This window comes from Staurois parvus, unplaced genomic scaffold, assembly GCF_062004578.1.
Source record: "Staurois parvus isolate SC_StPar_1 unplaced genomic scaffold, SC_StPar_1.0 ptg000017l, whole genome shotgun sequence".
NCBI lineage: Eukaryota > Metazoa > Chordata > Amphibia > Anura > Ranidae > Staurois > Staurois parvus.
The window spans coordinates 13,688,417-13,829,579 of NW_028317813.1; the positions used below are offsets into that span (position 1 = coordinate 13,688,417).

The 141,163-nt window shown below is 43.6% G+C and overlaps 2 protein-coding genes and 1 long non-coding RNA gene across 9 annotated transcripts; 1 reads left to right on the forward strand and 2 right to left on the reverse strand.

Annotated features, from left to right (window-relative positions):
* Positions 1 to 17,656: 17,656 nt before the first annotated feature.
* RPS26 (ribosomal protein S26) lies at positions 17,657 to 22,486 on the reverse strand. The gene is made up of 4 exons (XM_089680072.1): positions 22,336 to 22,486; positions 18,923 to 19,100; positions 18,678 to 18,808; positions 17,657 to 17,735 (listed from the first exon to the last, which is right to left on the reverse strand). Exons 1-4 carry the CDS (start codon positions 22,336 to 22,338, stop codon positions 17,700 to 17,702), a joined length of 348 nt encoding a protein of 115 aa, XP_089536198.1. The 5' UTR covers positions 22,339 to 22,486; the 3' UTR covers positions 17,657 to 17,699.
* Positions 22,487 to 40,755: 18,269 nt separating this feature from the next.
* LOC149473333 (uncharacterized) lies at positions 40,756 to 56,716 on the forward strand. The gene is made up of 2 exons (XR_016313145.1): positions 40,756 to 40,919; positions 56,107 to 56,716. It is a non-coding gene; the product is annotated as an uncharacterized LOC149473333 (long non-coding RNA).
* Positions 56,336 to 94,750, reverse strand: IKZF4 (IKAROS family zinc finger 4). 7 transcript variants are annotated; one of them, XM_089680083.1, is made up of 8 exons: positions 94,601 to 94,750; positions 82,427 to 82,481; positions 77,593 to 77,694; positions 75,077 to 75,337; positions 71,881 to 72,048; positions 68,881 to 69,015; positions 66,781 to 66,909; positions 56,336 to 66,141 (listed from the first exon to the last, which is right to left on the reverse strand). In XM_089680083.1, the coding sequence occupies exons 1-8, from the start codon at positions 94,628 to 94,630 to the stop codon at positions 65,435 to 65,437; spliced, it is 1,587 nt and encodes a 528-aa protein (XP_089536209.1). In that variant the 5' UTR covers positions 94,631 to 94,750; the 3' UTR covers positions 56,336 to 65,434. The 7 variants fall into 7 exon arrangements, with proteins under 7 accessions (XP_089536209.1, XP_089536204.1, XP_089536202.1 ...); XM_089680078.1 differs by having other exon boundaries at positions 68,881 to 69,030; XM_089680076.1 differs by having other exon boundaries at positions 71,881 to 72,084.
* Positions 94,751 to 141,163: the final 46,413 nt, after the last annotated feature.

Here is a 141,163-nt window from a genome sequence, read left to right on the forward strand (position 1 = left end):
ACTGCATTCAGAATAAATGCTTCTGCCTACATTAAAGGCTCGTTCACATGGGCACAAAAGCCTGTAAATTGTATTTATTTGTCCATGGCAGTGTGAAGCTGCAACCAGGGAGTCTACATTAGTAAGTGTAGATGCAGCAGCACTAAGGACTTACCCCAACATCTGAATCTCATAGGTGTGCAGAGATTTGTGCACAGATCCGAATGCAGTCAGTGTGTGTTCGGGGCTATGCACCCATCCCTGCACACCTGTGTGGAAACATCCATGCAGCAACTGCACCTTTATTGACTAACACAGATTGCCTGCATACAGCTCCAGGGTGTTGTATAGGACTCTGTGTCTGTGTGAATAACCTCCAAGGAACAGAGTATTACATAATACTATTACTAGTATCATTGCTGGGAATAAGCTGTGCCTAGAAAATTGTGCAGCTTTAGTGCCACCTAGTGCAACAATTCAGTAATTTTAAAAGTGGATGTGTATTCTACAATATTGATAGCATGTGACTTTTATGAAACCTCTGATAATCAATCTACAACTGTCAATCAAAAATTAAAGACAAATAAATGACATATATGTCTAAATCAGTGTTTCTTGACATTTAAAGCCCACCCTCCCACCTGCCTCTAACCCATAGTTTAAGTCTCCCGCTTCCCCCCACCTTCACCTTGTGAAGCGAGATATACTCACCTAAATCCCCCATCCAGATCCCATGCCGCCACTGTTTCTGGGTGGGTAGGACCACTGATTCAGTGCTGTGATGCCCCCTTAAGATTATCGGCACCCTTCCACCCTTTCTGATAAAGTCATCTTCTTCCGGATCCTAAGAGAACCCCGCTGCAGCCCATCTAATAGAACGTGTCCACTTCAGGCAGGCAGTGACATGAACACCCAAAGAAGGCCTCAAACCAGGAAGGAAACAAAAGGAGATGACTCGGGGTCAGATTGTCATGTGACAATGGCTACAGGTACATAAAAAGGGCAAATATATAGGGCTTTGTTATTTTCTTTTTAATGTGGCAATTAGTTAAAGGGGGAAGAGCAGGAGGGGTGGGAGAGTTTTATACTGGAGTGGGGATTTAAACATCAGCACAAATCATCCTGGTGCCTAATAAATTAGGTAATGTGGATCTTGCAAAGTTATAAGGGTTGATTTACTAAAAGTAAATAGGCTGTTCAATTTGCAAGGGAATTTGCCTCAGAGCTTAGTGAATGAGGTGAAACTCTGCTGACTTCCATCATCCAAATATGTGCAAGTGAAAAAATTGACTTGGGATTTCTAGGATGTAGTTCCCATGTCCTAAAGTAGCACAGGGCCAGGACCATTCTGTCATTGGCAGCCAAAATCCAGTGATCAGATTTTGAGCTTGGAATTATTATTGGAATTATTGAATCAGAAAAGCCTCTTTATCTTAGGACCTGGGCTTCAATGATCATGCTGTCAAATCCAGCAGACTGTGAAGCAGGGTGGTAAACCAGTCCTTGCAACAGAAGATCTAATCGATCTGGAAGAGCCCATGGAGAGTCTGCAAGGTGTCTCATGAGGTTGGAATGCCACATTCATCTGAGCCAACTCAGAGCTATAACTAGAATGCCCTCCTATCTTGATTCTGCATAGCAAACAAAGGAAGGAGTTTCAGAGGAAATAAGGTGTAGATCAGGTTGTACTGTTCCCAGTGTCACCAGAGCATCTTGACTCTAGGTGGAAATATACTTGCCAATTATCCTCTCCCAGAATAGGGATGGAGGATTAGGCTAGAAATGTGATGTTCTGCCCAAGACAGTTTTTTTACTTCTCTGGCAGCAGAAATACTACTAATTCCTCCCTGATGGTCGATGAATGCCAATGTCGTGACATTGTCCAACCGAATCCAGAATAGAATAGATAGTCCTGCGGTTGGTAGGTCTAGGGTTGAAGGGACAACCTAACTGATTAAAGCTCACAACATGGAAACAACAGGAAACTGGTGCTGTCCTGAAAGATTCCTGGAAAAGATGTTACTGGTAAGTGTAACTCTGGTTTTCCCCCTAGCTTCCTTCAAGAAAGCACCACTGAGAGAATAAGAGAGCACTTACCCTTAGGGCGAGACCACTGCTTGCAGGACTTTGCACCCAAAACCCTGCAATATCAAATCCAGTCTGTAGTGTTTTAGAAACGTAGCGAAGCTGGACCACAGAGCACCTCTGCAAATTTGCACCAACATAGCACCAGCCCTTTCCACATAGATAGCAGCCATAGCCCTTGTGGAGTGAGCCACAATACCCTCTGGAACTTCTCGTCCCTCAGCTAACTAAGGCTGCCTGATAGCTAATCTCAGCCATTACGCAATGGAACATCTAGAAGCCCTACACCCTCTGTTGGGCCCTGAAAACAAAACAAAAGGACCCTGTCTTCCTAAGGTCATTAGTCCTATCCAAATACTGTAGTATACACCTCCCAACATCCAATGTGTAAAAATTCCCCTCCTGGTCACACGTAGGATTAGAACAAAAAGTGGGTAAAGTAATATCTAGTCCATGATGGTAACTCAAGGCCACTATGGGCAAAAAAGCCAGATCTGTTTTAAATTACACTCGATCTGTAAAAACCTGAAAAAAAGGGTCTCTGACTGAAAAAGCCTCCAGTTCACTAACTCTCCTAGTTGTACTAACAAAACATTTTTAAACATCAAACATGTTAAAGAACATGAATCCTAAGTTCAAAGGGATCCTCCCTACTGGCCTCTGCCTTGAAAGAGTATTAAATAACCTGACTACTACCAGATCCCTGTCCAAAGTTTTTCTAGGAAAACACTATGTGCCAATACTCTTAAGGGTACTGAGTGTCAGTCCTTTATCAGTCCCCCACTTATTAAAGAGCTTCTAGTCTTTGAAATAGACCAAGTTTCCTCTTTCCTACTACTCAAGTCGATACTATCCGAGCCAAAAACCCCTGCCGACTCAGGAGATTCTTCAATAACCACGCCGCCAGGCTGTCTCTCTACTTGAGGGCAAAAGACAGGACCCTGAGAGTACAGATCCTCCTGGCATGGCAACCTCCATGGGAGGCTCTACTGCTAGCTTGGACAGGATGGAAAACCGTAGTCTCCTGGGCCAATGAGAGTCAAAGAGGTCCTCTTGTTCTGAAGTTTCTGTAGGACCGTGGGCAGTAATACCAGAGGGGGGAAAGCATAACACTGGGAATCACCAAGGCTGTGCCAGAATGTCTATTGCCAATGCCCTGTCCCACCTTCTTAGGGAAAAAAATAGCAGTGTTTTTGCGATTTCCCCTGATGCAAACAGGTCTATGAAAGGGGAACCCCATGTTTGTGGGAGGATCTCAAAAACCTCTTGATTGAAGACTCAATCAGACTCCCTCAGCTGTCTCCAGTTGAGGAAATACACAACTTGGTTTGATTCCCCCTTCAGATGACTCTACATTGTTCTCAGCCCATTTGAGGAGCTCCAGTGACTGCAACCACAGAGTCCTGCTGTGGGTCCACCCCATCGGTTGATGTAACCCATCCTGAAGGAATTGTCCGTGAAGATCTGCATGTGCTGTTGCTGCAGCTCCCTTTGGATAACTCTTCAGATTAGCATTACTGCTCTCAGCTTCTTCCAATTTGAGGATTTGTTTGCCTTCTCAACCCACCAGGTACCCTCTACTACCACAGACCCCATGTGAGCTCCCCATCCTCTGCTGTTAACCTTTCTGGTGAGAGGGAATACCCACAGGAATCCCTGTGACAGATTTGCTGCCCTCCTACACTACCGAGCGTCCTCTTCATCTGGGACAGCACCTGAAACATAGAGTCCAGCAACTCCTGATGGTGGTCCAAAACCCCTGGAAAGAACAGTTGCAAAGGCCAGCCTGTACACTGCACCACCAGCATGAAGGGCATCAGCAGGCCTAAGACCGACATAGTCTCTCTTAAGGACACCAGCTAATTCCCCAGCAACACGTTGACTGCCCTGCTTTGTTTAATGCAACTCGTTTCCAGGAAACGGCACTCTGTGGGCTGGGACCAGATTCAATCTCTCTAGATTCGAGAGCCACTTCAGACCTTCCAGGTACTGCCTTGCCTGCCTCATATCCTGAAACAGTTGATATGCTGCACTAGCGAACAGGAGCAGGTCGTCCAAGTAATCCACCAGAGACAGCCCTGATGTGCAGAAATGCCAAGGCCTCTGCCATAGCCTTTGGCCTCTCCTCATCACCTGGAGTTTTTACAAAGGGCAAAACCTGAAACTGCAGATGTATCATCCCCTGAAGTTCAAACTGCGAACCTGAGAAACCTCTGTGAGTTCTAAATGGGAAAGTGCAAATATGCATGCCTTACAGGCTAAGCTCACCTTTAAAAAAAACAAATAAATGCACTTTTTTTGCAGGTAAAAAAATGTGCGTTTACTATTTTTGTTTTCTTTTAGCCTGGAAAGCATTGCACCAGCGATCAGTAGATGGCTGGTGTTATACAGGACTCCTGCAGACTGTCAGTGTAAGCTGTTTTATGAGCAGGCAGTTTTACACCGACAGGAAGAATCAAATAACTACCAGAGCGCTCAAGAGCTCTTTGATAGTTCATTGAGAACTACAAGCTGACAGCCTCAAAAGACATCTGTACTAGTAGTTCATTTGAAGAACTGTGAATGAATGACACGATCGTGTTGACCGAGCCCAGCATGGCTGCACTTTTTTCAAAAAGTGACAGCTGGTACAGGGAACTTCTCCCAGTCCTGTTGTCACAGGAAGAGAAGGGAATCGGTGAGCAGCTGCAGCACTGGGAACATGTTACATGTTCCACCCTAAAAACAGTTCCCAAACATTAATGTATCCTTTTATTGAGGCCATAAAGCAGCCCTGTGGAAGGAGAAACCTCACTGAAAAAAGTGAGTCCATCCAACTCAGTATCAGTCTGAACTTCCTTGATGGCTTTCTGACAAGAACGTGGGAATAAAACACATTTCCAACTCCATAGGAGGGACTGGGACCACTACATTCTGATCTTCCAGCTCCCGCAGAGAGTATAAAGCTGCTGCCTTTTCCATACACCTCATTACCTCTTTAACCAGCAACCTCTGGGGCAGGGGCTTTGAAACTACAGGCGGTAACCCCTCCTCACAATCCCAAAGATGAATTGGTTGGAGGTAACCTCTTCCCACTGTGGGAGAAAGGCCCTCAAGCTTCCTCCCACCAGGGGAAATCCTTCAATAAGATGTCTGGGCTTGGTCAGGACGAAGGGAAAAAAATAAAAAATAAATCGATTGCTCGGCCCTTGACCTTCTGACCCCAGAGCTTCTTCTGTCCTTCACTTCTATTAGCCTGGAATTTTCTTTGAAAACCAAACTCTCTTTTCCCCAGCTCTCCTGGCCTACACTTGACAGGAAAAGCCTTCTTTTTATCCACTGTGCGATCTAAAACCGCCTCCAAACCCAGGCCAAATAGAAGCTTCCCTGTAAAGGGTATTCCAAAAAGTTTGACCTTCAAGGTCATGTCCTCTGCCAGGTTTTCAATCACAGCGCTCAAACACCCTTACCGAATTAGCGGATGCGGCTTCAATATAGGCCATGCCTTGTAACAACGTGGTGAAGGACGACAGAATTTCTTCCTTTGGTGTACCACTCTCTGTGTGACTGAAGATGTGTGAGCCAATACTCCATGTTGCAGGCAACCATTTGTAGCTGCCGTTGCCAGTTTTAAGTTTACCAGCATTGAGCCCCAGGCTTTCCCTCAAAAGCGAGTCATCCTTTTATCCATGGTGTCTTTAACCCCCCCCATATCTTTGAAGGCCATGTCAGTCTTCCTTGATACATTTAAAAATGCCATGTCGAGTTTTGGACACATGCCGTCAGTGCTGTCTTTAACACATGGCAAAAGGGGCAGCTGCCAAGGGCCCAGTCATTGTTATGGGGCCCAAAGCAGCTTCCTCCCGAACCCGCGCTGCTCGTCAGTATTTTTGTCAGCCTTAATTCCGCCACCTCCAGCGCTGCTCACTTCTCTCACTTGTAAATACTGAAGCACCGCTCCTGTGACAGCACTCCTCTCCCGGTGGCTGCTCAGAACCCTCCCTGCTCCACACATCAATCTCCATAGGAGACTCCACACAGGCAGAAGCTCCTCACCGGCAGCCTGCACAGACACACTGTAAGTATTCCTCTGCAGCCCCACTCTGAAAATTGTGTGTGTGTCTGTGGGTGTCTCTGAGTGTGTGTGTCTGAGTGTATGTGTATGTCTGAGTGTGTGTGTATTTATTTATTACAGGTACTTGTATAGCGCCGTCAATTTACGCAGTGTTTTACGTTTATATGTTACATTCACATCAGTCCCTAACCCTCAAGGGGCATACAATCGAAGGTCCCAAACTTACATTCATACATACACATACAAGGGCCAATTTAGACAGGATCTAATTCACCTACCAGCATGTCTTTGGAGGGTGGGAGGAAACCGGAATACCCGGAGGAAACCCACATAGACATAGGGAGAACATGCAAACTCCAGGCAGGTGGTGTTGTGGTTGGGAATGTGTATAAGTGTATATATGTGTGTGTGCATATATAAATGTGTGTATGTATGTGTGTCTGAGTGTATGTGTCAATGAGTGTGTGTGTGTGTGTGTGTGTATATGTCTCTGAGTGTGTGTATGTGTCTGAATGTGAATGTGTATGTGTGTGTGTTTTTGGTGGATGAGCTCTGAAATTAAATCTTTTAGGAAGAAAGTTTTGTACTTGAGGGGGGGGAGAACTTGGATGTACACGGCACACCCCTTAATCCTGAACTCTGTACATAGGGCACCCCTCAACTCTGCACTTCATACACAGCGCACCCCTCAATTCTGCACTCCGTACAATGCACACCCCTCAGTCCTGCACTCCGTACACAACGCACCCCTCAACCCTGCACTCCGTACACAGCATACACCTCAACCCTGCACTTTGTACATAGCGGACCCCTTATCCCTGCACTCCATACACAGGGCACCCCTCAATCCTGCACTGCATACGTAGCACATCCTTCAATCCTGCACTGCATACATAGCACAACCCTGAACTCCATACACAGTCCAACCCTCAACCCTGCACTTCATACAAAGTGCACCCCTCAACCCTGCAGTCTGTATGCAGTGCCCCTTTCAACCCTGCACTCTTTATGTACCCTGGCAGCCCATCTTCAGAGATGCTGCTCACATTGGGCTCTGTTCCTACCCGCACTCGGTCAACCTTCATAGTTGTGTGTTCTCTGCTATGCTCATTGCTAATAAAAAGTTCTAGAATTTTCTGTCTATTGGTGGGTCTTGTCTCCTCTACAGTCTGTGGTGTGCAGGAAGGGAGGAGATTGTGTTCTGTAACCTCTACTAACCAATCAGTGAGCTGTAATGATGTGCAGTAAGCCCTAGCAACCAGTTTGTGAGCAGTAATAATGTGCAGTAAGCTATAGCAACCAATAAGTGAGTGGTAATGATGTGCAGTAACCTCTAAGAACCAATGGGTGAGCGGTAAGAATATGCAGTACCCTCTAGCAATTAATCAGTGAGCATTAATGATGTGCAGTAACTAGAGATGAGCGAATTATTCAAAAATTCGATTCGGCTGATTCGCCGAATTCGCGGAATAAATTTGATTCGAGGCAAATATATTCGCTGCGAATTTAACATGTAAAAAGGGTGTTTCTAGGCTTCAGAGAGCCTTTATATTAGTGCAGAACACTGTACCTTTAATTTAAATGCCCTTGGAGTCTGCTGGGGAAGAGAAATAATACTGTCAGTCAGTATGACATGCAGATGAGTGCCGTCGATCTTAGAATCACCGCACACTTCACTCATTTGGGCAGTCACGGGGCCAAAACCAGAGTGTGGAGCCACAGTGCGGCGGTGGAGGCAGCAGCAATGGGAGGCCATACAGCACCCTATGACAAAATGGAACCCACCAGCAGTGTGAGGAGACCTGAAAGTGGCACATGGCAGAGTGTGGCGATGGAGACAGCAGCAATGGGAGGCCGTACAGGGACCCATGACACACTCTGGACCTGGCAGCAGCATGAGGAGGCGGTACAGGGGCCCATGACAGATTACGGGCCTGGCAGCAGCATGAGGAGTCGGTACGGGGGCCCATGGCAGATTACGGGCCTGGCAGCAGCAATGGGAGGCCATACAGCACCCTATGACAAAATGGAACCCACCAGCAGTGTGAGGAGACCTGAAAGTGGCACATGGCAGAGTGTGGCGATGGAGACAGCAGCAATGGGAGTCCGTACAGGGACCCATGACACACTCTGGACCTGGCAGCAGCATGAGGAGGCGGTACAGGGGCCCATGACATATTACGGGCCTGGCAGCAGCATGAGGAGTCGGTACGGGGGCTTATGGCAGATTACGGGCCTGGCAGCAGCAATGGGAGGCCATACAGCACCCTATGACAAAATGGAACCCACCAGCAGTGTGAGGAGACCTGAAAGTGGCACATGGCAGAGTGTGGCGATGGAGACAGCAGCAATGGGAGGCCGTACAGGGACCCATGACACACTCTGGACCTGGCAGCAGCATGAGGAGGCGGTACAGGGGCCCATGACAGATTACGGGCCTGGCAGCAGCATGAGGAGTCGGTACGGGGGCCCATGGCAGATTACGGGCCTGGCAGCAGCATGAGGAGGCGGTACAGGGGCCCATGGCAGAGTGGCGGAGCGTAAGCAGCTAAAATTGAAGGCCATACAGAGGCCTATGTTAAAAAGTCCCCCCAGCAGCAGCGTGGGGAGACGACTAATAGTCCCTCACAGTTAATTCCAATAACGAACTCTACTCCTCCGTGCAATCTACTTACGAGACCCTGGGCAGGTCTGGGTCCAATAATCTGCCATGGGCCCCCGTACCGACTCCTCATGCTGCTGCCAGGCCCGTAATCTGTCATGGGCCCCTGTACCGCCTCCTCATGCTGCTGCCAGGTCCAGAGTGTGTCATGGGTCCCTGTACGGCCTCCCATTGCTGCTGTCTCCATCGCCACACCCTGCCATGTGCCACTTTCAGGTCTCCTCACACTGCTGGTGGGTTCCATTTTGTCATAGGGTGCTGTATGGCCTCCCATTGCTGCTGCCAGGCCCGTAATCTGCCATGGGCCCCCGTACCGACTCCTCATGCTGCTGCCAGGCCCGTAATCTGTCATGGGCCCCTGTACCGCCTCCTCATGCTGCTGCCAGGTCCAGAGTGTGTCATGGGTCCCTGTACGGCCTCCCATTGCTGCTGTCTCCATCGCCACACTCTGCCATGTGCCACTTTCAGGTCTCCTCACACTGCTGGTGGGTTCCATTTTGTCATAGGGTGCTGTATGGCCTCCCATTGCTGCTGCCTCCACCGCCACACTGTGGCTCCACACTCTGGTTTTGGCCCCGTGACTGCCCAAATGAGTGAAGTGTGCGGTGATTCTAAGATCGACAGCACTCATCTGCATGTCATACTGACTGACAGTATTATTTCTCTTCCCCAGCAGACTCCAAGGGCATTTAAATTAAAGGTACAGTGTTCTGCACTAATATAAAGGCTCTCTGAAGCCTAGAAACACCCTTTTTACACGTTAAATTCGCAGCGAATATATTCGCCTCGAATCGAATTTATTCCGCGAATTCGGCGAATCAGCCGAATCGAATTTTTGAATAATTCGCTCATCTCTAATCATAATCATCACAATTATGACAAATCACGGCTTGAACTATCTTGCTTTGCATGTAATGAGTCTATCTCATATATTACAGCTCATGTAAACCCCAAATCCCCAATCTCAGAAAATTAGAATATTACATGCAATCAATAAAACAAGGATTGTACATAGAACAATATCGGGCCTCTGAAAAGTATAAGCATGCATATGTACTCAGTACTTGGTTTGGGCCCCTTTTGCGGCAATTACTGCCTCAATGCGGCATGGCATGGAAGCTATCAGCCTGTGACACTGCTGAGGTGTTATGGAAGACCAGGATGCTTCAATAGCGGCCTTCAGCTCTTCTGCATTGTTCAGTCTCATGTCTCTCATCTTTCTCTTGGCAATACCCCATAGATTCTCTGTGAGTTTCAGATCAGGCACGTTTGCTGGCCAATCAAGAACAGTAATCCCACGGTCATTGAACCAGGTTTTGGTGCTTTTGGCAGTGTGGGCAGGTGCCAAGTCCTGCTGGAAAATGAAGTCAGCATCCCCATAAAGCTCGTCTGTGGAAGGAAGCATGAAGTGCTCCAAAATCTCCTGGTAGACAGCTGTGTTGACCCTGGACTTAATGAAGCACAGTGGACAAACACCAGCAGATGACATGGCTCTCCAAATCAACACAGACTGTGGAAACTTCACACTGGACTTCAAGCATCTTGCAGTGTGTGCGCCTCTCCATTCTTCCTCCATACTCTGGGTCCTTGGTTTCCAAATGCAATGCAAAAGTTGCTCTCATCAGAAAAGAGGACTTTGGACCGCTGAGCAACAGACCAGGTAAGACGCTTCTGACGTTGTTTGTTGTTCAGGAGCAGCTTGACAAGAGGAATACGACATTTGAAGCCAATGTCTAGGATCCGTCTGTGTGTGGTGGCTCTTGATGCACTGACTCCAGCCTCAGTCCACTCCTTGTGAAAGTCCCCAACACTTTTGAATAGCCTTTTCCTGACAATCCTCTCCAGGCTGCGGTCATCCCTGCTGCTTGTGCACCTTTTTCTTCCAAACTTTTCCCTTTCACATAACTTTCTATTAATGTGCTTTGATACAACACTTTGGGAACACCTAACTTTTTTTGCAATTACCTTTTGAGGCTTTCCCTCCTTACGGAGGGTGTCAATGATGGTTTTCTGCACAACTGCCAGGTCAGCAGTCTTTCCCATAATTGGGATTCCTACTGAACCAGAAAGAGACCATTTAAAGGCTCAGGAACCCTTTGCAGGTGTTATGGCTTAATTAGCCGATTAGCGTAAGACACTTTGAGCCGAGAATATTGCACCTTTTCACAATATTCTAATTTTCTGAGATTGTGGATTTGGGGTTTTCATGAGCTGTAAGCCATAATCATCACAATTATGACAAATCACAGCTTGAACTATCTATCTAACTATCACTATCTTGCTTTGCATGTAATGAGTCTATCTCATATATTAGTTTCACCTTTTAAGTTGCATTACTGAAATAAATGAACTTTTGCATGATATTCAAATTTTTTGAGTTTCACGTGTATATATATATATTTATTGAAATATAATGAATATGACCAAAATTGTAGCATTTCAAATATATGGCAATATATTTGGGAAGAATATTTTTAAAATATATTTTTCTTCCATATGGGTGGTTAGAGCTCTGTGAGACCTGAATCCTGAGACTGACAGCCTAGCTATTCCAGCGATCCGCTTTAGATGCCGGGGGAGCCGAATCTGACACCTGCTGCCGGTGAGTCGAGGGCAACGGAGATTACTATTTTCTCTGACAACACACAACTTCCTCTCTGGCACCAGCTCCCCTGCCCAAGATGGCGCCGCCAAGGGCCATAAGAAGCATCCTGCGCCACACACGGAGGCCGAAGCCTCTATCCCGTGCCCACCTATCTTGACCCCCCCATGCTCCCTTGGGCAGACTCACCCGCAGGCCCATCTTTCTCTCCCTCCTCGGATGCCCGACAGGATGGGGAGCTCTGGGACCTTATTGCTAATCTACCTACTAGAGAAGATATACAAGCTATGGCTTCCTCTATAGTGGTGCCACTTTTCAGAGTGCTCCATGACTTGAAACAACAGGTGGACACGGTTGAGGAGAAGGTACACACTTTGGAAACTTCTGCTTCCCAGGCAGGTGACTAGCTTGGCGGCGTTGGAGGCTGGCCAGGCTGACTTTCACTTCCAGCTCACTAACATTCAGCGCAGAATCGATGATAGTGAAAATAGGAATAGGCAGAATAACATTCGCCTCTAGGGGATCCCTGAAGCAATGACCGGACTGGACCTCCGTTCCACGGTGATTGCCAACCTCAACCAATTTTTGGACAAACCCACTACTGTGGAACTTAAACTAGATCAGGTACACCGGGTCCAGGGCCCACGTCTCCCTTATTTTACAAATGCAGATCCTACCACCCCACCTCCACGGGATGTCCTATGTAGGGTCGCTTTCTCTTGGTCAAGGGCAAACTCGGAACTCACCTCGTGACATTCACAAATGTATACTTCCCCCAATGTGGATTACCTCCCTTTTTTGCGCTCTTTGCTGCCGGTCTTATTAGAGTTCACTGAGGGACTCTGCTAATTGGTGGCGATTTAAATTTTGCAATGGACCCAATGTTGGACGTTTCAAGGGGCAAATTCCACCTTTCCTTTGCCAGACTGAAGCATCTGAAGGCAGAACTTCACTTACTGCAACTGGTGGACCCGTAGCGTATAATGCATCAAGATAAGAGGCTATTCATTTTTCTCTTCTGTTCACCAAACTTACTCTCGCCGGGACTACTTTCTTCTCCCTCAAAAAGATCTTCCCAAGGTGCATTATTCCAGTATAGGTAACATACTATCATATCAAGCCCCAATCCATCTCGCTTTACGTTTTGACCACATGGTACACAGCCCCCCAACTAGGCCACTTAATAAAGCTCTCCTTCAATATCCAGATATTCGTCAGGCAGTAGAAGCTGTCATATCGAAGTAAGTCTCCTTCAATTCAGGCTCGGTGGACAACCAGTTCATTACTTGGGAGGCACATAAATCTGTCATTCGCAGTTCCCTGATGGAGATAGGGGCACATCTGAAAAGGGAACACAGCCTACAAGTAGACAACCTGCTAGCTCGTTTACACCAGCTTGAGAGTGCACACAAGGCCAGCATAGCACGTGCCACGTATGGTGAGCTTGTCAAGACACGGGAGGAACTGAATTCCCTCCTTTGTTATAAAGTTAAACAGAAATTGGCATGGTCCCATTGCATGATGTACGAGTTTTCTAACAAGCCGGGTACTCTCCCGGCTAGGGCACTTTGTGGCCCCCGCCCTCGTTTGTTTATCTCGCACATCACTTCCACATCTGGCTCCAAACTGGCCACCTCTCGGGCCATGGCTTCAGAATTTCACTGCTTCTGCCATAATTTATACAATCTTGTGTTGCCCTCTACCAGGGCCGCTGCTCAGGATTCTTCTGCGGATGCCCAATCCTACATCACTTCTTCCGGGATGCCATCATTTTCATAATAAGCGCCGAAGGAGCTGAATGCTCCAATTACACTAGAGGACCTCAGTGTGGCTCTATCCCAATCTGAACAGAAAAAGGCCCCTGGCCTCCAATTCCAATGGGCTTATATCTCGGTGATCCCCAAGGAGGGCAAGAACCCTGCTCTCTGCAGTAGTTATCAGCCGATAGCTTTACTCAATATTGATTTGAAACTTTGCGAAAATTATCACTAACTGGTTACTTCCACATATTACCCAATTGATTCACAAGGACCAAGCGGGCTTTGTTCCTTTGCGAGAACCACGAGACAATACGATCCGGGTGCTCAATCTAATTCATGCCGCTAAGACCAGTAAGCGTCTGCTAATTTTTCCAGATGCAGAAAAACCGTTCAATATTTATGCAAGCAACATATTGGACTCGGGACCCCTATACGTTGTTGGATCTCTGCCCTTTATTCCTTCTCTTCAGCGGCGGTGAAGGTCGAGACGCGGTCTTTTTCCCCATATCAAACGGGACACACCAGGGCTGTCCCCTCTCATCTTTAACACTGGAAGCCTTTGTGCACAATTTGTTCGGACCCTAGTATAGCCGGTTTCGATAAACCCTCGGTATGCCTTAAAGTTGCAGCCTTTGCAGACGGCCTGATATTTTTTGTCACAAACCCATTTATAGCCTTACCCAATATACTGCGGGCCCTACAGATCTATGACTCTTTGTTTAACTTCAAGGTCAATTTGTCGAAATCCTCCACGCTTAACATATCTGCTGGCGCAATCACTATACAGGGACTTAGACCCTCTTTTCCATTCAAATGGCAACGGAAGTCATTTGGTATCTCTCATTTATATGGGGCAAACTTTGAACAGCTTCTTCTTAAACTTAAAGGATGACCTCCTTCATTGGCATTCCCTGATGCTGACATTGTATGGTCACTGTTCTGCTCTTAAGATATTACCCCCAAGAGTCCGCTATCATCTACAAGCTCTCCCAATTTGCCTTCCCCAACATTTTTCCACACTCAGTTCAAAATTTCATCCACGCATATCCCATAATATGGGGGGGGGGGGGTGGGGGGAGAAATTGGCCTTTCCAGATCAGCTTCGTTATTATTACTCTGCAGTACATCTTACCAGGATCCTCTCCTGGTGTAGGGGACAGGAGTCAAACAATGGGTGTAGATTGAACAGTGTTTCAAGGATGTTCCTTTTCAATGTCTACTGTGGCTAGATCCCACCAGGCTCCCAGTCATCAAAACCCACCCTTTGATAGGAGCTACTATAGGGGTAGTGACATGTTGCAATAATGGTCAGCTTGCACCTTCTATGATCTCGTGATTGTATCCAGTGCTAGGCAATCCTATTTTTCCACTGGGGATCTCAGATGGGAGATTCCAGTCTCCTCTCTTGGGACACTGTCTTCAGGATTTCATGGCTGACCAGACAGTGAAGTCCCCGTTGGATATATAGACTGTTTTTGCCACCCTTAGATGACTGGAGACTACAGCAACTCACTAAATCTTTGACCAACTTGTCCCACCGCGGGAAAGATCAGGGACCCAATACGTCCAAGGATCTCCATTACCCCTGACCCCACCTCTCATGCAACCTCAGTGGTCTACAAAATTGTTCAACCAACCTACCCACTCTTTTGTACCACTGTATCTACTTAGGTGGGAAGAAGAGCTGGGTAGGGAATTCTCAACTGAACAGAGATCATATTCTATATTTTGCTCACCGCTCTTCAAACAAATATCAGGAATTGGGTTACAAACTGCTCACCCAAGGGTATAGGGTCCCGGTCATTTTACATCAGATCTACCCAGAGACTACAGTCTGCTGGTGTTATAAGGCAACGGTTCTTTCCTTCATACTGTTTGGTCCTGTAGAAAATTAGCCAATTTTTGGTCACAAGTTAAGACTATCAAACGCTTGACAGAATTTAACCTAGAGCAGGGGTAGGCAACCTGCGGCTCTCCAGCTGTTGCAGGACTACAAGTTCCATCATGCCTGTGCAAGTCATAGCTGTAACTGTCAGTTTTGTAATGTTGCAATGCCTCATGGGAAATGTAGTTGCACAACAGCTAGGGAGCCGCAGGTTGCCTACCCCTGACCTAGAGGAAGACCCAGCCAAGGATTTACTACTACACTCAGACCTCTCAAGGAAGTGATACAAGAACTCCCCTCTCTCCATGTGGCTGAATAGGATTGACTAAAGCCACTCAATGGAAAGTATCATGGCTGAAGTTCATGGCCAGGAAGACAAATTCTGCCATAGGTGGGTCCATTGGTCACTTTTCACCTTTTGGCTAAGATCAAGTGTAGTATCTGTTCTATCAGTGTCCAGCAGGGGTGCTCCACAGTCATTCTAGCTTTGCGGGGATGACTGGTTGTATAGTACCCCTGCTAGTATGATGGGGGTCCTGATGGTTAATACGGGGGGAACAGAAACCGTGGTGCCCATAGAGTTGGGGCCCGGGAGTAATTCCCCTTTGGAACGCCAGAGGGGCCCAGTACCTCCTGATTTGAGCAGATCTACCTCGGTCTGGCCAGGGGCTGGGAAGGCAAAGTCCGCAAACCAATGCCCCCTGAGTGGTCGCCTCAGGGGTGCTCTTAGTAGCACTAGGGTGTGGGACCCCAAAGCATGAAAAGGCACATGGTCACTGTGTTGAAACACTTTCTGCACAGCGCCCTTGGGACCAGGCCTTCTGGCTAAGTTCGGGGCAATTTTTGCTACAGGCCTCAGGGCCTGGTCTGTGCACATTTGGCATGACCACTTTTTTATTTATCTGCCACGTTTTGTCACTTTCACTCTTATGTGTGTTTTATTTCCTCACAGGATGGAGGGTGTGGGTCATCGGGCCTGCCCTGAAGTCTAGGGGGAGGATGTGTGGCCTTTTGGTTCCTTTCTCCCGTCCCTAGGGGGTTTTCTCTCCGGGAGAACCCCCTGGCCAAGTACTGTGTGGCTGGCCACAAGGAACGGTGGTCCGCCAGGCCTTTTGGCTAGGTGGCCCAAATGGGAACCTTGCCCGTCAGGAGCTTCGTGCCACGGGGGATCAGGGTAGAGGTCCATCCCCTTCGAGGGAAGGACAAAGCACACCCCTAAGTGCACTTTTTTTGTGATTCACTTACGGGTTTTCGTTATTCGCACGTTTGCGGACTTAAAAAAAAAGAAAAGTAACTTTTCACTTGTTCTAGTGATTATGTGTCCCTGACACATTTGGTGGATTTAAGTACCTTCCCCTACCCTTGTATCTCTAGCTATAGTTCTTTACTTTCTTCATCCTCTTCTGTTTCTATTTTTTCTGTACATGCAGAAGGGATGTCTATCTCATTTTGTACAGGTATGACAGTTTATCATACATCTGAGGTTCTCGACTTAATTGATACAATTTAGTATTGTTGTGACAATTGCCTTACTATGCGACTTGAATGTACTTAAGTCGACTCCTGTCTAGGTGGCATTCCCCTGCTTATGTACTTAAATTCTTGTTATGTAAAAAGAAAAAAAAAAAAAACCACACACACCCACCATGCAAAAAGGTGAACACTGCAGGGGAAATTACCCTCTATTTTTCAGAAACCAGCTATGTATATTACAAGAATCTATTGATTCAGGAGTTAGTTGCATTAAACACTGAAAGCTTTACAGTGGTAAAGGATAACTTAAGTATGCTTAAAACAGTCCCTATTTATATAGGGCATGCATAATGGATAGATCTGTGCATTTCTCTTTTTAATGCAGTCCAGCGATCCTATAGCTTTTGCTCCCGTGTGGGAGCACTTGACAATGGCAGTAACTTCCCAAAACCATGACATCAGTAGGGTCCCATTTTCCCTCCATTGTCAGTGCTCCCTTTTCTCAAGTCCAGCAGCTCTTCATCTACACAGGAGAGCTGGAGCATGTGACCACATAAAAAAGGCAAGAACATATCTTTACACAGGCAATGCAGGATAGGTATGAGATATTGGGAGGCAAGTTTAAATAGTTGTTAAATTATCTTCTAATACCCAACTAATAGATATCTGCCAGGAGTTTAGCGGGGAAGAGGGCAAGTACTGTGCTAGCAAATTAGGCTACTTACACCAGCTTACATGGTAAAAAGCAGTGTTCTACTGTGCAGGATCTGCTCCAGCAATGCTATGTATGCACCACATCATGCAATTTTTCAACCGAGATGTCACATACTACACAGAAGCTCAGTGTTGCACTGCTTTGACACACAGTGTATTCCAGTGCAGCGTGGAAAATTTTTCAAACTGCACATTACACCAGCGATGTAGTGTGCCCTGTGAACTGCATATTTCCAGGGTCACCACCCACATCAATATCTCCTGTGCTAAGAAATTCTCTTCAGCTCTGGACATGTCTGTACTGTAGAGGGGATATCTTCAGGGGAACTGGGCACCCATGGTAATACAAAAGCAGATGGGGAAACAGTATGATAAAGGACCGAGAATCTTAACTTTTAAGCTGTAATCCATTCTTATCAAAAGACGACAAACAAAAAGCAGGTAATTTTAACAGTTTATTAGACAAGACATCTGAGCAGATTTCCTTACAATGGTTTGGGAGGTGCTCTTGGAGGTGCGCCCTGGAGAAGGAAAAAAAAAAAAGAATGCAATTACCATTCAACAAAAGTTTCTAGTAGTGGAAATGTTTGCAATTTAAGCAATCAGTCATTTAACATTCATCGGTGTCAATTAGAGTGAACAGCAGACAAAATGAAGGCAGTAGCTTCCAAATCAAGGAGAGGGCAACTATTCTACAGAGTGCAAACCGAACATCCTATTTTGATGTACTAAAGTGATCCTTAATAGGGCCTACACATTTTCATGCTCGCTCTTCCGTATTGCCATTTTCTCACGAGGCTGAATTTTGCCCAGCCTTTGAGTAAAAGGCAGCATTTTACCATTTATGGCAGGCAAGATGTACCTTTATGTTCAGACACCCGATTTGCTAATATTGACAAATGTTCTAGTGTCAAGTGAAGTTTAATAGTTACACTATTTCCATCACACCAAAATGAAACAGTTTTTTGGGACAGCAGGTTATTTTCCAGCCACCAAAAAGTGCTTCCACTAAAAAGGGAAGAGGAAGCCATTAGAAATGGCTGTGGTAAAAATTAACTGAAGGAAACCTAGCAGTATTGATATATGAAAACTTATCTGCATCCTTATATGCCTGCCATACTAAGCACTGTTTCTGAGTGTTCACCCATCTTCTCTTAAACACTTTATCCTTTTCGTTTTCCAGCAAGACAAAATTAAACAGATTTGGTCTTGTTTTAGAACACTACAAACTTCATCCACTCACATACATTTTGGATGGAGCAGGAGGAAAAGGCAAAAAGCTGCTTGCACACTAACCCCTGGGTATAATGAGCACTTAACCCTTGCAGGCTCCCACAGGGACCCCACTGCAAGAGCAACTTCACTTTCATTGAGTTTAAGGAAAAAAAAAAAAGATGGGGTTACTTCACATAAGAACCTAAATCCTAGTCATTGGAAATCTCTAGCAAATTGTAGGAACCTACCGCAGGCCGGAACCTTGGTGGTGGCGTGCGATCCTTACGTGCCTCACGAGAGCGGTTTCTGACCACCTTGCTGTGAATGGCGCAGCTAACACAGTAGTGCAGTTTCACGTAAAGCTTGGGCAGTGCATATGCTAAAAGACAAGACAATGAAAGATTTTATTACATGGTCGCATTTTTACAAACTGGTTAAACCAAATGGGACAAGAGAATACTTTAAAGCTAATTAAAAAAACCCACAAACTTACAATCGAATACACTAGCATCAGAGATATCCCTGACAGCTGCAGCCTCCACAATGTTTCTGATCACAAACTTCTTGATAGCTTTGTCCTTGGGGACACAGCGGGCACAGTTGGTGCACCGAATAGGCTGGACATGCCCACGTCCCTTCTTGGCACGTCCGTTGTTCCTTCTTTTCTTGGTCTGAAAAAGAGTTAAAATAAAAAAATGTGGAATTCTAAATTATTTGGGGTCACATTAAGAAATCCTTATATCACTATAGGGTCACATACACAACTGGGACCTATATAAGAACAGAAAACATACTTGACTTTCCAGCAGCCTGTGTTGAAATCCTGCCCATTAGCTTTCCCCCAGTAATTGCAGCTTTTCAATCCTTTGGGTGTATAAAAAGACATACCAGCCAGAAGGAGGAACCACAGCATGGGGAGCTAGTACCCATCTCCCCCCAGAAAGGCTGAATATCTGCAGCAACAAGGGAGAAAGACTCCATATTTTGACACAGGCCACTGGAAAGGTTAGGTATTTTTCCTCTAACATGGTTCAACTGCATACAAGCAACCAAGTGGTGACAGGTTCACTTTAAAAGAAGAAAACAAACCAGTTTTAAATGTCAGAATTTTCAGACCACCAGGTTATATTTAAAGTCATGTAAAGAGTCTACACTTAATCAGCTTTACTGAAACTGGCAGTTTACCAAAAGGGGTATTTTGCTTCATGACCACAAGTGAACAGGGATCCCAGGAAGTTTTCATCTGCAGACGTGAATGTAACAAGTTCATTCTGGTATCTATTCAGAGATGCCCTGCTTTATGAACCTGGCTCTACAGGCATCTGACCTGTCTTCTGCTTTACAGTGTTTTAAGTAACGGATTTCACAGAAATCTGAGAATTTCCTAGCTTTACAGCATGCAGCAGATAGGTACCACAAGTTTGACAGAGCACCAAGGTTTTGAAGTAGGACAACCTTCATATCACTATTTCCTCTGCAGACAAATTAGGATTTCTTTAAACACAATTATTGCAATCAAACCATTCCAGTCACAAGTGATGTTACAAGACTCACACTGAGGTACAACAGGCTCATATCAAACACTTCCATTCACATCTTCCTGTGCAAGATCATAGAAACCTGAAGATGTGCAAGGCATATTTGTCTTGAGCCTATAACCCACTCTAAACATCAGCAAAACATTATAGCAGCCATAGATTTTGCAATTTTCTTTCCTGCAACCACAGGTTTTGGGAAAGAAAATTGCCTGAGTCCCCGATCAACATTGATGGGTGAATCCCTCCTGTGGAGCCAGTGTTTGGGAGGGAGGCAGGCAACCCTGCTGGCAGAACACAGCGATTATTGCTAGTGACTATAGCTGCTGAAAGTAATTGCATACAAAAAAAATCTGACAGGCTCCATTCGTACAATTGAATCAGGTACATTCAGGCTGTCCGTAGATGGTTTGAATCTCAGCCAATCCACTTGAACCATCTATGGCTGGCTTTAGATCTGTATCTGGTCAAGTAACAATAATAAATCGGTTATATTCTCTTGTGTTTTACATGCATTTAGTTTTCACCAGTTAGATGGAAACCAGGCTATAAAGCAGTTGGACAATTTAAAGGGTTCTAAAAATCAACCTTTACTCATGGATTAAACTGAACTCCAGGTATATAGAAATACAGCTCTGTAATCATTACAATTCTTTATTGTAAGCAGTGTTAAGTACCTTAAGCCTGGGTTCACACTTCTGCAATGTGGCATATCACATGTGATTTGCACACAAACAGCACTCCTGTGCAAATCACATGCACATTCTGTGCAGTGCGGTGTTAGCCATACATTGTATGGCTCAAATGACACTGCATCCACACCAAATAGGTGCAGGACCCTTTTTTGGTCCGCACTAGAATCATATTGTATAGGTATTCACACCCACGTGATCCGATTCTGCCATCGCACCGTATTTTACAAACAGATTTAGGGGTACCTTACACAGCCAAAGCAGTTTGCATGAACGGGGTATGATTGTGATGCAGAATAGGCACAGAAACTGGGGCGAATTCCACATCAATGTGAACCCAAGCTAAAGTGTTAGTTCACCTGTTCAGAAAAAATTAAAAGGGAACTGTGCCCGCAGTCTCTGGCCATCCCGTGTACTGTGCCCGCAGTCTCTGGCCATCCCGTGTACTGTGCCCGCAGTCTCTGGCCATCCCGTGTACTGTGCCCGCAGTCTCTGGCCATCCCGTGTACTGTGCCCGCAGTCTCTGGCCATCCCGTGTACTGTGCCCGCAGTCTCTGGCCATCCCGTGTACTGTGCCCGCAGTCTCTGGCCATCCCGTGTACCACACCACAAATGCCTATATTGAAATGATATTAACGCCCCGTTAAGTGTTTGAGAAGCGTCACCATAGACTTGAATGGGAGGTGTTGAAAGTTTTCAACTCCTGACTTGACATGAGGTGTCAATTTTGCTGCAGCGCTAACGCTTCTCTGTGAACAGCACTGTGTGCTGCCATGTGTATAATTTTCATAGTCGTTTGAGGAGCATTAAAAACGCCCCTCAAACGCCTGCCTAGTGTGAACTGAGCTTTAGTTGTCCCAGGGTCCAGCGATGTGCTCACCCATGCCGTCCCTTTTTTTCTCTCCATGGCGCCAACATCTCAACTGTGGGCACCAGGCTGTGACAGCTTGCGGCTTCACGCCCGGGTGTCCACTGCGCATGTGAGAGTTGCGCTGCGCCTCCTGATGGGTCCTGCAGTCTTCTGGGACCTGTGACGGTTCCCAGGAGAAAGGAGGGGGCCAAACTTCCGGCTCAGTTCGCTGCAGTGTTTTTTAGCCGTGTCCCCCAATGGGGAGATTTACCTTCACTTCCTGTCCCATAGCCAAACAGGAAGTTAGGAAATCCCTGCAAAATAAGAGGAATCCCATGGGGCCCCCAAAACTAGTGCCAAATATATCCCCCTTATTTTTTTTACATCTCCCTAATGGAGACACAGTAATAAACTGACAGGCTCTAATCCCTCTCCATTAACAAAAAATAATCTTTCGTTCCATTTCACCCACTCCCTACAATGTTCAGTATGATTATATGGGCGGGGGTCCCCAAACTCTTCCACTCTGGCCTCCTGGGGCAGCCTTCACCCGCCAACACACAGCGCCCCCCAACGACAGTGTGAGCCGGGTCCTCCAGGGAGTAGTAACGCTCCTGCATAGGGCGCTGTAATAAGCACGCTGACCGCGGCCCCTGTGCTGACTGCGCCACACGAGGTCTCCCTACACACGGGACCAGCTTGGGCGTCTTTACAGCCCAGCAGCGGGAAGAGCCACTACCAGGCCGGAACCGTTATCAGGACCAGCACCGCTCCCATTCACACAGCAAACACACAAACGGCCTCCACAACCGCCACCTCGCGTCCTCACCATCTTGGATTCGAAGGCTGCAAAGAGGACCGGAAACCGCAGTTCAATCCCTATAAAGCCGATCCCTCCGCGGCGGACGTGACGCAGAGCAATACGCTATATGACGACTACAGCTGATTGGCCGGGGGTTATAATAACCCCGCCTATAGAAATATTTTCCGCTAGGAAGGGACTATTTGAGCAGCGTTGCGGCAGAATCAAAGCTTTCGGCCTGAATATGCTGAATGCGCATGCGCGTTAAAATGCCGGTTGTCAGGGGAACGTAAGAAGGAAGGAGTCTGTACAGGAAGGCTGGTTTGCTTATAAATATGCCAGGAAATAGAAAACTTGAAATTTCGTCTAAAGTTACAAGGACCCATTCACATTTTACCTTATTGGAGATGAGTGGTTTCCTGCCATTTCAATAGGCTGCACTACATGCAGCAAAGTGCTCTGGGAGCGTTTTCTTGCACTACAATTTGTTTTTGCCATGCGTTTTTTTTACCGTGTTTAGGGTGCTGTTCACAATGGCGCTACTAGCACAGTGTGCGTTTTTTACACATTTCTGGAATGGAAAGGAGACCAAGCGCTCATTCATGCTGCAACACATTTAAAGAGGAGCTCCACCAAAAAGGGGAAGTTCCGCGTTCACTGCTCCCCATTAAGGATTGGCACCTTTGGGAGCGAGTACCCAAATTTTACAGGTACCTGCTTTCACTTCCGGTCTGATCGCCTAGGCGATCAGAAATGGAAGGTGTCCTCCCTCCCTCACTGTAGTCTTTTGGGACACGTGACAGGTCCCAGAAGACTACAGGACCATTCATGAAGCGCTACTCGCGCATGCGCAGTGGGTACCTGGCTGTGAAGCCGCAAGTTGTCACAGCCGGGTGCCCACACTGAAGATTCTGGCCTCCTGGAATACAGGACGGCCAGTGAAACGGGCTGCGAGGGACAGTTAAGTGGCTGTTTTTTAAAAGTCAGCAGCCACAGTTTTTGTAGCTGCTGACTTTTATTTTTTGACATTGAGTGGAACCCTGCTTTAACAAATCTGCCTGCAGTCAATTGCATTTCCACATATTTTATGTGCGTTTTCCTGCATGATTTCTTTTTTCTTGGAACAGTATGTTTTCTCTGACCTTAGACCTTGTTCACGCATGACCTGCGTTTTACTGCACTAGAAGAAGGCAGGTCATCGCAAGGACAAATAGACAACAGTTGTTTTCTGTGTATGCTGGTCACAACACTGGTGTCATATGCAGTACGTTGCATAAAAATGCTACATGTATGCATTTTAACACAACACATCTATTGAAAGGAAAAAGTATTATTTTTGTCTCTTACAAGGAACCACAGCAATTTAACACATAAAAATGAGTGTCAACATACATCAACACGTGTTAAACCGTGCATCGACGCACATAAAAATCATTGCCAATGGAAGGCAATGCACATCCATTTATCAAGCATTTTAAAGTACATTTATGTGTGAACAGGCCCTAATTGTGAGTAAGAGGTGCATTACAGTGCTTGTGTGCGTTTACATGTGTTGCAGGGCAAAATTATGCAAACATGTTGCATGAAATCACACAGCTATGGAACAGAGAGAAACCGCATTCTGGAGTGAACATGACACAAAGAAAACTATTGTTTTCTGTTTGTCATTGCAGTTACAGTACCTACGTTGAGAAACTGCACATAGTGTGACCAGGGCTTGTATTCCATCTATGTGTATACAGTTAGCTCTTAAAAGCCTATTACAAACCCGATTTCTAAAGCGTGTAAAATCTACATTAAAAACAATGCAATGATCCGCAAATCTCATAAACCCATATTTTATTCACAATAGAAAACATATTAGATACTATATAAATAGATCTTAGATACTGAGAAACTGTACCATTTTAAGAAAAAAATAAGGTAATATTTTGAAATTGTTGCCAGAATCATGTCTCAAAAAAGTTTGGTCAGGGTAACAAAAAGCATGCAAAGTACAACTCCCAATTCCAAAAGAGTTGTTACAGGACCATGTTTACCAGGGTGTAGCATTCCCTCTTTTTTTTATATGCTTCCCAACTACCCTATAGTAGAACTGCTACAGGACAGCATGGCTGTGCAAAATCACATATATACAGTCAGGTCCATAAATATTGGGACATCGACACAATTCTTACATTTTTGGCTCTATACACCACCACAATGGATTTGAAATGAAACAAACAAGATGTGCTTTAACTGCAGACTGTCAGCTTTAATTTGAGGGTATTTACATCCAAATCAGGTGTAGGAATTACAACAGTTTGCATATGTGCCTCCCACTTATTAAGGGACCAAAAGTAATGGGACAATTGGCTTCTCAGCCATTCCATGGCCAGGTGTGTGTTATTTCCTCATTATCCCAATTACAATGAGCAGATAAAAGGTCCAGAGTTCATTTCAAGTGTGCTATTTGCATTTGTAATCTGTTGCTGTCAACTCTCAAGATGAGATCCAAAGAGCTGTCACTATCAGTGAAGCAAGCCATCATTAGGCTGAAAAAACAAAACAAACCCATCCGAGAGATAGGAAAAACATTAGGCGTGGCCAAAACAACTGTTTAGAACATTCTTAAAAAGAAGGAACGCACCAGTGAGCTCAGCAACACCGAAAGACCACGGAAAACAACTGTGGTGGATGACCGAAGAATTCTTTTCCTGGTGAAGAAAACACCCTTCACAACAGTTGGCCAGATCAAGAACACTCTCCAGGAGGTAGGTGTATGTGTGTCAAAGTCAACAATCAAGAGAAGACTTCACCAGAGTGAATACAGAAGGTTCACCACAAGATGTAAACCATTGGTGAGCCTCAAAAACAGGAAGGCCAGATTAGAGTTTGCCAAACGACATCTAAAAAAGCCTACAAAGTTCTGGAACAACATCCTATGGACAGATGAGACCAAGATCAACTTGTACCAGAGTGATGGGAAGAGAAGAGTATGGAGAAGGAAAGGAATTGCTCATGATCCTAAGCATACCACCTCATCAGTGAAGCATGGCGATGAGACCAAGATCAACTTGTACCAGAGTGATGGGAAGAGAAGAGTATGGAGAAGGAAAGGAATTGCTCATGATCCTAAGCATACCACCTCATCAGTGAAGCATGGTGGTGGTAGTGTCATGGCGTGGGCATGTATGGCTGCCAATGGAACTGCTTCTCTTGTATTTATTGATGATGTGACTGCTGACAAAAGCAGCAGAGTGAATTCTGAAGTGTTTCGGGCAATATTATCTGCTCATATTCAGCCAAATGCTTCAGAACTCATTGGACGCCGCTTCACAGTGCAGATGGACAATGACCCAAAGCATACTGCAAAAGCAACCAAAGAGTTTTTTAAGGGAAAGAAGTGGAATGTTATGCAATGGCCAAGTCAATCACCTGACCTGAATCCGATTGAGCATGCATTTCACTTGCTGAAGACAAAACTGAAGGGAAAATGCCCCAAGAACAAGCAGGAACTGAAGACAGTTGCAGTAGAGGCCTGGCAGAGCATCACCAGGGATGAAACCCAGCGTCTGGTGATGTCTATGCGTTCCAGACTTCAGGCTGTAATTGACTGCAAAGGATTTGCAACCAAGTATTAAAAAGTGAAAGTTTGATTTATGATTATTATTCTGTCCTATTACTTTTGGTTCCTTAATAAGTGGGAGGCACATATGCAAACTGTTGTAATTCCTACACCGTTCACCTGATGTGGATGTAAATACCCTCAAATTAAAGCTGACAGTCTGCAGTTAAAGCACATCTTGTTCGTTTCATTTCAAATCCATTGTGGTGGTGTATAGAGACAAAAATGTTAGAATTGTGTCGATGTCCCAATATTTATGGACCTGACTGTATATGTGATTTTGTATTTCCGGGTGGGGGCCTGTGCCACCATTGGTGGCTACAGCTGTCGATCACCTTATCACGGCGATCGCCGAGGAACACTGACAAGGGACAGGTCTGTATGTAAACAATACAGAGCTCTCCCCTGTCAGCACCAGCATGCTGGTTTGTATTGCTCTGCAGAGCAGAGCAATACATAGTAGCATGCTTACATTGTAAAGCACACACAGACAAAATAGTAAAACTGCACACAGTTAACCCTTTGATCACCCCAGATGTTAACACCTCCCTGCCCAGTGTCATTAGTACAGTGTCAGTGCTTTTTATTAGCACTGATCACTGTATTGGTGTCACTGTGGATGTCAGTGGCAGTTAGTCAGTTCCCACCCAGTGTCAGAATGCTTGCCGCAGTCCCTCTATAAGTCACTGATTGCCGTCATTACTAACATTTAAAAAAAAATTACAGTATTGCTGTTTGTAGACGCTATAACTTTCACAAAAACCAATTAATTTACACGTATTGGGATTTGTTTTAGCAAAGACGTAGCAGATTACATTTTGGCCTAAATTTATGAAGACATTTGATTTTTTACATTTTTTTACTGGATATGTTTTATAGCAAAAAGTCCAAAATATACCGTATTTTTCGCTCCATAAGACGCACTTTTTTCCCCCCAAAAAAGTGGGGAAAATGTCAGTGCGTCTTATGGAGTGAATATAAATCGGCCAGTCCGGTATTTCTGCCGCCACCATGTCAAAATAGCGGGCCGGCCGCTCAGCTGTTCTCTCCTGCAGGGCCTTACCTGTTCCTCGCTCCAGTGCTGCACAGTCTTCCCGCGCTGGCTTCTGTGACAGCCGGGGGCCCACTGCGCATGTGCTGCGCTTTGTGAATGATCCGGTGTCTTCTGGGACACATGACAGATCCCAGAAGGCGCTGGGCCATTCACAAAGCGCAGCGCTTCTCGCGCATGCGCAGTGGGCACCCGGCTGTCACAGAAGCCGGCTCGGGAAGAAGAGGGAAGGACAACTCCGCGGAAGTGGGAGCGGGTATCTGTCAAATTCAAGTACCCGCTCTCCCTCCCTCCCCAAAGGTCAGCAGTCTCTGGTCATTCCCTGCACTGTCCGCAGTCTCTGGTCATTCCCTGCACTGTGTCCGCAGTCTCTGGTCATTCCCTGCACCGTGTCCGCAGTCTCTGGTCATTCCCTGCACCGTGTCCGCAGTCTCTGGTCATTCCCTGCACCGTGTCCGCAGTCTCTGGTCATTCCCTGCACCGTGTCCGCAGTCTCTGGTCATCTCCTGCACCGTGTCCGCAGTCTCTGGTCATCTCCTGCACCGTGTCCGCAGTCTCTGGTCATCTCCTGCACCGTGTCCGCAGTCTCTGGTCATCTCCTGCACCGTGTCCGCAGTCTCTGGTCATCTCCTGCACCGTGTCCGCAGTCTCTGGTCATCTCCTGCACTGTGTCCGCAGTCTCTGGTCATCTCCTGCACTGTGTCCGCAGTCTCTGGTCATCTCCTGCACTGTGTCCGCAGTCTCTGGTCATCTCCTGCACTGTGTCCGCAGTCTCTGGTCATCTCCTGTACTATGTCTGCAGTCCATTGGTTCAGAATATTTTTTTTCTCTTGTTTTTCGCCTCTAAAACCTCGGTGCGTCTTATGGTCAGGTGCGTCTTAGTTTTTTTTTTTCAAAATTGTCGGTCTTTTTTTGTTTATAGCGCAAAAAATAAAAAGCGCACAGGGGATCAAATACCACCAAAAGAAAGCTTTGTTTGTGGGAAAAAAGGACATAAATCTCATTCATGTACAGCATTGCATGACCGCGCAATTGTCAGCATCGGGGAGCATGGCCGCATGGGAAGAGATTCGGACATGTGGCGCCTGAGCGCCGCTCCACATTCATCCTGCTATTGATCCTGTGTCCCTGCTTTCTGCTCCTGGACCTTCCTCCTGATAGTGGGGAGTCGGCTGGGCACCCTGTTCCCCTCCTCCGCATGTCCCCCGGCAAGCATAGGTCAGGCCGGCCCTCGATGGTTCCCCCGACCTCTTCTCCGGTGGTCATCTTGGACATGAGGCCGGCCCTTATAGCAGTGTCTTCTGGCATGCAAACATCCCGGGAGGGCATGAGGGATCCCGGTCCATCTCCAGCGGACCTCCTGGCGGCGATAACCTCCTGCAAAGAAGCCTTAACCTAAAAAAAAAAGACTCTATCCACGGATCTTGGTTTAATCCGACTTGATATGGAAAAGCACTGTGCCAGGATTTCAGAGGCGGAATCCCACATATCTCAAATGGAGGATGTGGTCCAAACATATTCTAGAGAACTTAGGGCTCTTCAGGGGCAGGTAAAACCTCTTCAGGCTAAATCTATTGACATGGAGAACCGGCTACGTCGGAATAACCTGCGGATGCTAGGCCTTCCGAAGAAGGCCGAGGGCTCGAAACCCGCGGACTTTGCAGAGCAGTTCCTGCCTAAGTTACTGGGTCTCCAACATCTTTCCTCTGTTTGTGGTAGAGCGGGCCCACAGGGTCCCTCCTGCTCCCCCACCGCTGGGAGCTCCCCCGAGACCTTTTCTAGTTAAATTACTGAATTATCGGGATTGTGATATGATTTTGTCGGCCGCATGCAATTCTCCTGACCTTCTCTATGAAAATACCAAACTTTCTCTGTATGCTGATTACGCCTCAGAGGTGCAACAATGCCATCGCTCCTTCACAGAGATCCGCAAATGTCTACATGACCGTGGTCTGAAATACAGCTTATTATACCCAAGCAGACTCTGGGTTTTGGATGGAGGCACTGCGCGTTTCTTTGATACCCCGGCTGCTGTGGATACCTGGCTAGAATCTCGAAGCACGACTCTTCAAACTTTCTGTAAGTACTCTGTTCTCCTGCTATTAACATGTGCTGGAGCTGGTTCTACACTTTTCCTGGATGTCTGATTTGCCTTCCAGCAAGGAGTTTACAGCCTTGGTCCCCTTCTTCTGTCATCCTGATATCCCGCTATGATTTTTTGGGAGCGAAAACCTCTGTCCTGTTTATACACCTACAGCTTCCCCAAGATGGACTGCGAGATGGATGCTTGGACTCCGTCATTTGTTCTTCAGTTTAGGGTACAGGCCCTGCATCGGTTGGCTTTTGTTTTTGTTGTTTTTTTCTTTTTATAGAGCATGGGCATGGTTTTATTTTTGTGTTTTGTGGTTTAAGGGGTTCTTTGTAAGTTGAATGTATTTAACTGCTTTTCTGCTTATCTGGACCTTTGTATGCAATGGCCTGATCAGATTTTGCTGCTCATTCTATTATGGCACCTGTTCCTAAAGATTGTTTCTCTATCCTCTCTTGGAATGTTAGGGGGCTAAATTTCAAGTACAAACGCTCACTTTTATTTCAATATCTAAATATATAAACTACATATTCCTCACATAGTCCTGCTACAAGAGACTCATCTTATGGGCAGCAAATCCTAGCTCTGAAGGGGCCGTGGGTGCAGAGAGTGTTCCACACCACCTACTTCACCTACTCTCGTGGGGTTACTATCCTTATAAACAAATCAATTCCATGTGTGGTTGATGAGGTTACTATAGATCTTAATGGATGGTATGGCATGTTGTTTGTGTCATTCTGGAACCAAAAATATATTATTGTTAATACGTGTCTACCACCACCCAGTCAAATGGCCCCTCTTTACCTTTTGCTGGAGATGCTGGCCCTGCAAAAATTAAATTTATGGGGGATTTCAATGCTATTCTCTCACAGTTCTTGGATAGACCGGTTCCCCCAGCATCCTTTTTAGGCTAACATGCCTGAGGTGTGGCGTTAGCTTCATCCTCAAGATATGGCATATTCCTGTTTTTCCTCACCTTACAAGACTGCCTCACGTATTGATTTAGCGTTTGCTAATCTTTCCCTCCTTGGTTATTGTACAGGAGGCTAGCTACCTCCCAGCGGGTATATTGGACCATAGTCCCCTTCAATCATTACTCTGGTCTTGGCAACCATGTAATGGTTCTCTATAGAGACTGCACACTAACAGGATTCACCATGCTGTTTCTGCGGAACGCATCCCTCCAGGACTACGTGATTACTGGGAGCATAATGCTGGGTCAGCTTCTCCTGCCATGGTTTGGGATGCCTTTAAGGCCCCATGTACACGGGACACTTCTGTCAAGGTCCTACCTTTCCTCAGACCTTGTGCTGCTCCATGTGCTGGCATCCATCTTAGGTGTCTGCAGAGCATTGTGGGATCCTTTATGCTTTTAGCCCTCTGCGGCTCCTCCCCCAGGAGATGGCGGCTTATCACATATAAGTCTGCTGTTTGTGGCTGTCCATTGCATTCGTGTCCTGTCTGTTGCACAACAGCAAGCTCCTGTTTAGCTACTCATTGCTTTCCTGGATACCGACTCGGCTTTGGCTAAGACTCCTCCTGGCTTCTGACCCCGGCTCTGGCGACCATTCTTCCTGGCCCCTGATCTCGGCTCTGGCGACCATTCTTCCTGGCTCCTGATCTCGGCTCTGGCGACCATTCTTCCTGGCTCCTGATCCCGGCTCTGGCGACCATTCTTCTTGGCTCCTGATCCCGGCTCTGGCGACCATTCTTCCTGGCTCTTGACCCCGGCTTTGGCTACGATTTCCGCTGTTGGACTTGCATAGACTCTTGTCTTATTTTTATATTAATAAACCTACCTTTAATTGCACCTCCTTGTGTGTCTGGCTCCTCGTTCCCTGACAACTTGTGAATGATGGAAACTGACTGCTGGAATACGTAGGTTAAAAAACATCTGTTTAGCCGCGTTTGCATACCGCTTTTATGCATGTTTATGCGCATTTATGAGCGTTTGCGTTTAGAAGTATTTTTTAAAGATAACCTCAGGAGACCTTTCAAAATGCCCAGAATGCACTGAAAAACAGTAAAAAAAATTAACTTTTTTTTTTTTTTTTTGTGGTGTTTGGATGTGTTCCAGCTCATTTCTCTGCAGAAATTATTGCAGAAGTATCTAACATATTTGCTTTCATGAAAACACTTTGCATGCATTTTTCATGATGAAAAAAAGGCTCTGGACAGCATCTGGTAATAAAAGAGTTAAAAAAAAATTTCAAACACTTATAAACGTGGATAGCCGCGTTTAGCCACATTTACAAGCGTTTTGCATTTGAAACGGTGATAAAATCTACTGCTGAACGCAAGTTTTCTGCATTAAAAAAAATGACTGTAAACTCAACTGCTTATAAACGACGATGTGTACATGGACACATAGGAAAACATTAGGGTGAGTTCAGGGGCTGCTGAAAAAAACGCTGAACAGCTCCTAAACATGAGTTTATCGTGTGCAGTGTACATGAGCCCTAAGGCACATAGTAGGGGATTATATATTTCTGTTGTTTCTGCTATCAAGTCAGAAAACTCCATCCTTATGTCTCAGCTGCAAGATAAAGTGACAGAAGCCTCCTCCAATTACTCATCTGTCCCCACTGTAGATAATTACGACTCCCTCTCCTTGGCTCGCCGAGAACTGCATATACACTTGTCCAAAATTACTAGGTTGGATGTACAGGCCCGCAGACAGGAATTTTTATTAATTTGGGGATAAAAATAGTAGGTTATTGGTGATGATGTTGCAGCATGATAGGCCTCTCACTGTAATTCCAGAACTTTGTACTGCATGTAAGGGGGGGGTGTCTTTCCAGGAGGATATATTGCACGAATTTGAATCTTCTTATACCTCTCTTTATTCCTCCTCCACTAAGTCAGATCCTAACCTTTTGGGCTTGGCCGCCCTGTTGGACCCGTTCCCTTTCCTATTCTGAGTTGGAGTCTGTCCTTCGTGTAACACGCATGAAAAAAAAACCCTTTCTGTACTATACAGATATCTTCTTGTGGTGGCCAGCCCCGAATTGATATCTTTACGTTTAAAATGGATGACTAATATTCCTAATTTTAGATGATGAAGATTGGTCCGAGGTTTGGGATTATCCCTTCTCTCCCCTAGTTTCTGCCAGAAATAAAACTAATTAAATTTAAAATTTTACACCGGGCTTACTTTACCCCGTATTGGTTACATAGAATGAACCCCTCTTTTTCTCCAGTATGCTGGCGTTGTTCTCATGAAGACTGGGAGTTTTTTCATATTTTTTGGACCTGTCCTGTTATAATGTTTTTTTGGCAGGCGGTATTACGTACAATTGAAGAAGTAGTACATATTATTGTTCCCCTTGACCAGAAATTCTGTTTATTGGGGCTGATAGAATCGCTGGCTCCTGCTGTAGCCCAGTGCACCTTATTAATAGTCCTGTTGTTTTATGCTCGCAAAATGATTACTCTACACTGGAAAAAACAGTCTCCCCCTGCCATGACCTACTGGAAAAGTCTGGTGAATTCTAATTTATCCCTTTATCAGACTACCTATTTTAACAGAGGATGCCCCCACAAATTTTATAAAATTTGGTCATGCTGGCTTGGTGATGTTTGATCGATAGTTACCCAGGTGCTTTGTCTTTTCTGTTGTGAGCTGGGTTCCCTTCCATATGTTATGGTCCTGTTAATCATTATATAAATGATTAGACCTTGACTATTATGTGTGTCTTGCCAATTACATGGGAGGGTGGCTCCATTGCATGTTGGGAACATGTATTTATGTTCTGTGAGCACATGGGCTCAGGGTCCTTCCTGGAGAGGATTGCACCAAGCCAGGCTGGAGGCAGGCTTGTCTTGCCTGGCACTTGCTGCCATGTGGCCTCAGGTGGGCAACCTGAGGGCCTGAAAATGGACCTAAGAAGTTACCCTCGTTCTTCAGTAAGCTGACTGAGAGGAGCTGTCTGCTAAAGATCTGTCTGGTATCACTGGAGGGTGTCTCTTGGAAGATTGGAAGGAGGCTACCATTCTGTCCTTGGGCCTTGTGAGTACACTGAGAGATCTTGGAGACTCTGTGTGCTTGCTACCCTTCTGGTTCTTTATAGTCATCGTGGGTCTGAGAAAAAGGGAACACTGGCTAGTGTTCTGAAGAGCTGATCCAACATTTGCTACTGCATAGGACTTTGCTCAGTTTCTGTTACTTTTGGACTGCCACAGTCTGCCGTAACTGGCTTGTACCTGAGGAGCTCTGCCTTGCTACTACTACAAAGGGACTTTGCTCACTCGTAAACTACTTGTTGCTATTAACATAAAATAATATCAATAACAAACTGCATTATGACGTAAATGATGAAAACAGCAGCTATTAGAAATGCAGGCAACAAACAATAAATATAAAACAGTATGCAGAGCTAATTCACCCTACATGCAATATACCATAAGCATATAAAAATAAAATCAAATAAGGACAGCCCTCAAAATAAGTCAGTGATGTCCAACTGGAAATCATATAAAGCCCATATAGCCCATAGAAATAACAGTGCCACAGAAGAAAAAGAGATCCTCCACCGTCAACACACAGAGCCTCTTACCAGAAAGGAGTGACCACAAATCGTGGTCAAAACAGCGTATATAAAAGTGTATTGATGGCAAGGGGTCCCAACAGATCTTAACCAGAGCTTTTCCACTGCAACTCGCTCCATGGCATAAATGCAATGTCAAATCAAGAGAATGATCAAAAAGGTCCCAATTGCATACATGTGGAAAGAACAAGACCTCTTCATTGTGAAGTATTTGATAAAATCTGGAATTTAATAAGAATATCTCAGTTTCAAACATCAAATTAAATTTGTTGCATTTATGTAGGGTGAATTAGCGCTGCATACTGTTTTATAATATTTGTTGCTATTACTAAAGAGAAGTTTGCTATCTGCTTCTGGCAGGGACTTCAGCAGTCCTCAACTGTAATTAGTTCTAATTTTGGAGTATCCTACCAAATTCCCCATCTTTATCCCCAGTTCTGCAATAAAAGTACAAAAATTACATCCCCTGGACTGGTCATTGAAGACAATGAGTGAAATGTTTGTGCACCTGGCTGATGAAAATACCTTGTGCCTGGGTACAGGATGAAGATAGGGGAGACCCTGGTGTAGCAATCATGCATACAGAGATGGACACGGTCCTCCATCTTGTTAAGGGTCTTCCATCTTCTATCATGTCCTACTCCCAAAACAGCTTTCCTCACCCCCCTCCCTCTCTGTTGAGTGACATATGGTCTGTTTGATGCAGATCACATGCAGCAAACTCCATGGGAGGGCGTCATGTCTATAAATCCCACAACTGCGCTGGGGCCTAGCTGTCTGTTAGCTGTGCAATCTGGGATATCGTAAAACCATAAACCAAGTCCTTCACTGAGCTCAAAGACATTCCAGATAAGTCGTAAACCAGACACCACATTCAACATCCATTTTCCCCTATGATTACATATCTTGGATTATGAAAGACTTACACAAACATGGAGCACAGATTCGGATGGCTAACTTTGATACAAATCAGGTATAAAAGGGGTTGTGAGCGCTATGAAAACAGACAAAGCAGCCACAGCATCAAAAAGGATACCAAAGAACCTTACAGACCATATAACATAAAAGATGCGGCGCTATAGCATAAATAAAATGTCCAAAATATCAATATGGTGATTGAGTGATTGATGTGATGATACAAACATTATATCACAAATAAAATGACATGCGGTGCAAAACCAGTCCTTGTGACAGTTATTTTCTTTCAAAGTGCTGCTTCCATGCAGTGAACGTGAAAAGGATAAGGCTGTGCACTCACCAGATGCACAGTGTAACTGCGCATTTAGAGATATATAATCTCCACAAGATCCACAAACAGCTTCAAGAGATCAGGTCAGGCCAGATATTCCTCCACCCGTTGGATGTTGCTAGTACTCCACGGTCTCTCTCTTGGGTGGCTCTTTCTTCAGAGCTTGTGCATCTCCATGAGCTGGCATCCATCCATGGATGCCAGCTCATGGAGATGCACAAGCTCTGAAGAAAGAGCCACCCAAGAGAGAGACCGTGGAGTACTAGCAACATCCAACGGGTGGAGGAATATCTGGCCTGACCTGATCTCTTGAAGCTGTTTGTGGATCTTGTGGAGATTATATATCTCTAAATGCGCAGTTACACTGTGCATCTGGTGAGTGCACAGCCTTATCCTTTTCACGTTCACTGCATGGAAGCAGCACTTTGAAAGAAAATAACTGTCACAAGGACTGGTTTTGCACCGCATGTCATTTTATTTGTGATATAATGTTTGTATCATCACATCAATCACTCAATCACCATATTGATATTTTGGACATTTTATTTATGCTATAGCGCCGCATCTTTTATGTTATTTGATACAAATCACCTTGCAATATTACACCCCCTAGCTGGCATGTACAGGAGAGCAGAAAATTATATCTCCTGAACCATTCAAGCAGACATTTTGTGTTTCATGTCTAACCGTCAGCAGGTGATTCTGCATAATAATCTACTCGTGGATAGGATGTTGTATGTATTCAGGGTAAATTATGAACCATAATATAATTTGTGCAGGCTTTGGTCATAGCTTGAGGTCTCCACCTACAACTCCCGCCCCAAATGAGGCGATTGGTTTACTGCTCCAGGGAGACACCCTGTGGAGTTGCTAGAAAAGGCTAGGCTGAGTTGAGGGGTGTGAGAGTTGAAGTTCTCCCTTTTTTAACATCGGAACTAACAGTGGGAGATAAGAAATCCTTTTGGCTCATGAAACCTGATTTGCTTAAACCAGGACATTTGGCAAGTACTTTAACTCTCTAAATTCCTTTCTGTTATCTCTTTGCTGTGCTATTGCTTTCTGTATATTTATATATATATTGGCTACATCTTTTCTGTAAATATTTTTATTGCACCCTTTTGACTTTTTAGTAATAAATCTTATTTTCTGAAAGTGTTGAACTGTTTCTAATGCTCTTTAATGCAAACTACGAATTCCTGCCTCTGAAGAGCGTTACTGTGTGTGTGTTTAACTCTCTGTATAACCTGCCTGTAATGACAGTGGTATACAGACGATTATCCAACCATCATAGTGTTATTGTTGATATTGCCGAGTTTCCTCTTTCTCTGTACAAAAAGGAGGTGGTGGCAGTGTAAAGGGTTAATTGCGTAATTAACCTGATCCAGTAACAATTGCTCCCAGGCTGCCGGCACACAGGTTGTGGTCCATTAGCTGGAAAATCTTTGTGCAGGGTGCAGCTGGGCGTGGCATTGTTACGTAGGTGACAGCGCGGTTTTAGATTGGCTAGTCCTTCGGTCACAAGTTTGGGGAGAAGTCCTGGGGTCTGACGCCGCGATCGTCACAAATTGGCTGGCAGCGTACGTGGGATAGTTTGCGTTAGAGTTTCAGTGCATTGTTAGGAATTAGCTGCACTGAAGGATTGTGGAAACAGTCCTTAGAAACAAGCGGTGCATATTTTTTTTCATATATATAGAGAGAGACATATAGCAATAGCTCCTTCCTTTTTCTACTTTCTATTCTTTCTTTGCTTGCAATTATGCCTGGGGACGCAGAAGAAAGGAAAATGAGCAAAATGATTTGAGTACGGAATGTACCTCACGAGGAATGGACGTCGGTCGCAAACTCGGAGGAACTTGACCATGAAGGGGTTCCCGCTACCTCCGATCCCAGTGGCTCAGAGATGGCCTTGCAGGATGGGCATACAGAGACTGACACTGGAGGATCACCGAAGGTTATCGTCACACCACCGCCTGAGCAGGCCAGCACCGAAGTGCCTGTAACCAGCAGAGACTCTCCTCAGATGCAGGAAGCCCTGAAACGCATCATGGAGACAGATCCTATGGCATACTTGCAGTTCCTTGACCGCCAGGCTGAGAGAGTGGCTGACAGAGAGCCTGCGGAACGCCAAGCAGCGGCTGAGAGAGAGCTGAACACCAGGCTGAGAGAGAGGAACGCCAGGCAGAGGCTGCCAGAGAGGCGGTGCAGAGGGAAGCTGATCATCGACATGAGCTGGAGATGGCGAGGCTCCAGCCGCAGTGACAGGTTCAGAACCTTGGTTCCTTAGAGTACAGGGATGCCTCTTTTGCCATGGGCACAGCAGCCAAATTTCCAGTGATGGAAAAAGATAGTGACATTGACATGTATTTACTGTCATTTGAAAAAACTTGCCGTCAGTACCATCTGCCCCAAGCACAATGGGCTCGGTACCTGAGACCAGGGCTACGAGGCAAGGCCCTGGATGCGTTTGTCGAATTGCCAGAGGTGCAGGACGACGATTATGAAGCTTTAAAAGATGCCATCGTCCAGAAGTACCAGATGACCCTGGAAGTGTACCGCAAGCTGTTTAGGTCCTTGCAAAGGGGACCTGGGGACTCTTACAAGGATGTGGCGAGCCGCTTATGCACCACATTCCAGCAGTGGCCACCACTAACCAATGCTCACAAGCATAAACGGCTGCATTGGGCAGAAAAATACATGAAGATTAATTTTCAAACAGTCCTGTTCCCTGATGAGTGCCGTGCAACCCTGGATGGTCCAGATGGATGGAGTAGTGGATGGTTGGTGGACGGCCACCCTGTTCCAACAAGGCTGTGACGTCAGCAAGGCGGTGGTGGAGTCATGTTTTGGGCCAGGATCATGAGAACAGAGCTGGTTGGCTCCTTTAGGGTCCCCGAAGGTGTAAAGATGACCTCTGCAAAGTATGTGGAGTTTGACTGACCACTTTCTTCCCTAGTACAGAAGGAAGAACTATGCTTTCCGTAATAAAATCATCTTCATGCATGACAATGCCCCATCTCATTCTGCAAAGAATACCTCTGCATCAATGGCTGCTATGGGGATAAAAGGAGAGAGTCATGGTCTGGCCTCCATCTTTCCCTGACCTCAATCCTATTGAGAACCTTTGCAGCATCCTCAAGCAAAAGACCTATGAGGGTGGGAGGCAGTTTACATCCAAACAGCAGCTCTGGGACGCTATTCTGACATCTTGCAAATTCAAGCAGAAACTGTCCAAAAACTCACAAGTTCAATGGATGCAAAACTTGTGAAGCTGCTATCAAATAAGGGGTCCTATGTTACAATGTAACGTGACCTGTTAAAATGTTTGAAAAGTTAAAATGTTGTTAAAAGTTTGTTTCAAATAGCTTTTGATTTCAGTAAATATGCTGCAAACACAACAAATGACAATTTTCAGTTCTTTACAACCTATAAAGTGTTTTGAAACTTACTGTGCGTAATAATTTGGAACAGTGCATTGTAAGTTTTTTATGTTTAAAAAAAATACTGTTATCATTAGGAGGTTTGTTCAATAAAATTTGAATTGTACTCTTAATAGTTGATAACATGAGAATTATGCTGACTGTTATTTACATCAATTATTTAGGTAAATGAGAAAAATATAATTTTCATAATAATTTGGAACAAGGTGTATATATATTTATTGAAATATATTTTGAAATATATTGCATATGGCCAAAATTGTAGCATTTCAAATATAGATCAATATATTTGGGAAGAAAAGTTTTAAAATATATTTCAAATATATTTTTCTTCCATGTGGGCCCCAAGGCTATATACATTCTCCCACCATCTACCACTGGGTGGCGGCAGAACATATGGTGGAGCTAACTTTACCTCAAGATCAACAGATACAACATTACATAGACGACATTCTCATTCAAGGCTCAGATGAGTAGGGGGTAGCAGACACACTAGCCATGATAGTTGACCATATGATACAAAAAGGGTGGGAGATTAACCCAGATAAGTACAAGGTCCCTCACAAACCACAGTGAAGTTTCTGGGTATTCAGTGGCACTGTGGAAACAGAGAAATACCCTTAAAAGCTAGACAGAAAATACTAGACTTTAAAGAGCCGCAAAATAAAACTGAAGCACAAAGATACATTGGGCTCTTTGGATTTTGGAGACAACACATCCTTCATTTGGGCCAGGTTTTAGCACCCCTATATCAAGTTACCTATAAAAAGAAAGAATTTCATTGGGGGAGGGAAGAACAGTTGGCTTTTGAAACATCCAGATAGTCCAGCAGGCCCTGGACTTATGGCCCTTACGCCCTGGGGATGTAGAATTGCAAGTGTCAGTGCAAGATAAGTGGGCTAGCTGGAGCTTATGGCAAAAACAGGATAGGAAGTGGGTTCTTTTGGGATTTTGGACCCATAAATTGCCAGAGGCAGGAGAAAGATATACTGCATTTGAGAAACAGCTGCTGGCTTGCTACTGGACACTGATAGACACAGAACAACTGACATTAAATCATTCTGTGATTTTGAGACCAGAAATCCCAATTATGCAGTGGGTAATGAGTTCCCTAAAGTCTCACAAGATTTGCCATGCCCAAAAGGCCAGTGTGATTAAATGGAAATGGTACATACAAGATAGGGCTAAAGTAAGGCCTGCAGGTGTCTCTACACTTTGTGAACAGGTAGCACGTGGGGCCCTAGCAACCCCTTTAGATAATCCTTTAGATAATGCACATCAGCAAGTGGAATCACCTGTGAAATGGGGTAAGCCTTTCAGTGAACTCACTTCGGAAGAGCAGCAACATGCTTGGTTCACTGATGGCTCTGCTGAATACAAAGGAGCAGTGCGTCACTGGAAAGCTGTGGTCTGTTAACAGACAATTATTGCAGGAAGAAGGAAAAGGTAAGAGCAGCCAATATGCAGAATTGTATGCAGTGTATTTAGCCCTAAAAAAAATGCCTGGTCAATCTCGCCTATATACAGACTCCTGGTCAGTGGCTAATGGCCTGGCCATATGGATGCCCACATGGGGCGCTAAGGATTTTATGATTCACTCTAAAGAAGTGAATGGCTCTGGACTACCTCCTGGTGGCCCAAGTTGGTGTTTGCCATGTGGTAGGAGAAGCCTGTTGTTCTTTTATAGAGGATGAGAATCTCTCATGATGTTGAAAGGTTGGAGGAGGTTCAGGCCTGTCTCAAGCTTATTAATGACACCACCTGGGATATAGCAGGAAGTATCTCAGACTTCTTTAAGGATTTTGACTGGACTTTGGGATTGGGAGGAATGTTCAGTGGGCTGGTTGGAACCTTACTTAAGTGGGCTCTTATTATTGTGGGTTGTTTATTGGCTTTAATAATAATATGGAAGATGGGCTGGTATTTGGCGCGATGCCAGCAGACCCCGGAAACCAATGGACCAATGTCAAGGGGTGGAATGTAATGCCTATGAAATGTGTTGGCCTTGGACCCTTTTGTTTCTTGGGTAATTTTTACAATAAAGCATTGTTGCCCAAATGCCAGGAGCATGAAAAATGACTGATGTCATGTCTCTAAGCCAAAGGAACAGAGTCACAAGATATTCTGCTTGGAGCAAGATAAGAACTTGTTTGTGGGATTGAACGTGTTTATGACATCTAGTAATGTCACGTCACATTAAAAGATAAGAACCTGTTTAAAGATGTCTACTTGCTTGAGAAGTCAGAAATCTTTAAGTTTAGGGTAGATGAGAAGTTTAGGGTAGATAAGAAGCTGATCTGAAGCAAAAGTGTGCCTTTTTAGATAACGATGTTGATTCAATATGGTGGCTGGGCGTGACTCTGATATCTTCAGGGAACCTTTCTGCTAGCTCCTCTTAGAGTGGGTGTGGCGCCCTCCCACTTTGGGAAAGCTGCCAGGAAAATGGTTTAAAAGCTGGAAGTCTGAACAGGATCGATTGGGAGCCTCCTAGTGACGAGGGACGCTCTGATGCTGGGACTCTTGCCAAGGCTATATGGGCTCATCGACTGGTCGTGTTTAAGGCTTCCCCATGACCCCCTGTGTATTATGGTTCCAATGGGATCTGTTCCTTCCCTCCTTTACATAGCTTTGGTAATGTATTCATTCTATGCTTTGACTGTCAAATGATATGTCTATTTCATGCTGTAATGCTCACATTATTATTGGTGTGTGTTATTATGCAGACTGTGATGACTATAAGATATATCCTCCTGTGTGTCATGTGATAATAAAAGTGGAGTTTTTGACAGTGCAAGAATATTGCAGTTGGATTCTGTTATTTCTTGGAGTTCCGGGTGAATGCGATGATGTGCCAGGGCAAGTGTTCATTTGGTAGAGGGTCTTCTACATGCGTAGAATATGTAATGGGGTAAATGCTGGTTAAAAGTACCTGTGTGTGACGACCTGTCGATTGTGTTTGTGTGTGTGTATATGACTTGCTTTTAGTTATTGCATCCAGCATTTACGTTACAATTTTAAATAATTATTCTGAAATTGTTCAACAATTTGTAGCTGCAGCTTTACACAGACTAGTGAACCTCTGCCCATCTTTACTTATGAGACACTTTAAAGGATAAGTTCACCTTTGGAACATGTTACGTGTTCCACCTGTTTTTAAGGTGGAACATGTAACACGTTCTCATAGCCGCTGCCCCTCACCCCTGTGACAATACAGGGAAAACTTTTCCCGTACTGTCAGATTTGAAAACCGCACAGCACAGAGTTCTGTGAATAAGTGCCTACAAGTCCCGACAGCCTTAGCGGCTGTGGGCTTGTAGTTTTCAGTGAACTACCACGGCACTGTGGAGCACCATGGTAGTTCATTGAAGCTTCCTGTCAGTATATCTGCTTTCTCCTACATCCTGTATGGCAAACTAATATTCTGACAGGTCTGCAGAAGACCTGCATGACATCAGCGATCTACTGATTGCTGGTGCAATGCTTCCCGGGCTTCTTTGGACAAAAATAATAAATGCACAAAAATGTGAACTTATCCTAATATCCAAAAGGTGAACTTATCCTAATATGACCTTTTTCTACTCAGTCATGTTACTGGCCTGTTGCCAATTAACCATTTCAGTACCGGGCACTTTTACCCCCTTCCTGCCCAGGCCATTTTTCAGGTTTCAGCGCTCTCACCCTTTGAATGACAATTGCGTGGTCATACAACATTGTACCCAAACTAAAATTTTATCATTTTCTTCACACAACTAGAGCTTTCTTTTGGTGGTATTTAATGACCGCTGGGATTTTTATTTTTTGCTAAATTAACAAAAAAAGACTGAAATTAAAAAAAAAACATGTTTTTCTTTGTTTCTGTTATAAAAGTTTGCAAATAAATAATTGTTCTTCATAAATTTAGGCCAAGATGTATTCTGCTACATGTCTTTGGTGAAAATAACCCAAATTAGGATGTATTATTTAGTTTGTAGGAAAGTTATAGAGTTCACAAACTATTGTATAGATCTGAAAATTGATCAATCCTGAAGTACTGATGGCCAATCTAATTTCTTGAGGTCCAAGAATGTCAGAATAGTACAGATATCCTCCAAATGACCACTTTTTGCAAAGTAGACAGCCCGACATACTTCATAAGAGGCATGGCGAGTTTTTTGAAGTTGTATTTTTTTGTCATAATTTTTTGGAAAATTAAAAAATGTAAAAAATTATTTTCACTATTTTTTTTTTATATACTGTCACCAGTGCAGTACAGCGTCATCATATAACTGGCATGGCGGTGATCAGGGACACTGACTGGTGACAGTATGAAAAAAAAACTTTTTTAATTTTTTTTTATTTTTAATTTTTGATTACTTTTCTTTTTTTTAAGATTTTGTTTTTCATATTTCACTATGACCAAAGTAGTACAATGTTACCATAGTAACATTGTACTACTTTGGGGAAGTGATCAGTATCTTTTTTTTTTTTTACACAATTTGCTTATAGCAAAGAATTACTTTGCCATAAGCAAGCATTTACCTGAATGACATCGATTCATTCAGGGTTTTTTTTTTTTTTTGTGCTTAGCTGCGATTTGGCCATGGCTACTCACATGACACAGCTGGGCTGTGATTGGCCCAGCTTGTGCATGTGATTGCTGTGACCATTCACAGCTAGACACACTAGTATACAATGGATGGCATGAATGAAGCCATCCATTGTATACAACTGTCATGTGACCTGCTGTGATTGGTCACAGCAGGTCACATGGTACCGGCAACGGGGCCGGTACTCAGATCTGTCATCGGCCGTGTCCGAGGTACACGGCCGGTGACAGATCGCGCCGCTGCGTGGTTCTGCAGGCATGCAAACTGCGTATGCCCGGGAGGACGCCATCTGGCGTCCACCTGGAACGCTGAGGGAAGGTTACCCTAATTAGTTGCAAAATGTTCTTCCAGCTCTTCCTTTGCCAGCTTTTTGTTGCCCTGTCCCAACTTTTAACGACGTATTCCTGCCATCAACTTAAAAATTACCTTATTTTTTTTCTTACAAAGGTCAATTTTCTCATTTTAAACATTGAATATGATTTCTGTTTTCCATTGGGAATAAAATGTGGGTTTATGAGATTTGCAAATCATTGTATTCTGTTTTTATGTATATTTTACTCAGCGTCCCAAGTTTTTTGGAATTGGGGTTGTATTTGGTAGTGTTTACATTGTAATCCTTCCAGTTCTCTATTCAGATTGGCGATGCTCATGCTGACGATCTACACTCGTCTGCACTGCGAGTCGGTGTCTGCATGCTTCAAATTAATTGCGGCGTTGCTCAAAGATCATGGGTGAGAGCTGAAACTACTCTGCTGTCACCCACTCTAACTGAGCCACCCTGCATGATGATGAATAAAAGCAAGCATTACTTTCCTTGATGAGACAAATGGGACAGCTCCATCTCCTACAACTGGGACACTCCTCAGTATTACTTGGACACTTTTAAGTTTATCAGGGTGAAGGGGCTGGAAGAAGTAAACATGACTTATGGTAACCAAAGACTGTCTACACGTTGGTCAGAGACGAAGGCATTGTAGAATGTGTTCCTGGTCTACCTCTAGCCACTTGTAAGGTGGTCTGAAAGAATGTTTCTTCAAAGAAACTCATCAACAGGCACAAAGATCTGGCATGGATGGTGATCCCGGAGGGATGCCTTTGAGGTCTTTCATGCATGCCAGAAACCTGAGCAGATACAGGCACTGTCCCTTTTGCATCATCCAGTAGGAAACTGCTTTTGCATTTTTTCAGGGAATGCCCTTTTGCACAGAACTTGTTGAAGGCTCTGGAACCAGAAGAAGACTTTGTACCACAGACAACCATCACTCACTTTGGTGTGTTGAATAGACTATTGCACAGCAGGACACTGACGGTGCCTGGCAGGTGATGTGTTGCTTCAAGGACACATTTAGGGCCAGAAAGTACCAGAGGGAGAGGATGTCCATTTAAGACTGTCAAAAACTGGTGCACAGTCTGCTAAGAGTCTATAACCTTATGGACTTTAACCACTTCCCACCTGGCCACTGCACATAAACGGCCAGGTGGGATCTTCGCCGTTCTGAATGGACTTCCCTGAATGTCCTGTAGAACATGGGCACGCGCAGCCTCGTGGCAACGTAGTTGCACGCTCTTGGTGTGCCCTGGACACAGTGCAACACCACTTTGCAGAAGGGCTTTCTGATTGGCCCTTCTGATCACGATGGCTGTGTCCAATCACAGCTATCATGTGATGTCAACAAAGCCACCGTTCAGTTGAACGGCTCTGCCTCGCCTCACACAGAGCCCACTAGGGAGGAGAAGCAGAGCTGATTTGTGAGTTAAAATCACCTGTCACAGTACCTGTGATCCACATTTGCCACAGTACCTGTGATCCATATCTGTCACAGTACCTGTGATCCACATCTGTCACAGTGCCAGTGATCTAAATCTGTCACAGTGCCAGTGATCCACATCTGTCACCATACCCGCGTTCCACATCTGTGATCCACATCTGTCACGGTGTACCAGTGGTCATCCATATCTGTACCAGTGATCCACATCTGTCACGGTGTACCAGTGTAAAATTCACATCTGCATCAGTGATCCACATCTGTCACAGTGTACCAGTACTCATCCACTTCTGTACCTGTGATCAACATCTGTCACAGCCTACCAGGGTCAAATTCACATCTGTCACAGTTTACCAGTGCTCAGTATCTGTCACACAGTACTAGTGTAAATTCACATCAGTACCAGTGAATATCATCTGTCACAGTGTACCAGAGTAAAATCCACACCTGTACCAGTGATCAATATCTGTCACAGTGTACCAATGTCAAACATCTGTACCAGTGAACATCAAAATGTCTAAAAAATTTTACACCAGTGAGGAGGCTTTCCAGATACTGAGTATGATGGACAAGAGTAGCAGGGAACTCTTTGTCAGACTCAGATTCTGAGTATGAGCCAGTTGAAAGCAGTGGGTCAGCAATGGATTCTGAGGAGGAGAGAGTCCAAACAAAGAGGTTCAGGAGATCTCAGGAGGAGCAGGCATCCACCAGTAGCACAGTGGCGAGTACAAGCAGCGCAGCACTCCCAGAAGATAGGCAGGCATCCACCAGTAGCACCACAAATCCTGGTGACATGGCAAATACAAGCAGGGTCACATTCCCAGATGATAGGCCAGGCACTAGTAGCAGGGTTTCCCATCCACAACAAGGTAAAGCCCATACTAGCTTTCCAGATGTACTTTTATAGCCCACGTGGCTGCCTGCTAATTCGGCAGAACCTACAATTCCCCCTTTTAAAACACAGTCAGGCCCTCAGATACAAGCAGAAAATGATACCCCAATTTGTTTTTTTCATTTATTTTTTACTAATGATCTGCTAAATTACATTGTGGAGCAGTGTAACCTATATGCCAGCAATCCCAATTAATTTGTGTGGAAACCCCTCACTGTGGAGGAATTAAACATTTTTCTTGGGCTTACTTCAAACATGGGACTGACAAAACAAAATGAAGTCCATGTCTACTGGTCTACCCAACCAGTATGCCAGTCTATTCATCTTGTATGCCCAGAACACGCTATGAGATGATAATGAGGTTTTTGCATTTCAATAATAATACCCAGTGCCCTCCTCGAAATCATCCTGATTATGATAAGCTATTCAAAATTCAGCTACTAATCAACTTTTTTTTGCTGTACCTTCAAGGAAATGTTTATCCTGGACAAAAATATTTGTGTGGATGTATCCCTAGTCCACTTTACTGAAAGGCTTGGCATCAAACAGTACATACCCAGTAAACGGGCCAAATATGGAGTAAAATTCTACAAGGCATGTAACAGGGCCACAGGATATACCTACAACTTCAAGATTTATGAGCGAAAGAACAGCCATCTAGACTCCCCTGGATGCCCTATCTATATGGGGACAAGTGGCAAAACTATTTTGCAGCTTATAGAACAGCTGTTCGAGAAGGGTTACCAATTGTATGTAGATAATTTCTCCACAAGTCTCCCATTATTCCGCCATCTCTATTTGAAGGAAACTGGCCTGTGGGACAGCACGGCCAACCACAAGGGCTTCCCACAGTGATTGGTCACTACAAAATTAAAACGGGGTGAACCAGCCAGTTTGCGGAATGAAGAGGTTTTAGCTCTAAAGTGGAAAGATTAAAGATACAATTTCTATATCCTTTCTTCAATTCATGATGACACCTCGGTGGAGTTTCAAACAAGACAAGGTCCCATCCAGAAACCAAGATATATACATGACTATAACCAGTTCATGGGGGGGTGGATATGAATGACCAGATGTTACAGCCATAATTAGCCACCCGGAGATCACTATAAAAAGTAAAAAGGTATAAAAGGTTGCCATCTACTTGTTTCAGTTAGCCCTGTACAATTCGTATGTCATCTTTTCTAAGTGCACACAAAGATCCCTAACCTACCTGAAGTATCAAGAGGATATTGTTACACCCTTCTCTATCCGTATGGCCATGCCTCTGAACAAGTTCGCTCTGATTCATTGACCAAACTCCATGAGAGGCATTTCTCCGATATCCTCCTTCTTACTAAAACAGGCCGCAAACCCCCCAAAACATGTTGTGTATGTTCCAGTAACCAAATTCGCCGTGACACCTGATACTACTGTACCCAATGTCCTTCCCAGCCAGGACTCTGTATTGGAGAGTGCTTCCGGATCTATCACACATCTCTACACTATTAGTCAAGATATTTTTCCAGTGTCCACTATCTGCTTTTTCCCTGTATGACCTGGACTGTTAATCAACAATGACTCTGCTTGCCGCCTGAACTGACCTTGGATTGTTTATTGACGATGCGTCTGCCTGCCACATGAACTATGAACCACATTTCTGTCTTCCACGTGAATTGACCTCGGCCTCTTAATCGACCAGGCTATTTGCCTGCCTCCTGAACTGATCTTATGCCCTGCGACTCTATTAGTTGGATTCAAGACAACACAGGGGTCTCATGTATGTGAGGGGCTCCAGAATAGATTTTCCGAGTGGAGAAAACAAAGTTTTTGTTTTTTTCCCAGGTTTTGTAATTCCCGGAAAAGGGTCTGTTAGTCCGGAGGCTTCGAAGAGATTGGGTGGGATGAAGACTCATGTGTGCCCAGGTCTTACCTGACCAAGCCCCGAAACCTGATATTCCTGCCTACTGCTGACATACTGCCATCATACCTCTGTCTGCTATCTGTACTCTGGACAGTGTTCCTGCCTACTACCAGGACTGATATTTTCGCTGTGCTGACCATGTGTCTGCCTGGACAACTCATTTGGCTATTGCTGACCACATCTCCCTGCTTTCTGGACCAATGCTTTTGCTGTGCTGGCAATATCTCTGCCTGCTGCCTGTAGTGACTATGGACAGTATTCCTTCATGCTGCCTGGGTGATTCCTTTCACTGTTGCTGACCACTGGATCAATGCTCTCCTCTTTGGATAACTGCACTACTAAAACCACAGGACATTTTTTTGTTTACCCTTTGCTCAGCAGAATGTATTTTTGGGGTGTAATTCTTGGTACCTATATGCTATGTGTTAGAAGCCTGAAGGTGCTACTTGGATGTTGGGCCTCTGGATGTGGCAAGGCTGTGGAAAAGTCTTACACATGTGGTATTGCCATACTCGGGTGGAGTAGCAGAATGTATTTAGGGTGTAATTCTTGGTATGTACATGCTATGTGTTAGAAATATCTTATAAATGGACAACTTTGTGTAAAAAAAAATACATTTTCATTTTCTTTCCACATTTTCTGAAAACTCATGGAAAAAAATGACATGTTCAAAAGACTCATTATGCCTCATAGAATATACACTGGGATGTTTACTTTCCAAAATGGGGTCATTTTGTGTGTAATTTCATTGTCCTGGTGCTCCATGGCCTTCAAAATTGTGATAGGTAGTCAGGAAATGAGATGTGTAATTTATGCCTCCAGAACGTCTGTAAGTCCTACTTGGATGTTGGGCCTCTGTGGCCAGGCTGTGGAAAAGTCTTATACATGTGGTATCCCCATACTCAGGAGGAGTAGCAGAATGTATTTTAGGGTGTAATTTTTGGTATGTACATGCTATGTATAAGAAATATCTTATAAATGGACAACTTGTGGCAAAAAATTACATCTTCAAAAGACTCATTACACCTTGTAGAATATACATTGACGTGTTTGCTTTCCAAAATGGGGTCATTTTGTGGGTAATTCCATTGTCCTGGTGCTCTAGGGCCTTCAAAATTGTGATAGTCAGGAAATGAAATGTGTAATTTATGCCTCCAGAACGCCTGTAGGTCTTACTTGGATGTTGTGCCTCTGTATGTAGCCAGGCTGTGGAAAAGTCTTACACATGTGGTATCCCCATACTCAGGAGGAGCAGCAGAATGTATTTTAGGGTGAAGCTTAAAGTGTGAGAGGAATAACCTGTTAATATAACAGTTGTGTGAAAAAATTATTTACTTTCTTCATTTTCCAAAGAATTGTGAGAAAAAAATTACAGGTTCAAAAAAACATGTATCTTACTAAATACCTTGGAATAGCTACTTTCCAAAAAGAGGTAATTTGGGGGATATTTGTACTGTCCTGGCTTTTTCGTGTCTCAAGAAATGAGATCGGCCATCAGTACATCAGGTTTGAACAGGTGTGTTCAATTTTCAATGATTGGTGCTGTAGCCTGTAGACTCTATAACTTTCACACAGACCAGATAATACACACTGATTGAGATTATTTTTTACCAAAGCGATGTAGCAGTATATATTTTGGCCCAAATTCATGAAGAAAAATTACTTATTTGCAAAATTGTATAACAGAAACAAAGAAAAAAGCGTTTTTTTTAATCTTCTGTGTTTTTTAATTTACAGCGCAAAAAAAAAAAAAAATCCAGTGCTAATTAAATACCACCAAAGGAATGCTCTATTTGTGTGAAAATAAAAAGACAAAACTTTCATTTGGGTACAGTGTTGCATGACTGAGTAATTATCATTCAACGTGTGAGAGTGGTGAAAACTGAAAACCGGTCTGGACAGGAAGGGGGTAAAAGTGCCCGCTATTGAGGTGGTTGAAAGGAAGAGATCATCTGAAGATTTCCCCTTCCCCTGTTCTCCCTTATGTGTCTTTGTCCTTTCAATGAAGCTTCGGGCCTGTGAACTCTTTTCCCCTCCCTTTACCATTTTTCATATCCCCTATCACACCGGTTGCTTGTTGAAATAGTTTAAAATGTTTCTGAAATGTTTTAGTTTTGTTGCGGTGCTGTGGAGGATGTGCAGGGCAGGGGTCATCTCAGGCACTTCATGCCTGACATTGCATTTCTGTGTGGTTTGGTGGTACCTTAGGGGCCACAAAATGCTTTCAGAGTAAAGTGGTGTCATGCATGACACGATGGTTCAGAGACCTTTGCAATTGGTTTGGGGAACTGTGCTCTGCACAACACATTAGACATCTTACCACTGAGTAATGAATATAATTTATTTATTATTTTATCTATTACAGGTACTTATATAGCACCATCAGTTTACACAGCACTTTACATACACTGTATTGCCAAAAGTATTGGGGTGCCTGCCTTTACACGCCCATGAACATTAATGGCATCCCAGTCTTAGTCCGTAGGGTTCAATATTGAGTTGGCCCACCCTTTGCAGCTATAACAGCTTCAACTCTTCTGGGATGGCTGCCCACAAGGTTTCGGAGTGTGTCTATGGGAATGTTTGACCATTCTTCCAGAAGTGCATTTGTGAGGTCAGGCACTGATGCTTGACAAGAAGGCCTGGCTCGCAGTCTCCACTCTAATTCATCCCAAAGGTGTTCTATTGGGTTGAGGTCAGGATTCTGTGCAGGCCAGGCAAGTTCCTCCACCCCAAACTTGCTCATCCATGTCTTTATGGACCTTATTGACCATGACTGGTGCTCAGTCATGTTGGAATAGGAAGGGGCCATTCAAACTGTTCCACAAAGTTGAGAGCATAAAATTGTCCAAAAATGTCTTGGTATACTGATGGCGTAAGAGTTCCCTGCACTGCAACTAAGGGGCCAAGCCCAATCCCTGAAAAACAACCCCACACCACACTCCCCCCTCCACCAAACTACACTTGGCACAATGCAGTCAGGCAAGTACCATTCTTCTGGCAACTGCCAAACCCAGACACGTCCATTGGATTGCCAGACAGAGAAGCGTGATTCATCACTCCAAAGAATACGTCTCAACTGCTCTAGAGTGCAGTGGAGGTGTGCTTTACACCACTGCATCCGACGCTTTGCATTGCACTTGGTGATGTAAGGCTTGGATGCAGCTGCTCAGCCATGGAAACCCATTCCATGAAGCTCACTGCACACTGTTGTGCTAATCTGAAGGCCACACGAAGTTTGGAGGTCTTTAGCTATTGACTCTACAGACAGTTGTCGAATTCTGCGCACTGTGCGCTGACCCCACTCTGTCATTTTACGTGGCCTACCACTTCGTGACTGAGTTGCTGTTGTTCCCAGTTTCTTCCACTTTGTTATAATACCACTAACAGTTGACCGTGGAATATTTAGTAGCAATTAAATTTTACAGATGGACTTATTGCACAAATGGTAACCTATCATGGTACCTTGCTTGAATGCACTGAGCGCCTGAGAGCGACCCACTTTTTCACAAATGTTTGTAGAAGCAGTTTGCATGCAAAGGTGCTTGATTTTATACATCTGAATCCAATGATTTGGAGGGGTGTCCCAATACGTATGGCAATATAGTGTATATATTGTACATTCACATCAGTCACTGCCCTACAATGTAAGGTCCCGCACTCGCATTCATACACGTACCAGGGCCAATTTAGACAGAAGCCAATTAACCTATCAGCATGTCTTTGGAGTATTGGAGGAATCCAGAGTACCCAGACAAAATCCAGGCAGGAACGGGGAGAACATGCAAATTCTGTGCTGTGGTTGGGATCCGAAACAATGACTCTTGTGCTGCTAGGCAGAAGTGCTAACCACTTAGCCACAGTGTTTGATTGGAACTGTATTGTAGTGTTTTCAAGCACTGTGGTGCAGTACAGGGTAAAATACACCCCAATTAAGTTTAATATATAAAGTATATTTTTTCATTAAAGTGGTTGTAAAGGCTCAACATTTTTTACCTTTATGCGTTGTATGCAGGTAGGAAAAAAAAAAAACCTCTGTGCAGCAGCCCCCCTTAATACTCACCTAAGCCCTTCTCAAACCAACGATGTACCCTGGAGTCTCGGCTGTCCCAGGATTCCCTCTCTTCATTGGCTGAGACATCAGCGGGAGCTATTGGCTCCCACTGCAGTAAGTCACAGTCAGTGAGCCAATGAGAAGGAGGGGGAAGACCGAGCTGCAGCTTTGTTTGTGAATGGACTCACAGAGCACTGGGTGCCCCATAGCAATCTGCTTGCTGTGGAGGCACCCAACAGGAGGAAGGGCCAAGAGCACCAGTGGTGGACCCAAGAAGAGGAGGAGCAGGGCTGTTCTGTGCAGAACCACTGCACACAGCAGGTAAGTATAACATGTTTGTGTGTTTTTTTTTTAAATGTAAGCCTTTAGAATCACTTTAAAATATTACTTTCATTTGTCATGTAAATAACAAGCCTTTCCTTCCACTTTAGGAAATTTTGAGCATGCCCTTACTAGAAAGGCTAGTTTATTGTTATTATGCTGACACACTAGCCTAATACTTTGAGTGTCTGACCCCAGACAAGTGTACAGATCAGGTAAATGGGAAAACAGTTATTAAGGCGGTTCACTAAGGCATTTTCAGCACATTTCTGGTGGTATGTATGTAGTCAGAAGCCCTGCACCAAATTCACAAAAATGAAAAAAAAAAAATTTCCATTGTTAGTACTGACACACATATAAACACAAACAAATTGAAGCAGTTTTTGTGACTCCTGTGCAGCGCTATTTTTGCAACAAATTCATAAATAAATACTAGCATGTTTGTGATAAGGAAAGTGGAGGTTAATAAGACCTCTTCCAGGTAGGGCTAATTAGCCAATAAGGCTTGCTTGCTTCCTACAGTCATGTGCCCCTTTAATATCACATTTATATAGCTAAAGTATTAAATATATGTTGTTTTCTACCTTTTTGGGCTAAAAACCACTGTTACACGACCCAAAAGCTTATGTCTTTTTGTTTGCAGGGCAGCTGTTGGGCATCTCCACAGGCTCCTATTATTGTCTTTTCCAGAAGTGACCTACCTAGCTCGCAGGCGCAAGCATTGGTGCTGATGGATGGACAGGATGGGGACTGGAGCTCCGGCAGGGCTAAGCAGAGCTGTGCTGAAATAATTATACGGACACAGACAATGGTTTGAGGAAGTCCCTGTGAGCAGCCACATTCAGCTGCATAGGCACACTGTTGTTGGAAAAGCTCAGGATATTTTTGATTGTAGACAATCAAAAACATCTTGAGCTTTTCCAACAACAGTGTGCCTGTGCAGCTGAATGTGGCTGCTCACAGGGACTTCCTCAAACCATTGTCTGTGTCCGTATAATTATTTCAGCACAGCTCTGCTTAGCCCTGCCGGAGCTCCAGTCCCCATCCTGTCCATCCATCAGCACCAATGCTTGCGCCTGCGAGCTAGGTAGGTCACTTCTGGAAAAGACAATAATAGGAGCCTGTGGAGATGCCCAACAGCTGCCCTGCAAACAAAAAGACATAAGCTTTTGGGTTGTGTAACAGTAGACCACTGTTTCTAATCTGGATAATCAGCAATTAAGACAATGCATTGTACAAAAGTTTTAGTTGTTACACATACTAAACAAGTGCACATTCTGATTTTCTAACTGGCATTCCACTTTAACTATTAGGGTTACTTTTCATGCAAATACCTAAACTTGTTTTGGTTTAGTGTTCAGAAATCCTTAGGGAGCCAATCAGCTTTGCTGGAGCACATATTTGCAGATAAGGAATCTGCTGACAAGAGGACTTGTGAAGTCCATATTTAGTTGCCTGGCAATAAAGCAGGTGACATTAAAAATGCACAAGACTTTTTATTAGCAAAAATAAATATAAACCAAAAAGTAACTTCAGTGCTAGAATAATGTTAGTGCTACAGAAGTTTTACCTGTGGCATAACATATCGTGCAAACTTGTGCCGGTTGTTCCACTCCTGCCTCCCTGAGTGGCTGGAAAAAGCTTTGCCCCGTTTGGCATTCCACATTTTGAAGCGCCCTAAGCAAATGGGTGGTCTGGAAATCCCTGCCATTCACCACTACTACAAGGCCTTGGCGTTACAGAGGATTTTGGATTGGCATCACCATGTTAACGATAAACTTTGGGTTCCTCTGGAGAAGTGCTTGGCCGGACGTAACTTGTCCCATGCTCCATGGCTACCCTTCTTATTCAGAGGGTTGGCTGCTTCTGCTTCTCCCACCGCCACCCAAGCCCTGACTCTTTGGGATGTGCTGAACAGACATGGCCAATTGTCACCTCCGGTCTCCCCTCTTGCCCCATTAAGGGGTTTCCCCTGGTTTGAACCAGAAGAGCAGCTTTCCTTCTTCAGGACATGGGCAGTGGATGGCGTGACGCAATGTGGCAGGTTTGTGCAGACTTATTCTTAAAGCGTAGTTCCACCAACACTGCAAAAAATATGTAAATATTTGAATGCCCACTGTTCTAATTTAGGCTCACTGCTGCTATAAAAACCCCAGGGCCTGTTTTGTTTTTTTTTTCCCTCACAAAAAAAAAAAATTCAATGTGTAATTTGTGAGCATAACAGACAGGGGTTAAAAGTGTGCAGCGACTATAAGGCTGAATTCACACCTTTACATTTTTGCCCCATTTTCTTTTCCAAACCAAAACGAAAATGTGTCAATGCACATCAGTCAGCAACATGACACTCACAGTCAACAAACGTCAGGTAAAGTGCATTGTAAAGCCCGTTAAAATGTGCATCAACGTGCATTTTTATGCATCAGAAAATGCATCAAGCAAAAAAAAAAAAAATACACCAAAATACAGTACAGTGGACATTTTTTTGATCTGCTTCAGCATCAGACCTTCAAAACAAAACCTCAAAATCGGTGGTAATTTACTTTTACAAGCTGCAGTCTCTAGATTCATTTGGAGGGGCAAACGTCCTAGGGTAAACAAGTCAACTCTATTTTCCCTAAAAAGGCATGGCGGTTTGGGACTTCCTAATCTCCTGGCCTATTTTCAGGCGGCTCAGATAGCGCAGTTATCTTGCACTACCGCCAGGGGTTATGTCCCCAGTGGGTTGGCATCGAGGCCTTATCGTGCCACCCCTTATGCTATTGGTGCTCTTATGTGGCTCCCCAGTCGATTACGTCCTCCTATTCTGTGTCCTACGTTGTCTTATTTATTAACGGTGTGGGATAGATGGCGGGCTCGCAAACCTTTCTTCTCCCCACATACCCCACTAGCTCCAGTTTTTTATAATCCCGAGTTTATTCCTGGCTTAACACCGTCTGTGTTTCAATGGTGGATGAATAAGGGTTTGCTGTGTATCGGAGACTACCTGGATGGGTTCCGTCCTCGTTCTCTCCATTGTTTTTTGACAAAGTATCAGATGCCTTCTGGGGAATTATTTTGCTACTATCAACTTATCTCATTTATCTCTAGCAAACCTAAATTAATCGCAGAACCTTGCACACTCACTCCTTTAGACGTCTCCTGTGGGGCAACTGGGATGATGAGGGGTCGTTTGTCCATTATCTATGCTTCCCTTGTTGATCCACTTACTAAATTATACTAAATGGATACTTGGCGGAATGCGGCCCACACTTTATCAAAGATTTCGATTAATACTGCTCTGATTGAAGCCAATTATAAAACGCTACTTCACTGGTATCTAGTTCCTACGCGCCTCGCTAAAATGTACCCTTCAGTATCACCTAGTTGCTTCCAACACTGCAGACAAGAGGGCACTATGTTCCATATCTGGTGGAAGTGTCTGGTTGTGAATAGGTTTTGGATCCGAGTGTTTAATTTCATCTATTCGGTAACAGGAATATTTAATATTTGTAGTTCATCGGAAGTGGCCTTATTTCATTTGCTTCCCGCTGATGTTCCCAAAAAAATCGACTAAATTAATTCTTTACCTTTTACTGGCGGTACGCATTACCATAGCTAGAAGTTGGAGACAATCACTGATCCCACTAGACAGGGTTAAACAAAAAATAAATTGGATAATGGTAAACGATAAACTTACAAGCATTGTCAATAATGATGTTTCTAGATTTGAGGTGACGTGGGTACCATGGAGCAGATATATCTCCATAACCTAATATTACTGCGGCTGACCCTCTCCTTCTCCCTCCCCCCTTTTTTTTTTTCTTCTCTCCCCTTCTCCCCCTCTTTTCTGTCCTATTCTGTATCTTTTCTTGTGATTTCTCTAATCTTAATCCTTTTTCTTTCTGAATTGGTTTTCATACTGTTGGTAAAATTTTTATGGCAATGACTTTATTCAATGACTGCTGAAACGTTTGCTGCCAGGTGGGGATGGTAGTTTCTGTATATAATGTCATTGACTAATATTTTTGTTTTTCATGTGCCTATATGCTCTCTGAATATGTTTATGCACACCATTTCACCATGTAGGTGAAAATTGTTTATTTCCATGTATACCACTGTATACCAATTTTCAATAAAAATACTGAAGTATAAACTTCAGTACAGTGAAAACTCGGTGGTAATAGGCAATGAAAGCTGAATTTAAACGTACACCCTAAAAAAGCAAAAATACAAACTAACAGAATGAAACAAAAATTATTTTTAACAGTTTTTCCCCAGAGTCTTGTGCATTTTTTTCCTCTCTTTTGGCTTTTCCAGAGCTGCAAAAATCATGGACCATGAAACTCGTAATCAAAAGATGAAAAATTAAATATGGAAATTATGAATATACCAATAGCTAGCTAAAACTAGTCTGACAAACCTGGAGCTTGGACTGCTGCCAACAATCCCTTCGGATGCATACTTATGCTTTAAAGCTACAGACATATGCCGCAACTTACAAACTAATGTATTCTGTTTAAGAACTATCATGGAAAGAAACAGCACGATAAATTACTCAGGTTTTATTTATAACAGATCTTCAGCCAGAACAATACAAAACATACAGTATCTCCATTACACAAATGTTTACTTACACTATGTTACAGTTACAAAAAAACGCTTTGCAGCAATTTTTCTTCTTTTAAGCAGGTTTAGCCTCACAAAAAAAAGGGGAGAAATCAAAACTTAAACAAATTGTCAGAAGAAAAAAAAAAAAAAAAAATCTAAAAACATTGGAAATATTGCACTTGTGCTAAATGTTAGGAACAAGGAACATTGACTTTTTGTTTTGATCATATTAAGTTATAAAGTAAAGTTATGCAACAATGAATTTAAGCACAGCAATGTAGATTCTCTCTGGTTCATAATAAAGCCCTTATACAACAAGCACATATATCGAGCCTTGTTTATATATTAAAAAAAAAAAGGCAGCTTTATAACAAATTTTCGGTAATGAGCACCAGGCTCTTTATATATATATATATGTTTAAAGGAAAAAAAACTGTCAGTATTGAGAATGGAAGTTGAATTCCGACTAGTAGAATCACCCTGATCCCAACAGAGAGCCACTAATTTATTTCAGAAAAACATTTTTAGGCATAATCCAGTTTTAGGTCACACAACCATATGTATATGGCCATTCAACAAAATTCATCAGGGTCAGTAAAACCTGACTTAGCTGTGCAAGCCATTCAACACTACTCTATGAAGTCAAGGTCCTAATCAGCTAATTTGAAGCCCTTCTGAGTGACTATATGAGGGTTAATGGCCTTTTTTATCAGGTCCAACAGAATTCCTGTAATTCGATAGATTTAAAAATGCTCACAGCTGATGAACTGGGATATAAACCTATGTACAAGTACCCCTTCGACTCTAACCTTTAGCTCCTGCTTGATGAAAGTAATTGGCTCACAGTGTAAAGCAGGAGCATATAGTACCTTACTAAAGCACATTTTTATAGTGATGTGAAAGAATTTTGGTGACAAGAACTGGAACATTACTACTTAGGAGCATACACCCTTTTTAAAGAACTACTACACGAATGTAGATTAGAAAAGTGCACTTCATGTTCTTGTGGACACTATAAATGCTATCAAAATATGAAGGACACACTGAGGTTTGGTACCATACAAAAGGCATATTTTTCTCAAAGATCTAAAAACTTTCTATTTCCACAATCACAGAATACACATTCTGTCCCTCAAAACCAGACAATTCTCCCTGTTAATGCTACAGTAATTTAGTACACACCCAGAAGAGGACTATGGTCAAGCTCCAGATTTTAGCACTTTAAAGATTCTCACTACAACCAGCTTTATAAGCATACATTACCTGATTCACACACTTTTGTATAGCATAGGGAATTGCTGGCATCAGTTGGATTTCAGAGAATAGCCAGGATTAGTTGGGTTTCAGTTTTAGACATATCAAGTCCCACTAGCTCCAGTTATACAGTGCAAATAGACTTGGTGATATACATTTTCTCCATTGGCAACATCAGAATGGGCAGTGTGCACCAATTTACCATAGTAAGATGTTAGTAAACCAGTAAACCTTGAAAGACAACTCTTGTGCATAAACATACCCAAATGAATTGTGACCTGGATTATGGGACATTGCACTAGCAGTTTTTATCAAAGCAAAAGGTCAACAGCTAAAAACCTGGACAGAAGGAGTCACAGCAAAGACCACAATAACCCAATGATTCACATGCTTTGCAGGCACTGCATTTCCTGGAGTAGCAAGACTATTTTGCAGCCCTTGTGGCAGATTTTAGGCCAGAGAGTTTCTGAAGCTGCCACAACACAAAACGCTTTTTCTCTAGAATGGAGGTGAACGAGGCTTCTCAAAATGTACCCATAGCACTGCCTGTGGTTTTTTTTTTTACAACAAACAGAACATGGGATGCTTAGCAATTCTGAAAATAGTTGTACACCCAAAACCCAATGGTAAAAACAGTAAAACATGATATGAACATATTTAAGTGATCAGATGAACTTTTACACATTATCTAGTCAACTAAACTGTTAAACACCTGTTAGTTGTCCTGCAATAACCATTTCAATGGTGCAAGTAGAAAGTTCTTCTGTACATAAATGTTTTGAAATTGCCTGCTCTAGTTAGCTTGAGAGAAATAGGCAATAACAAGTGTAGGATGACTATGGAAGCTTTAAAGTGATGTTTCTGGTAGTGATGGATCAAAATAAGGAAAATAAATGAAATCTTCAACAAACAGAATTTCGAAGTCAGGTGAAAATCCCTTTAAATGGATTCCACAATCTAGTGACCCAGAAATGGATCCTCCCCTGGAGCTCCATCATCTATACAACATAAAACAGTTATCATATTTACCACCTAGAGACCACTATAGAACCATTTATACAACTAAGGTTTAGTGCAGCAAGGATATACAGTTACTTTCAGCAAGGCAAGGCATTTTATTTAAGAACAAAACAAATGGAAAGAATTTAGCTCTGCTTCATTCATTAAAGGAAAAGCAACATGCTTTAATGCCAGCATCTGCAGCTACGTACAGTTGTCTTTGCTCTCCTGAAGGAACAATGTGAAGAAGCCCTGTATAAACAGAAAGTCGAGATTTGGACCAAGGAGAATCTTTCCTCACTCCCATGTGACAATGCTGGATGCCTTAGCACCCAATCACAATGCACTTATGTGAGAGGGAGTGAGCCACATGACTCTCCATACATGAAAGTACAAGGTATGTCACTTTGTTTCTTCAGAAAAATACAGTGGCAAGGCAGTGAAGAGAATGCAAACATAAGCAGCGGCAGGGGCCTACATTAAAGTGAACTTTTTGTGTTACCCTGTATGGGTGAAACACAGGTTCATTTTAGGTACAGGAGGGGAGATTTAAGAAAAAAGCAAATTGCTAATCTGGTCCCTAGCAAATGAGGCTTCATCTCAAAATGTTCAAGAAATATGACATTTTCTTTCAACCATTAAAGCAATCCAAGCATTAAATTCATATCTTTTCTGCTGTCTGCACCACTACTGAAGAGTAATCCCAGCCAAATTTACTTCTAAAACTGACACTTCCAGGAATGTTGATCTCTTGTGTCTCCTGCAGCAATCAGTGGTTCTGCCTGCTGAACTTCATGTCCCAACTGTACCCTGTACAGATGTGGGAGATGACACGAGGAACCAGCAAGCACAGCAAGGGATCAAGGAAACTGACATCCTTGGAGATGTTGGTTTCAAAATCAATTTCAGTCAGAGATCTTTCTTCAGGAAAATGGTGTTTGGTGGCCTCAGAGGCAAATATTTGCTTCTTTACTAGCACAGTATTTTTTGAAAGAATTAGCTAGGTGACAGGTGAATTTGAAGATGCAGTTTGGGGATTTAAAAAAAAAAAAAAAAAAAAAAAAAAGACTTTTTTTTTAAATAAACTAAAAGACAGGCATATAGAGAAGCCATTTACTAAAGGTAAACAGACAGTGTACTTTGCAAGTGCAGTTGCTCCAGAGCTTAGTAATTGAGGGGAAGCTCTGCTGACTTCCATCAACCAATCACATGCAAGCAAAAAATATTTTTACTTTCCTTTCATGTGATGGGATATTCGTTGTAAAATGAAACTTTACCTCATTTACTAAGACCTGAAGCAACTGTACAATACAGTCTATTTGCCTTTAGTAAATCAGCCCCATTGTGCTTTGCTTCACACTTCAGAAACCTTGATTAAACAAACAAAAAACCCCCAAAAAGTAGGGGGGTGGGGGGAGAGATAAAGAATTAGCCTTACAAATCAGATTCTGAAATCTTCAGGTTTACTAAAATCCTTTGGTTTAAAGCCCAAAAATAAAGGTGGTGAAAGGCTTAGGCCTACCTTTGGAGGGATAGGTTGTATGCACCATTTCCTAAAAATGACAGCTGCTGGAGAATAAAAAAAACACCACCACATATAATCAATAGTGAAAAACATTTTATAAAATACTTCCTGGATTTATCAAGTTATATAGTACTTTTTGCTCGTATTTTAAAATGTATACATTTCTGTAGTGTTGTATTTAAGGTTTTGCTCTGACAAGGTGCAGGATTATGAAAACTTTGGAGAGTGGTGATCCAGTGATGATTCACAGGCTACAGTGTTTCAAGTAAGAACAGATTACAAAAATTCTGTTTGACGGGCCCTGAAAAGGATAACTGCACTAGCGTAATATTATTCCAAGAGCATCGCTTCACTGAATAGGCCCCAATGTCTCTTATACCTCAGTGTTGTTAGTAGCAGTTCTGATTATTGGTTACTTGGATTGGCCAATTCCCATTTCAGTATACGAATTTTATAGGTACCTTTCAATATTTGTGGTGATAAAACTCTCAGTATTGTACAGAAACTTTACACGTACAGAACACAATAAAGCAATGTAGCACAGTTTACTGAGCATTATCATGTACTCAATTTTTATATCTGAAATTACGGATTCAAAAGAGTCTTAAAAACAAAACTTTTTAGAAACTTGTTTCTGAAAATTTTTAGTGCAAACTGTAGATAAATGATGTCTAATATACTAAGGTCATCTTCAGAAGCACCAAAGATAAACTGAACACTTTTAAAAACTACTGTTAGTTTTGTTTAGAACAGTTGGGTTTTTAATCGCTTTTGCTCCTCACTTTTTTCCCTTTTGTCCCTCTGGGACATTGCTGTCAGCTAAAATTTCCCACTTTCCTTCTTAAGGTATCTTCAACTTCAAGCAGATTTTCTATTGAAATACATGAAATTAAATAGAGAAAAATGGTTCAGTTTCAGTTCAAAGATTTAGCTTACAACAATGACTTAGTAGTCAATGGGACAGGAGGCTGTCTGCCAAAGAGACTGCAATTTAAAAGAACAAATAATAGAGGAATTTTAAAATTATTATAAATTTAGCTTGAAAAGAAATAATGAGGAAAAAAAACCTCTCTCAACCTTTGCCACCCTCAACAGGATAAACACAAGGTACAAAAACAATGAATTACCAGAAATATTGGAAATACATAACTATAACTAGAAGAAATAAATATATTTAAACTAAAAAGGTAAGTGAAAAATTATATATAAAAACGTACCCCATACCCCTTTTGTAGTGTTTCTTGTTCACGACACAGGCATTTTGGCAAACCAATTCAAGATATGACGTATCACAAATGTACACTGAAACTAGCTTCAATCTGAACTGTCAGAGAAAAAGTGTATAATAAAAGGAGACATTTTGCGAGCACTCAACTGCAAATGTATTGCAATGCAAGCTGTTCCATGGCTGCCTTCTGTAGGACCACTAAGTTGCAGCAAGTATGGCTGAATTTGGAAAATGAGAACTGATGAGAATATATTACAAATAAATATTCATGTAGCTTTTTCTTCCATTGCTGTTTTTATAGGTTCCTTCTGGGATGCTAGGTGTGTTAAAATAATTTGGTGCAAATCATCTAGCCTGCCAATATGGATTAGATGATGACCTCACTGATGCTGCAGTAACACTACAATTCTTCTGATGCCCCGTTTATGTCAATGGAATAATTCATGGGCTTTTCACATGGGAGCTAGGTGCCTGTCCGCATCCAGCACCTGTTTGTACCTTTCTTCATCCTCAAGAGGGAACAACCAAAGTGGATGGAGGAATGGCCCCCATCCCACCAGGACATTGTTTTCCGACAGTGGTACCAAATGCTTTCAGATCAAACTGATCAGCTGCTGCATGTCCCTTTGACAGAAGTTGATCAAAAATTCGTCTGGTCCTTGCTAAACCTGCTGAATTTCAAGCTCTGGAACTAGAATCCTGTAGGGAAAAGGCCTGCCCTTACCTCTACCTCCTCTACTAAAATCTGCCGATAGAGCCTTAATAATATAGAGATTACATCTACATATGCAGAACATAGTAAGGCATCTGTGTTTCCCACAATACAGTGATTGGTGCCAATCATCAAGCCTACACAGTGGGGTCGGGGAGCTTATTTGACCCTTTGCATTTTTTTACTTTTCCTGTCAAACCTTAGGGAGTGGGAATATTGAGAGCTCCGTTGGAACACAGAAGGGACAACAGCACTATGGTGCCTGCTATGCAGTGGCAGATTTAGTTTTTTGTTCTCATTTTCCACCAGTTATTTTATCAGTGAGAGGTATAAAACAGCCCTTGCGTATTTGCCTTGTTTCAGTGGGTGATGCAATTGTCTATTGTGCCATTTAAAACCCATAAGTTTAAAGACAGTACAATGGGGGAAAAGGAAATGTTATGAAGTGGACGTGAGCTGGTAACAATCACTAGAATGTCAGATATAAAGAAACAAATTAAGAGTACAATTTTAAGAAAAAAAAAGGTTTTAGCTGGCAAATACAGTTTGCTTATCAAAGTACATCTCTGAAATGAAATATTGGACTGATTCTGTAAGATTGAAATTTTAAATTTCCCAGCGCACACGTTCCTGCGACACAAGATGGCTGTATGTATAGACGGCTGCTGCAGTGACCATCGGCTGGAACTGAGAAAGTCAGAGCAAAATAAATGTCACCAGCACACCTTACGCACATAGTTACAGCAAAGCAACATTTCAGGGTCTCACGGGACCCCTTCATCAGGCACACACCTGATGAAGGGGTCCTGCGAGACTCCAAAACATCACTTTGCTGTAATTATGTGAGTGAGAATTAAAGCTACAGACCCTTATTGGACATCTGCACTGTGCTGGTTGCTGGTGACATTTATTTTGTTTCTGTAAGACAGCACAAAATCAACTGTCTTACATACAGTGCATTACCATAGCAACCAGATTTCACATTACTGAAAGCTGATCAGTGAACAATAAACTTGAACAAGTTGATGTAGGATACTGCTCATTGTATTACAAAAATAATGCTGTATGCAGTTTTATGTGCAAAAGGGAGGTTGTTGGGTACACACATTTCTCTGGGGCTTAAATATCAAGAAAAGGTGATATTTTTTCACAACCACTAATCGGATTCAAACTGTTAGACCAGGTCTGAAGCCGATAGGTGGCTGAGTAGAACATCTGGTTGTTAATAACAACATTTCAATACATAGAGACCTATAAGACCGACATATTTAGCCATGATAGGAAATTTAAAAAAAAAATGAAGGATGGCCAAGGCCAAATGCTCACCTTTCAATATGCCTAACAAATAGAAGGGAAATAAATATACCTGGAAAAATAAGACTAATAAAAGTATCATTCAATTAAAAAAAGGGTCACAAATTTACATTTGGTAGCATATTTCTGTTTATCGAGTTAGAAACTATTCTTAAATAGTTTTTCAGTCAGTGCAAAGAGTAAACACATCAGAATGGACAGAAGTATTCTATTCCATATTGAGGCTTAAGGGCAAAATCTATTATTCCCAAACAGTCTTTTTAAGGTGCTACTCTTGTTCCGTGAGTATCCAGAGCTAGTCTGAAAATAGTGCAGCAACACTAGTCCTTACCGGCAATCAGAAGCCACTGGACACTGAAATTAGGAGACCATAACATACAAAATAAACAACTTGAGCAGAGGAAGGCAAATCATATCTACAGAAATATATTTTCTACCATCTAATGGCTAGCAAGAGATGTACAGTATATGTGTTGCATCTACTGGGCCAAATGTTGCTAACCCCAAAAAGTAGAAAATATTAAAGTATAAAAACTGATGGAAAGTGAAGCCCACAGAGAGTGCTAAAAAAGGACAACTGAAATTTGTCTGGCTAGAAGTAAAGCATTCCATTTCAGTTTTTATATTTTTTCTAATTGTATCCTTCTGCTGAACAAGTGACATACTGGTGGCAGAGCCACAACAGCATAACATTCTCTGTTGTAGTACAAATGCAACTCAAAGGGTAGCAAGGTGCTATAAGTGCATAAATCAAACAAAACTTTACAGATATGTAAACCAAACTAACAACATATATTGGGTTCTGAACATTCAGATCCACTTAAAGATTATTCCTGATGTGTTTGTTATTTATAAGGCCATATGTAATTATTTTCCTGCTATGCCGCTTAAAACCTTATAAAACCTTTAATCAAAAATCCCAGCATATATTAACCATTACCTTTTAATCCAATTAGGTCTCCAATAAATACCAATACATATATTCTTAAAACACAGCTAGTATAAATACCCCTTTTTCATCTTTATTTTATCTTCCTGTAATCCCTTGCCAGGGAGGACTCATAGATGAAAGGGCGAACCAATCAGGCTCTACTACTTTGTCCAGTCCAATACTGGGAGCTTGCTGACAGGAGGATAAAGCACAATGAACAGAGTGTTAACCAGTGCGGGACAGTTCCTTAAAGTGTTAGTTCACCAGCTACTGTGAATTTTTTCATGCAGGCTGCGTACGTTCTACATGTATGGAGGGTGGCAGGAGCAACTATTTCAACAGGAGAAAAGTGATATGTAAGGTGCTTGGAATGCTGAAATGCATGGGGTATTTTATATATATATATATATATATATATATATATATCCATTAAAAAGGTGAACCCTTTAACTGCCTACCTTGGAGGCTAAGGTGGTTCAGTAATCAAGCTGTGCATTTTAATTGCAGTGGAGAAAAGTGAGATCACAGACCTGGCTAGGCTGCCTAGATAAGAGAATGGTGGAGCTAGATATTCTTTGGCAAAGGCGAGATTTTATAACTTACCACATAAAGTAATCTACTAGCTCTGACAGACAATATTCTTTTTTTATGCTGAACAAACTGATAGATGTGATAATCTGACATTGCTTTGGACCTAGCGCCTTGCTACCTTTTGTACTAGCATTTACCACTGTCTTTTATCTACACATTTAATGTTTTCAACCACAATACCTACCACATGGTCAGTATATTAATTTCAATGCGATCACATACTTTCTTTTGTATAAAAGAAGAAAAAATACAGTAGTGCCAAGTAATACGATGCAAAGAAAAACAAAATAAAAAGTGCTTACAGGGTCCATATTTCACTAGTCTGCAGAATATAAAATCAAGATAAAAACATTTCAAGGGAACTGTATTTTGAGGGCACCTGGTCAAAACTGTGTTGACCATAGGCTGTGACTGAGCCTCGGTGTTGTGTTTCCTTTTTGTGGGGGTGAGGGCAGTTGCCTTGCATCACCCCAGTCCCCACTGTTAAACTTTATGTTCCCCTCTCACAATGTGGGATGAGAACTCATACCGGTCCTGGCTGTGATAACCACAAATATTGCACTCAAAAGGGTCTCTGAAGCCATGACAACCCATGTGTATAGTGAACATGACATGATCTAGGAAGAGCACCCGACAGTGTTCACACTTGAATACCTTAACAGGCTCGCCATCCACTCCCAGTACTCTTAGGGTTTCTTTGGCTGTGCCAGGTCCAGGGCGTGATGGATTGATCACCACTCCTGATTCAGGGAGTTTCTGGTCCTCTTTGGCATAGGCAGGACTTTGCCTGCTACTGGTGGCCTGAGAGCCCCTCTCCTCATGGTTGCTTTCTGTGTCTGTTGCAGAGTCCTGGCATCCATTGGTAGGAGAAGCTCCTTGCTCAGTCCTTCCTCTGTAATGACTTGATGTTCCATCTGGCATGTCTTCATGGCCTTCTGCTGCTTCTCGATTTCCAGGCATCTCTGGCCTCCCTGACATAGGCTGGAGTTGGGTGTAAACTGAACTAATAACTGGGGTGATCTCTGAGATGCAGTTTGTGGGAGGTAAACGCATGGGACCTCCAACAAAAGCTAAAGCGTTCCCGTAAGTGGGGTCAAGAGGATGATGCGGGACCATTTCCATATCCTTCTCAAAACTGGAGTTCATTTCATAAGGAAGATCAGCCAGGCTAAGCCGCATTTGTTTCTCCCCTAAAAAGAGATGGCAAAACTTTAAGTAACTAGCAGTGCTAGACATATTAGGACAGTCCCTTGATAGGGGCTTATATTGCTTCGTTACAACCAGTCTACAAAACAGACCAAGCAGCCTTTTTTTTCAAATGTACTGCAAAGCAAAAATATTGGTGCTGCTAAGAAAGCAGACAAAAGCCAGGTATTGTTAGTGACCTCATTAAATTGGCCTGCCTGAGTATAATAAAAAAGAAAAGATAACTAGGGAGCACTTAAACTAGATTAAAACTGCAGTATGTGTTCACTTGTTTAAAGATTTGTACGAGGTTTACAGTTTATTCAACTGGAAACCATGGTGTACCAACTTTAAACTAAGCAAATAATTGCTTCATAATCTTAGCTTGGTAAGGAATGAGGACATTTACCAAGTCAAAAGGAAAATACAGCACACATACAAGTATAGTGATAGAGAAGAGAATCTACCTAAGAAATGAACTAAAACCCTTAAAATAATGGCATACCCATGGAACAGAGAACACATGTTCATTCTGGTATGCTAGTCTAATGTACAATAAATGCCTCAGATGGCATCACTGAGTCAGACACGATCAACATCACAAGCACCATCCACCTCCAGCACACAGAAGCATGTGCTCTTACCCATAAATTTCTGAGGTGTGGAGCGTTTGCGCTTTGTAAGGCCGCTTGCCAGCCGGTCCATAAAAGACGGCGGGTCAGAGGAATGCATCAGGGCATCTGGTCCCAGATCCAGGTCTCGTGTCTCCTCACCTGAAGGAAAGGAGAGAAGAGATTGGGCCAAATATTGGTGCTATGTGATAGGTTGTGTCTAAACTCAGCTTTATGTTCAGTGTTGAATGGAATCTGGTGTATTACACACATCGGTCCAAGCATCCAAAAGATGTGAATCTCCAGCTACAGTAATGGAGTAAACTTTTTTTTATTTAAACTATAAACACATCAGTGAAGTTCTACCCCCTAATTGGGAAATGTGCTGGTGATGCACAAACAATGTGTTCAACTTTAGTGACAAAAGCTACAGAACATTCTGTAAGCTTTAGTACACTATCTCACACTGAATGCTTGTGTGTCAAAATACCAGATTTCGATTCCATGGGACAAAATATGGCCGGAGCTGTATGAAATTTGATTTGAAGACTCTTATCCTTTGAATGCACAATATAAGAAAACAAAATGGGGATGTCATATCACTCTGTCAATAGTAAACAACTGTTTCCTTACAATAGACTACAATATATTAGTTGCTTTTATTGTTCTACTTTTGTGAAGAAGTAGGAGGGTTACAAAATTAAAACAGAACAATGCCCGGTGAGGCGTGTCAAGGAATTGTTGGACATATTGTAACTGGGCTTTTTGTGGCATTGGAGCAGTGAAGGCTTCTTTCTGGCAACTTGACCATACAGATCGTTTTTTGTTCAAGTATTGTGCTTCTTTATAAAAAGACACACACACTTTTTCCAGAGCAACCTGTATTTCTCCTTAGGTTACCTGTGTTTTTTTCTTTGTATTCTAAACAATTCTTCTGACAGTTGTGGCTGCAAACTTTCTTGGTCTAACGGATTTTGGTTTTGTATCAAGAGATCCCGGAACTTTACACTTCTTAATAAGTGATTGAACAATACTGACTGGCATATTCAAGGCTTTTGATACCTTTTTATTTCCCTTTCGAACGGTATAAAGTGCCATTACCTTGTTACACCGGTCTCTTGACAGTTCTTTTCTGCTCCCCATGGCTCAGTATCTAGTCTGCTCAGAGCATCCCCTTGAGAGCTAACAAACTCATTGACTATTTATACACAGACACCAATTGCAATGTAAAAAGTCACAGATGTGGGAAATGAGCATTTAATTGCCATTTTAACCTGTGTGAGTCACCTTGGGTGTCTGTACCAAGGCCAAACATTCCAGGGTATGTAAACTTTTGATCAGGGTTATTTGGGTTAATTCTATTACCATTATGATTTAAAAAGGAGCTAAAACAACTATGTGATAATAAATGGCTTCATATGATCACTATCCTTAATAAAAAATAATGATGTAATGATCAGTCATATTTTCAATATAAATGCCAACATTTCTGAGCAAATTGAAATCTTTAAATTTTTTAGCAAAACTGTATAATCACAAGAGCTTGTGTATTACAACAGCACTTCGCATTAGTCCCCACTTTTAGTATGCTTCATAATCTCTGTGTATTCATTCAATAAAATAGTGATCATCAAGAGAATTACTCCAGTTGGCACTTAAACTCACATTTCCACTGAGAGTACCAAGAACCAGCAGATGGTCTGTTACATCCAAAGTTAAAAAAACAAACAAAAAAAAAAAGCAATGTCTTCTCTTTCTGGGGGGTATGGGGGGAGTTATGATATAAAAAATTACAGGTAATGTTGTCAGCAGTATTTGAGGAAATAGTCAATTTTATAAGTTTTGCTAGAACTGAAACAATGCTTGGATGATTTTATCTTCTATCCCTAGTTTAATGCTTGAACAGATATACCTTCTGGCCTTGAAAGTAGGTCACACACACAAGCATCTAGAAACAGAAAATGTCTAAAACAACCTTACGCTGGTGGTTGATTCTGTATGGGAACCTTAAAACTTTGCAAACATTTGAAACACTTAGGAAGTTAAAAATACCATAAACATAAACAACTACTAAAGAAGAAGGGGATTCATAAGAGCCTCAGTCATTCTCAACCTACAGAGGGTTCCAATCACCTGTATGTGAGGAGAGGTGTTGGCCTTCATTGCTGAGACTCTGCAAGTAGTTATGACAGCGCTCCTTGTGTTCCTCCAGTGTGTTCTGCTGTTTATAGCTGCGGCCGCAGTAGTTGCACTTGTAAGGCTTGCCGACTGTGGGGGAGGAGACTGGAAAAAATGAAAAACAGGGCCTGCCCATAGATATGTGTCCTAAAGACTTCACATAGATATGGGGATCACAATACACCAGTGAAATAGAACTCGATCATTAATTCAACTGGATCAAAAAATGAAAGCTCATTTTTATTATTCAGACATACAATATTTATGAAACATCCAGACAAAACAAGGCAAATAGCAGATTTTGACTGATTTCTTATATTGCAACTTTCACTTACCTGCATTACCATTTCTATCTGCTGAATATACAGTATATTACTTTTACAACAAAAAAAAGAATGTAGTACAGGAATTTACAGTACAATATTTTGTTTGGCTTTGCAGTAATCTGGGCAGGATACAGAACAAGAATGACTCCACACACCACAATCCACCTAAAAACAGTTTCAATTAGACTTGACCTTAAGGAAAGCTTATAAAATTGATTAGCTTAGTCTGCATTGCAATAATGAGTGCTCACTTGCAAAATTTTGGATGCTCTGGGAAATAGGTCAAGTGGGTCTTTGTAATCGTGGTAGTGAAGATCGAGGTTAGTAAGAAGCGCTCCTACTGCTGAACAATTTCTGAAATATAGTTTGGCATTGGGTATTTTATCATTTACAGATTCAATAACAGCTGTGACTGACCATCTGCAAACTAGCCATAAATCCCTCTGAAAAACTAAAATGAAACCTTGAAATTAACCACTTGCTGACTGCCTCACGTAAGAGTACGGCGGCAGAGTGGCTCTTCTGCTCTGGATCACGTATCTAATACATGGTTCAGCTCCTAAAAAGGTAGGGGGCTTGTCACAGCACAAGCCAATCAGCGGGTCCCGGCCAATGATTACCAGCCGGGACCCGCTGATCGGCAAAGTGGAAGACAGGACAGAGCCCTGTGAATGTAAACAACACAGAGCTCTGTCCTGTCAGCAAGGATGAGCTGGTTTTTGTTTCACTGCAAAGCAGGGAATAAAAACCGGCACATTACTAAGTAAAAAACAGCACGCAGTGAATGCACCAAGCACTGTTAGGCACGCAGTTAACCCTTTCATCACTCCTAGATATTAACCCCTTCCTAGCCAGTGTCATTATTACAGTGTCAGTGTATATTATTAGCACTGATCACTGTATTAGTGTCACTGCTTCCTATAAAGCGTGAAAAGTGTCAGATTATCTGCCATACTATTACAGTATCAAAATTCCTGCATATATATACACCATAGTTTGTAGATGCTGTAACATTCGCGCAAACTAATATAAACGTATTGGGATTTTAATTTTTTTTTACCAAAAATATGTAGCAGAATTTATTTTGGCCTAAATTTATGAAGAAATTTGATTTTTTTAACATGTGTTTATTGCATATGTTGTATAACAGAAAGTAAAAGAAAAATTGTTTATTTTTTTAATTTTTGGTCTTTTTGTTTATATAACAAATAAAAAACCCAGTGGTGATTAAATACCACCAAAATAAAGCTCTATTTGTGTGAAAAAAAAAAAAAAAAAAAAAGCATTTCATTTGGGTACAGTGTTGCATGACTGCAGACAAGTCAGTTAAGGTAACGCAGTGACGAAAAAAAAAAAAAAAAATGCCCTGGTCATGAAGGGGATAAAATATTCCAGAGGGCACAATATCCACTTGAAGACCAAGCCTTTTCTGACACTTTTTTTTTTTTTTACATGTAAAAATCAGTATTTTTTGCTAGAAAATTTCTTAGAACCCTCAACATTATATCATTTATTAAAGCAGAGGCCCTAGAAAATAAATTGGTAGGTGTTGCAATTTTTTATGTCACACGGTATTTGCGCAGTTGTTTTTCAAACGCAATTTTTAGGGAAAAAAACATTTTTGAATTCTAATGCAAGAAACAGTACATAACCCAAGTTTTTGGTAAGATATAAAAGACAATGTTACACCGAGTAAATAGATACCAAACATGTCACGCTTTAAAATTGTGCATCCCAACAGCGACAAACAATGAAAATGTTACTATCCATAGGCGACGCTTTAAAAGCCTTTACAAGTTACTACTTTAGATTTACAGAGGAGGTCTGGTGCTAGAATTACTGCCCATGACCTGACTTTGCAGTGATACCTTACAAGTGTGGGATGATTGCTGCTTGCATGCGGGACCAACGCATGCGTCCATCTTTGCGTAGGAGCTTGGGCGGACGGGGACACTTTAAACATTTTTAATTATTTATTTATTTTTACACTGTCGCTTTTTTTGGATCACTTTTATTGCTGTCCCAAGGAATGCCCTTAAAAGAATTTGATCACACAAAGTTTGGTGCGATCAATTGCTTTTCTTTTCTAAAATAGGCGCAGCTTCCATCCAGGTAAACTGAAGGTGATGTAAGGTCATCAATCCCAGTTACCTATATCATAGATCAGGTGTCCCAGTGGGACCGGACAGCCTGTTAAAGTCGCGAAGGGCTACAGGAGGAGCCGCTCTGATTGCTATTACAAGAGAGCCGACCGTAGGCTCTAAAAAAAAAAGGTACCGAGATGATGCCTGCAGCTGCAGGCATCATCCTGGTTTCACCACATAAAATCCAGTGACAAACAGGTATGTCACTGGTCGTCAAATGGATATACATGCTTAAACCTAGATATAACTCATCATGCATACCTACAAAGAAAGAAGAACTTTTCTAAGTTATCAGTCAGTTTCCTGCTCGTCATTTAAAGTTTAGTCACACACCCTAACAAAGAACTTATAAATGCATGACATGGTCTGAGGTAAGCATGTATGTTTTCCAGGTATTAAGCCAGCACCGTGAAGTACCAGTAAACACCAACAAGACAACTGGAAGAGTGGAAAGAAATAGTGAACATTTATGTTAAGACACTCACCAGCGTGGGTGCGCAGGTGCCCTGTTAAAGCATCTCGCCGACGGCAAGCGTAGTTACAGAATGGGCACTTGAAAGGCTTCTCACCCGAGTGCAGTTTAATGTGCCGTAAGAGGTTCCCCTTCTGGGTGAATGAGGCACCACACTGGTTACAGTGGAAAGGCCGCTCACCTGAAACAGCATCAAACATAAAGTCCTCGCTGAGTGCTGCAACACAACAGCAAGCTGGTTAGAATCTCAGACTTATTCTACTTATAATGGAGATAAGCAACAAGTTCCTATTTCCTCCTAACAATAGAAACTGCAGGAAATCCTATCCTACAAAATGAACCACAAATGGCATCCAACTACTTTGGGGAAAAAAATTGTTATTATAGAGCCACGATAGTGCATACTAACAGCTCTGCTTATTTTCTACAGCAAAATAACTCCCTAAAGCTGCCATATCAAACTCAAAACAGTAAGAATGAATTTGAGTGGAATAAAGTATTCAAGGGCCTTCTTTATGTCTACAAATTACCTTGCAATAACTCTAATAACTCTTGCAAAACAATTACTGAACATGGATAAATAAAGCAGTATCCAGACCGAAATAAAAAATGAGATATATTGCAGCTTACCAAACACTGGATGTGGTGACTGCGGTTTTTTAGGCTTTTTTCCTGTTTTTACCTGCTGATTTGGCCAGCAACACACCTTCTGTAGAGTGCCACCACTCTGGATAAATTAGCACAGGGGGCACATTTGGACAGTAGCATTGTCAGTTTGGGGGAAGGGTAGTGTTAAACGTACCAGCAGATTTAAATACACTAATACCTTGAAGCCAGATTGTCAGAGGTAAATGGTTTGTCTCATCCCTGTAACTGATAAATCTGCAGGAGTGCTTGTTCTTTTGAAAAAGAACAGATTTACTGGCCAGATCACAAGATAAAAATAGAAGAAAACTAAAAAAAAAGAAAACAAAAGCAGCAATCACATCTAAGAATTAGTAAACTGCAATATAATACCCGTCCCCTATAAGGTTTTATACTATAGTAATATTTATAACATTTTATTCTAGAGCAAGTGGCCATACTTCCTGAATTAGCTTATGTAAAAAGTATATATTGATTTTCTAAACTGAAGGGAGCTGATGGCCTCAGACTCAAACTCCTAAACCATCTAATGGGCTGTATGCAGCCCAAAAAAAAGACTAAACCCTCCTATCCTTTACATGCAAGGAGGCTGACATCTCAGTCTCCATTTGTTCCATTGTTGCTGTTGTGCTGCACATGTGATCATTTATGACACCAACAATTTGATGGCTTGACAGATCAAGTGAGATCATAAACAAATGTGACAGTTATCTTTCATGGCATGCCTTGAATTTTTATTATTTTGGGAAAACATTAAATTGATGGGTTTATTAAGTTCCACTTTAAAGCTTCATCATAAAGAAACACAGCACTGAAGGCTAATTTCAAGTGTATGTGTAGCCAAAGAATTTTTTTTTTTAGATAGTATAGGAAAATAATAGAATCTCTCTCAGGTTTTTATTGCTGTTTGTGGCCCTGCTGGGGAGGTTTACCAAGGCAAAATGTGATGGTAAATCCAACATTTTACAGTTGTCACCGAAAGAGGGTAGTCTTCCAATGAGGACACCTTTTTTTGGTGACAACTGAGGAATTTCCTTCCTTTTATAAAGACTTACTCACTTCCTGTTGCACCTGCATGGGATGCCTGCAGGGAGGTTTCCCGCACCGCTCCTGTGTGAACTTGGACTATGACAAGCCTGGGTTCACACAGCAGCAGTGGGGAAACTGCATGCGACTTGGACAGGAATCGCATTTCTGTTCAAATCGCATGCTAATCTTTGCGGTGCAATTTGCATCCATTAATGCAAATCGCACCGCAAAGTATTGGTTAAGGTATCAGGAGTATTTTCATGAGTATAGGTGCATCCCTAGTCAGGGTTATGTTTTAGGGCAAATTATATAGATCAAATAGACAAGTGTTTTCTGGTAATTGATCTGAGAATGCTGAAATGTACATAGGAGCTCATACTGAGCTGTATAAAAAGGCACGCAGTTAACCGAACATGAAAATAAAAGCTAAAAAAAAATAAAATAAAGTTTGTTCTTTCCTTCATAAGTTATGTAACTGAATTTGGATACAGACTAGAGGTTGACACTATACAGAGGGGCCCTGATGTGTCAGTGCAGCTTCCAGATTTATTTGCGAGTGTTTTGCGATTAAAACCTCTCTTTTGTTGACAATGTTAGGGCTGGTTCACACCAGATGCGTTTCCGAGCAATTCCCACATGGTGCGTTTTGACAGCCCATTTATTTTTTATAAGCTGCAAGATGCACTGGACTGCAGAAAAAGTAATGCAAGCATTACTTTTTCAAAACACACTACACTAAACTGCATGGTACAGCGGTACAATGAGATTTGGTGCCAACAAACACACTGTATTTGCGATCTGCATTTGGGGTGCCATTAACCACACACTGGCACCCACATGCAGAGCGCTAAAGCAGTGCTTTCACCTGCAGTGTGGAAGACACACATGGAATGCACCTTTCCTATACCACGTTCTGGTGTGAACCACCCCTTACACAGTGTACGTTTTTTTTTGGCTAGCTGGTAAGTGTGCTGGGATCTACATTTAGTTTTGTTTACTTTAAAAGATAAGTTCACCTTTTGACCAAAAATAATAAATGCACAATTTTTTGCAGGTAAAAAAATGTGCATTTATAATTTTTGGTTGCAGGAGTCTGTAAAACATTGCACCAACGATCAGGAGATCGCTGGTGCCATGTAGGTCTCCTGCAGACCTGTCAGTATATCTGCTTACCCTTATGAGATTTGGCAGCGGCTGCAGCATTGGGAACATGTTACATGTTCCACCCTAACAACAGGTGGAACATGTTACATGTTCCACCCTAACAACAGGTGGAACATGTTACATGTTCCACCCTAACAACAGGTGGAACATGTTACATGTTCCACCTTAACAACAGGTAGAACATGTAACATGTTCAAAAGGCGAAATTATCTTTTAACAACCTTAGCTTTCTTAGCTTTCTAACTTCTAAGTTAACAATTGTTAAAATCTAGCTCATTTCTTACAAACAATTATAAATCTGGTATAGCTTATCTAACTAGAAGGTAGAAGGAAAGTGTCCAGCTTCTGTACATCTGTGTTTTTTGACTTACCTGTATGACTCCTCTTGTGTACCATCAGTACATTAGGACCAATGCAGACCATGCCGCATATGTCACACTTCAGTTTGCCATTGGGGAGGCGAATGCCTCCTGGCGAATGAGGGTCTTGTCCTGGACCATCACAATACCCCAACGGCTCGACCAGCGAGTCATCGGGCATAACACCGTCTTCCTTCTCGCTCAAGCGGTCTTCATGATTTAGAAGACGACCAGATTCTTCATCACTATACATTTCCACTTTAATGGAATTTGCTGGAGGGTAAACCAATCAGAATATCAATAAATAATAATAACAGCAAACAAAACCAATTATTTTAAAACTTGCAAACTTTTCAAAATGCAATAATGCTTTGTCTTTAAATAGTATATGTATACAGTGCTTTTACGGACAAACCAACAGGCCTAGGTGATCATATAGAATTGCTGAGCATATGAAGATTACGGAAATGTATGCAGCAATTTAAGTGAAAGGTGAAAAAATATTAATCTGCAAACTACAGGGGAAAAAAGGATCAGTCGCTGTGTATAATACACACACACACACACGCGATAGTTACTTCTCATGGAAAAGGTTGAGCCCCAGACAAACAAGTACATTTCTGCACACATAAGGGTCAACCATATCTTTCACAATCTTCAAATATTCGCTAAAATGTAAATTTGTACTGTGACATTTCTCTACATTTTCATCTATGAGAAACAGATGAAAAGGAAAACTGAAAACTTGTAGATGCTGGAAGAAAGAAAATACTAAGGCCTTTTGATGCCTTTGTGTACCTTCATTTGGGTTTCAGGAGCCTAAATCTCATTAACATCCCCCCCACAAAAAAAAACAAAACAAGACAAAACAAAAAAACACAAACTTTTTTTATTTACATGTTTTGTTCATGGAGAGAAAAAAATAGCCCCATATGACACTAGTGATTCGTTTACTGGTGGCAAGTTGGCAGCAACAATCAGGATCATTAACAAAGCAGCCGCTCTGTTGGTCTTACTCCCTTGCTGGCTGAACTAGCATGGTTTCACTCTATTGCTGACACTTATGCAGGCCATAGATGGGTCGTTTATCGGCTGAATTTGTGTCCGCATGAAAAATCGCCCGATATTCACGCCATTAGTGGGGCAATGCCGTCGGCCATTTTTCATGGATTTTCTCGTTTCTTTTTATCGGTCATGCTGGAAAATCCACGAAAAACGGCCGTTTTTCATAGACATTGGTGGCAGCATTGGCAACGGCAATGACCGATTTATCATTTATTGGACGACAATTCTGCCGATAAACGGCCCTTCTATAGCCAGCCTTAGGTTGAGGGTAGCAGTTGACCAGGTAAGGTTGGAGTAGTTTTACAAAACTGTGCTCTGTTCAGGGACTTTTACCTTAGACTGTGTGTAAACCCAAACAATGTACTTCCGTTATTAACTCCCTTTTGTTCTGTTAAAGTGGTTCTAAAGGCTCAAGGTTTTTTACCTTCACACATGAAGGTAAAAAAAATTCTCTGTGCAGCATGCCCCCCCCAGTGTGTTACCTGAAGGGGAGGAGGGGCTGAGCCGTTCTCTGTGTGTCTCATGGACACACAGAGCAGGCTTGGTAGCGAGCATGCACAAGTTCAGGGTACTCGGGGGAGGGGGGGACCCGAGAAGAGGAAGATTGGGGCTGCTCTGTGCAGAACTATTGCACAGCACAGGTAAGTATAACATGTTTGTTATTTTTAAAGCAAAACAGCTCAAGCTTTGTGTCACTTTAGTTGCATCGTCAACAAAAAGACACAGAACGATAAAATAAAATTCACTCACTAATACGTATTGTCCAGACAAATCCAAAATATATTATACGGGATAAAAACTCATCCCTGTCACTGATACATTCTGCTAGAGAGCTTGTTCTTTTGAAAACCAACAGACTTATTGTCAGGATCACCAGATGAAAATAGATACAGCCATCATATCTAAGAAATGGTAAGTTGCAATATATTAACTGTTTGATTTTGTGTTAATACCGCTTTAAGCCCAACTAGTTAGAGACACATTCTATGATGACTGCTGTACAATTATGATGATGGCATTTCAGGCTATCAGTGCATAAGGGGCAGTAGGGAGGATCTTCGAGCAGCTCCAGAACATGCATGCCAGATTACAGACCAAAGATGTAGGGTGAACTACTGCATTATAGTAATATCAGGACATAAAACTGAACTATTTAACAGGCAGGCTGTGCTCCCAAAATGTATCACAAGGTTTCATTTTCACTACTGACCTGAGTGCATCTTTGATTGGTATATTTTCCTTACAAAATGGAAGTCCAAGGTGATAACTTTATATAATAATAAGCCAGGAGACAGATGTCAACCATTTGAAGGGTATCCTTCCATTGGGTAGTTTGCTGCCACTTTCTGCCTCAAGTTCAAAAGGACAGGTAGGATAATGACTTTTACACAGCAAATTGTCTTTTTTCCCCACCTGGGTTCAAAGCTACAACAGCAATTCACCTGGTACAATAGTACACTTACCACTTAGTGAACGACTTGGGGATGAGTGTCGGCTGTTAGGTGTGCTCACAGTGGGTCCAATTAAAGCTTCTGAGAAATCCTTTTCCAGAGATGAATCTCCAGCTGCAGTTTTAAGGAATAATGTCAAGTTAAGAGAGATAATGGGAAAAATAGTAGCTGAGTCAACACAACGTACATTAAACCTTGAAAGGTACAGAAACTCAAGAGGAAAAAAAAAAAAAAAGGTAATACCAGTTTACTGGTCTCATTAGATTTCGTGGTTGCATTTGTTTTGCTTTTCTGTTCTGGACTTTTTTCCATCTTATGACCCTGCCAGTAATATAAATCCTGTCTGTGGATTACAGAAGACTTCTCCCTCTCCTCAACATATGAGGGAGGTTTTCGGTAAATCACAGAGAAATGGAAACAGCACTGATAAAAGTGCAGCACCATTATCACGTCCACCACCTCCTGTTCCTTTCTGAGGGGAGAGAGGGACAGAGGGAGAGAGGGACAGAGGGAGAGAGGGACAGAGGGTGAGAGGGACAGAGGGTGAGAGGGACAGAGGGTGAGAGGGACAGAGGGTGAGAGGGACAGAGGGTGAGAGGGACGCTTCTGCTCTCAGGCACAGCGCTTGATCCAGATCTGGCTCAGGCAAGTATTTAAAGGGGCTGGGGAGGGGGAGTAGTTTTTAAGTCATTTTACCTTAGTGCAGAGAATGCATTAAGGTAGAAAACCTTTAGCTTTTAGAACCACGTTAAGAATCAATAAGTCTATCTTTGAAATTAAAAATTGCTATATGCAGATTTGGTACTTAGATTTAGTTTTATTTCACATTCACCACTCCCTAAAGGTGTAAATATTTGTCTATGTCAGTAGTGCCCAGGAGGAAGCACTAAACCTCTGCATAAAGTACTACTGATATAATTTTCCCAGCTTCACATGAGGCATCAAAAGTAACATACACAACCTTGATTGGCATATGGGGCAAAGCCATCACTGAAAAAACAAAAAACATTTAGCCCAATTCCTAGCACACCTTCATGTGACATGATACAGATACAGCCATGTACTGTGATCGCCAGATCTAACCAATATGACCATTTAGCATGTACACTGAACATAGATCATGTAGACCTGGCTGTAAAAACACTCTCTCATCACAATTTAACAAAAATAAACTCAGCACAAATCTTTCTGTATAGTAATAAAACTGACAGAATGTGATCAAATCTGTTAAGATTTTGGTTATTTCCATATGGATATTCAGGCTGCATTCACACGTCTCCATTTTTGGGCTAATGTGTTGCCCATCATAATCAATGAAAACACATAAAAATGTGTTGTAATGCACTTTGCATCACAAATTACTAAGCACTGCCCCGTGTTTTTATTGATCTCAATGGAGATGCATGTGTGTTAAAATGTATAGGTGACAGATGATTGTGATATTTTAAATTTTTTTAAGTAGGGTGTGTGGCAGGAAATCATTTTTAAGAAAATGAGTTTCTAACCTACCATTGCTTACTATCAAAGTGTTAGACAGAGTGGGGAAGATTAGAACTGGTGTCCTTTTTTTTACTGTTGTCTATATCCCCACTGGGGAGACATACCCTGACTGCCCTATCCCAAGGACCACTGTTAGTAACAGGAAAACAGACAGAGAAAACATGAAAGAGGTTCTTACCCTTCCCCAGTTTACTAGAAGAAAACGTGTTTTACTGCTTTATGTCCCTGTTTGAAAGATTTGCCCTCTCGTCCTGTCTCACCAGGACAGGAAGAAAAAGAGAACTTCCCCATGGGAACAAACAGACCAGTAAACACCAGGCAGCAGTCCTAATCCTCACCCCCAGTCTAAAATTAAATAATTAAAAAAGGGGACGTTAACCCCTTCTGGAGCCATTTTTCACACAAATGTTAAAATGCAATTTAGCAGAAACCCTGCAAAATTAAAATGGTGGTAGTTGTAGCAATCGTACCCACAGAGATGGACGCGGTTCAACCATGTTGCTCTAACCTCCATCTTCGCAAAGGATCATCCATCTTGTACAAATATGCCTCTCCTCATTCTCCCCCTCCCTCTCTGAGAGTCACAGTGACATTTGGTCGGTGTGTGTGTGTTGGAAGTATCACAGGCCGGCCAGGGCACAGCAGGGAACTCCGAGCTATAAACCATCTTTGAGCTAGGTGCCGGGCTGGCTGGGAAGCTGAGCAATCTGGCACCTCATACAAAGATAACCCAAGCCTTCCCCTGAGTTCAAAGACATTCCAGACAAGTAAGAAACTAGATAACACTTTTAAAATCCATTTTTCCTCTATGTCTCATATCTTGGAATATGAGAGACTTACATAAAAAACAAGCATATCTTCAGATTGGCCATGAGAAGACAAACAGTTTGATATGTCACTCTCCCTGGCTGATGTAGATAGGAAAGCAGAAAATTACATCTCTTGAACCACTCAAGTATGTATGTTAGATATCTCATATCTAACCGTTCCTCAGATGCGTCTGCATATTAATCTACCCGCGGGTGGAATGTTACTTGTGCCTAGGAAAAGTCATGAGCCAATATATGAACTCTGAGAGATTTTGGTTCTAGTTTGGATCTCCACCCAGACAACCCCTCCCCAAATGAGGCATTGGTCCTTGGCTTCAGAGACACCCCCTGGTGGGGAACCACAAAATAGGCTGTCAGGTCTAAGAGTGTAAGTGGAAGAATTCTCCCGTTTAACATCAGAACCAACTTGGGAGCCCTTTTGCTCTGAAACTTGATCTGCTTAACCCAAGGCTGATTGGCAAGTACTTTAACCCTTTAACCTCTTTTCTGTTACCTCTTTGCTGTTCTCTGTGTATATATATATATATATATATATATATATATATATATATACACACACACACACGTTACATCTCTTTTCTGTAAATATTTTTATTGCACCCTTTTGACCTTTTAGTAATAAATCTTTCTTTCTGAAAGCGTTGAACTGTTTCTATAGCTCGTTAATGGAACTTACGAATTCCTGTCTCTAAAAAAGCGCTACTGTGTTTGTTTAACCCTCTGTATAACCTGTCTGCGGTGACAGTGCTATACAGATAATTATCTCAACCATCATAGTGTTATTGCTGATATTGCCGAGTTTCCTCTCTCTGTACAAAAAGGAGGTGGTGGCAGTGTGAAGGGTTAATTGCGTAATTAACCTGACCCAGTAACAATCGCATTCAGGCTGCCGGTACATCGATTTGTGGTCCATTAGCTGGAAAATCGTTGTGCAGGGTGCAGCTGGGCGTGGCATTGTTACGCACGTGACATTGCGGCTTCAGATTGGCTAGTCCTTCGGTCACGAGTTTGGTGAGGTCAGGGGTCTGACGCGCGATCGTCACAGTAGTTGCAATTTTTTACATTACATGGTCATTGTGCTACCGTTTATCAAATCCATATTTTCAGTAAAAATATGCTCAAATGAGGTTGCGTCAAGTAAATAATGTCATGTCTCAAAACTGCATGAGCCAGTAAAACAATGAAAAACTAAGGTAACCAAAACTGTCTATAGAAGATGATTTTATAGCCTTTACAGATCATTAATTTAGGCTTAACAGTGAATGCAGGCTCTAGAATTATAGCTCTCACTTCGGTGTGTGCGGCGATACCTCATATGTGTGCTGCAATAGTTGTTTCTGTACAAGTGCACACCAGACACACACATTTGTGTTAGTATCTGCTTGTATGAGGGAGCATCTTGAGGTATTTTTTATTCATTACACTTTCATTATTTTTTTTTTTTTTTAAATTAATGTTATTGCTGTTACAAGAGGGCAGACAAATCCCCCTATGTTAGAGAGTTCTTTAAGAAGACATCAGGGGTATATTAGACCCCTATTGCTACCTCTGCTTTCTGTTGAAGCTAACTGGGCACAGAGAGCAGTACAGAAGTGAACTGCCTGAAATGCTTAAAATAAGAAAGATAGCAACCAGGAATAAAAAGGTAAAGCAACATTCCTGGCTGCTATAGTGGCTGTGAGCTTGTTTACATGTTGGTGGGCAGCAAAAGGCATTAAGATCCTATACAAACCAAAGCATAGCGGTAACATGGTAAAAAGCAAAAAGCGGTGTATTACAGTGTTATTCATTATGAATGGCATTATTATTATACAGGATTTATATAGCGCCAACAGTTTGCTCAGCGCTTTACAATATAAAGGGAGACAATACAGCAACAATACAGTTCAATACAAGAGGGTTAGGAGGGCCCTGCTCCTTGGAGCTTACAATCTAAGAGGGAGGGGCTAGTGGTACAAAAGGTAGTAACTGTGGGGGATGGTCTGGTAAGAGGAATAGAAGATTCCATTATTAGCTGAGGGCAGGATAGGCTTTCCTGAAGAGATAGGTTTTCAGAGATTGCCTAAAAGTGAGCAGAGTAGTCTGATATTACACACCCAAAGGTTTCTACATTTTTTAATTTGTCTGAAATATGACAAAAGCTTAATTGTATATCTCAATTAAGTGGAGGGGATGACCCAGTCTTACGTCAATATCAAAGTTTACCAAGGCTAGGTTCACACTATTGCAGATGCAATTTGATCAGATTTTTAGTGCGATTATGTAATGCAACTTTGCTACTTTCTGGATTTGGTTTGCAAATTCTATGGGGACAAAATGGCATTGGAATCACATCAAAGTACCCTTTTCCAAAACGGTGCTGCATTGATGTGAATGGGCACCATTGAAAACAATCTGATTTCTATTCTCATGCGATTTTGTGCAACTCAAGTCACATCTGAAATTGCACTAGTGTGAATTAGGCCTAAAGAAACATTTATTATAACATAAAGAAACTGAAATAAGTTTGTACGTACCAGACATATAAGAGCGGCCATTGTAGTCCTCAATTTCCATATTAGACTGGGTTCTCTGAAAAGTGACCAAGAAGACTTTTAAGTCAAATAAATCAAGATTATTTTGAGATAGAGGAAAAAAAAAAAAATCTCTCTTAAAGGTTGATTTACTAAAACTGGAGAGTGCAAAATATGGTGCAGCTGTGCATGGTAGCCAATCAGCTTCTAGGTTTTTTGGTCAAAGCTTAATTGAACAAGCTGAACTTAGAAGCTGATTGGCTACCATGCACAGTTGCACAAGATTTTGCACTCTCCAGTTTTAGTAAACCAACCCCTGTGTAAGGCCCCTTTCGCACAGGCGTTCTGTATGTCCGTTTTCATCTGTCCATTTACAGTTGAAAAACGGACACCCATGTATTTCTATGGACTAGCGGAGCTAAATGGATGATCATCTGTTTATGTCCGCTAACATCTGTTTTTTTGAATGGAAGAAACCCCTATTTTCTTACGTCAAAAAAACCCCGGAATGGATGAAAAACGTATGTAAACGTACAATGGATGTAAATGGACGACATGAAAAACTGACATTAACTGATCTGTTTTTTCTTGGAACAAAACGTGACTGAACTGATGAAAAAAAATAGAACGCCTGTGTGAAAGGGGCCTTAGCCAGAGCAAGTATGCAGCCAGTGAATTCAAAACTTTTACAGGCCCTTTACAAAATAATGAAGCCACTGGATCAGCATACCAGCCTGGCAACTAGCATTTAAGAAAGATTAGCAATGTCAGACCATATATTTCACTCTTAGCAACCAATGTGTCCTTTAACATCAATACAAAGTTGCTGGTTTTGGCTTCATTTGTAAAATTATTTTAAACTCATCAGTTAAACAATGTTGACTACATAAATATTTACCTACAAATATAAAATGCCACATTGTTGACATCACATTCAGTAATGTGGATGCTCTCTGTACCTGACATTACAGCAGTTATGAATGTCATTAGATTTTCTACCTTGACAGATAGATAATCCGCTTGTTGTTTTATTACATGGGAAAAATAACCTTCTGCAACAAAAAGTCATTTAAGTTAAAGCTGAACTTTAGTGCACACACACGAAATAAAAAAAGCAACATTCCCTACAACTTTATTCACATCAGTTACCTGTAATGAAGGGTGTCCCACATTGTGCAGACAGCTGGATTGTAAACTCCAAGGAGCAGGGCCCTCGAACCACTCGTGTATTGAATCATATTGTTACTGTACTGTCTCCCATTATTATGTACAGCGCTGAGCAAAATGTCGGCGCTATATAAATCCTGTATAATAATAATAAAATAATAATTTAGGGATGACTGTTCTCTTCCTGTCTCTGAACTTGGCACTGCAATGGTTAACAGCTTCTGGCCTTCAGGCAGAACAGCAGTACCAATTGTCTGATAGGGACACACCCTCTCCTCCTTCATTGAGAAAATTTCTCTCAGGGATTACACTGCCTGTAACGTGATCTGTGAATGGAGGAGAACCTTATCAGTCACTGGATTCTCTCTCAGTGTAATCAATGAAATAACTTTTCTTAATGGAGGAGGAAGATGGAGGGGGCAATTCTCCGTCCAACCACCTGTATTGCTGTTCTGCCTGAAGACCTGAAGCTATTGACCCTTGCAGCCTCAATTCAGAGCCAGGAAGATGATGGGCATAACTGCCTAGGATCCAGCTGCTTGAACAATGTGTGACATACTTCACAGGTAACGTGAAGTGATGTAATAAAAGCTGTAATGTTTTTTTTTTTTAACCATATTTAAAGTGGATCTTTACTCTCTCCACCTACTTTATTTCATTCCAGTCCTCTGCCACTTCTCTCCTACAAACCTGAACATTTGTTTAATTATTTTTTTCCCACCTTTTCAGGAGTTTCTCTTTAACCTGTGGCCAGGTTATGGACATGCAAGTATTTACATATACTTAACATGCGGTAAATAACATAAAAACAAGCCCTCAATGACCTCAGTAACTGCAGGCACGGTGGAAGAAATAATACCCGCAAGGTTCCAAGCAGAAGCACTGAAGTTGTTTGTGACCTGAGCTGCCTGATTTGAGTACTTCTGCTGTGAACTTTGAATGTCCATAGCCTGACCACAGGTTCACTTTAAATTTTCAGTAGTATAGATCAAATGGCTGAAGGACGCTATCTTTCTGGTTGCTATTTACGACTACACAGTGCACTATGCCATTTGCCTTTTTAAACAAAAGCTTCTGTATTCGCTCTGTAATAGCATTCAGTCCTAAACCATAAAACAGGATAATGCAACAAAGGTTAGAATATTTGCCTTGGGTAGAAGCCAATACCAAGGTTGTGTTTACCAACAACCTTGGGTTTAGAGGAGAACCAAATGAGATCTGATAAAAAATGCTCTCTTTGTTATGAAGATCATCACTGTCAGAGACCACATCAAATTGTAATGTATCAAATCACATGATTGATCCTAAGATACTGTCATTTACCATGACCTCTAAACCCTAGAATGTACTTGTAAGGGCTAGGTCACATCACGTCAGCTGAGCTATGCAGATTGATGCAGGCTGAATGCCAGGACATATAGAAAATTAATGTTTTCCAAGTGCCCCGCGCACACCATAAGGCTGTGTTCAGGTGCATTGCATAAAACAAAATACAGTATTACCACAACATCCTGTGGTGCATAGAGTTAAATGAAGTGTCATTCTGTGACACTTCAATAAAGTTAAAAAGTAAACAGTTGTTACAGAGGACGGCTCAACACCTACCCCTACACAATGTACACCAGCATGTGTTTTAGTGTGAGAACGAGCCTTTAAAGGGCTATTTGCAGACTGAAAGGAAAGTCTGACGTATAATTTCCAAACCTGTAGGCTAAGTTTATACTAGTTTTGTCAGCAGGCATCAGACAGGCGTTTGGGAAGCGTTTTTAAAGCTCCTAAAACGCCTATGAAAATTCTACACATGGCAGCACACAGGGCTGTTCACACTGAAGCGTTAGCGTTGCAGCAAAATTGACACCTCATGTGGAGTCAGGAGGAGTTGAAGCCTCCCATTCAAGTCTATGGTGATGCTCCTCAAATGCCTGGCAGGTGTTTGAGGGGCTTTTACGGAGCGTTAATACCATTAAACTTTCTTGTAGGCGTTTGTGGTGCGGTTTTAACGCTTGGAAAACGCCTATCAAACGCCTCAAAAACACTCATAGGGCGTTTGGGGAGCGTTAAAATGCTTCTCAAATGCCTGTATAACACCTGTCAAATGCTATAGGGGGTCTGGCAAGAGTTAGAAATCAGTCAAGTGTGAAGGTAGCCTAACACCTGTCAAATGCTATAGGGGGTCTGGCAAGAGTTAGAAATCAGTCAAGTGTGAAGGTAGCCTAACACCTGTCACATGCTATAGGGGTGTTTGGCAGGAGTTAGAAATTAGTCAAGTGTGAACGAGCCCTTAATCAGAACTTTACATTGAAAGCAGCAGGCTACAAATACCTAGAGTTTACAGGATCTGTTTATATTCCTTTTAACCTCAATGCTCATTATTTTCCGCTAGGAAACAGTGGGTCCTATTTACTAAAATGTGTACAAATAAAGTGCACCTGCCATCACCTGAAAATCTTCTGAAGCAGTTTGTTTTTCCATTTTCCTGTACAAAGCTGGATAACTGAAGTGTGCAAAGGTTCACCTACTTTTATTTCAGTTGGCACGTTTAGAGGACAATGTTTAAAGAGAAGTGCACTAGTCTACCCTTCCTAGTCCTTCTAACCTAAACTGTCATAGAAACTTTGCTTTGGATAATAAGGCCTCATACACACTGGGCATTTGTTAAAGCCCCTCAGAGTGCCAGAACTCCTGGCAGGAAAAAGCAGCCTAAAAAACAAACACAGTAAAAGCTGCGTATTTCATACACCTTTAGGCATTTAAGTGTTAATGCATTTCAATGGCCAGAATAAATGAATATACTGGCCAATAGAATGCATTAACACTCAAATGTTAGATGCACCTAGGGTTTATGTGTGTTTAACTTTTTTTTTTTGCTTTTCAGCTCCTCTCCTTAACCACATGCCCTCCAGAGGATTTACCCCCCTTCCTGACCAGGCCATTTTTTGCGATACGGTACTGCGTTACTTTAACTGACAATTGTGTGGTCATAAAATTCTGCACCCAAATGAAATGTATGTCTTTTTTTTTCCAAAAAATAGAGCTTTCTTTCGGTGGTATTTGATCACCTCTACGGTTTTTATTTTTTGTGCTATAAAACAAAAAAGACTACCAATTAAAAAAAAAAAAAAATCTTTTTGACTTTTTCCTATAAAACATGTCCAGTAAAAAAAAAAAATTTAAAAAAACTAAATTCTTCATAAATTTAGGCCAAAATGTATTTTGCTACATGTCTTTTCTATAAAAAAAAAACCCAATACATGGAAATTAATTGGTTTCCGTGTAAGTTATAGCGTCTACAAATAGCGGTATATATACTGGAATTTTAATTTTTATTATACTAGTAATGGCAGCAATCACTCCCCAGTGGGACTGCAGTGGGCATTCTGACACTGGGGAGGAACTGACTAACTGCCACTGACATCCCAGACACTAATACAGTGATCAGTGCTAATAAAAAGCACTGACACTGTACTAATGACACTGGGCAAGAAGGGGTTAACATCTGGGGCGATCAAAGCAGTAACGGTGTGTGTTTTACTAGGGAAGCATGCGGATGTGTATTTCTTTGCTATGCAGAGAAATACACAGCAGCATGCTATTGCTGGCAGGAGAGAGACCTGCGTTGTTTACACACAGGTCTCTCCTCTGTCACTCAGCAATCGCCAGGTGCCAGTGGAGAATCTCTGGCCGGGACCCAGTGATTGACATCTGTAGCCACCAATGGCAGTGTGGATAGGGCGGCGTGTGTGCACAAGCCCCCTACCCAGAAATACAAATCATGTACTGTATATAGAAGTGACTTTTCGCAGCCCTATAGCAGTATTTCTGCTAAAGGCCAGGGGGTAAGTGGTTAATATGCCTTTGGTGGATTTTTTCCCTGCCTGTAAATGCCTATGTGTGCAAGGACGGATTGGCTTACACAGAGGTGCTTTTACAGACTAGGACAAAACCCCCCAAAAAACTGCTCCCCTGTTCACACCAGAAGCTAAGCATTTACGGCATGTTTTTGTGTGCGCAGTGACGTGCATTTGACACGTGTATTTGCATGCATCTGTGGTGCATTTTTCCTATGCTTGCATTTCCTTTTAGGTCACTTCTTTCTTTTTAGGGCTTCTATGTGCACTGCACTGTGTTGCAGTGCATTATATTCATTTGCATGCATTTCTGTGGATTAGCAGTGCAGAACAAAATGCAGCTTGCTGTACCTTTTTTTTCATTGCACTGCAATAGTGTGAACTATTTCCATAGGATAACCTGGATTTTCACAGATGGAGTGCAGTCAAAATGCATCCCACTGGATCTGGTATCCACTGCGTACATGAGGCCTGTGTTTACAGTGCTCAATAGATAAGTCTAAAATTTCCCCCATGGTGAGTAATCAGAACAATGACATATGCCACCTCCCTACCCCCTCCTCTGTAAAGAGCCGAATCACACTTTAGTGCTACAGTAATGTGGTTACCATGCAGTTTGGTGCACTGTGTGGGATATTGATTGTATTTTTTTTGTCAGTTCTTGTACATTGGCCACTCATTTAAAATGATGGGCTGTCTTAACAAAGCACATGAACACAAAGCACATGAACACAAACATACAGTCAGGTCCATAAATATTGGGACATCGACACAATTTTAACATTTTTGGCTCTATACACCACCACAATGGATTTGAAATGAAACGAACAAGATGAGCTTTAACTGCAGACTGTCAGCTTTAATTTGAGGGTATTTATATCCAAAGCAGGTGAACGGTGTAGGAATTAAAACAGTTTGCATATGTGCCTCCCACTTGTTAAGGGACCAAAAGTAATGGGACAATTTGGCTTCTCAGCTGTTCCATGGCCAGGTGTGTGTTATTCCCTCATTATCCCAATTACAATGAGCAGATAAAAGGTCCAGAGTTCATTTCAAGTGTGCTATTTGCATTTGGAATCTGTTGCTGTCAACTCTCAAGATGAGATCCAAAGAGCTGTCACTCTCAGTGAAGCAAGCCATCATTAGGCTGAAAAAACAAAACAAACCCATCAGAGAGATAGCAAAAACATTAGGCGTGGCCAAAACAACTGTTTGGAACATTCTTAAAAAGAAGGAACGCACCAGTGAGCTTAGCAACACCAAAAGACCTGGAAGACCACGGAAAACAACTGTGGTGGATGACTGAAGAATGCTTTCCCTGGTGAAGAAAACACCTTTCACAACAGTTGGCCAGATCAAGAACACTCTCCAGGAGGTAGGTGTATGTGTGTCAAAGTCAACAATCAAGAGAAGACTTCACCAGAGTGAATACAGAGGGTTCACCACAAGATGTAAACCATTGGTGAGCCTCAAAAACAGGAAGGACAGATTAGAGTTTGCCAAACGACATCTAAAAAAGCCTTCACAGTTCTGGAACAACATCCTATGGACAGATGAGACCAAGATCAACTTGTACCAGAGTGATGGGAAGAGAAGAGTATGGAGAAGGAAAGGAACTGCTCATGATCCTAAGCATACCACCTTATCAGTGAAGCATGGTGGTGGTAGTGTCATGGCGTGGGCATGTATGGCTGCCAATGGAACTGGTTCTCTTGTATTTATTGATGATGTGACTGCTGACAAAAGCAGCAGGATGAATTCTGAAGTGTTTCGGGAATATTATCTGCTCATATTCAGCCAAATGCTTCACAACTCATTGGACGCCGCTTCACAGTGCAGATGGACAATGACCCAAAGCATGCTGCAAAAGCAACCAAAGAGTTTTTTAAGGGAAAGAAGTGGAATGTTATGCAATGGCCAAGTCAATCACCTGACCTGAATCCGACTGAGCATGCATTTCACTTGCTGAAGACAAAAATGAAGGGAAAATGCCCCAAGAACAAGCAGGAACTGAAGACAGTTGCAGTAGAGGCCTGGCAGAGCATCACCAGGGAAGAAACCCAGCGTCTGGTGATGTCTATGCGTTCCAGACTTCAGGCTGTAATTGACTGCAAAGGATTTGCAACCAAGTATTAAAAAGTGAAAGTTTGATTTATGATTATTATTCTGTCCCATTACTTTTGGTCCCTTAACAAGTGGGAGGCACATATGCAAACTGTTGTAATTCCTACACCATTCACCTGATTTGGATGTAAATACCCTCAAATTAAAGCTGACAGTCTGCAGTTAAAGCACATCTTTGTTAGTTTCATTTCAAATCCATTGTGGTGGTGTAGAGACCCAAAATTTTAGAATTGTGTCGATGTCCCAATATTTATGGACCTGACTGTATATCATGCAACAAACAAAGCACACAAGAACAGCAAGTGTGAATGGGCTCTTACACTAGGTTCACACCTATACGTTTGCTGCAGCTCACATTTCTGTGAATTAGCAGGCTGCTGCACCTGCACAAACAGTGGAAAAAGGTCCTTGCACCTTGCAGCAAAATCGCATGGTGCTTTTACACCATGCAAATTCCCATACCTGCAAATGCACTGTGTGTTTAGATACGTGGGGGTGCCATCTGTAAAAGAGCTGCGCAATTTTGAATGTGGATGCAGGAACAGGTGCGATTCCTGCGTCCGCACAAGTGTGAACCTAGCCTTAGAGTCTGAAAGCAAACCACTCTTAATTTCTCTAGTTAGAATACCAAACAGTCTTTCTGAAATGAGTGCACCCCATAATAAAGTTTATTTGTAAATTTCAGATTCTATGTAAACAGTAAAAATAAAATGTACAAATATAAACCTCAATCAAATCTAAATAAAGGTTACCTGAATGTGACACTAAGACCCCGGTCACATCGGGTGCGACTTACCATGCAATTTGCCATACCATGCGACTTGCAAATCGCATGGCAAGTTGCACCCTATTGTCCGCAATTACAGCGGTCATATCGGTATGATTCCAACTTGGTCAGAGCCTCACTGATTTCTGAAGTAGTGCATGCACTACTTTAGGTGCGACTTGCATAGACAACTGTGTCTTGCAAGTTGCACCTAAAGTCAGAATACACTGGAAGGCGCACAATTTCAAAGTCAGATTGGTGTGACCGGGGTGTAAAGCCCCTTTCACACCAATACAAGTTGTCATGCGATTTGACAGTTCGCACCCTATTTGTGCCAATAAAACCATTAAAATCGGTGTGACTCTGACTTTGAGGTACGGCACCGATTTTGAAAAAAGGTTCCTGCACTATTTTTGACGATTTCATATGCGACTTGCATAGACATCTGTGCATGAAATCGCACTGATGTCAGGCAAGTCTCACATGAAATCACGCTATTTCAAAGCCACAGCCACTGTGAACCAGGGCTAAACAGGGGTTTAAAAAAATTCTATTCAAGTATGTATTCTTAAGGCTCCATTGACACTTGTGCAACTTGTCGTGCAACTTTGGACACAAAGTAGCATGACAAGTTGCATCCCATGTATTTCAATGGAAGCCATTCAAATCTATGCAGCTTAAAGTTGCAACGACTTTAAAATGCTCTCTGCACTGCTTTGATGCAACTTTCATGCGACTTGAGTGCCATAGACTGAAATGTAAACTCTAAAAAGTCACATCTTAATGTTATCAATGCAACAGTCAAAGTCAACAACCAAAGTTACATCCAAGTTGCATGAAAATCGCACGACTTGAGTCACATAAGTGTGAATGGAGACTTTCTCAAAAAAGTACCCTCTATTGGTCTCAGCCTCCTCCAGATCTCCGAATAAGATATTCTAAATTCCTTTTTTTGCTGCTGTAATCTGACTTCCTGTTAGAGGGTGCCTACACTTGTTCTCCATGGTCCCACTGTATGAAGGAATGAAACCACCCTTGCTTGCTCACTCTCAGGATGCACTAGGGACTATGGGAATAGTAGTGTGCATGATTGTAATGAATGTGCAACTGCTCCTTCCAAACTATCAGAAGCGAAGGGGAAAGGGAAAGCTGTGGGGGCTCACAAAAGATTACAAAAAAACATACAGACCCCCCCAAATATTAAGAAAGGTTTATTACAGGTCAATTAAAGGATATGTTCATATGTTACATATATATATAGGGTGCAAAATGTTACGAATGGACAGGCCCCAGCTCCCTGTTGTGACAGCCAGTGGGGGGGGGGTACTCTCCTACCTGCTAGCTGTCAGAATTTTTTTTTAAAATGTGGTCAAGCGGGGCTCCGCCCACCTGGCCGCATCATTCAATCACAGTATTCTGTGAATGATAGCACTACAAGTTCTCACTGAACTACCACGGTGCTGTGGTGGTCCATTGAGTCTTCCTGTCAGTATATCTGCTTGCCCGTATGAGGTGAACGGGCACAAAGATACACTGACAGGTCTGCAGAAGACCTGCATGGCACCAGGGATTTGCTGATTGCTGGTGCAATGCTTTAGAAGCTCCAGAATAAAAAAAATAATAAATGCACATTTTTTCACCTGCAAAAAAAGTGCGTTCATTATTTTTTGTAAAAAGGTGAACTTATCCTTTAACCCCTTGGCGCCGACTGTACGCAAATTAGCGGCCTCACAGAACTGGGCTTTATTCCGCGGTGACGCTGTGTAGCTGTACTTCTGCTGGGAGCGTGCCGCACTGCACAAGAACTGGGGTGTCACTGAGAGCCCCAGGTCCCATTCTAATGATTGACATCAGATAATCCTGATTCTGGGTCACCTAATCGCTGTGATAGACTCTGATTGGCTATCACAGTGATCAGTCACTGTGAAGCCCACTCCATCGTTTTCTCTCTCTGAATGGAGGAGAGAGATACATTGTATCGCTCTCTGTCCTTTCAGAAACAAAAAAAAAAAACAAGTGAAACAAGTGTGTGTAAAAAATAAATAAATGAAAATAATAAACAAAAATACCTAGATCAAGGTTTGATCTAGGTCTGTGACAGGGTTAGGCTACGTTCACACTAGCCTTGTTAGCAAGTGGCAGACAGGCATTTGGGAAGCATTTTTACCGTTTTCCAAACACCTTGGAAAATTCTGCACATTGCAGCACATAGTGAAGTTCAAACGGGAGCGTTAGCGTCGCGGCAAAACGGACACCTCTGGTCAAGTCAGGAGGAGTTGAAGCCTCCTATTCAAGTCTATGGTGCCGCTCCGCAAACACCCGGCCGGCGTTTGCGGAGCATTAACACCATTCAAACTTCATTATAGGCGTTTGTGGGGCGTTTTTAACACTTGGCAAACGCCTGACAACCGCTGCTAAACCGCACATGCAGCGTTTTTGGAGCGTTTGCGGAGTGTTAAAAACGCTCCGCAAACGCCAGACCAACGCTTGTCAAACGCTATAGGGGCGTTTGGCAAGAGTTGGCAAAAAAAAGTCAAGCGTGAACGAGCCCTAAGTGTTTGGGTCAATGTCAGGGTTTTTTTTTTTAAATTAGTATCAGTGTCAGTTAGTGGCAGGATAAAAAAATAAATTAAAAAAGCAAAATACGCACTTGATTCTGGGCCGTACTATGGGTACAAACAATAATGAACATACACACATGTGGTATTGCTGCGATCGTCAGGAGCAGGAGAAATTATTTTGGGTTGTCCTTTGATGGTAGGTTATGGTAGTAGCAAGAAATATACAGCTAAATTTAAAAAAGGTTGGTTTGTTTTTTTTTACTATTTTGGTCAGTTTTCCTTTGGTAATAAAAAAAAAAATCAAGAGATATCCATTACCATTTACCACTAAATGAAAGCCCAATTTGTCCTGAACAAAACGCGGTATAATTCACCTGGATGCACAAAGTAGTTGTGATATGTACAGTTTTACGAACACATGTCAAAGTTGCAAATTGTGCTTCGGCGTTAACATTTGTTTTCCCCTTAGGCGTGAAGGGGTTAAGTAATGGAGGAGTATGCATTCATTTTAGAGAATAAGGATTACGTTAAAAAAAAAAAAAAAAAAAAAAAGATAGATTTTTTTGAGAGTCACAGGAGTACCCTAATGCAGGCCATAGTTCATTTATCGGAGGATTTTTCGTCCGAAAGATTAATCGGACGATTTTCGCACTGTCAGTGGTGCAATGGCATCGGCCGATTTTCACGGTTCCTCCCCATTTCGTTTGTCAGTCATGCTGGAAAATTTCTGAAAAATGGCAGATTTTCGCAATCATTAGTGGCAACATTGGTTTACAGAACTAAGTTTCATTTTTCGGACGATAAACGAACCGCCTATGGCCTGCATTACTTTTGCTCTCCTGTGACTTAGAATCAGTTAACACCGGGCTGGAAGGATCCCGACCATATTGTCAGGATTCACCTGGTTGCCTGATCAGCGGCAGGCTTGGCCTCTCAGCACGCCACCTTACCTCCAATGAGGGGCACAGAACACTAACTTTCAGTCACCGCTCTCAGCTCCGAGTGGATTGAGAACTGAGTGATCAGCAGTCATTCAGGCTGAGAACTGGCGGGGCAACAGACACCATCTGCATGGAGTTTGCATGTTCCCCTGTCCTTGTGTTGGTTTCCTCCCACACTATAAAGACATCCTGTCTAACTGTCCCTAGTATGTGGGCATGGAAGATAGGGACGTTAGATTGTAAGCTCCTTGGGGCAGGGACTGATGTGACTGTACAGTGTAAGGTGTAAGCACAATCAAAAACCCTCTGTGGGACTCCAGCTCTAACTCCCGGTCATGTATCAGAAATCGGTTTGTTAGTCCTAGTTCTGTGTGTGATGTGAAATGCAGCAGGAAAAGTGAGACTGTAGGGGAGCAGAGGCTGGATCTCTCCTGGTAATCTCCCCTCTATACACCCCCCAGGATGATCCCCCTAGAAGTGACATGTCGGTGTGCACAGTGCGGATGCTCCGGGCTCCCCTCCTGGTCACGTGTGTGTATGCAGCCAGTGGAGGAGTCATGTGAGGACACATAAACACAGCCCAGCTCCATCCTCACTCCCCGGCCCGGTATACTCTCCCCGGACCAGGAGCCAGGAGATAGGAGAGGACGTGTACAGCTCTCCTCAGCCAGGGACAGAGATGACAGGCAGGGGGCGGGCACACGGAGCCTGTCACCCGCCGTCTATGAGCCCTCCAGGAATAAGGGACACCCGCTACCGACGGGTCTCACCTGCAGCAGCTCCCTCGCCCGGAGCCTCATCCACCCCGGGCCACTCTCCCGCCAGCCGACTCTGTCCGGCGGAGACTTTACCGGAGCTGAACCGGCCCCGGCGACAACTTCCGGGGCAGCTGCCAGGCGACAGTACTGATAGACGAGTGCAGAGCGCAGGTCCTAGCGGCGCCTCGCCAGACAGGTGTAGCCGAAGGCGGAACTGATCGAGTGAGCCGCTGGTAAGAGAAGAGCGCGGCAGTTTCAATCCTGGACTGCGCGGCTTAGTACAGAGCTGACTACTCTCCGTTATCTCTTGGTTAACGCTTCTGGTGAACGTTAGTGGCCCGAAACCGTTCTTGTCTTTCAGCTGTTCTTTTGTGAAAGCACTTTAAAGAGTGTGCACAGCCCAAAACTTTATTATTTTAATTTTGGGTAGAGAAGGGTTAAAGCAGAACTACAAAAAGCAATACTTACCTTTCCTTCACGGGTCCTCCTCATTGGCTGGCATCTTGTCCTATGTGGCAAGTTTCAGCTGCCTTCATTGGCCAGCACAGGATGACATCGCTCCTGCCAATGCAGAGGAGGTCATTATCCCGGCACACAGGGACAGTGTCGGTGATGTAAGCTGAGCTGGGCATGGCAGAGGAGACAGCGAGCAGGCAGGTAAGATTTTATTGCAGAAGAGACATTGGGGGGGGATTTAGTAAAACTGGTGCGCTCAAGATCTGGTGCCGCTGTGTATAGTAGCCGGATTCTACTTTCAGCTTGTTCAATTAAAGTGGTTGTAAGCACTCACATATACCCATGAAGTGACAGGCCTCAGGTGATACTCAGAGAAAAAAAAATCCTCTTACATAAGTTGTACCTGTTTATCTGTAGCCATCTGTCCCCTACATCCATTCAAAATGCAGACTGTACACAGGATCTCTCAGCTCTGAAAAGCAGGGGGGGGGGGGGCTGAAGTTACATCAATGAGGAGAGCTCTGAGAGATGACTGGAGGGAAGAGACATACCCCCCTTTATACAGCACACAGGAACAGAGGTGAGGCTGTCAATCAGCTGGAGGTCCCTCCCCTGTCACCGTTTTTCTCAGTGTCAGGAAATTTTGTCAGAAGTGATTAATACTGATAGCAGAGGAACAAAGCAGCAGACAGAAATTACACCTAGTGCTCTGGATTGAGACAAGCTCACACTATAGAGGTCATATTGCACACATGCTTTGGTCATATTTCATGTCTGAGGTTTACAACCACTTGAAGTCCGGACACTTTTACCCCCTTCCTGTCCAGGCCAATTTTCAGCTTTCAGTGCTATCACACTTTGAATGACAATTGCGCGGTCATGCAACACTGTACCCATATGAATTTTTAGCATTTTTTTTGAGACAGATAAATCTTTATTTTGGTGGTATTTATTCACCACTGGGATTTTTATTTTTTTGCTATATAAATGAAAAAGTCCAAACATTTTGAAAAAAAGTGTTTTTCTTATAAAATTTTGCAAATAAATAATCTTTCTTCATAAATCTTGCCCAAAATGTATTCAGCTATCTTTTTAGTAAAACAAAAAATAACCCAAATTAGTTTATAACCAAAAATTATCATTTTTCAAAACATTTTTTACATTTTTCTTAAATTTTTTTTTTTATCTTATTATTTATGTTTTTTTTAACATACTGTCACCCTAGCAGTACAGTGGCACGATAGTGACACTCTACTACTTGTGGGAGGTGATGAAGATTTTTTTTTTTACACTGATTGCTTTTACACCCATAAAGGCTGTAAAAGCAATAATTTCTCCTTCTCTCTGGCTGCATTCTTGCAGTCATTGAGAAATACTGTGCGAGCTGTGATTGGTCACAGCTTGTCACATGGTACAAGGCTGTTGTGAATAGCCTTGTACCATGTGACCTCTGTGATCAGTCACAGATTTCACAAGTAGTAAGCAATGATGTCAGAAGTGATAGTTTGCTTACTACTATTCATGTGATCACTGATTGGCCAATCAGTGATCACATGATCGTGACCTCACAGAGAGGTCCCGTACAGCGATCGGTGTTCCGCTGTGTCCTCCGGACACAGCGGGTACCAGATCGCGGTGCCGCGTACTACCATGGAGCATGTACAGGCAGGGAAGTGGGAGGACTTTTATAAACTGCCACCCGTTCCTGCACTGCTTCCATCCGGCTGTTTATGTACATGGGCCAGATGAGAAGTGGTTAATAGAAGAAGCTGATTGGCTACCTTGCACAGCTGCACCAGATGTTTCCCTCTCCAGGTATAGTAAATCAACCCCTGCAAGTCTGTCATTGCGGATCCACTTCTGAAGATGCTGATTACCTGCAGTGGTGCTGATCAATGCATTCTAAGCCACAGACCTGGAACCAGAATATAAAATCAGAATGTGTGATCTATATACTTCTAGGTCATTGACTCAGAATGTTTTGAAATCAGACAGAACTGAAGACATGGTAGCCTATAGAACTAGCATTATCAGAAGTAGAAGTCCGCAATGGTTACCCCTCATGACAGGTCTGTTAGGCGATAAAATGAAGATCCAAGTATAAGGAACTCTGCCCTGAGAGGAACATGGAAGATGCCAATGCTGAAAATTCTAATTGCCTGGTTGTCATTCTAAATAAATTGCATCATTTTTATCAGAGTAAGGGCTCATTCACACCATGGTGCAGAGACGTCAGTTTTTCTGCACGTTTTGCAAGGGCACAACAAAATCAATTGTTCTCTATGTGCCCTGTTCACACCACAACACTAGTATCACTTGCAGATTTTTTCTGCCCAGGAATCTGCAACGTGTATAAAACCCATTGAAGCGTGCATGAAAACTGATGTTTCTGCAAGTGAAATCTGCGTATCAGTTTCCATCAGTTTTTCTGCATCTATAGTGTGAACGGGGCCTAACTGACCTTAAACAAGAATACAGAACAGGACTCAAAATAAAGTAAAAAATGATTGAAGGTGACAGCATTGGTACCAGGTAACTGGCATTTTCAAAAGATTAGGAATAGCAGCGTCCTGGTTCTTCTTGGTAAAGGTTTCTTTGTGGTTCCCCAACTGACCCCCATGTTAGCACAACATTCTCTGGTCATGTAGGGGTTGGCAGGAGGAATCACTGAGCACAGTGAGGGAAACAAGAGATCAACACCTGTGAAAGTATCAGTTTTAGTAGATGTTTCACCCAGGGGTTCTGTGGTGTTCAGGGGCACAGTCAGTAGGACAGGCGAGTATTCATTTGTTTCTTTGCAGGTACCTTTTTTGAAATCAGCTGTGTTTTATTTATTACAGGTACTTATATAGCTTTGTCAAGTTACGCAGCGCTTTACGTATATTATACATTCACATCAGTCCCTGTCTTCAAGGAGCTTACAATCCAAGGTCCCTAACTCACACTCGTACATACTAGAGCCAATTAACCTACCAGCATGTCTTTGGAGTGTGGGAAGAAACTGGAGTAACCTGAGGAAACCCATGCAGAACCAGCAAGCCCCTGGCAGGTAGTGTTGTGTTTGGGATTTGCTAGTCAGAGGTGGTAACCACTTAGCCACTGTGCTGCCCAGTTTAAAGTGACTTTATAGGCAAAATCAAAAGTGACACTTACAGTGGGGAATATAATGATTTAATCCCCAGCAACTTTTGCAAGTTTGCCCACTTACAAAGCAATGAAAGGTCTATAATTTTTATCATAGGTGTATTTTATATTTCAATATTTTTATTGAGAAATAAACATATTAAAACAAGATGGCTAACAATAAAAGAAAAGAAAAAAAAAGAAAGGGCCCACCAACAAAATGGAACCAGATTCAGAATCATAAACATAATACTGGTAGGTAAAAAAAAAAAAAAAAAAAAAAAAAAGAAATTTAGCAGATAATAGCATTACAATGCACATGAAAAAAGTCAAAGCCATCAAAATATACAAGTTTCAAAGATCAATAAACAACAATTATAGCAAAATAGACCAAAAATAACAAAGAAAAATAAAAATGTTTAACAAATAGTAGGAAAAGAGAAAAAAAGAGGAAAAATAGAGAAAGGGGGGGGGGGGGGGGGTCAGCTGCCAGACACTCACGATACAGTAATATAAGCAATCCAAGGATCCCAAGTCCTCTCAAATCTGGACACATCATCAGAGACGATACTCGTCAGTTTATCATTAACCATTATCCAGTTCAGTTTTTGTTTCACCCTATCCAGCGGGATCAAAGATTGCTTCCAACTCCTAGCTATAGTAATGCGAGCCGCCAATAAGATATATACAATTAGTTTAATCGATCTTTTGGGAACATCAGAGGGTAGTATATTAAACAAGGCTACTTCCGGCGATCTACGGATATTAATTCCTGTCACTGAGTAAAGAAAATTAAATATGCGGATCCAGAACCTACTCACGACTGGGCATTTCCACCAGACATGGAACATAGTACCCTCTTGACCACAGCGTCGGAAACAGGCAGAAGAAACGGAAGGATACATAATGGCTAGGCGAGCAGGGACCAAATACCACCGAAGTAGCGTCTTGTAATTAGATTCAACAAGATCAGTGTTAATCGAAATCTTCGATAAGGCATGGGCCGCCGTCCGCCAGGTATCCAAATCCAATGAACTATTTAAATCCCGTTCCCATAAAGTCATGTAAGACAATTTTGTTAGAGGATCAACCAACAAAGCATAAACAATGGACAAGCGACCCCGCATTACCCCACTCGCCCCACAGGAGACCTCGAGGGAAGTAAGCGCACAAGGTTCTGTGAGTAGTCTAAGTTTGCTATCAATAAAAGAGCGAAGTTGATGGTAACGAAATATCTCTCCACGAGGCATCCCACAAAAATTCACAAAATACTGACGAGACCGAGGGCGAACCCCATCTAAGTAATCACCAATACGTAGCAAACCCTTATTAATCCACCATTGGAACCCCGCGAAAGACAAACCCGGAACAAACTCAGGATTACCAAACACCGGAGCCAACGGAGTATGCGGAGAGAAAAAAGGTTTACGAGCTCGCCATCTATCCCACACTGACAATGAATAAGATAGAGTAGGACACAAAATAGGAGGGCGCAATCTATTGGGAAGCCACATGAGAGTACCAATAGCATATGGACGGCACGAAAGAGCCTCAATCCCAACCCATTGGGGGACATATCCCCTGGCCGTAGTACAAGATAATTGTGCTATTTGGGCCGCCTGAAAATATGCGAAAAGATTAGGGAGTCCCAAACCACCATGCCTCTTCAAAGAAAACAAGGTAGATTTGTTCAGCCTAGGGCGCTTTCCCCTCCAAACAAATCTGGAGACTGCAGCCTGCAGGAAGACTAGTTCTCGTTTGGGAATCAAAATTGGTAACGTCCTAAAATAGTATAATAATCTAGGTAGGAAGGTCATTTTAATAGAATTAATTCTACCGAACCAGGAAAGAGAAAGATCCTGCCAGGCTAATAAGTCATTCTTAAGTCGCTTGAAAAGCGGGATATAGTTGGCCTGGTATAGCGTCGATACAGATTTCGTAAGAAGAATCCCCAGATAGGGGAGAGAACCAGGAGCCCACTGAAAAGCAAAGTTTTCCCGGCAGTAGCGAACCTCTGAATCGGGTAAAGAGATATTCAAAGCAACAGTTTTAGAGGAGTTGAGCGTAAGACCGGAGACCTCAGAAAAACGATGAAACAGATGGAAGAAACCAGGTAGAGACGTTCGAGGATCAGATATATACATAAGAACATCATCGGCAAATAGGGCACATTTATGAACCCTTTGACCACAGATAACACCCGATATAGAGGAATCAGCGCGAATAGCAATCGCAAGAGGTTCCATCGCCAATGCAAAGAGCAACGGAGAAAGAGGACATCCCTGTCTAGTTCCTCGCTCTATCGAAAAAGGAACTGATTTATGTCCACGAATGGATACCTGAGCTGACGGGGTAGAATAGAGGGCCCGCAACAACGTCGTAAAATAAGGGCCAAACCCAAACCTGTCCAACGTTTTAAACAAATAATCCCAGGACAGACTGTCGAATGCCTTCTGAATATCCAGTGACAGTAGAAAAACATCCCTTTGCGACGATCCATCCCAATTGGACTGCACAGCTGACAGCAAAGCTATAGTCCGCCTAATTTGGTCCGATGTTTGTCGACCACTTATGAATCCTGATTGGTCATCATGAATGTATAAGGCCAAGAAGTTATGGAGCCGTAAGGCCAGGATTTTAGTAAGAATCTTTAAATCACAATTAATTAAAGAAATAGGCCGGTAATTGGAGACCATAGCGGCATCCTTGAAAGGCTTGGGAATGACACTAATGAATGCCTTATTTTCCTCTGGGAGAACCACACCCCCCTCCCGCAAATAATTAAAGTACAGGGCCATATGGGGTATCAGAATGTCCGGGAAAGCTTTATAGTAAGTATTAGGAAGACCATCCGGTCCCGGGGCCTTGTGAGAGGCCAGGGATTTCACCGCATTCCCAACCTCTTCACAGGAGATAGGTTGTTCCATTAGCTCCCTATGTGCCTCCTGGAGGGGGGAAAAGGAGATAGACTCCAAAAAAGCCTCCAGAGAGGAAGAAGAACAGCCCCCCGTGGGCGAACTATAAAGCTGAGAGTAAAAAGACTGAAATTTGTGGAGGATCTTACCCGGGTCCTGGGATAACGAACCATTGTCCAGTCTGAGCTTGGGGAGGGCCGTCTGGGAGTGTCTAGGAGTCAGCTTGCGTGCCAACAAGGTGCCAGGTCTGTCCCTCCACGTAAAGAATTTATGATTAGACCAACGAAGTTGTTTATCCGCAGTGGTAGTAAGACATAAATTAAGTTCCAGTCGGGCCTGGTCAAGTTTAAGTAACAAATCAGAACTGGGATGATGTTTATGTTGAGCAACCAGGTCAATATATAACTGAGTTTTAGTAGCAAGTAGGTCAGTTCGGGCCTTTTTTAAACGAGAAGAGAGTTGAATAATATAGCCCCTGACTGAGGCCTTATGAGCTGCCCAATTAATCGCCGGGTTCGTGTCCTCTGCTTTATTAAAATCAAAAAACATTTGTAGGTGCGATGAAATTTCCCGACAATGAGATGGATTACCCAAAATAGAGTCATTAAGACGCCAATGAAAAGCCGTCTTACCAAGAGTCTCGGACGAAAAGGTGATAGAAACTGGGTCGTGGTCAGACCAGGGCGTGGAAAAGATTTTAGCAGTGACAAGTTTGGGGAGTGAATATGTATGAAGAAAAATATGGTCAATGCGAGAATAACTATCATGAGCCCTGGAGTAGTGGGAGTAGTCTCGGGAAGTAGGATTAGCCTCCCTCCATGCATCAATAAGATCATAGCGATATAAAAGTTGAGCCAATTTACGGCTCCGTCTAGAAGGAGGTTGAAGCGTGGCGGTTTGGGAACGATCCAGAGTCTGATCCAATGCTAAATTAGAGTCACCAGCTAGAATAACGTCACCCTCAAATTCTCCTACCAGAGTGCTTAGCAAAGATTGGAAAAATTCAACCTGATTGGTATTGGGGGTATAATAAATTATAAAAGTGATAAGGTCGCCTCCCAAGTGGCCTTTCACCAAAAGATATCTCCCCTCCTTGTCCCGGATAATTTTAGAGTCAACAAAGGACACTCGACGAGAAAAGCAAAGGGCCACCCCCCGCTTTTTCTCTGTGGCATTAGCAAAAAAGCAGAGAGGGTAATTTTTATGAATATAACGTGGAGAGAAGGAGGGTGGAAAATGAGTCTCCTGTAAGGCAACTATATCCGCCCCAAGGGAGTAGTATGAGCTGAAAGCCTGTATACGTTTGGATGGGGAATTGAACCCCTGAACATTATGAGAAAGGAAGCGAATTTCTCCGCTAGTGGACCGTACGGAAGACATGACAAATAATTATGGAACTAAGCAGAATAAAGACCCCTCGTTCCTTAAAAGTAAAAAGATCCCTATAAGTCCCTAAATGTCGCCAGCTGACCCCCCAAAAAATCAGAAAACAACAAAAAGAAAAAAGACAGAAAAAAACAGAAAAAAGAAAAGAGAACATTCGGATCACAAAAGTCCAAATGCCAAGTGACCGCGGTACACAAAACAGTATCAGAAAATGAAGGAAACAATGTACCAGGAAATACAGAGCAATAGCCCTGCGGTGGAATAGGTCTGCCCAGAGAAACATTCCCGGGGAAGAGTCTTCCAATCAGGGAGAGCGCAAAGACACTCTCCGGCACTAACAGCAGTTACAACCCAATAACAATAAATCAAACGCACAGTGCATTAAACAAAAAAACAAAGCAATTAGAGCCACTGAAATGATATTCAGCAAACAAATGTAATTAACATCCTAAGTCCCACCCCCAGCCCATCCCCCCAAACCAATATAACAACAGCGGCCAATGCTCCGAAGAGCCACAGAAAGGCCGCCATCAACGAACATATTCCAGCGAAAAGTCCCCAAAAGAACACAAAAGTTCAAGAAGTCCACCCGGGCGGATTCCGGGACCCCTTCTTCTTAGACGATGGAGTAGTCCACAAAGGCTGGAGCGGCGGAGGTCGAGAAGCCGATCCCGTGGGAGAATGGGACGTCGGACTGCGAGATATAATACCCAGCTGAAGCAGCAACTCCTCGCCATCCTGGAATGTAGTAAACCCATAGGACTTTCCATTAAGAGTGAACTGCAGACGAAAAGGGTAGGCCCAACGATATTTAATGCCCTTTTGAACCAAGTGAGAAAGAAGTGGCTTGAGGGAGCGCCGCCTCTGGATAGTGGCCGACGAAACATCAGCAAAGATTTGTACCTTGTGCCCTGCAAGCTCTATATCCGGATTCTCCCTGCCAAACCGCATAACCGCTTCCTTAACCTGAAAAAAATGAGGCTTGACGATGATATCTCTAGGAGGCCCCCCTTGCCGGGGGGGGATCAATGCCCGGTGAATGCGATCAATCTCAAGATGAAGATCATCAATTGCAGGCATAGCGGACCGCATGAGGGTATGTGCGCAGCTAGTAAGCTCCTAAACCGACTCAGGAAGACCTCGAATGCGAAAATTGTATCGCCTAGCCCGATTCTCCAGGTCATCAATTTTAGAATACGCCTCCTCCAGGCGATCTTGCAAGTCGGTGATCATGTTAGAATTTTGGGAGATACTTTGGACTGTCGCATCAACTTTAGCCTCAATACAGTCTAAACGGTGGCCCAAGGCCTGAAAATCCTGCTTTAAATCCGCCGCCAATTTTGAGGTAGCTCTGTCTAATTCGCGTTGCAGCAAATCTGCGAATCGAGCTATCAAAGTCGCATCACAAGAGTATAGAGGCGGGTCAGGAGGAATCGTTGGCGAGGAAGCCGGGCTGTCATCAGCGGGATCTGGACCGCTATGCTGGCTTGAAAAAATGGCAGCTATGTCGCTGCTCAAGGGCGAGGATGCAGGGGAGTCACGGCTCAATGGACAGGCCGAAGCCTGGGACTCTAGTGGCACAGGGCTGGAGGATGACTGGGGGGGCTGCAGGAAGTCACTCACCCCACCTAGCGATGCTGCTGTAGTCCTCCCTGGCCCAGCGTGGGACGAGGAGCCCATCTTCTCTCTCCGAGGGAGAGGTGCTGCTGTAGGAGAGGCAGAGGAGACCCCATGAGCCGCGGGCGCCGATCCGGCCGCCATCTTGGTCCTCCCAGTCCCCGCAGGGAGCCGCAGCTGGGAGCCTCCACGGCTCTTAATCGCCGACTTGCCGGGCATATTGACAGGTGCCCGAGATCCGGAGATAGGCAGGGGGGGGCCCCGGGGGTGAAGCGGCACTATGCCCTTTTATGGGCTGCTGTCAGTGCCGGAGATGTGCGGAGCTAATGCCGGGACATCCGATCCCGGCGGCCGCGCATGCGCACTCCCATAGGTGTATTTTAAATAATAAAAATAATATCAACCAAAAATCCAGAAAAAAACACTTGATACAAATGTGATAAATTGAGTGCAGTTCAGTGAGTTATGTAAGTATTTGATCCCCTACCAACCAACAATAATTCTGGTGCCTACAGACTGGCTATGTGGTACACAGATTAGTCCTGTCAGTTTAAGAAGGTGCTCCTAATGACAGATCATTATGTGTATAAAACACACCTGTCCATAGAATCTTTGTTCCATTCAAACCTCACCATCACCATGGGCAAGACCAAAGAGCTGTCAAAGGACGTCAGGGACATGATTGCAGTCCTGCACAAGCCTGGAATGGGCTACAAGACCATCAGCAAGAAGCTTGGTGAGAAGGAGAGAACTGCTGGATCGATTATTCGCAAATGGAAGAAATACAAAATAACCATCAATCGCCCTCGGTCTGGAGCTCCATGCAAGATTTCGCCTCACGGGGTGAGGATGATCATGAGAAAAGTGAGGGATCAGTCCAGAACTACATGGGAGGAGCTTGTGAATGATCTCAAGGCAGTTGGGACCAAAGTCACCAAACAACCATTGGTAACACAATACACCGCCATGCATTGAAGTCCTACATCGCCCGCAAGGTCCGCCTCCTCAAGAAGGCACATATACAGGCCCGTTTTAAGTTTGCCAATGAACATCTAAATGATTCAGAGAAGGATTCATGACAATGACCCAAAACATACTGCCAAGGCAACAAAGGAGCGTCTCAAAAAGAAGCACACTACGGTCATAGAGTGGCCTAGCCAGTCTCCAGACCTTAATCCTGTAGAAAATTTATGGAGGGAGCTGAAACTTCGAGTTGCCAAGCAACAGCCAAGAAACCTTAAGGGTTTAGAGAAGATCTGTAAAGAAGTGTGGACCAAAATCCCTCCTGAGATGTGTGCAGACCTGGTAACCAACTACAAGAAACGTCTTACCTCTGGGCTTGCCAACAAGGGTTTCTCCACCAAGTACTAAGTCAGGTTTTGCTTGGGGATCAAATACTTATTTTACTCACTGAACTGCAACTCAATTTATAACATTTGTAACATGTGTCTTTCTGGATTTTTGATTGATATTCTGTCTCCATCATTTAAAATACACCTATGATAAAAAATATAGACTCTTCATTTTTTAAGTGGGCAAACTTACAAAATATGCAGGGGATTAAATAATTATTTTCCCCACTGTATGATACAATCTATTAGTAGCATTAATTGGAACTAAATTAATTCATTTAGGGCTCTTTCACACGATACGTGAAGGAAAACGGATGGAAACTGACATGCAGATTCCACTTGCAGAGACATTACTTTTCATGCGCATTTTGAATGAGTTTTATACACATTACAGATTCCTGTGCAGAAAAAATCGGCACATGATACTAGTGTTGTGGTGTGAACAGGGCACATAGATAACAATTGATTTTGTTGTACCCTTGCAGAACACGTGCAGAAAAAATGACGTCTCTGCACAATGGTGTGAACAAGGCCTTAATGGTTTGCCAATACAGTTACATCAAGGCATGCCATGAATGATAACTGTCACAAGTTCTTGTGCTCTCAAACTGTCAAACCGTCAAATGTCTGGTGTCATAACTGATCACATGTGCAGCATTAAGACAACTGCAAATCAAACAGACTAAGATGGTAGCTTCTTAGGCTGGAAACAATTGGAGGATTAATGCCACTTTAACACATCAGCCTTTTTTTCTGAGTCACCCCTGAAACATAGTTTTATTAAGTTTTTTCATTAAGGATGAGCTCAGGTGGGTTCGGACCCAAGTCTGAGCTATCCAGGAAGATGTCAAAGCCGACAGCCACTCATAGCCATTGATAGGTGGAGGAAGCATTCCCTGTCCTGCAGCCACATGTTTGCAAGGGTCGTGTCGGAATGCCTCCTCCACCTATGATTGGCAGTCAGCTTTGACAGCTTCCTGGTGGGATAGCTGAGGCAACTTCGGACTTGGCTGAACATGCCTGAGCACGTCACTGATTTTCAACTCTGTTTAACTGACCAGCAAAAGTGGCAGTTAGAGGGTTGAGACAAACCATTTAACAACTACAGGGGTGCTTACAATGGTCAGGTTTTATTCATTGACGTAAACCTTTATCCCAAAAGGAAAAAAACATTTGGTGTATTGGTGAAAATGTTGTACAAGCTAAGATTTAACCCTTGGGAGGCTCAGTGGATAGATATCCGTGTGTAATTGTAAATGGGGTTCATTTGAAACAAAGTCCAGACACTAGTTGTGTACCACAAGGCTCTGTAGTAGCTCCTGTACTATTTAATCTATTTGTAATTGATTTAACTGGTTTGGTTTGAAGATTTTTTTTTGTGCTGATGACATAAGGCCCCTTTAACACGGGCGTTCCGTATGTCTGTTTTTCATCTGTACGTTTACGCATTTCTATGGACTAGTGGGTGTAAACGGTTATAATCCTATTTTTATTCCGTTTAAAAAACCAGATCAGACAAAAAACAGATGTGAACTGATGAAAAACTGATGTAAACTGATCCGATTTTTACTGGAAAAAACGTGACTGAACTGATGAAAAAAATGGAACGTCCGTGTGAAAGGGGCATAAAGGTGTACAATAGGATGAATTTTGCTGGAGCTCTGGGAAACATGGAACATGATTTGGCACTGCTAGGAGATTGATCAAAGGCAGTGGAAACAGCAGTTCAGAATCTCTACTTGCAAAAAATTTGCATTTAGACAAAAATAATCCTCCGATAGAGTAAAATATTAGGGATACAGCTTTGGCCAGAACTACAAAGGAAAAAAGAATTTTAGATGATAGAAAAATGAGCAAACAATGTGGATCACAAGAGAGATCACCAGCAGGATAAAGGAGATCCAGGTCCCCCTATATACAGTAGATCTTTAGTTATCACTAGTAGGAAGAGTGAGGTCTCGATTCCCTGTATAGATCTTTGGTTATCACTAGATGGATAAATTGCATGGGGAACGAGGTCCATATTGCCCTATATAGATCTTTATTTAGAATACAAATCTAGTGTCCAATGTCCAGTTCTGGAGACTTCACCTACAGAAAGATATTGATAAGACAGAAAAAGCCCAGAGGTGGATAACAAAATGGTGAAAGGTCTGATGGATAAAACATATCAGGAAGGACAACAGGAACCTAAAATGTCCAGTTTTGAGGAAAAGGGAGACATGACTAAAACCTTTCAATTTATTAAAGACACAGTTCACCTTTACCAAAAACTGCCAATGCAGGTAAGAGGTAAATAAAACCAAATTGTGCAGCTTTGGCCAAAGTTAAAGTGGAAGTAAAGACAAAACCTAAAACAAAATGATGCAGCGCTACCTAAATGTCAATACTAGGTGAATATATATACAGTTGCAAGATTCAGGAGTGTGTCTATGGGAATGTTTGACCATTCTTCCAGAAGCGTTTTTGTGAGTTCAGGCACTGAAGGCCTGGCTCATAGTCTCTGCTTTAATTCATCACAAGCTGTTATATTGGGTTAAGTTCAGGACTCTGCTTAGGCCAGTCAAGTTCCTTCACCCCAAACTCGCTCATCCGTGTTTTTACGGACCTTGCTTTGTGCACTGGTACGCAGTCATGTTGGAACAGAAAGGGGCCATCCCCAAACTCTTCCCACAAAGTTGGGAACATGAAATTGTTTAAAATGTCTTGGTATGCTGATGCCTTCGCTTCACTGGAACTAAGGTGCCAAGCCCAACCATAAACAACCCCACAACATAATCCCCCCTCCACCAAACTTTACACTTGGCCTGGGGCGGACTGACAACTCATGGGGCCCCCGGGCAATAGGAGATCATGGGGCCCCTGTGTCCTTGCCCAAACTCAAAAAATCCTATGAAAAAGGTACCAGGGCCATCTCATGGGGCCCCCTACTGATCCCGGGCCCTCAGGCAGTGCCCGAGTTTCCAAATGGTCAGTCCGCCCCTGCACTTGGCACAATGCAGTCAGGCAAGTACTGTTCTGGCAACCACAAAACCCAGACACGTCCATTGGATTCCAGACAGAGAAGTGTGATTGGTCATTCCAGAGAACACGTCACCACTGCTCTAGATTCCAGTGACTCTGCAGACAGTTGGCGACTTCTGCGCACTGTGCGCTTCAGCATGTGCTTACCCCACTCTGCCATTTTATGTGGCCTACCACTTCATGGCTGAGTTGCTGTTATTCCCAGTTTCTTCCATTTTGTTATTAAACAGCTAACAGTTGACTGTGGAATATTTAGTAGTACGGAAATTTCACGGATGGACTTATTGCACAGGTGGCAGCCTATCACGGTACCACGCTTGTATTCACTGAGCTCCTGAGAGCGACCCATTCTTTCACAAATGTTTGTAGAAGCAGTCTGCATGCCTAGGTGCTTGATTTTATACACCTGTGGCCATGAAGGTGATTGGAACATCTGAATCCAATGATTTGGAGGGGTGTCCCAATACTTTTGGCAATATAGTTTATTTAATATCTGTTTACTCTACTTAGACTTAAACTCACAAGGGGGCTGATGAGACCTGCTGTGCATCGAGTGCTGGTAATAGACTGCTGCAGACATGCAGAGAACTCTGGGTGAATTATGAACAGAACGCTTTCCTTATCCTGCATCCTGCCCTCCCTTGGCGTGGAACCCTGCTCCTCCAGCACCTGAACACCACCTCATGATCAGCACAACTTGATTTCAGGCCCACTTTGAGTAAGGTCTAATATATGAAAATTATTCAACATGAATTAAAGTTTCTAAAAGGTTTCACTTATAGCAGAGTTTCATCATAGTGAAAAGGGAAATCAAGGTAAGAAGCTTAAACACATTAAAGGTGCTTAATTAAACACAGTGGAATAACTGCCCCATATGTAACCCTTTAAAAGCATTTAGAGAGCCCTACATGGATTGTATAATAATCACTGATCTAGGGCTTCTATAACCCCCTAATGAGCAATAATCATACTTCGGAGTTAGCAATCTGCATGTATATCCCTTAAGTATATCAGAAGCCAATCTCTATGAAGTTACTCTTTTGTGCTGATAGATGCCATCCAGCTCATGTTAAGAGGGCAGTAGACTGTTTAATTGAGCATCTTGGATGTATTTCTGCGTCTTCCCCTTAATTGCCCTTTTCTCTACAATTAAAACCCTGCTATAGGTAAAATGCATTAGAGGCGTGGCTTCAGGCGGAAGGCTGTGGTATGTGCTGTCAGCCCACCTCCTGAAGAAGTCCAGAAGTGATGAAACACTTAGGGGTGGGACTTTTAGTTTGTGACATCATTTCTGCTTGGCTCCAGGATTTAGCGGAGCAGTGGCATCTTCCTATATTATGTAGCCAGCTGGTCATTCCAGTCGCAGGAGGGGCACCTCTATATGTGAGTGCATTATCTTTTTTTTATGTGTGGGTTATCATTTTAAATAAAGCAGTGAACAATGAAGTCTTTCCTGGTCTTTGTCTCCAATGCTTGATTATACATGAGGATGGTTTGAGGTCAGGGGATGCTTGCTCCTGTGGTGTTTTGGTGATTTATTGGAGGAGAAGAAGGTGTGGTGAACTTAAAGAGCTGACCTTTCCAGTGGTAGAATAAAAGACTGTATCACAGGATCATATTCAGTTATCAGAGGTGGTGAAGAGCTGCCACTTAACCACTTTACCTTCAGAAGATTTACCTCCCTTCCTGACTGGGCCAGTATGGCACTACATTATTTTAGCTGACAATTGTGCAGTCATGCAACGCTGTACATAAATAAAATTTATGTCATTTATTCCCACAAATAGAGCTTTCTTTTGGTGATATTTGATCACCTCTGAGTTTTTATTATTTGCGACAGAAACAAAATAAAAGGCCGAAAAGTCAAATATTTTTCACTTTCTATCAAACATATCCAATAAAAGATTTTTTTTAAATGTAATTGCTTCATAAACTTAGGCCAATATGTAATCTGCTACATATTTTGGTCTACAAACTATGGTGTTTGACCACTTCAATACCGGGCACTTTTACTCCCTTCCTGCCCAGGCCATTTTTCAGGTTTCAGCGCTCTCACACTTTGAATGACAATTGCGCAGTCATACAACATTGTGCCTAAACTAAAATTTTATCATTTTCTTCACACAACTAGAGCTTTCTTTTGGTGGTATTTAATCACCGCTGGGGTTTTTATTTTTTGCTAAATTAACAAAAAAAGACTGAAAATTTTGAAAACCAAACACGTTTTTCTTTGTTTCTGTTATAAAAGTTTGCAAATAAATAATTGTTCTTCATAAATTTAGGCCAAGATGTATTCTGCTACATGTCTTTGGTGAAAAGAACCCAAATTAGGATGTATTTTTTAGTTTGTAGGAAAGTTATAGAGTTCACAAACTATGGGATATATCTGAATATTGATCAATCCTGAAGTACTGACAGCCAATCTAATTTCTTGAGGCTCAAGAATGTCAGAACAGTACAGATATCCTCCAAATGACCCCTTTTTGCAAAGTAGACAGTCCAACGTACTTCATAAGAGGCATGGCGAGTTTTTTGAAGTTGTATTTTTTTTGTCATAATTTTTTGGAGAATGAAAAAAAAAAAAAAAAAAAAATTCACAATTTTTTTTATACATACTGTCACCAGTGCAGTACAGAGTTATAATATAACTGGCATGGCGGTGATCAGGGACACTGACTGGTGACAGTATGAAAAAAATATATAGAATTTTTTTTGTTATTTATTTAAGATTTTTTTTCATATTTCACTATGACCAAAGTAGTACAAGGTTGCCATAGTAACATTGTACTACTTTGGGGAAGTGATCAGTTTTTTTTTTTTCTTTTTTTACACAATTTGCTTATAGCAAAGAATTACTTTGCTATAAGCAAGCATTTACCTGAATGACATCGATTCATTCAGGGTTTTTTTTTTTGTGCTTAGCTGTGATTTGGCCATGGCTAATCGCATGACACAGCTGGGCTGTGATTGGCCCAGCTTGTGCATGTGATTGCTGTGACCATTCACAGCTAGACACACTAGTATAGAATGGATGGCATGAATGAAGCCATCCATTGTATACAACTGTCATGTGACCTGCTGTGATTGGTCACAGCAGGTCACATGGTACCGGCAATGGGGCACGGCCGAGGTACACGGCCGGTGACAGATCGTGCCGCTGATCTGGCTTTAGAGGAAAGGGACGCATGACTAAATCTACTCCTGTTGTCTTAGCACTTTATGACATCTTTACACTGGCACTGTAAGTATGTTGTTTACATTATAGAAGATTTTAAAGTGGGTTTAGCACTTTATAGGATATCGCTGTTCGACGCTTTTCTCTGAATTCCTAGTCTAATAAACATAGCTGGATTAAGACATCATTGGTGTGTGTCCCTTCTCATTTTGTTTGTTGCAAAAATGTTTATATAACTCATAGCAACTAGAGATGAGCAAAGTCAGCTCACTGCACATTCGCCAAACCAGCGAGAAATCAACGAACCCCAAACGTAGCGCCCAATACCCATTGAAGCCTGTGGGAGTCTAATTATTATACAGGATTTATATAGCGCCAACAGTTTGCTCAGCACTTTACAATATAACGGAAGACAATACAGCAACAATACAGTTCAATACAAGAAGGTTAGGAGGGCCCTGCTCCTTGGAGCTTACAATCTAAGAGACTAATCTTGTATATTGGTTTTTGTTGTTTTTTTGCGTTTATTGAAATTGTACAGTGGTACAGACAATCAAAGGTGCATGAAGCCAAATCAAGCGTGTATTATACAGTAAAGTAAATTGTATACTGTTTTATTGTCTCAATAAAGGACAGACTTCAGCAACAGTATCACTCTAGTTCTCTTCAACATATGAGTGTATATACACATGGACAACAGAGATATTACTTGCTAAAAACAAAAGTATCATTCTCTCTTTATTCCAAGAGTCCACGGAGTGTGTTTTGTGTAAACATTTTTTTGTAATAATTTATGTTTTCAGTTTCATTCAAACTACATATTAGAACAGCGATTCTCAACCTGGGGGTCGCGACCCCTTCGGGGGTCGAACGACCATTTCACAGGGGTCGCCTAAGACCATCGGAAAACACATATTTCCGATGGTCTTAGGAACCAAGACACCGCTCCTGTCTCAGGCGATGTGTGGGCGGGATGATATGCTGCCCCTGTCACCTGGCCACACCTCCGGGATCACTCAACAGCTCCGCCTCCTCGCCGCTGATTGGCCACCGGAACTGTAGCTCAGGAGAGGCACACAGGCGGCCAATCACCGGCGAGGAGGTGGAGCTTGGAGAGGAGGAGCCGAGCGGCAGCGCGCGTAGATCAAAGAAGATCGAGGGAGCTGCAGGAGCGAGTGAAGAGAGAGGCCAGAGAAGGAAGACAGCTGACAGGTAAGTGCAAATTTTGCTGCTGCAGCCAGGTATGCTGGCTGTAGATGGGAGAGGGAGAGAGCGAGCCCAGGCTGGAGCAGGAGTCTGCAAGGTAAGTATCATTGGTGTCAGTGGGAGGGATAGTGCCCCATCATTTGTGTCACTAATACCAACGATGGGGCACTATTCCTCCCCCCACTGACACCAACGATGGGGCACTATTCCTCCCCCCACTGACACCAACGATGGGGCACTATTCCTCCCCCCACTGACACCAACGATGGGACACTATTCCTCCCCCCACTGACACCAACGATGGGGCACTATTCCTCCCCCCACTGACACCAACGATGGGACACTATTCCCCCCCCCACTGACACCAACGATGGGACACTATTCCCCCCCCACTGACACCAACGATGGGTCACTATTCCCCCCCCCTCTGACCCCAATGATGGGGCACTATTCCTCCCCCCACTGACACCAACGATGGGACACTATTCCCCCCCCCACTGACACCAACGATGGGACACTATTCCCCCCCCCACTGACACCAACGATGGGTCACTATTCCCCCCCCCTCTGACCCCAATGATGGGGCACTATTCCCCCCTCCACCACAGTGACACCAATGATGGGGCACTATTCCTCCCACTGACGCCAATGATGGGGCACTATTCCCCCCACTGACGCCAATGATGGGGCACTATTCCCCCCACTGACGCAAATGATGCGGCACTATTCCCCCTACTGACGCCAATGATTGTACACTATTCCTCCCACTGACGCCAATGATGGGGCACTAGTCCTCCCACTGCAAAATTACAGTTACGAAGTAGCAGCGAAAATAATTTTATGGTTGGGGGTCACCACAACATGAGGAACTGTATTAAGGGGTCGCGGCATTAGAAAGGTTGAGAACCACTGGATTAGAACATTATTCCTCTGTTTTGGCAATGTCTTGAAATGAACGCTGCAAAAAGGAATGACATTGTCAAACACTAGGTGGCAACAGAGAACTAGGTTCCAGCAGCCTCATAACTTTCTATTCTTCTATCTTTTCTCCTCTATAGACTGATAATTGTCAGTGTTATATTATAAGAAGATTATAAGGGCCTAACAAATTTGTTTTTCTTTTCTTTTATAGGTTTTGTTTACCTTTCATCTTCAGTGCAATTTCCTGCTGAGTTACAGACTCAGAGCATAGACACCACTTGGGAAAAGTACAGTAGTAATGTCAAACACAACAAACTGCTTCTCTCCAGCATTCACTGGGCAAGCAATTATTATAGGTTTACTATACAAAACTTCTGAAAGTTTACTATACATCAAGCATTATGTTTCGAGTTATAAGTTAGCCATATTATGTAAGCAGTCTAAGTAATGGAAAATGCATATCCTATTACCATGATCATTTCTTTAAGAACAAGACTGCACACACAAATGGGTCATCCTCTTCTCTCAGAGTGAATAAGCCATGATTTATAGTAGAAAACCCGTATTAACCAGATACATTATTAATCATGGTAAGCTCTGACGAGCAGGGCCCTCTGAGCTCTCCTGTATTCATTTGTATTGTAATTGTACTGTCTGCCCTTATGTTGTAAAGTGCTGCATAAACTATTGGTGCTATATAAATCTTGTATAATAATAATTACATGGGGTTAGCTTTAGATATAATTTATTTACTTTTTTTCAGATGATTGCCAAATGAGCAAACAGCATATCCTGGCTACAGGGAAAACAAATTCTGGGGTGCATCTAGTTCATCTGTAGAGGGATTTCCAGCAGGAGGAAGAGGTCATGAGCCCCATATTTAGACCTTTAGCTTTCACCAGAGGGATCATCAGCAGGAGAAAAGAGGTCCTGATTCCCCTATATAGATCTTTAGTTATCGCTAGAGGGATCATCAGCAGGAGAAAGGAGGTCCTTATTCCCCTATATAGATCTTTAGTTATCACTAGAGGGGTCACCAGCAGGATGAAGGAGGTCCTGCTTCCCCTATATAGACCTTTAGCTTTCGCCAAAGGGATCAACAGCAGGAGAAAGGAAGTCCTGATTCCCCTATATAGATCTTTAGCTGTCGCCAGAGGGGTCACCAGCAGGAAGAAGGAGGTCCTGATTCCCCTATATAGATTTTTAGCTGTCGCCAGAGGGGTCACCAGCAGGAAGAAGGAGGTCCTGCTTCCCCTATATAGATCTTTAGCTATCGCCAGAGGGGTCAACAGCAGGATGAAGGAGGTCCTGCTTCCCCTATATAGATCTTTAGCTATCGCCAGAGGGGTCACCAGCAGGAGGAAGGAGGTCCTGCTTCCCCTATATAGATCTTTAGCTATCGCCAGAGGGGTCAACAGCAGGATGAAGGAGGTCCTGCTTCCCCTATATAGATCTTTAGTTATCGCTAGAGAGGTTATCAGCAGGAGGAGGAGGGGGACCTGCTTCTACTATATAGTTCTTTAGTTATCGCTAGCGGGGTCACCAGCAAGAGGAAAGAGGTCTTTAAAAAAAAAGAGTGCATTATTGAAGCCAAACTCATTACAGCATACATGCACAAGACAACATGGTACAATGCCAGAAATAACTGGATGAGTAGCAATAATCAGGATAGTCTAACTATGCAATACAATGAATGGACAGACAAATAAACAGTGGCCATAGGCAGCATACCGTAATCATAACAGGTAAAAAATACAGACCTACAGACTTGGAACCGTACCACGTAGGCAGGGGCAAAATACCAAATATAGCAGGAGGGTAGGGAGCACCTCAATATTCCTGGGAAAGGAAAGAAAAAGGTAAGGGGGAAGGGATGGGGGTAAGGAGTTAGAAAGGAAAAGGTAGGGGACAACCCAAGAAGAGGGGGAGGGAGAATCGCTGATCAGATGTGCATGGAGCCCATACCTTATACTTCCAAGGCAAACCACGGTTGATATTGGTGAGTTTATACATCAGCAAAGCTGCATCCATTAGGGCCTCCCAGTCAGATAGTTCAGGAAAGCTGATGAGGACCATTTTAACAGTATCTCCTTTTTAGCATAGAATAATAAGTAAAAGATCAGACGTTTGTGATGTGAACGCTGTTAATCCTCATGGATATCCAGTAGGGCTAGCTCCGGAGAGGACGGTAGAGATAATTGCAATTGGAGAGTAATCTCTGTAAAAATATCAGATCAGTAGGTCATAATTACAGGGCATGACCAAAGCACATAGGTCCCTGCAGCAGAGGGGACAAATAGGGTCACAGTTAGGGTATATCTTATTAAGTCTCAGTGGGGTATAATAGACCTTGTGGAGAAATGTGACCTGGATCCTACATAGATCTTTAGTTTATCTCTAGAGGGGTCACCGGAAGAAGGAAGGAGGCCCTTGTTCCCCTATATAGATCTTTAGTTATAACTAGAGGGGTCACCAGCAGAAGAAAGATGGCCTGGGTCCCCTCTATAGATCTTTAACCATAATAATATTTCCTCCCTCACTTCCCCTGATTTCTTGGTCAGGATCAATGGCCCCACTGTCAATTCATCCCCGCATGCCTGGGTGCTAGGGGTAACCCTGGATTCTAAACTATCCTTTCAGGCCCACATCCAATCCCTGTCCAAATCATGCTGCCTCAACCTCTGCAACATCTCCAGAATATGCCCCTTTTTAACCAATGAAACCACAAAGCTCCTAATTCACTCGCTGGTTATCCCTCAACTACTGCAACTCCCTCCTCATTGGCTTATCTTTCATAGGCTATCCCCGCTCCAGTCCATCATGAATACTGCTACCAGGCTCATCCACCTTACCAACGGTTCAGTGTCTGCTACCCCCATCTGCCAAACCCTCCACTGGCTTCCACTTGCTCAACAAATAAATTTCAACATACAACAACTTAAATTGCCATCCACAACTCTGCCCCCAGCTACATCACCAAACTGGTCTCATAATATCAACCAAACCACTCTCTTCGATCCTCCCAAGACCTTCTTCTCTCTAGCCCTCATGTTGCCTCCTCCCATGCTCGCCTCCAGGACTTCTCCCGAGCTTCTCCCGTCCTATGGAACTCCCTACCTTAATCTGCATGGCTATCTACTAAACTATCCACCTTTAGACCCCTGAAAACCTTTCTCTTTTAAGAAGCCTATCCTGCTTCTAACTAGTAAACTGCCTTTTATTTCCTCCATAAGCTCATTCCCCACAGCTATTACCTTTTGTATCATTCAACTTTTCCTCCTAGATTGTAAGCTCTAATGAGCAGGGCCCTGTTTCCTCTTGTACCAAATTGTATTGTAAATGTAATGTCTACCTTAATTTTGTAAAGCGCTGTGCAAACTGTTGGCGCTATATAAATCCTGTATAATAATAATAAATAACCAGAGGGATCTCTAGCAGGAGGTAGGAGATTCTGATTCATCTATATAGATCTTTAGTTGTCACTAATGGGATCACCAGCAGGAGGAAGGATCACCAGCAGGTATCACTAGAGAGGTCACCAGCTGGAGGAAAGAGGTCCTCAATCTCTTATATAAATCTTTAGTTATCACTAGAAGAATCACCAATAGGAGAAAGGAGGTCTTTATTCCCCAATATAGATCTTTACGCATCACTAGAAAAATCACTAGAAAAATCACCAGTAGGAGGAAGGAGATCCTGAGTCCTCTATATAGATCTTTAGTTGTCACTAATGGGATCACCAGCAGGAGGAAGGAGGTCCTGATTCCACTATATAGATTTTTAGTTATCACTAGAAGGATCACCAGCACAGCACGATGGAGGTCCTGAAGACCTAGCCCTATACAGATCTTTAGGCATTACTAGAGGGACCCCCAGCAGGAGGAAAGAAGTCCTGATTCCCCTATATACAGGTGAAACTCGAAAATTTAGAATATCGTGCAAAAGTTATTTTATTTCAGTAATGCAACTTAAAAGGTAAAACTAATATATGAGATAGACTCATTACATGCAAAGCAAGATAGTGCAAGCTGTGATTTGTCATAATTGTGATGATTATGGCTTACAGCTCATGAAAACCCCAAATCCACAATCTCAGAAAATTAGAATATTACATGCAATCAATAAAACAAGGATTGTACATAGAACAATATCGGACCTCTGAAAAGTATAAGCATGCATATGTACTCAGTACTAGGTTTGGGCCCCTTTTGCAGCAATTACTGCTTCAATGCGGCGTGGCATGGAAGCTATCAGCCTGTGGCACTGCTGAGGTGTTATGGAAGACCAGGATGCTTCAATGGTGGCCTTCAGCTCTTCTGCATTGTTCGGTCTCATGTCTCTCATCTTTCTCTTGGCAATGCCCCATAGATTCTCTACGGGATTTAGGTCAGGCGAGTTTGCTGGCCAATCAAGCACAGTAATTCCACGGTTATTAAACCAGGTTTTGGTGCTTTTGGCAGTATGGGCAGGTGCCAAGTCCTGCTGGAAAATGAAGTCTGCATTGCCATAAAGCTCGTCTGTGGAAGAAAGCATGAAGTGCTGCAAAATCTCCTGGTAGACGGCTGTGTTGACCCTGGACTTAATGAAGCACAGTGGACCAACACCAGCAGATGACATGGCTCCCCAAATCAACAGACTGTGGAAACTTCACACTGGACTTCAATAATCTTGCAGTGTGTGCCTCTCCATTCTTCCTTCATACTCTGGGGTCCTTGGTTTCCAAATGAGATGCAAAAGTTGCTCTCATCAGAAAAGAGGACTTTGGACCACTGAGCAACAGACCAGGTCTGTTTTTCTTTAGCCCAGGTAAGACGCTTCTGACGTTTGTTGTTCAGGAGCGGCTTGACAAGAGGAATACAACATTTGAAGCCCATGTCCAGGATCCATCTGTGGGTGGTGGCTCTTGATGCACTGACTCCAGCCTCCGTCCACTCCTTGTGAAAGTCCCCAACACTTTTGAATGGCCTTTTCCTGACAATCCTCTTCAGGCTGCGGTCATCCCTGCTGATTGTGCACCTTTTTCTTCCACACTTTTCCCTTCCACATAACTTTCTATTAATGTGCTTTGATACAGCACTTTGGGAACATCCAACTTCTTTTGCAATTACCTTTTGAGGCTTTCCCTCCTTATGGAGGGTGTCAATGATGGTTTTCTGCACAACTGTCAGGTCAGCAGTCTTTCCCATGATTGTGATTAGAGATGAGCGAATCGAAGTATCCGAAGTGGAATTCGAGTCGAATATCTGAAAAATTTCGATTCGTGCCGAATCCGAAAAATAGCCTAATTCGGACGCGCGAATCGAAATTTTTCAGAAAATGGCGGCTGACATGTGCAGCGACGGAGCGGGGATGTCTGGGAAGGCGCGCAGACAAGGCGCGCTGACCCATAATGCATGCCTCAACTACATGTGATCGCATCAGCCTATCAGCAGCCAGCCAGCCAGCACTGTGTAATGGTCGAGCTATAAATAGCGGCCATTTTGGAATTCTTCATTTGCCTGCAGTTATTGAACAGAGGCAGACCGCTCTGTACTAGGGACAGGGACAGAGTTAGGGCCACAGAAACGATAATTGGGGACAGAGAAAAGTTACTTAGGGACAGAGAACCATTACTCAGGGACACAGACTTGTTAATGAGGGCCACAGAATCGTTATTTAGGGACAAAGAAACGCTAGTTAGGGCCACAGAATTCATAATCAGGGACAGACAGAATTGTTACTCAGTGCCAGAGAATTGTTACTTAGGGCCACAGAAACGTTATTAGGGCCACAGAATTGTTACTCAGGGACAGACAGAATTGTTACTGAGTGCCAGAGAATTGTTACTCAGGGACAGACAGAATTGTTACTGAGTGCCAGAGAATTGTTACTTAGGGCCACAGAAACTTTAATTAGGGCCACAGAATTTTTACTCAGGGACAGACAGAATTGTTACTGAGTGCCAGAGAATTGTTACTCAGGGACAGACAGAATTGTTACTGAGTGCCAGAGAATTGTTACTCAGGGCCACAGAAACTTTACTTAGGGCCACAGAATTTTTACTCAGGGACAGACAGAATTGTTACTGAGTGCCAGAGAATTGTTACTCAGGGACAGACAGAATTGTTACTGAGTGCCAGAGAATTGTTACTTAGGGCCACAGAAACTTTACTTAGGGCCACAGAATTGTTACTCGCACAGACACAGAATTGTTACTCGCACAGACACAGAATTGTTACTGAAGGCCACAGAACTGTTACTTAGGGCCACAGAATTGTTACTCGCACAGACACAGAATTGTTACTCGCACAGACACAGAACTGTTACTGAGGGCCACAGAACTGTTACTTAGGGACAAAGAAACGCTAGTTAGGGCCACAGAATTCATACTCAGGGACAGACAGAATTGTTACGGAGTGCCAGAGAATTGTTACTCAGGGACAGACAGAATTGTTACCGAGTGCCAGAGAATTGTTACTCAGGGACAGACAGAATTGTTACTGAGTGCCAGAGAATTGTTACTTAGGGCCACAGAAACTTTAATTAGGGCCACAGAATTTTTACTCAGGGACAGACAGAATTGTTACTGAGTGCCAGAGAATTGTTACTCAGGGACAGACAGAATTGTTACCGAGTGCCAGAGAATTGTTACTCAGGGACAGACAGAATTGTTAATGAGTGCCAGAGAATTGTTACTTAGGGCCACAGAAACTTTAATTAGGGCCACAGAATTTTTACTCAGGGACAGACAGAATTGTTACTGAGTGCCAGAGAATTGTTACTCAGGGACAGACAGAATTGTTACCGAGTGCCAGAGAATTGTTACTCAGGGACAGACAGATTTGTTACTGAGTGCCAGAGAATTGTTACTTAGGGCCACAGAAACTTTAATTAGGGCCACAGAATTTTTACTCAGGGACAGACAGAATTGTTACTGAGTGCCAGAGAATTGTTACTCAGGGACAGAGAGAATTGTTACTGAGTGCCAGAGAATTGTTACTTAGGGCCACAGAAACTTTAATTAGGCCCACAGAATTTTTACTCAGGGACAGACAGAATTGTTACTGAGTGCCAGAGAATTGTTACTCAGGGACAGACAGAATTGTTACCGAGTGCCAGAGAATTGTTACTCAGGGACAGACAGAATTGTTACTGAGTGCCAGAGAATTGTTACTTAGGGCCACAGAAACTTTAATTAGGGCCACAGAATTTTTACTCAGGGACAGACAGAATTGTTACTGAGTGCCAGAGAATTGTTACTCCGGGACAGACAGAATTGTTACGGAGTGCCAGAGAATTGTTACTCAGGGCCACAGAAACTTTACTTAGGGCCACAGAATTTTTACTCAGGGACAGACAGAATTGTTACTGAGTGCCAGAGAATTGTTACTCAGGGACAGACAGAATTGTTACTGAGTGCCAGAGAATTGTTACTCAGGGACAGACAGAATTGTTACTGAGTGCCAGATAATTGTTACTCAGGGCCCCAGAAACTTTACTTAGGGCCACAGAATTTTTACTCAGGGACAGACAGAATTGTTACTGAGTGCCAGAGAATTGTTACTCAGGGACAGACAGAATTGTTACGGAGTGCCAGAGAATTGTTACTCAGGGCCACAGAAACTTTACTTAGGGCCACAGAATTTTTACTCAGGGACAGACAGAATTGTTACTGAGTGCCAGAGAATTGTTACTCAGGGACAGACAGAATTGTTACTGAGTGCCAGAGAATTGTTACTCAGGGACAGACAGAATATTTACTGAGTGCCAGATAATTGTTACTCAGGGCCCCAGAAACTTTACTTAGGGCCACAGAATTTTTACTCAGGGACAGACAGAATTGTTACTGAGTGCCAGAGAATTGTTACTCAGGGACAGACAGAATTGTTACTGAGTGCCAGAGAATTGTTACTTAGGGCCACAGAAACTTGAATTAGGGCCACAGAATTTTTACTCAGGGACAGACAGAATTGTTACTGAGTGCCAGAGAATTGTTACTCAGGGACAGACAGAATTGTTACCGAGTGCCAGAGAATTGTTACTCAGGGACAGACAGAATTGTTACTGAGTGCCAGAGAATTGTTACTTAGGGCCACAGAAACTTTAATTAGGGCCACAGAATTTTTACTCAGGGACAGACAGAATTGTTACGGAGTGCCAGAGAATTGTTACTCAGGGACAGACAGAATTGTTACGGAGTGCCAGAGAATTGTTACTCAGGGCCACAGAAACTTTAATTAGGGCCACAGAATTTTTACTCAGGGACAGACAGAATTGTTACTGAGTGCCAGAGAATTGTTACTCAGGGACAGACAGAATTGTTACCGAGTGCCAGAGAATTGTTACTCAGGGACAGACAGAATTGTTACTGAGTGCCAGAGAATTGTTACTTAGGGCCACAGAAACTTTAATTAGGGCCACAGAATTTTTACTCAGGGACAGACAGAATTGTTACTGAGTGCCAGAGAATTGTTACTCAGGGACAGACAGAATTGTTACGGAGTGCCAGAGAATTGTTACTCAGGGCCACAGAAACTTTACTTAGGGCCAGAGAATTTTTACTCAGGGACAGACAGAATTGTTACTGAGTGCCAGAGAATTGTTACTCAGGGACAGACAGAATTGTTACGGAGTGCCAGATAATTGTTACTCAGGGCCCCAGAAACTTTACTTAGGGCCACAGAATTTTTACTCAGGGACAGACAGAATTGTTACTGAGTGCCAGAGAATTGTTACTCAGGGACAGACAGAATTGTTACTGAGTGCCAGAGAATTGTTACTCAGGGACAGACAGAATTGTTACGGAGTGCCAGAGAATTGTTACTCAGGGCCCCAGAAACTTTACTTAGGGCCACAGAATTTTTACTCAGGGACAGACAGAATTGTTACTGAGTGCCAGAGAATTGTTACTCAGGGACAGACAGAATTGTTACTGAGTGCCAGAGAATTGTTACTTAGGGCCACAGAAACTTGAATTAGGGCCACAGAATTTTTACTCAGGGACAGACAGAATTGTTACTGAGTGCCAGAGAATTGTTACTCAGGGACAGACAGAATTGTTACGGAGTGCCAGAGAATTGTTACTCAGGGACAGACAGAATTGTTACTGAGTGCCAGAGAATTGTTACTCAGGGACAGACAGAATTGTTACGGAGTGCCAGAGAATTGTTACTCAGGGACAGACAGAATTGTTACTGAGTGCCAGAGAATTGTTACTTAGGGCCACAGAAACTTTAATTAGGGCCACAGAATTTTTACTCAGGGACAGACAGAATTGTTACGGAGTGCCAGAGAATTGTTACTCAGGGACAGACAGAATTGTTACGGAGTGCCAGAGAATTGTTACTCAGGGCCACAGAAACTTTACTTAGGGCCACAGAATTTTTACTCAGGGACAGACAGAATTGTTACTGAGTGCCAGAGAATTGTTACTCAGGGACAGACAGAATTGTTACGGAGTGCCAGAGAATTGTTACTCAGGGACAGACAGAATTGTTACTGAGTGCCAGAGAATTGTTACTTAGGGCCACAGAAACTTTAATTACGGCCACAGAATTTTTACTCAGGGACAGACAGAATTGTTACTGAGTGCCAGAGAATTGTTACTCAGGGACAGACAGAATTGTTACGGAGTGCCAGAGAATTGTTACTCAGGGCCACAGAAACTTTACTTAGGGCCAGAGAATTTTTACTCAGGGACAGACAGAATTGTTACTGAGTGCCAGAGAATTGTTACTCAGGGACAGACAGAATTGTTACGGAGTGCCAGATAATTGTTACTCAGGGCCCCAGAAACTTTACTTAGGGCCACAGAATTTTTACTCAGGGACAGACAGAATTGTTACTGAGTGCCAGAGAATTGTTACTCAGGGACAGACAGAATTGTTACTGAGTGCCAGAGAATTGTTACTTAGGGCCACAGAAACTTTACTTAGGGCCACAGAATTGTTTCTCGCACAGACACAGAATTGTTACTCGCACAGACACAGAATTGTTACTGAGGGCCAAAGAACTGTTACTTGGGGCCACAGAAACGTTAATCAGGGACACAGAATTGTTACTGAGGGCCACAGAACTGTTACTTAGGGCCACAGAATTGTTACTCGCACAGACACAGAATTGTTACTCAGGGACACAGAATTGTTACTCAGGGACACATAATCGTTTAATTAAAGAGTATGTCAGACAACATGCAGAGGAGTGGCAGAGGAGGCAATGTTTTAGGAGCGAGCAGACGTGGCAGCAGAGGAAGGGGTCGAGGCAGCACTATTCGCAGCCAGAGGCCAGTGCTCCCGGTGTCATCCAGCGGTCGTGTCTCCACCGACAACCCTGCCGTCGTCGATTGGTTGGCTCGGTCGTCTTCCTCTTCCCAGGTCACCTCTGACACCTACAGCCAACGGTCGGTGGGTACGTCAGACACAACCGTTAGTTGGCATGGCCCGGGACCAAGCCCACTGAAATCACGTGTCCTCTACCTGCCCCTGTCCTTTGGTGTTCCCTCACCAAGCGAAGTATCGCATGCTGTGGGCTCAGCCCCACTGTACAGTGAGGAAGAGCTAACAGAGGGCGGTCAGGAACGGGGGGAGACATCCGCCTTTTCAGCAGCCAGGCGAAGAAGTAGTGGCGAGGAGAGTGGCTCGGTAGCCGGTCTAGAGACAGGTCTGTCTCCAGACCCAGACGCAGCCGAGGGGGCTAGTAGTGAGGCGGAGACCCTACTTGATGATGAGGAGGTTGATCGCACTTGGCAGCCTCGTCGTCATCAGGCAATTTCTTCCGCATCATCAGGAGAAGAGGGTGGCAGCTTGGCAGCGAGCAAAACAGTCGGTGGGTTGCCCAGGAGACAGCAGCAGGGTCGCAGCAGTGTCAGTGGAGCCAAACGGCCACGGAGTAGAGCACCAGCTCCACTGCAGCCTACCACCACGGCCAGTAGTGGTGCCGGTGTGCACGGAGGAAGCAGCAGTCAGCCAGTGAGGAGTATCGGGGGCAAAGTTTCCTACTCGGCGGTGTGGCAATTTTTCGTCAAGCCGCCCGAGGAAGTAAACGTAGCCGTATGTCGACTATGTGGCCAGAAAGTCAAGCGTGGCCAGGGGGCCCATGTTGGGACTACAGCGTTGCGGCAGCATATGCAGCGTCGCCATTTGGTGGCCTGGGAAAACCGTGATAAAGATACGGCGGTTCTGCCCGCCCCAGCCCCCGCTCCATCACCCGCTCCGTTACTTGCTCCGTCACCCGACGTCAATCGCCCTCCATCAGCCAGTCAAGGCTCCAACACCTCTGCTGAGGGGAGTTGTCGCTCGTTGGCATCTTCCGCTCGTTCAGATGCTCCTTCTCCTGCTACTCCTCTTCACGGATTCCGTCAGCAGTCTTTCTTGGAATCCGTTTCCAAGAGACAACAGTTTGCGAGCACGCACCCGACGGTGCAAAAGCTGAACGTCCTCCTGTCCAAGTTGCTGGTGCTGCAGTCCCTCCCTTTCCAAGTGGTGGACTCAGCACCTTTCAGAGAAATGATGGCTTGTGCCGCGCCGCGGTGGAGAGTGCCAAGCCGTCATTTCTTCGCCAAAAAGGCAGTGCCAGCCCTGCATTCACATGTAGAAGACATGGTGGGCCAGTCTTTGAGCATGTCGGTCTCTGCCAAAGTGCACGGCAGCGCCAACGTGTGGAGCTGTAACTACGGTCAGGGACAGTACATGTCATTTACGGCCCACTGGGTGAACGTGGTGCCGTCACAGCCGCACCAGCAACTTGGACAGGTCACGCCGCTTTTGCCTCCACGTTTGCACGTCCTTGGTCCGGCAAAGATGTCCGCCTCTACCACCTCTTCTTCCGCCGTGTCCTCAGCCGCCACCCCCGTGCCAAGTCCCATTACCCGACCGGCATATCACATGTGCAGGGCGCAACGGTGTCACGCTGTTCTGCACCTGGTATGCCTTGGCGAACGTAGTCACACAGGGGAGGAACTTCTGAGTGTAATGAACAGAGAAATCGACAGATGGCTGTCTCCGCGCAAACTGAAAATCGGAACCATGTTGACCGACAACGGAAAGAACATGGTGTCTGCTCTGCGTCAAGGAAGGTTGTGCCATGCGCCATGCATGGCTCACGTGTTCAATCTGGTTGTCAAGCGGTTCTTAAAATCCACCATCCCACTGCAAGACATCCTTAAAATGTCACGTAAACTTTGCATGCATTTCAGCCATTCCTACACCGCAAAGCACACCCTCCTTGAGCTGCAGCGGCAGAACGGAATTCCACAGCATCGCCTGATCTGCGACGTTGCAACAAGGTGGAATTCAACACTACACATGTTAGACCGCCTTTACGAACAGCGAAAGGCCATCACCGATTTCCTGATGTTACAAGCGGATAAAGGTACTCCCCTGTGTAACTTAGATGTCAGCCATTGGCAGCTCATGCGTGACACCTGCCGCTTGCTCAGGCCCTTTGAGGAGGCCACGCTATTCGTGAGTCGGCAGGACTATGGGATGAACGACGTCATTCCTCTGTTGTACGTCCTTGAACAAATGCTGTTAACAATGGCTGGTCAGGGTGCGGTAGACGTGGCGCACAGATCTCAACGCCACATGACCCCTGTGGGGGCAGGACAGGAAGAAGAGGAGGAGGTAGAGGAGGACATTTGTGCTCAGGAATTATTGAGTGAAATGGGTGGTTTTTCCACTCAGCGGACAGGAGTGGAGGAGCAGGAGCATCTGGTAGAGGAGGAGGAGGAGGAGACAGAGGACCCAGACGCACCGTGGCAGTATGCTGTGGAGATGGAGGCAGGGAGTCCCTCGCATTCCTTGGCACAAATGGCCCATAGCATGCTCGGTTGCTTGCGTAGCGACAGCCGAATAATAACCATCAGACAGAGGGATGACTTTTGGCTGTCCACCTTGTTGGACCCTCGCTACCGTTCCAAAATGGTGGCCTTTTTCACACCTGCTGAGAGGGAGGCCAAAATAACGTACTATAAAAACCACCTATGTAGTCAGTTGGTCTCTGCCTTTGTGCGCCAACATCCATCCTCAGACACTGTGGGCCCTGTGCGCTCGCGTTCCGCTGCCATGGCAGCAGGGGAGGGGTGGGGTGGTAGGAGCAGTGGCAGCTCCACCAGCAGCAGCTGCCTCAGTCTGCAGTCGATGATGAGTAGCTTTCTTCACCAGCGCAGTGAGGAAACTACTAACCAGCCGCAGCAGCAGCAGCAGCATCAGGTGGACCTGGAGCAGGACCTCAAACAACAGGCTTGGGCCTACTTGGACAGCACCCTGCCAACCGAGGTAGACAATCCCCTTGACTACTGGGCAACGAAACTTGACCTTTGGCCCCAACTAGCTGAATTTGCCCTTGAAAGGCTGTCATGCCCAGCCAGTAGCGTGGCATCGGAGCGCGTGTTTAGTGCGGCAGGAGGTATTGTAACTCCGCGGAGGACACGACTGTCCACCCAAAGTGTGGAGAGACTCACGTTTGTGAAAATGAATCAGGCGTGGATTAGTCTGGATTTCAAACCACCAGTTCCTGACACAACTGACTAAATCCGCCATGAATCATGCCTCAAACATGTGCCACTTTGAGGTCTCCTCACACACTGCTGGTGTGTAGATTTTTTTGACATAGGGTGCTGGCAGATTATGGGCCTCCTATAGCTGCTGCCAGGCCCCTAATCTGCCATAGGCCCCTATATACCGCTTCCTCATGCTGCTGCCAGGTCCAGAGTCTCTCATGGGTCCCTGTACGGCCTCCCATTGCTGCTGTCTCCATCGCCACACTCTGCCATGTGCCACTTTCAGGTCTCCTCACACACTGCTGGTGTGTAGAATTTTTTGACATAGGGTGCTGGCAGATTATGGGCCTCCCATAGCTGCTGCCAGGCCCCTAATCTGCCATGGGCCCCTATATACCGCCTCCTCATGCTGCTGCCAGGTCCACAGTGTCTCATGCCATGTGCCACTTTCAGGTCTCCTCACACTGCTGGTGTGTTGAATTTTTTGACATAGGGTGCTGGCAGATTATGGGCCTCCCATAGCTGCTGCCAGGCCCCTAATCTGCCATAGGCCCCTATATACCGCTTCCTCATGCTGCTGCCAGGTCCAGAGTCTCTCATGCCATGTGCCACTTTCAGGTCTCCTCACACTGCTGGTGTGTAGAATTTTTTGACATAGGGTGCTGGCAGATTAAGGGCCTCCCATAGCTGCTGCCAGGCCCCTAATCTGCCATAGGCCCCTATATACCGCCTCCTCATGCTGCTGCCAGGTCCAGAGTCTCTCATGGGTCCCTGTACGGCCTCCCATTGCTGCTGTCTCCATCGCCACACTCTGCCATGTGCCACTTTCAGGTCTCCTCACACACTGCTGGTGTGTAGAATTTTTTGACATAGGGTGCTGGCAGATTATGGGCCTCCTATAGCTGCTGCCAGGCCCCTAATCTGCCATGGGCCCCTATATACCGCCTCCTCATGCTGCTGCCAGGTCCAGAGTCTTTCATGGGTCCCTGTACGGCCTCCCATTGCTGCTGTCTCCATCGCCACACTCTGCCATGTGCCACTTTCAGGTCTCCTCACACACTGCTGGTGTGTAGAATTTTTTGACATAGGGTGCTGGCAGATTAAGGGCCTCCCATAGCTGCTGCCAGGCCCCTAATCTGCCATAGGCCCCTATATACCGCCTCCTCATGCTGCTGCCAGGTCCAGAGTCTGTCATGGGTCCCTGTACGGCCTCCCATTGCTGCTGTCTCCATCGCCACACTCTGCCATGTGCCACTTTCAGGTCTCCTCACACTGCTGGTGTGTTGAATTTTTTGACATAGGGTGCTGGCAGATTATGGGCCTCCTATAGCTGCTGCCAGGCCCCTAATCTGCCATAGGCCCCTATATACCGCTTCCTCATGCTGCTGCCAGGTCCAGAGTCTCTCATGCCATGTGCCACTTTCAGGTCTCCTCACACACTGCTGGTGTGTAGAATTTTTTGACATAGGGTGCTGGCAGATTAAGGGCCTCCCATAGCTGCTGCCAGGCCCCTAATCTGCCATAGGCCCCTATATACCGCCTCCTCATGCTGCTGCCAGGTCCAGAGTCTGTCATGGGTCCCTGTACGGCCTCCCATTGCTGCTTTCTCCATCGCCACACTCTGCCATGTGCCACTTTCAGGTCTCCTCACACTGCTGGTGTGTTGAATTTTTTGACATAGGGTGCTGGCAGATTATGGGCCTCCTATAGCTGCTGCCAGGCCCCTAATCTGCCATGGGCCCCTATATACCGCCTCCTCATGCTGCTGCCAGGTCCAGAGTCTGTCATGGGTCCCTGTACGGCCTCCCATTGCTGCTGTCTCCATCGCCACACTCTGCCATGTGCCACTTTCAGGTCTCCTCACACTGCTGGTGTGTTGAATTTTTTGACATAGGGTGCTGGCAGATTATGGGCCTCCCATAGCTGCTGCCAGGCCCCTAATCTGCCATAGGCCCCTATATACCGCTTCCTCATGCTGCTGCCAGGTCCAGAGTCTCTCATGCCATGTGCCACTTTCAGGTCTCCTCACACTGCTGGTGTGTAGAATTTTTTGACATAGGGTGCTGGCAGATTAAGGGCCTCCCATAGCTGCTGCCAGGCCCCTAATCTGCCATAGGCCCCTATATACCGCCTCCTCATGCTGCTGCCAGGTCCAGAGTCTGTCATGGGTCCCTGTACGGCCTCCCATTGCTGCTTTCTCCATCGCCACACTCTGCCATGTGCCACTTTCAGGTCTCCTCACACTGCTGGTGTGTTGAATTTTTTGACATAGGGTGCTGGCAGATTATGGGCCTCCTATAGCTGCTGCCAGGCCCCTAATCTGCCATGGGCCCCTATATACCGCCTCCTCATGCTGCTGCCAGGTCCAGAGTCTGTCATGGGTCCCTGTACGGCCTCCCATTGCTGCTGTCTCCATCGCCACACTCTGCCATGTGCCACTTTCAGGTCTCCTCACACTGCTGGTGGGTTGAATTTTTTGACATAGGGTGCTGACAGATTATGGGCCTCCTATAGCTGCTGCCAGGCCCCTAATCTGCCATAGGCCCCTATATACCGCTTCCTCATGCTGCTGCCAGGTCCAGAGTCTCTCATGCCATGTGCCACTTTCAGGTCTCCTCACACTGCTGGTGTGTTGAATTTTTTGACATAGGGTGCTGGCAGATTATGGGCCTCCTATAGCTGCTGCCAGGCCCCTAATCTGCCATGGGCCCCTATATACCGCCTCCTCATGCTGCTGCCAGGTCCAGAGTCTTTCATGGGTCCCTGTACGGCCTCCCATTGCTGCTGTCTCCATCGCCACACTCTGCCATGTGCCACTTTCAGGTCTCCTCACACACTGCTGGTGTGTAGAATTTTTTGACATAGGGTGCTGGCAGATTAAGGGCCTCCCATAGCTGCTGCCAGGCCCCTAATCTGCCATAGGCCCCTATATACCGCCTCCTCATGCTGCTGCCAGGTCCAGAGTCTGTCATGGGTCCCTGTACGGCCTCCCATTGCTGCTGTCTCCATCGCCACACTCTGCCATGTGCCACTTTCAGGTCTCCTCACACTGCTGGTGTGTTGAATTTTTTGACATAGGGTGCTGGCAGATTATGGGCCTCCTATAGCTGCTGCCAGGCCCCTAATCTGCCATAGGCCCCTATATACCGCTTCCTCATGCTGCTGCCAGGTCCAGAGTCTCTCATGCCATGTGCCACTTTCAGGTCTCCTCACACTGCTGGTGTGTAGAATTTTTTTGACATAGGGTGCTGGCAGATTATGGGCCTCCTATAGCTGCTGCCAGGCCCCTAATCTGCCATAGGCCCCTATATACCGCCTCCTCATGCTGCTGCCAGGTCCAGAGTCTGTCATGGGTCCCTGTACGGCCTCCCATTGCTGCTGTCTCCATCGCCACACTCTGCCATGTGCCACTTTCAGGTCTCCTCACACACTGCTGGTGTGTATAATTTTTTGACATAGGGTGCTGGCAGATTACGGGCCTCCCATAGCTGCTGCCAGGCCCCTAATCTGCCATGGGCCCCTATACCGACTCCTCATGCTGTGACGTTGCAACAAGGTGGAATTCAACCCTACATATGTTAGACCGCCTTTACGAACAGCAAAAGGCCATCACAGATTTCCTGATGTTAAAAGCGGATAAAGGTATTCCCTGTGTAACTTAGATGTCAGCCATTGGCAGCTCATGCGTGACACCTGCGCTTGCTCAGGCCCTTTGAGGAGGCCACGCTATTCGTGAGTCGGCAGGACTATGGGATGAACGACGTCATTCCTCTGTTGCACGTCCTGGAACAAATGCTGTTAACAATGGCTGGTCAGGGTGCGGTAGACGTGGCGCACAGATCTCAACGCCACATGACCCCTGTGGGGGCAGGACAGGAAGAAGAGGAGGAGGTAGAGGAGGACATTGGTGCTCAGGAATTATTGAGTGAAATGGGTGGTTTTTCCACTCAGCGGACAGGAGTGGAGGAGCAGGAGCATCTGGTAGAGGAGGAGGAGGAGGAGACAGAGGACCCAGACGCACCGTGGCAGTATGCTGTGGAGATGGAGGCAGGGAGTCCCTCGCATTCCTTGGCACAAATGGCCCATAGCATGCTCGGTTGCTTGCGTAGCGACAGCCGAATAATAACCATCAGACAGAGGGATGACTTTTGGCTGTCCACCTTGTTGGACCCTCGCTACCGTTCAAAAATGGTGGCCTTTTTCACACCTGCTGAGAGGGAGGCCAAAATAACGTACTATAACAACCACCTATGTAGTCAGCTGGTCTCTGCCTGTCTGCGCCAACGTCCATCCTCAGACACTGTGGGCCCTGTGCGCTCGCGTTCCGCTGCCATGGCAGCAGGGGAGGGGTGGGGTGGTAGGAGCAGTGGCAGCTCCACCAGCAGCGGCTGCCTCAGTCTGCAGTCGATGATGAGTAGCTTTCTTCACCAGCGCAGTGAGGAAACTACTAACCAGCCGCAGCAGCAGCAGCAGCAGCAGCAGCAGCATCAGGTGGACCTGGAGCAGGACCTCAAACAACAGGCTTAGGCCTACTTGGACAGCACCCTGCCAACCGAGGTAGACAATCCCCTTGACTACTGGGCAACGAAACTTGACCTTTGGCCCCAACTAGCTGAATTTGCCCTTGAAAGGCTGTCATGCCCGGCCAGTAGCGTGGCATCGGAGCGCGTGTTTAGTGCGGCAGGAGGTATTGCAACTCCGCGGAGGACACGACTGTCCACCCAAAGTGTGGAGAGACTGACGTTTGTGAAAATGAATCAGGCGTGGATTAGTCTGGATTTCAAACCACCAGTTCCTGACACAACTGACTAAATCCGCCATGAATCATGCCCCAAACATGTGCCACTTTCAGGTCTCCTCACACTGCTGGTGTGTTCCATTTTTTGTCATAGGGTGCTGGCAGATTACGGGCCTCCCATAGCTGCTGCCAGGCCCCTAATCTGCCATGGGCCCCTATACCGCCTCCTCATGCTGCTGCCAAGTCCAGAGTCTCTCATGGGTCCCTGTACGGCCTCCCATTGCTGCTGTCTCCATCGCCACACTCTGCCATGTGCCACTTTCAGGTCTCCTCACACTGCTGGTGTATTCCATTTTTTGTCATAGGGTGCTGGCAGATTACGGGCCTCCCATAGCTGCTGCCAGGCCCCTAATCTGCCATGGGCCCCTATACCGCCTCCTCATGCTGCTGCCAGGTCCAGAGTGTGTCATGGGTCCCTGTACGGCCTCCCATTGCTGCTGTCTCCATCGCCACACTCTGCCATGTGCCACTTTCAGGTCTCCTCACACTGCTGGTGGGTTCCATTTTTTGTCATAGGGTGCTGGCAGATTACGGGCCTCCCATAGCTGCTGCCAGGCCCCTAATCTGCCATGGGCCCCCGTACCGACTCCTCATGCTGCTGCCAGGCCCGTAATCTGTCATGGGCCCCTGTTGTCGCTTGTTGGCATATTCCGCTCGTTCAGATGCTCCTTCTCCTGCTACTCCTCTTCACGGATTCCGTCAGCAGTCTTTCTTGGAATCCGTTTCCAAGAGACAACAGTTTGCGAGCACGCACCAGACGGTGCAGAAACTGAACGTCCTCCTGTCCAAGTTGCTGCTGCCAGGCTTGTAATTTGTCATGCGCCCCTGTACCGCCTCCTCATGCTGCTGCCAGGTCCAGAGTGTGTCATGGGCCCCCGTACCGACTCCAAATGCTGCTGCCAGGCCCGTAATCTGTCATGGGCCCCTGTACCACCTCCCCATGCTGCTGCCAGGTCCAGATTGTGTCATGGGTCCCTGTACGGCCTCCCATTGCTGCTGCCAGGCCTGTAATCTGCCATGGGCCCCCCTACCGACTCCTCATGCTGCTGCCAGGCCCGTAATCTGCCATGGGCCCCTGTACCGCCTCCTCATGCTGCTGCCAGGTCCAGAGTCTGTCATGGGTCCCTGTACGGCCTCCCATTGCTGCTGTCTCTATCGCCACACTCTGCCATGTGCCACTTTCAGGTCTCCTCACACTGCTGGTGGTTTCCATTTTTGTCATAGGGTGCTGCATGGCCTCCCATTGCTGCTGCCTCCACCGCCACACTGTGGCTCCACACTCTGGTTTTGGCCCCGTGACTGGCCAAATGAGTGAAGTGTGCGGTGATTCTAAGATCGACGGCACTCATCTGCATGTCATACTGCCTGACAGTATTATTTCTCTTCCCCAGCAGACTCCAAGGGCATTTAAATTAAAGGTACAGTGTTCAGCACTAATATTAAGTCTCTCTGAAGCCTAGAAACACCCTTTTTTAAGTTAAATTCACAGCGAATATATTCGACTCGAATCGAATTTTTTCTACGAATTCGCCGAATCAGTCGAATCGAATTTTTGAATACTTCGCTCATCTCTAATTGTGATTCCTACTGAACCAGAGACCATTTAAAGGCTCAGGAACCCTTTGCAGGGTTCTTTGAGCACAGAAATATGGACATAATCAGACCGCTAGGGAGGTTAAGGCATTTATTGATTTGGTCATGAGAGCTGCCCTAATTTCCACCTCTGCCTTTTCCACTCTTAGTGTTTCAGTAAGCATGAAAGAAATTCTAGCCAATTAAGGACACAACCTTCTTCTTTACTGAAACCAAAGCATTCAAGACTAAGATTTTAAAAATGCTCTAGGATATTATCACCCAAAGTCCTATTCAAAGGAGATTTTGCCAATACCTTAGCCCAGTGGACTCCAAACTGCAACCCTTTGCTTGCCTTTATCCGGCCCTCGGAGTACTATTCCTCCCACGGAAACCAACAAGGAGGCACCATTTCTTCCACTGGCACCAACGATGGGGCATTTTTTCTTCCACTGGCATCAATGATGGGGCACAATTCCTGCCACTGATATAAACATTTAAGTACTATTCCTCCAACTAATACCAAGGATTGGGCACTATTCCTTCCTCGACACCAATGGTGGGCACTGTTCCGCCCAATGACACCAATGATGGGCACTGTTCCTCCAACTAATACCAATGATTAGACACTATTCCTCCTTCCACTGACTACAAGCGCTATGCAGTTATTTTTACTCCTACTAACGCTGGGACATTTTCTACTCCCACTGGCCACTCTGGCCCTCCTAAAGTCTGAAGGACAGTAAACCGGCCCTTTGGTGAGAAAGTTTGGAGACCCCTGCCTTAGACAGAAGCATCCTTGGGCCTAAACAGGCAAGTTGCACACCTCCTGGACACCATATACCTCTGCAGCCTCACTTTCCGGAGCAGATAAGGTACCATTTTGATTAGCAATGCATTAGAAAACAGGTCTGTTGCAGCTGGACATTAGTGCAAATACTGACCGCAGGAACCCATTGTTTTATTTTGGAAAGAGTAGTTGGGGCTTTCGCCCAAGATTTGTGCCAAAAACAAAATATCCTCTGAACTTCGTTATAATGTAGTGAATCAGCACTAAGGCTAGGTTCACACCTATGCAATTTGTGTTTGATGCATTTCTGCAGTGCATTTTGGCCACATTTTTTATGAGTTTTGCAGGGTTTTTTTCAGCTTATTGCTGGGTAGAATAAAGCGCAAAACACATAAAAAAAAAAGCAAAACTAAACAAATGCAGCGCTATGATTCTATATAATATAATGAGCAAGAGTAATACTGAAAACTCTGTATAAGCACTGTGGAGCGCTCAGATATATAAAAGGTGCGTAAAACGTCTTGTGAGATGACGTTAAAAGTGCAAAAGTGACATAAAAATAAAACACCGATCAACCATCTATAAAAGTCTAGAAATGAAACATCAAGTGAATTCTAGAATTGCTTGGTAAAGATTTTGACCACTTGCCGTGCTTGGAGATTAAATTTCTTATCCTCCAGACGTAGATTTCATTTTTGCAACAAAGCAGTGTGAAAGTAGTATTATAGTTCTGCAATCAGCAAAGCTCTTGTACCTTGCTAAATTGTAGAGCTATAGCTCACGTAGGCCACGTCAGGCCTCTGCAAAGAGACCACTGCTTCCACATAGATCAAGGGTCCTTCTCTGCATCATGCTTGCAGAGACAAGCTTTTCTGCTCAGATTGTGGCTGCTTTCTTGGGAAAACCTTTGGGATTTTTCTCAACTTTTAATGCACCTAAAATGCATTTAGCTGATTAAAACTGGAAAGAAAAGTGAGATTTAAATGTTAGAACATCTAACTTGGCCTATAGATTTTGAACCCTTCTACACCTTCTTACCCTAGGTTCACATTTAAGCATTTTCTGCAGCGTTCTGGGTTTTGCAGATACGCAGTACAGTCCATTTAACATGATTTCCTATGGGACAGGTTCATATCTCCGTGTTTTCACCCGATGCGTTTTTTGGAAAGGGTCAGGGACTTTGATTGCAAAACGTTACATTTTTGGTTCTATAGACTTCAGTTGGAATACTGCAGAAAAGAATGCATTGTGTTTTTGCGGCATTTTTCATTTTAAGTCTGCCTAGCAACAAGAAAGATACAAAAAAAAAAATAAAGTGCAAAAACGCAAAACACAATGCAGAAACGCATCAAACGCAAGCTGCATAGGTGTGAACCTAGACTAAAAGAGCTGATTGGTGGTTTGTGGAGATCTAAAGGAGTCAGCAGTGCTAACTGTGCACTGTTTTCTAGTTCCTAAAGTTATTGCACAGGGACAACAAATTCCTGAGACTACCATGGCAATGTGGTTATCGATACAAAAACGTGTGAAAAAAACAAGTTGCTATTAAATCATAATGAACAATGTGCATCAAATAGTGAAACAGCAGTCCCATAAGACAAGTGAAGTTATGGGACTTTACTGGTTATCCAAAGCCAGCGCACATGTGAAATGGATGTCTTATTCCCTGAAGGTAAATGTGTGTAGGGCATTGTACACCCACTGTTGATCCCTGGTGTGGCAAAACACCTGTGTTACTCTAACTTTTATGCTGGCTTTGGATAACCAGTGAAGGACTGTTGAGGTGATGGAGTCAGTGGCATCCTGAGTTGTGCCCCCCCCTCAATTACATGATTTCTACGTGGTTGATCTTCATTTGAAGGTCATTACTGTTTGGTAAGGGAACTGGAACACTTGTTTGTGAGGTAGTTTGGGAATCTTACACATCATTTTCAAGATTTTACAACTGGACAGTTGTATACAGTATTCCTTTTTGAAGTTTACTTCTTAGTAATACATAATTGAATATGTTATGGAACAGTTATTTTATCATTTATTTGATCCACGAGTTAACTTTTTTCATACATATTTTTGTATTGATTACCACAAAAATATTAGTTTTGTGCACCTTTTAGTTTATTTTTGTAATTTCTTTGTGTCTCGAATGTAGGTTGCTGCATTACCTCTCTTTGCACGAAGCACACAATTATTTCCATGTTTATACCATGGCAATGTATAATTATTACCATTTATGGATGTGGAGCAAAGCAAGAACGGCATTATTTTCCATCTTAATTGCAACACTTGATATCCTTGACACAACATGAGTAACATATTAAAAATGTGTTTATTACATTACTGCAGGATATAAAACAAAATGCATTACATATAAACAGGGTACAAAAGAAGAAAAAAAAAAAATAAAATAAATGTTTGATTTATCTGTAACTTCCCTATCTTGGAGTACAGTATAGGACAGAGGCAAAATATTGATAGACCCTGAGTTATAGGCTTATACCTTCAAGTGATTGGACACTGACAAAGCTTTTGAGGACACACCCACTGGGTGCCACCCCTATAACCCTACCCCACTCCCTGATTGCTCGGTTTAGTAGCAAGCAATGTAGAGTAACCAAGGAATGGAAGAAATATTTTGCCTGTGCTGTACACAAAAGATATGGCATTTACTGGCAAGTCAAAATTCATCTTATCTCAGTCATATAATACAGGACACAGACAGAGCAGAACATTCATAGGCACTGGGACGTCCCCATGCAACAAACTGGCATCTTTGGTCTGTTGGTACAGACTTTAACCTGGTAGAACTTAAAAAATAAAAAAAAGAAAGAAAGTAAAAAGGACCAGTTGGCAGCCTTAAATATTTGAGCTACAGAGGCCAAGGACCAACATGCCCAGGAAACTCCCACTGGTCTGGTGGAATGAGCTTGTAAAAAAAATCAGATGGAGTTTGTCCTTAGGAGTGTAAGCTCTAAGATAAGATTTCATATCCATCTGATACTAAAGTCTTGTTTTTTTTTTTTGCAATAATTAAATGTTAAATCAAAAATAACAAACGTGTCATACTTCATACTTGCCCAAACAGTGTAGTGGTTTTGCACAGAGAAGCCCGGATTCTCCTCTTCTCAGGTCCCCTGCTGGTGAATTTGCCCCTCCCTCCTGTCGGGTGCCCCATAGCAAACAGCTTGCACTGGGGGCACCTGAGCAGGCGCGCTCCTGAGCTGTGACTGTCCATTCACACACAGAGCAATGGCTCGGAACCGCCCCCACCCCCACCCCATTGGCTCACTGGTTGTGATTGACAATTTGCCAATGGCTCCCTCTGCTGCCTCAGCCAATCAGGAGTGAGAGTCCCTGGAGAACCGAGGCTGTTGTAGACATCACTGGATCAAGAGGGTGCTCAGGTAAGTGTTAGGAGGCTGCTGCACACAGGTTTTTTTACCTTCCTACATAGAATGCATGAAGGTGAAAAACCTTGAGACTTAGAACCATTTTAATGCAATATAAAACCTTGAAGAAATTTTTTTTATTTTTTTTTAAAGAAAACAAATGGACAAGGCCGAAACCTGTCCCTTCAGAGTGCTAAAGGCCAAGGGGTCTGGTCAAGACCTGAGTGTAGGAAGGCCAGAATGTGAGGTACAAAGTAACCTCTGGGCTTGAAGTGACTGTTCACACCAGGCATAAAAGGATTTCCAGACACAATAGTAGATCTATCTGGAGCAGTTTTTCCTGCTTTCATCAAGGTAGAAAGAACAGACCTAGACTCTTAAAACTTAAGACCTGTGCTTCAACAGTTACAGTACCTTGAAAAAAATATTCATACCCCTTGAAATTTTCCACATTTTGTCATGTTACAACCAAAAACTTAAATTTTATTGGGATTTTATGTGATAGACCATAAAGTGGCACATAATTGTGAAGTGGAAGGAAAATGATAAAATGGTTTTCAAAATTTTTTACAGAAAAGTGTGGCGTGCATTTGTATTCAGCCCCCGAGTCAATACTTTGTAGAACCACCTTTCGCTGCAATTACAGCTGCAAGTCTTTTTGGGTATGTCTCTCCCAGCTTTGCACATATGGAGAGTGACATTTTTGCCCATTCTTCTTTGCAAAATAGCTCAAGCTCTGTCAGATTGGATGAAGAGCGTCTGTGAACAGCAATTTTCAAGTTTTGACACAGATTCTCAATTGGATTTAGGTCTGGACTTTGACTGAGCCATTCTAACACAAGAATATGCTTTGATCTAAACCATTCCATTGTAGCTCTGATTGTATGTTTAGGGTCGTTGTCCTGCTGGAAAATGAACCTCGGCCCCAGTCTCAAGTCTTTTGCAGACTAATAGGTTTTCTTCTAAGATTGCCCTGTATTTGGCTCCATCCATCTTCCCAACAACTCTGACCAGCTGAAGAAAAGCATCTCCATAACAGGTTGCTGCCAACACCATTTCACGGTGGGGGTGGTGTGTTCAGGGTGATGTGCAGTGTTAGTTTTGCGCCACAGAGTTATGCCAGAGTTATGCTTTTAGGCCAAAAATTTAAATTGTGGTCTCATCTGACCAGAGCACCTTCTTCCACATGTTTGCTGTGTCCCCCACATGGCTTCTTGCAAACTGCAAATTCGACTTCTAATGGCTTTCTTTCAACAATGGCTTTCTTCTTGCCATTCTTCCATAAAGGCCAGATTTGTGGAGTGCACGACTAATAGTTGTCCTGTGGATAGATTCTCCTACCTGAGTTATGGATTCCATGGGCCTCTTGGCTGCTTCTCCGATTAATGCTCTCCTTGTCAGTTTAGGTGGACGGCCATGTCTTGCAGTTGTGCCATATTCCTTCCATTGTGGGATGATAGATTGAACAGTGCTCCATGAGATGTTCAACGCTTGGGATGTTTTGTTTTTTTCGTTTTTTTTAATGACCTAACCCCGCTTTAAACTTCTCCCCAACTTTATTTCTGACCTGTCTGGTGTGTTCCTGGGCTGTGATACAGTTTGTTCACCAATGTGTTCCTGGGCTGTGATACAGTTTGTTCACCAATGTTCTCTAACAAACCTCTGATGGCTTCACAGAACAGCTGTATTTATACTGAGATTAAATTACACACAGATGGACTCTATTTACTAATTAGGTGACTTCTAAAGGCAATTGGATCCACAAGATTTTAGATAGGGGTATTGAAGTAGAGGGGGCTGAATACAAATGCACGACCCACTTCAGATGTTTACAGTACAGGCATACCTCAGTTTCCGAAGGTAATTCGTTCTGCGGGACTTTTCGTATAGCAAAAAAATCGTAAACCAAAACGCAGATTCCCATAGGAATGCATTGAAAAACAATTAATCCATTCCAGGTATCAAGTCATGCGGTATTTTAGTAGTGACAACCATGTGTTAATGTTTCAGTTGGCAGCAGGGTTCCCCACTGACAGCTGAATGTAAAAGAATTACCAGCAATTAAAAGACGGTGCAGGGTCCCCCCTCCCATCCATACTAAGCCCTTTGAGTCTGGTATGGATTTTGAGGGGAACTCCCATGCCAAAATAAAAAAAAAAAAAAAATTTTGTGTGGGCCCCCCCCAAATCCTTACCAGACCCTTATCCAAGCCTGCAGCCCAGCAGGGAGGGACGAGCGAGCGCCCCCCCTCCCGAACCATACCAGGCCACATGACCTCAACATGGGGGAAGCTGGAAGCCCCCTTTAACAAGCTCTGAGGAGGAAGGGACCCCCCTTCAATACGCATCAGCTTGACCAAGAGTTTATCTCCCTTCCCGATGGAACTTGCACACGTTTCCTAACCCTGTGTTTGGTTTTGGATGTTCTATGCCTGCCTTTTTTACTGCTACTCTTGTGGTGTATAATTTATCAATACATTTCTGAATTGTTTACTGAGGTAATGTACAAGGTTGGTGCGCTTTGTTTTTTGTTCTCTACTACAGTCTAGATCGAGCTTCCTCAGCTTCGTGTTCGAGCCGCACAACCGTTGATCAGTGTTGGATAAACATTTATAACTTTATAATTTATTGGCCTTCTTCTGATATGGGTCCCTGAGCGCAGGAGGTGTTGGATTTGGGACCCCAGAGCCCCCCTGCCCCAAAAGCCTCCCCCCCATGTTGAGGGCATGGGGCTTGCTATGGTTCTCGTCCCTCCCCCCCCCCCCCCCCTTCCTGACCTGCATGCTCGGATAAGGGTCTGGTATGGATTTTGGGGGGACCCCATGCCATTTTTTTAAAATTTTGGCATGGGAGTTCCCCTCAAAATCCATTCCAGACGCGAAGGGCTTGGTAGGGATAAGAAGGGGGACCCAAGCCCTTTTTATTTATTATGGTGCCGTTTTTTAAATGTAATTACCGCTTTTTTTTTTTCACTAAAGCTCAGAGATTCAGCTGTCAATCCCCCCCCCCCCCAGCTAAAAGAAAATTTCCTTGTATTTTATTTCCCCAAGTTAAAAAAACAATGTTTCCTTTTAGTTTCTTAACAGAAACAAAGTTTCCTTTAACTCCAGGGAAAGTGACAGCTAATTCTGTGAGCTATAGTGAAGAAAAAAAAAAAAGAAGACAATTGCATTTAAAAATCAGTACGAACATGCACTTCGTATTGCAAAAAAAATTCATAAAAAATGTGTAAACCGAAGCATTATTTTCATTCGAAAACTAAACATTATGTTAACCAAGGCGTTTGTAAACAGAGGTACACCTGTATTTGTAAAAGAATGTTGAAAACCATTTATCATTTTCCTTCCACTTCACAATTATGTGCCACGTTGTTAGTCT

What these genes read in the sequence shown, in the direction of transcription:
- RPS26 (XM_089680072.1), bottom strand. An exon ending in TGATGCTAGTGTATTCGATT is followed by an intron (nt 18,809 to 18,922) that starts GTAAGTTTGTGG and finishes CTTGTCTTTTAG; the next exon opens with CATATGCACTGCCCAAGCTT. An exon ending in CACCAAGGTTCCGGCCTGCG is followed by an intron (nt 17,736 to 18,677) that starts GTAGGTTCCTAC and finishes TTCCTTCTCCAG; the next exon opens with GGCGCACCTCCAAGAGCACC.
- IKZF4 (XM_089680075.1), bottom strand. Translation starts at nt 94,630, where the DNA reads ATGAGGCTCCGGGCGAGGGAGCTGCTGCAG. An exon ending in TGGCCGCTCTTATATGTCTG is followed by an intron (nt 77,695 to 82,426) that starts GTACGTACAAAC and finishes TTAAAACTGCAG; the next exon opens with CTGGAGATTCATCTCTGGAA. An exon ending in CCCAAGTCGTTCACTAAGTG is followed by an intron (nt 75,338 to 77,592) that starts GTAAGTGTACTA and finishes TTTACCCTCCAG; the next exon opens with CAAATTCCATTAAAGTGGAA.